The sequence below is a fragment of the Cherax quadricarinatus genome, unplaced genomic scaffold, assembly GCF_038502225.1.
Source record: "Cherax quadricarinatus isolate ZL_2023a unplaced genomic scaffold, ASM3850222v1 Contig1008, whole genome shotgun sequence".
Taxonomy (NCBI): Eukaryota; Metazoa; Arthropoda; class Malacostraca; order Decapoda; family Parastacidae; genus Cherax; species Cherax quadricarinatus.
Genome location: NW_027196034.1, coordinates 1 through 113,757, shown reverse-complemented (window position 1 = coordinate 113,757; position 113,757 = coordinate 1). Strand labels below are relative to the sequence as shown.

Sequence of the window (113,757 nt, the reverse complement as noted above, 5' to 3'; positions counted from 1 at the left end):
CAGTGGAGATGTCATGTCTGAGGGCAATGTGTGGTGTGAATATAATGCAGAGAATTCGTAGTTTGGAAGTTAGGAGGAGGTGCGGGATTACCAAAACTGTTGTCCAGAGGGCTGAGGAAGGGTTGTTGAGGTAGTTCGGACATGTAGAGAGAATGGAGCGAAACAGAATGACTTCAAGAGTGTATCAGTCTGCAGTGGAAGGAAGGCGGGGTAGGGGTCGGCCTAGGAAAGGTTGGAGGGAGGGGGTAAAGGAAGTTTTGTGTGCGAGGGGCTTTGACTTCCAGCAGGCATGCGTGAGCGTGTTTGATAGGAGTGAATGGAGACAAATGGTTTTTAATACTTGACGTGCTGTTGGAGTGTGAGCAAAGTAACATTTATGAAGGGGTTCTTGGAAACCGGCAGGCCGGACTTGAGTCCTGGAGATGGGAAGTACAGTGCCTGCACTCTGAAGGAGGGGTGTTAATGTTGCAGTTTAAAAACTGTACTGTAAAGCACCCTTCTGGCAAGACAGTGATGGAGTGAATGATGGTGAAAGTTTTTCTTTTTCGGGCCACCCTGCGTTTGTGGGAATCGGCCAGTGTGATAATAATAAAAAATAATATATATATATATATATATATATATATATATATATATATATATATATATATATATATATATATATATATATATATATATATATATATATATATTATGCATATATATATATGTATATATATATATATATATATATATATATATATATATATATATATATATATATATATATTATTAAATTCTTCCTAAATTCTATTAATTATAAATGGATCTAATATATATAAACCAAAGGAAATATTCATATTATTGTCAAAAGTGCAAAACTCTCCATCGTTCTCCTTAGCTCTTCCATCCATGCTTCGTCTCCAGGCCTATCTTTCTCTGTATTGCTAAGTCTTCTACCTCCCCTCTGGTGATTCCGTTATTTTTGCTAATACACTAGTTATTGTAGTATGTGTGCTTACCTGGAGTTTACGTGGAAAGGGTTTCGGGGGTCAACGCCCCCGCGGCTCGGTCTGAGACCAGGTCTCACAGTGGATCAGGGATTGACAAACCATGTTTGTTTTATGTCTGTTAGAGTGCATTTGTTCATTGTATGTGTGTATTAGAGTGCACGTGTATATGTACTCACCTATTTGTACTCAACTATTTGTGGTTGCAGGGGTCGAGACTCAGCTCCTGGCCCCGCCTTTTCGCTGATCGTTACTAGGTCCTCTCTCTCCCTGCTCCATGAGGTTTATCATACCTCGTCTAAAAGCTATGTATGGTTCCTGCCTCCACTACCTTGCCAGACTATTCCACTTCCTGACAACTCTATGACTGAAGAAATACTTCCTAACATCCCTGTCACTCATCTGAGTATTCAGCTTCCAATTGCGAACCCTTTTTGCTCTGCTCCATCTCTGAGTCCATCTCTCTCTCTCTCTCTCTCTCTCTCTCTCTCTCTCTCTCTCTCTCTCTCTCTCTCTCTCTCTCTCTCTCTCTCTCTCTCTCTCTCTCTCCCATGTCCACCAATGTGTTAGGTCGATTTCCCTTAGCCTCTCCTTGTACGACAAGCCCCTTAGCCCCAGGACTAGTCTCGTTGCAAACTCTTCCAGTTTCTCTAATTTCTTGACGTGCTTGAGTTTGGGTGTGTGGTCGGGTGTGGGTGTGTGGTCGGGTGTGGGTGTGTGGTCGGGTGTGAGTATGTGTGGTCAGGTGTGGGTGTGTGGTCGGGTGTGAGTATGTGTGGTCAGGTGTGGGTGTGTGGTCGGGTGAGGGTGTGAGAGTGGTAGTAAAAGAGTGAGTGAGGGAGAGTGTGAGGGAGAGTGTGAGTGAGGGAGAGTGTGAGGGAGGGAGTGTGTGAGTGAGGAGTGAGTGAGGGAGAGTGTGAGTGAGGGAGAGTGTAAGTGATAAAAAGTGTGAGTGAGGGAGAGTGTGAGTTTAGGAGAATGTACTAACCTAATTGTGGTAGAAGGGGTCGAGACTCAGCTCCTGGATCCGCCTCTTCACTGACGGCTACTAGGTCCTCTCTCTCCCTGCTTCATGAGCTTTATCATACCTCATCTTAAAGCTATGTATAGTTCCTGCCGCCACTACATCGATTGCCATATTATTTCAATTCCTAACTACTCTATGACTGAAGAAATACTTCCTAACATCCCTTTGACTCATCTGAGTCTTGAGCTTCCAATTGTGACCCCTTGTTTCTGTGTCCCATCTCTGAAACATCCTGTCTCTGTCCACCTTGTCTATTCCACGCAGTATTTTGTATGTTTTTATGATGTCTCCCCTGACCCTCCTGAGGACAGAAGGGTCAGGGTAGAGCTAGTAGCCGTCAGTGAAGAGGCGGATCCAGGAGCTAAGTCTCGACCCCTGCACTTACACTCTCCCTCACTCACTCCTCACTCACACACTTCCTCACTCACACTCTCCTTCACTCACACTCTCCCTCATTCACACTCTCCCTCACTCACACTCCTGTCGTCAGGCCGATTTCCCTTAACCTTTCTTTATAGGACATTACCCTTAGCTCTGGAATTAACCTTGTTGCAAACCGTTGCACTTTCTCTAGTTTCTTGACGTGTTTGACCAGGTGTGGATTCCAATCTGGTGCTGCGTACACAGTGTATAAAGTCTTGAACGATTCCTTACTGAGGTACCGGAACGCTATTCTCAGGTTTGCCAAGCGCCCATATGCTGCAGCAGTTATCTGGTTAATGTGTGCTTCTGGCGATGTACTTGGTATCATACTCACTCCTAGGTCTTTCTCCTTAAGTGAGGTTTGCAGTCTTTGACCTCCAAGCCTATACTCTGACTGCGGTCTTCTTTGCCCTCCTCCGATCTTCATGACTTTGCATTTGGCGGGGTTAAATTCTAAAAGCCAGTTTCTGGACCACGCATCCAGCCTGTCCAGGTCTCTTTGTAAACCTGTCTGGTCCGCGTCTGATTTAATTCTCCTCATTAACTTCTCATCAACTGCAAACAGGGACAATTCTGAGTCTATCCCCTCCGTCATGTCGTTCACATATACCCCTGTGGGAGTGGGAGTGTGAGTGAGGGAGTGTGAGTGAAAGAGTGTGTGAGTGTTAGTGAGGGAGAGTGTGAGTGAGGGTGACGGAGAGTGTGAGTGTGAGTGAGGGAGACAGTAAATGTGAGTGAGGGAGAGTGAGAGTGTGAGTGAGGGAGAATGTGAGTGAAGGAGAGTGTGAGTAAGGAAGAGAGTAAATGTAAGTGATGGAGAGTGTGAGTGAGGGAGAGTGTGTGAGAAGTAGAGTGTGAGTGTGAGTATTGGAGAGTGTGAGTGAGGGAGAGTCTGAGTGTGAGTGAGGGAGAGTATGAGTGAGGGGTAGTGTGAGTGTGAGTGTGATTGAAAGAGTGAATGAGGGAGAGTGTGAGTGAGGGAGAGTGAGAGTGAGGGAGAGTGTGAGTGAGGGAGAGTGAGAGTGAGGGAGAGTGTGTGAGTGAGGGAGAGTGTGAGTGTGAATGAGAGAGAATGTGTGTGAGAGTGTGAGTGAGGAAGAGTGTGAGTGTGACTGAGGGATAGTGTGAGTATGATTGAGAGAGTGAGTGATGAAGATTGTGAGTGAGGGAGAGTATAGGTGAGAGTGAGTGTGAGTAAAGGAGAGTGTGAGTGAGGGAGTGTGTTAGTGAGGGAGACTGTGAGTGGGGGAGAGTGTGAGTGAGCGAGTGTGAGTGGGGGAGAGTGTGAGTGAGGGGGAGAGTGTGAGTGAGGGGGAGAGTGTGAGTGAGGGGGAGAGTGTGAGTGAGGGGGAGAGTGTGAGTGAGGGGGAGAGTGTGAGTGAGGGGGAGTGTGAGTGAGGGAGAGTGTGAGTGAGGTATAATGTGTGAGTGAGGGAGTGTGTGAGTGAGGGAGTGTGTGAGTGAGGGAGAGTGTTCGTGAGGGAGAGTGTGAGTGAGGGAGAGTGTGAGTGAGGGAGAGTGTGAGTGAGGGAGAATGTGAGTGAAGGAGAGTGTGAGTGAGGGAGAGTGTGAGTGAGGTAGAGTGTGAGTGAGGGAGTGTGAGTGAGGGGTGGTGTGAGTGAGGTAGAGTGTGAGTGAGGGAGAGTGTGAGTGAGGTAGAGTGTGAATGAGGGAGAGTGTGAGTGAGATAGAGTGTGAGTGAGGGAGAGTGTGAGTGAGGGAGAGTGTGCGTGAGGGAGACTGTGAGTGAGGGAGAGAGTGAGTGAGGGAGAGTGTGAGTGAGGGAGAATGCAAGTGAGGGAGAGTGTGAGTGAGGGAGAGTGTGAGTGAGGGAGAGTGTGAGTGAGGGAGTGTGAGTGAGGGGTGGTGTGAGTGAGATAGAGTGTGAGTGAGGGAGAGTGTGAGTGAGGCAGAGTGAGAGTGAGGGAGAGTGTGAGTGAGGTAGAGTGTGAGTGAGGGAGAGTGTGAGTGAGGGAGAGTGTGAGTGAGGGAGAGTGTTAGTGAGGTAGAGTGTGAGTGAGGTAGAGTGTGAGTGAGGGAGAGTGTGAGTGAGGTAGAGTGTGAGTGAGGGAGAGTGTGAGTGAGGTAGAGTGTGAGTGAGGAAGAGTGTGAGTGAGGGAGAGTGTGAGTGAGGGAGAGTGTAAGTGAGGTAGAGTGTGAGTGAGGTAGAGTGTGAGGGAGAGTGTGAATGAGGTAGAATGTGAGTGAGGGGGAGTGTGAGTGAGGGAGAGTGTGAGAGTGAGTGAGGGAGAGTGTGAGTGTGAGTGAGGGAGTGTGTGAATGAGGGAGTGTGTGAGTGAAGGAGAGTGTGAGTGAGGGAGAGTGTGAGTGAGAAAGATTGTGAGTGACGGAGATTGTGAGTTTGAGTGAGGGAGAATGTGAATGTGAGTGAGGGAGAGTGTGAGTGTGAGTGAGGGAGAGTGTGAGTGTGAGTGAGGGAGAGTGTGAGTGTGAGTGAGGAATAGTGTGAGTGAGGAAAAGAATGAGTGTGAGTGAGGGAGAGTGTGAGGGAGAGTGTGAGGGAGAGTGTGAGTGTGAGTGAGGTAGAGTGTGAGTGTGAGTGAGGGAGAATGAGGGAGAGTGTGAATGTGAGTGAGGAAGAGTGTGAGTGTGAGTGAGGGAAAGAGTGAGTGTGAGTGAGGGAGAGTGTGAGTGAGAGAGAGTGTGAGTGTGAGTGAGGTAGAGTGTGTGAGAGAGGGAGAGTGTGAGGGAGGGAGAGTGTGAGTGAGAAAGAGTGTGAGAGACGGAGATTGTGAGTTTGAGTGAGGGAGAATGTGAGTGTGATTGACGGAGAGTGTGAGTGTGAGTGAGGGAGAGTGTGAGTGAGGGAGAGTGTGAGTGTGAGTGAGGAAGAGTGTGAGTGAGGGAAAGAATGAGTGTGAGTGAGGGAGAGTGTGAGTGTGAGGTAGAGTGTGAGTGTGAGTGAGGGAGAGTGTGAGTGAGGGAGAATGTGAGTGTGAGTGAGAGAGAGTGTGAGTGAGGAAAAGTGTGAGTGTGAGTGAGGGAAAGAGTGAGTGTGAATGAGGGAGAGTGTGAGTGAGAGAGAGTGTGAGTGTGAGTGAGGTAGAGTGTGTGAGTGAGGGAGAGTGTGGGGGAGGGAGAGTGTGAGTGAGAAAGATTGTAAGTGACGGAGATTGTGAGTTTGAGTGAGGGAGAATGTGAGTGTGAGTGAGGGAGAGTGTGAGTGTGAGTGAGCGAAAGAGTGAGTGTGAGTGAGGGAGAGTGTGAATGCGAGTGAGGGAAAGAATGAGTGTGAGTGAGGGAGAGTGTGAGTGTGAGTGAGGAAGAGTGTGAGTGTGAGTGAGGGAAAGAATGAGTGTGAGTGAGGGAGAGTGTGAGTGAGGGAGAGTGTGAGTGTGAGTGAGGGAGAGTGTGAGTGAGGGAGAATGTGAGCGTGAGTGAGGGAGAGTGTGAGTGTGAGTGAGGAAGAGTGTGAGTGTGAGTGAGGGAAAGAGTGAGTGTGAATGAGGGAGAGTGTGAGTGAGAGAGAGTGTGAGTGTGAGTGAGGTAGAGTGTGTGAGTGAGGGAGAGTGTGGGGGAGGGAGAGTGTGAGTGAGAAAGATTGTGAGTGACGGAGATTGTGAGTTTGAGTGAGGGAGAATGTGAGTGTGAGTGAGGGAGAGTGTGAGTGTGAGTGAGCGAAAGAGTGAGTGTGAGTGAGGGAGAGTGTGAGTGCGAGTGAGAGAGTGTGTGAGTGAGGGAGAGCGTGGGGGAGGGAGAGTATGAGTGAGGAAGAGAGTGAGTGTGAGTGAGGGAGAGTGTGAGTGTGAGTGAGGGAAAGAGTGAGTGTGAGTGAGGGAAAGGGTGAGTGTGAGTGAGGGAGAGTGTGAGTGAGGGAAAGGGTGAGTGTGAGTGAGGCAGAGTGTGAGTGTGAGTGAGGGAGAGTGTGAGTGTGAGTGAGGGAAAGGGTGAGTGTGAGTGAGGCAGAGTGTGAGTGTGAGTGAGGGAGAGTGTGAGTGTGAGTGAGGGAGAGTGTGAGTGTGAGTGAGGGAAAGGGTGAGTGTGAGTGAGGGAGAGTGTGAGTGCGAGTAAGGGAGAGTGTGAGTGTGAGTGAAGGAGAATGTGAGTGTGTGTGAGGGAGAGTGTGAGTGAGTAAGAGAGTGTGAGTGAGAGTGTGAGTGAGGGAAAGGGTGAGTGTGAGTGAAGGAGAGTGTGAGTGTGAGTGAGGGAGAGTGTGTGAGAGAGAGTGTGAGTTTGAGTGAGAGAGAATGTGAGTGTGAGTGAGGGAGAGTGTGAGTGTGAGTGAGGGAGAGAGCGAGTGTGAGTGAGGGAGAATGTGAGTGTGAGTGAGGGAGAGTGTGAATGCGAGTGTGAGTGAGGGAGAGTGTGAGTAAGGAAGAGTGTGAGTGTGATTGAGGGAGAGAGTGTGAGGGAGAGAGAATGTGAGTGTGAGTGAGGGAGAGAGTGAGTGTGAGGGAGAGAGTGAGTGTGAATGAGAAAGTGTGTGAGTGTGAGTGAGGGAGAGAGATTGAGTGTGAGTGAGGGAGAGAGTGAGTGTGAGGAAGTGTGAGTGTGAATGAGGGAGAATGGGTGAGGGAGAGTTTATGTGAGAGAGGGAGAGTACTCACCTAATAGTACTCACCTCATTGTGGTTGCAGGGGTCGATACTCAGCTCCTGGCCTCGCCTCTTCACTGACCGCTACTGGGTCCTCCCTCTCCCTACTCCATGAGGTTTATCATACCTCATCTTAAAGCTATGTATAGTTCCTGCCTCTACTACATCGCTTGCCAGACTATTCCACTTCCTAACTACTCTGTGACTGAAGAAATACTTCCTAACATCCCTTTGACTCATCTGAGTCTTCAGCTTCCGATTGTGACCCCTTGTTTCTGTGTCCCATCTCTGGAACATCCTGTCTCTGTCCACCTTGTCTATTCCACGTTGTATTTTGTATGTCGTTATCATGTTTTTTCTGACCCTCCTGTCCTCCAGTGTCGTCAGGCCGATTTCCCTTAATCTTTTTTCATAGGACATTCTCCTGAACTCCGGAACTAGCCTTGTTGCAAACCTTTGCACTTTCTCTAATTTTTTGACATGTTTGATCAGGTGTGGGTTCCAAACTGGTGCTGCGTACTCCAGTATGAGCCTAACGTACACTGTGTATAAAGTCTTGAACGATTCCTTACTGAGGTACCGGAACGCTATTCTCACGTTTGCCAGGAGCCCATATGCCGCAGCAGTTATCAGGTTGATGTGTGCTTCCGGAGACATGCTCGGTATTATACTCACCCCAAGATTTTTTTCCTTGCGTGAGATTTGCAGTCTTTGGCCACCTAGATTATACTCTGTCTGCGGTCTTCTTTGCCCTTCATCGGTCTTCGTGGCTTTGCATTTGGCGGGGTTAAATTCGAACAGCCAGTTGCAGGACCACATGTCCAGCCTGTCCAGGTCTCTTTGTAGTCCTGCCTGATCGTATTCTGATTTAATTCTCCTCATTAACTACATATCATCTGCAAACAGGGACATTTCTGAGTCTATCCTTCCAGTCATGTCATTCACATATACCAAAAACAGCACAGGTCCTATGACTGACCCCTGTGGAACTCCCCTCGTCACAGGGGCCCATTGTGATACCTCATCTCCCACTATGACTCGTCGTTGCCTCCCTGTCAGGTATTTTCTGATCCATTGCAGTACCCTTCCTGTTATACGTGCCTGATCCACTAGCTTCTGCACTGATCACTTGTAAGGAACTATGTCGAAGGCCTTCCTGCAGTCCAAGAAAATGCAATCAACCCACACTTCTCTCTCGTGTCATACCTCTGTTACCTCATCATAGAACTCCAGTAGGTTTGTGACACAGGATTCGCCTTCCATAAATCCGTGCTGGTTGGCGTTGATACTCTTGTTCCGTTCCAGGTGCTCCTCCACTCTCCTCCTGATAAACTTCTCCATGACTTTGCATACTATACACGTCAGTGACACTGATCTATAGTTTAGTGGCTCTTTTCTGTCTCATTTTTTAAATATGGTACTACATTAGCCGTCTTCCATACTTCAGGTTTCAAGGGATGTGTTGAAGATTGTAGTTAGTGGCACACACAGTATTTCTGCTCCCTCTCTAAGAACCTATGGGGAGATGTTGTCTGGTCTCATTGCCTTTGAGGTATCAAAGTCCCTTAGCAGCTTCTTCACCTCCTCCTCAGTTGTGTGTATGTATTCCAACACTTGTTGGTATATTCCTTGTTTGTATACCCCTTTGTTCTGTCCACCCAGAGGCCTTCCTGTCTCCACCGTAAATACTTCCTTAAATCTCATGTTGAGCTCCTCGTATACCTCTTGATCGTTTCTGGTGAATTCCCCACCTTCTTTCCTCAGCCTTATCACCTGGCCTTTTACTGTTGTCTTCCTCCTAATGTGGCTATACAGCAGTTTCGGGTCAGACTTGAGTTTCGATGTTATGTCGTTTTCATACTATCGCTGGGCCTCCCTCCTTATCTGTGCATACTCGTTTCTGGTTCTCCGACTAATCTCTTTGTTTTCCTGGGTCCTTTGCTTCCTGTACCTTTTCCATTCTCTGGTGCACTTAGTTTTTACCTATCTACACCTTTGGGTAAACCAAGGACTTGTTTTGGTCTTCCCATCATTTGTATTGCCCTTGGGAATAAGCTTTACCTCTGCCTCCTTGCATTTTGTTGTTATGTATTCCATCATTTCATTTACTGACTTTCCTTCCTCACTGAACCTCCTGCAGTAAATTCCTCATATCTGTGTATTCCTCCCTTTTATATTTTGATTTTTCCCATTCAACTCCCGTTTCCCTCTCCACCTGCAACTTTATGATCCCCATGTGGCTCCAGGTTTTCCTATTTGATCTCCCTGTGGTTGAAATCACCCATAACCAGTAATTTTGCTCTGCTCAAGTGAGCTCTTCTTTGAACCTCAGCCAATGTGTCCACCATTGCTCTGTTGCTCTCTTCATATTCCTCTCCTTGCCTCCTGTAGTTCTGTAGTGGATTATACATTACTGCAATGACTACCTTATGTTCCTAGAGAGAAGTGTACTTACTATGTAATCCCTTCCTCCAATTTCGTCCATGCCTTCCATTTCCTAAAATCTTCATCGGTTTTTATGAGCAGTGCAACCCCTCCTTCACCTCTGCTGCTTCTATCTTTCCTCAGGATCTGATATCCTGGTGGGAAGATTGCGTCTGTTATTGTCTCAGTAAGTTCCGTTTCTGTGATTGCTATGATGTCTGGGGACTTCTCATTGATTCTTTCATGCCACTCTTCAAATTTATTCTCTGTTCCATCAGCGTTCGTGTACCAAACCTTCAACTTCTTTTTCTAAAACTGTGACCCTGGTAAAAGATTGGGGTTGGGGGATCGAAAGCTCTGGCGGGGGCCTATGGGGGGCTGTGGTGCAGGTGGGGGCAGAGTTCCCATAACGGGTTGCTGTAGGGGTGAGGTTTGTGGTGTGGGGAGTGGGGACGGAGGGATCAGTGTGTGAGTGTCGGTTTAGATTGTACATTTGCCTTGGGTTTGTCACGGTTGGAGTCCTTCTGTGGGTGTTTCAGAAGGGTGTGCTTGCTTTTCCACCTGCATCTGGGTTCTTCTGCTCCTCTTTGTCATTTCCTCTCGTCCCTCCTTTCGTTTTTGTACTCTTTCAGTATCATCCTTTCCTCTTGTGTTCTGTCTCGATCGAGGTACACACTCTGGTACTCTTGTTTGTCTCTCAGTCGTACTTTCTCCTGCAGTATCATGGTTTGAGTTGATTCTGCATTGAAAATTACTTTGAGAGGCCATTTCTGTCCCTTGCAAACCACCCAATTCTCTGAAAATTTGCCACCTGGGTCATGTCGACCTCACCTATTGCTTTCATAATACCTATAATCACATTTTTCTCCTCCTGTTTCCTTTCATCGTAGGTTTCCCCTTCAACTTCCTGGAACCCATAGACAAAACCTGATCTTTCCCTTTCCTCTTCCCACTGTGTCTCCCATTGCATCCTCTGAGGTGTTTTAGTTCTTTCCATTGGAGCATTCCTTCCTTCAGTCCCTTCCCTGGCTGAGGCCCCTATGCTCAATGGACTGTCTTTCCTGCTCAGCTGTTCCTGGCCCCAGCAGGTGTCTATTAGAGTCTCTGCATTTGTCATTGCCTCTTCATTGTCTTCAGACCTCTCATATTTTCCTAGTGTGCTCCTCATCTTTGCCTTGGCCCCATGTGGGTCTGGTAGGGCCCTTGTATACAGTATAGCAACTTTGCTCCCTTCAGGCCACTTGTCTGTGCCTGATGCAGAAGTTCCTGATTTTATGTCTGTACTGTCATTTATCTCTTTTAGCTGTTTCAGTTTTCTTGGTTCCTCTTCTAAGCATTGTATCTTAGCTTTTGCTACTATGGCTTGTTGCTCCCACTTCCTGCTCTCTGCAGCTATCCTCTCCTCCATTTTCCTGCCAAGTTCATCTAGTTTCCTTCCCCAGTCTTCCTCCCTTTTTTTGAGCTCTGCCTCCCAATCTTCCCTCCCAGGTTCCTCCACCAGATCCCTGGTTCTTTGCCTTTTTGGGTAACCCGTTGTGCCCCAGAACAAGCCTGTGAACTTTTGACTGGGTGTTTGTGTTAGATGGGTATTCTGTGTATGTGAGTGTGTGTGTGTACTTACCTATATGTACTCACCTATACGTGGTTGCAGGGGTCGATTCATGGCTCCTGTCTCCACCTCTTCATTGGTCAAAACTAAGTCACTCTCTCACTGCTCCATGAGCTTTATCATACGTCTTCTTAAAGCTATGTATGGAATTTGCCTCCACTACTTTACTCTCCAGATTCCACTTCCTGACAACTCTAAGGCTAAAGAAATGCTTCCTAACATGCCTATGACTCATATGGGTTTTCAACTTTCAACTGTGGCCCCTTGTTCCTGTATCCCATCTTTGAAAAATTCGAGCCCTGTCTACCTTTTCAATTCCTCTTACTATTTTATATGTCGTTATCAAGTCCCCCTATCCCTACTATCCTCTAGTATCATCAGGTTGAGTTCCCTTAATCTCTTCTCGTAAGACATACCCTTCAGTTCCAGGACTAATCTTATTGCAAACTTTTGCACTTTCTCCAATTTCTTGACGTGTTTGACTAAGTGTGGGTTCCATATTAGTGCTGCATACTCCAGTATGGGCCTGACGTACACGGTGTTCAATGTCGTGAATGAATCCTTACTCAGATGTGGAAATGCTATTCCCTGGTTTGCCACACCCCTTATGGTGCAGCAGTTATTTCATTGATGTGTGCCTCAGGGGATATGTTCGTTATAATGCTTACCTCAAGATCTTTTTCTTTAAGTGACGTTTGCAGCCTTTGATCCCCTAACCTGTACTCTGCCTGCGGTCTTCTTTGTCCTTCCCCAGCCTTCATGACTTCGCACTTACTGGTGTTAAACTTCAGCAGCCATTTGTCGGATCAGTCTTGCAGTTTGTCCACATACGTTTGTAATCATAGCTGATCCTCACCAGCTTGTGTGTGTGTGTGTGTGCTTCCAAATTTGTTTCCGTACACGTGTACACTCATTCGCATGGCCTTCATACTCAATGGTTTAGGGACACACAGTTCGCCTGAGTGAGAGAAAGAGTATATAACCACTGGTTTAATGAGCGTATCAACTCGTATGTTATACTCTTCTACAAATCATCGTGAATTCTGGGTTTTTGATGCTTGGAAGACACGTCAAGGGTACATTTGTAAGCGTCCTCAAGAACCGGAATTAGGAGGTTAGAGGATTCAGGTATATAAGAGCACTGTTCAGGTGATCTTGTCAGACAGTGTGTAACATCCAGTGAACCTCCACATTTGCATTACTGGTGAGTATTGTACTGATCCTCTGCAGTTAACATAGGGAGTAGAGAAGACTCTCACGTTTCGTAGAGCAAGTGTTAAGTTAAACACCACTTCACTTTGTATAGATTTTTTTTTTGTATTGCCTGAGTCTTTTCAACATTGTTAGCTTTGTATTGTATGAATGCAAATAGAGTGAATGTAGGGATCCAGAGAGAGTGAGTGCAGGGATACAGAGAGAGTGAATGTAGGGATCCAGAGAGAGTGAATGTAGGGATCCAGAGAGAGTGAAGTAGGGATCCAGAGAGAGTGAGTGCAGGGATCCAGAGAGAGTGAATGTAGGGATCCAGAGATAGTGAATGTAGGGATCCAGAGAGAGATAATGTAGGGATCCAGAGAGAGTGAATGTAGGGATCCAGAGAGAGTGAGTGCAGGGATCCAGAGAGAGTGAATGTAGGGATCCAGATAGAGTGAATGTAAGGATGCAGAGAGAGAGTGAATGTAGGGATCCGGAGAGAGTGAATGTGAGGGATTCCAAGATAGTGAATGAAGGGATCCAGAGAGAATGAATGTAATGATCCAGAGAGAGTGAATGTAGGGATCCAGAGAGAGTGAATGTAGGAATCCAGAGAGAACGAATGTAGGGATACAGAGAGAGTGAATGTAAGGATGCAGAGAGAGTGAATGTAGGGATCCAGAGAGAGTGAATGTAGGCATCCAAAGAGAGTGAATGTAGGGATCCAGAGAGAGTGAATGTAATGATCCAGAGAGAGTGAATGTAGAGATCCAGAGAGAGTGAATGTAAGGATACAGAGAGAGTGAATGTAGGAATCCAGAGAGAATGAATGTAGAGATCCAGAGAGAGTGAATGTAGGGATCCAGAGAGAGTGAACGTAGGGATCCAGAGAGAGTGAATGTAGGGATCCAGAGAGAGTGAATGTAGGGATCCAGAGAGAGTGAATGTAGGAATCCAGAGAGAGTGAATGTAGGGATCCAGAGAGAGTGAATGTAGGGATCCAGAGAGAATGAATGTAGAGATCCAGAGAGAGTGAATGTAGGGATCCAGAGAGAGTGAACGTAGGGATCCAGAGAGAGTGAACGTAGGGATCCAGAGAGAGTGAATGTAGGGATCCAGAGAGAGTGAATGTAGGCATCCAAAGAGAGTGAATGTAGGGATCCAGAGAGAGTGAATGTAATGATCCAGAGAGAGTGAATGTAGAGATCCAGAGAGAGTGAATGTAAGGATACAGAGAGAGTGAATGTAGGAATCCAGAGAGAATGAATGTAGAGATCCAGAGAGAGTGAATGTAGGGATCCAGAGAGAGTGAACGTAGGGATCCAGAGAGAGTGAATGTAGGGATCCAGAGAGAGTGAATGTAGGGATCCAGAGAGAGTGAATGTAGGAATCCAGAGAGAGTGAATGTAGGGATCCAGAGAGAGTGAATGTAGGGATCCAGAGAGAATGAATGTAGAGATCCAGAGAGAGTGAATGTAGGGATCCAGAGAGAGTGAACGTAGGGATCCAGAGAGAGTGAATGTAGGGATCCAGAGAGAGTGAATGTAGGGATCCAGAGAGAGTGAACGTAGGGACCCAGAGAGAGTGAATGTAGGGATCCAGAGAGAATGAATGTAGAGATCCAGAGAGAGTGAACGTAGGGATCCAGAGAGAGTGAATGTAGGAATCCAGAGAGAGTGAATGTATGGATCCAGAGAGAGTGAACGTAGGGATCCAGAGAGAGTGAATGTAGGAATCCAGAGAGAGTGAATGAAGGGATCCAGAGAGAGTGAATGTAGGGATCCAGAGAGAGTGAAGGTAGGGATCCAGAGAGAGTGAATGTAGGGATCCAGAGAGAATGAATGTAGGGATCCAGAGAGAGTGAATGAAGGGATCCAAAGAGAGTGAATGCAGGGATCCAGAGAGAGAGGGAATATAGGGATAAACAGATAGTGAATGTAGGGATCCAGAGACACTGAATACATAGATCCAGTGAGAGTGCATGTAGGGATCCAGAGAGAATGAATGTAGGGATCCAGAGAGAGTGAATGTAGGGATCCAGAGAGAGTGAATGTAGGGATCCAGAGAGAGAGAATGTAGGAATCCAGTGAGAGTGAATGAAGGGATTCAGAGAGAGGGAATGTAGGGATCCAGAGAGAGTGAATGTAAGGATCCAGAGATAGTGAAAGTAGGACTCCAGAGAGAGTGAATGTAGGGATCCAGAGAGGGTGAATGTATGGATCCAGAGAGAGTGAATGTAGGGATCCAGAGAGGGTGAATATATGGATCCAGAGAGAGTGAATGCAGGGATCCAGAGAGAGTGAATGTAGAGATCCAGAGAGAGTGAATGTAGGGATCCAGAGAGAGTGAATGTAGGAATCCAGAGAGAGTGAATGTAGGGATCCAGAGAGAGTGAATGTAGGGATCCAGAGAGAGTGAATGTAGGGATCCAGAGAGAGTAAATGTAGGGATCGGAGAGAGTGAATGTAGGGGTCCAGAGAGAGTGAATGATGGGATCCAGAGAGAGTGAATGCAGAGATTCAGAGAGAGTGAATGTAGGGATCCAGAGAGAGTGAATGTAGGGATCCAGATAGAGTGAATGTAGGGATGAAGAGATAGTGAATGCAGGGATCCAGAGACACTGAATACAAAGATCCAGTGAGAGTGCATGTAGGGATCCAGAGAGAGAGAATGTAGGGATCCAGATAGAGTGAATGTCGGGATTCAGTGAGAGTGAATGAAGGGATCCAGAGAGAGTGAATGCAGGGATTCAGAGAGAGTGAATGTAGGGATCCACAGAGAGTGAATGTAGGGATCCAGAGACACTGAATATATAGATCCAGTGAGAGTGCATGTAGGGATCCAGAGAGAGTGAATGCAGGGATTCAGAGAGAGTGAATGTAGGGATCCAGAGAGAGAGTGAATGTAGGGATCCAGAGAGAGTGAATGTAGGGATCTAGAGAGACTGAATGAAAGGATAAAGAGACAGTGTAGGGATCCAGAGACACTAAATACAAAGATCCAGTGAGAGTGCATGTAGGGATCCAGAGAGAATGAATGAAGGGATCTAGAGAGAGTGAATGCACGGATCCAGTTAGAGTGAATGTAAAAATCCAGAGAGAGTGAATATAGGAATCCAGAGAGAGTGAATGTAGGGATCCAGAGAGAGTGAATGTAGGGATCCAGAGAGAGTGAATGTAAGGATCCAGAGAGAGTGAATGTAGAAATCCAGAGAGAGTGAAAGTAGGGATCCAGAGAGAGTGAATGCATGGATCCAGAGTGAGTGAATGTAGGGATCCAGGGAGGGTGAATGTATGGATGCAGAGAGAGTGAATGCAGAGGTCCAGAGAGAGTGAATGTAGAGATCCAGAGAGAGTGAATGTAGGGATCAAGAGATAGTGAATGTAGGGATCCAGAGAGAGTGAATGTAGGGATCCAGAGAGAGTGAATGTAGGAATCCAGAAAGAGTGAATGTAGGGATCCATAGAGAGTGAATGTAGGGATGCAGAGAGAGTGAATGTAGGGATCCATAGAGAGTGAATGTAGGAATCCAGAGAGAGTGAATGTAGGGATCCACAGAGGGTGAATGTATGGATCCAGAGAGAGCGAATGTTGGATCCAGAGAGGGTGAATGTAGGGATCCAGAGAGAATGAATGTAATTATCAAGAGAGAGCGAATATGAAGATCCACAGAGAGTGAATGTAAGATCCAGAGAGAGTGAATGTAGGGATCCAGAGAAAGTGAATGTAGAGATCCAGAGAGAGTGAATGTAATTATCAAGAGAGAGCGAATATGAAGATCCACATAGAGTGAAAGTAAGATCCAGAGAGAGTGAATGCAGGAATCCAGAGAAAGTGAATGTAGAGATCCAGAGAGAGTGAATGTAATTATCCAGAGAGAGCGAAAATAAAGATCCACAGAGAGTGAATGTAAGATCCAGAGAGAGTGAATGTAGGGATCCAGAGAGAGTGAATGTTGGATCCAGAGAGAGAAATGTTGGATCCAGAGAGAGTGAATGTTGGGATTCAGAGAGAGTGAAAATAGGCATCCAGAGAGAGTAAACACAGAGACCCAGAAAGAGTGAATGTTGGGATCATCAGAGAGTGAATGAAGTAATCTAGATTCATTGAGTGTAGGGATCCTGAGAGAGTGAATGTAAGGATCCAGAGAGGATGAATGTAGGAATCCCAAGAGAGTGAATGTCAGGATCCACAGAGAGTAAATGTAAGGATCCAAAGAGACTGAATGTAAGGATCCAGAGAGAGTAAATGTAAGGATCCAGAGAGGGTGAATATAAGGATCGAAAGAGAATGATCGTAAGGATCAAGAGAGAGTGAATGTAAGGATCCAAAGAGAGTGAATGTAAGGAACCAGAGAGAGTGAATGTAGGGATCCAAGGAGAGAGAATGTAAGGATCGAGTGAGAGTGAATGTAAGGATCGAGTGAGAGTGAATGTAAGGATCCAGAGAGAGTGAATGTAGGGATCCAAGGAGAGTGAATGTGAGTATCCAGAGAGAGTGAATGTAAGGATCAAGGGAGAGTGAATGTAAGGACCCAGAGAGAATGAATATGAGGATCCAGAGAGAGTGAATGTAAGGATCCAGAGAAGGTGAATAAGAGGATCGAAAGAGAGTGAATGTAAGGATCAAGAGAGAGTGAATGTAAGGATCCAGAGAGAGTGAATGTAAGGATCCAGAGAGAGTGAATATAAGCATCGAGCGAGAGTGAATGTAAAAATCGAGTGAGAGTGAATGTAAGGATCCAGAGAGAGTGAATGTAAGGATCCAGAGAGAGTGAATGAAGGGATCCAAGGAGAGTGAATGTAGAGATCCAGAGAGAGTGAATATAGGAATCCAGAGAGAGTGAATGTAAGGATCCAGAGAGAGTGAATGTAAGGATCAAGAGAGTGAATGTAAGGATCCAGAGAGAGTGAATGTAAGGATCCAGAGAGAGTGAATGTGATTATCCAGAGAGAGTGAATATAGGATTCCAGAGAGAGTGAATGTAAGGATCCAGAGAGAGTGAATGTAAGGATCCAGAGAGAGTGAATGTAAGGATCCAGAGAGAGTGAATGTAAGGATCCAGAGAGAGTGAATGTAAGGATCCAGGGAGTGTGAATGTAAGGATCCTGACAGAGTGAATGTAAGGATCCGGACAGAGTGAATGTAAGGATCCAGACAGAGTGAATGTAACGATCCAGAGAGATTGAATGTATGGATCCAGGGAGAGTGAATGTGAGGATCCAGAGAGAGTGAATGTAAGGATCCAGAGAGAATGAATATACGGATCCAGAGAGAGTGAATGTAAGGATTCAGAGAGAGTGAATGTAAGGATCCAGAGAGAATGAATATTCGGATCCAGAGAGAGTGAATGTAAGGATTCAGAGAGAGTGAATGTAAGGATCCAGAGAGAGTGAATGTAGAGATCCAAGGAGAGTGAATGCTAGGATCCAGAGACAATGAATGTAAGGATGAAGATAGAGTGAATGTAAGGATCCAGAGAGAGTGAATGTAAGGATCCAGAGAGATTGAATGCAGGGATCCAGATAGAGTGAATGTCGGGATTCAGTGAGAGTGAATGAATATATAGATCCAGTGAGAGTGCAACTAGGGATCCAGAGAGAGTGAATGTAAGGATTCAGAGAGAGTGAATGTAAGGATCCAGAGAGAGTGAATGTAGGGATCAAGAGAGAGTGAATGAAAGGATAAAGAGACAGTGAATGTAGGAATCCAGAGAGAGTGAATGTAGGGATCCAGAGAGAGTGAATGTAGGTATCCAGAGAGGGTGAATGTATGGATGCAGAGAGAGTGAATGTAGGGATCCAGAGATAGTGAATGTAGGGATCCAGAGAGAGTGAATGTAGGAATCCAGAGCGATTGTATGTAGGGATCCAGAGAGAGTGAATGTAGGGATCCAGAGAGAGTGAATGTACGGATTCAGAGAGAGTGAATGTAGGGATCCAGAGAGAGTGAATGTAGGGATCCATAGATCCAGAGAGAGTGAATGTAGGGATCCAGAGAGAGTGAATGTAGAGATCCAGAGAGAGTGAATGTAGGGATCCAGATAGAGTGAATGTAGGGATCCAGAGAGAGTGAATGTAGGGATCCAGAGAGTGTGTATGTAGGGATCCAGAGATAGTGAATGTAGGGATCCAGAAAGAGCGAATGTAGGGAATCAGAGAGAGTGAATGTAGGGATCCAAAGAGAGTGAATGTAATTATCCAGAGAGAGCGAAAATAAAGATCCAGAGAGAGAGTGAATGTAGGGATCCAGAGAGAGTGAATGTTGGATCCAGAGAGAGTGAATGTTGGATCCAGAGAGAGTGAATGTTGGGATTCCAGAGAGAGTGAGACCCAGAAAGAGTGAATGTATAAGGATCCAGAGAGAGTGAATGTAAGATCCAGAGAGAGTGAATGTAGGGATCCAGAGAGAGTGAATGTTGAATCCAGAGAGGGTGAGTATAAGGATCGAAAGAGAATGAACGTAAGGATCAAGAGAGAGTGAATATAAGGATCCAGAGAGAGTGAATGTAAAGACCCAGAGAGAGAGAATGTAAGGATCCAGAGAGAGTGAATGTAGGGATCCAAGGAGAGTGAATGTGAGGATTCAGAGAGAGTGAATGTAAGGATCCAGAGAGAGTGAATGTAGGGATCCAGAGAGAGTGAATGTAGGGATCCAAGGAGAGTGAATGTGAGAATCCAGAGAGAGTGAATGTAAGGATCAAGGGAGAGTGAATGCAAGGATCCAGAGAGAATGAATGTGAGGATCCAGAGAGAGTGAATGTAGGAATTCAGAGAGAGTGAATGTAAGGATTTAGAGAGGGTGAACAAGAGGATCGAAAGAGAGTGAATGTAAGGATCAAGAGAGAGTGAATGTAAGGATCCAGAGAGAGTGAATGTAAGGATCCAGAGAGAGTGAATGTAAGGATCCAGAGAGAGTGAATGTAAGGATCCAGAGAGAGTGAATGTAAGGATCCAGAGAGAGTGAATGTAAGGATCCAGAGAGAGTGAATATAGGGATCCAGAGAGAGTGAATGTAAGGATCCAGAGAGAGTGAATATAAGGATCCAGAGAGAGTGAATATAAGGATCCAGAGAGGGTGAATAAGAGGATGGAAAGAGAGTGAATGTAAGGATCCAGAGAGAGTGAATGTAAGGATCCAGAGAGAGTGAATGTAAGGATCCAGAGAGAGTGAATGTAAGGATCCAGAGAGAGTGAATGTAAGGATCCAGAGAGAGTGAATGTAAGGATCCAGAGAGAGTGAATGTAAGGATCCAGAGAGAGTGAATGTAGGGATCCAGAGAGAGTGAATGTAGGGATCCAGAGAGAGTGAATGTAAGGATCCAGAGAGAGTGAATGTAGGGATCCAGAGAGAGTGAATGTAGGGATCCAGAGAGAGTGAATGTAGGGATCCAGAGAGAGTGAATGTAAGGATCCGGAGAGGGTTAATATAAGGATCGAGAGAGAGTGAATATAGGGATCAGAGAGATTGAGTGTATGGATCCAGGGAGAGTGAATGTAGGGATCCAAGGAGAGTGAATGTGAGGATTCAGAGAGAGTGAATGTAAGGATCCAGAGCGAGTGAATATACGGATCCAGAGAGAGTGAATGTAAGGATTCAGAGAGAGTGAATGTAAGGATACAGAGAGAGTGAATGTAAGGATAAAGAGAGAGTGAATGTAGGGATCCATAGAGAGTGAATGTAGGGATCCAGAGAGAGTGAATGTAGGGATCCAGAGAGAGTGAATGTAGGGATCCAGAGAGAGTGAATGTAGGGATCCAGAGAGAGTGAATGTAGGGATCCAGAGAGAGTGAATGTAGGGATCCAGAGAGAGTGAATGTAGGTATCCAGAGAGAGTGAATGTAGGGATCCAGAGAGAGTGAATGTAGGGATCCAGAGAGAGTGAATTTAGGGATCCAGAGAGAGTGAATGTAGGGATCAAGAGAGAGTGAATGTAGGGATCCACAGAGACTGAAGTAGGGATCCAGAGAGAGTGAATGGAGGGATCCAGAGAGAGTGAATGTAGGGATCCACAGAGAGTGAATGTAGGGATCCAGAGAGAGTGAATGTAGGGATCCAGAGAGAGTGAATGTAGGGATCCACAGAGAGTGAATGTAGGGATCCAGAGAGAGTGAATGTAGGGATCCAGAGAGAGTGAATGTAGGGATCCAGAGAGAGTGAATGTAAGGATCCAGAGAGAGTGAATGTAAGGATCCAGAGAGAGTGAATGTAGGGATCCAGAGAGAGTGAATATAGGGATCCAGAGAGAGTGAATGTAGGGATCCAGAGAGAGTGAATGTAGGGATCCAGAGAGAGTGAATGTAGGGATCCAGAGAGAGTGAATGTAGAGATCCAGAGAGAGTGAATGTAGGGATCCAGAGAGAGTGAATGTAGGGATCCAGAGAGAGTGAATGTAGGGATCCAGAGAGAGTGAATGCAGGGATCCAGAGAGAGTGAATATAGGAATAAAGAGAGAGTGAATGTAAGGATCCAGGGAGAGTGAATATAAGGATCCAGAGCGAGTGAATGTAAGGACCCAGGGAGTGTGAATGTAAGGATCCGGACAGAGTGAATGTAAGGATACAGACAGAGTGAATGTAAGGATCCAGACATAGTGAATGTAACGATCCAGAGAGATTGAATGTAGGGATCCAGGGAGAGTGAATATAAGGATCCAGAGAGTGTGAATGTAAAGACCCGGAGAGAGTGAATGTAGGGATCCAAGGAGAGTGAATGTAAGGATTCAGAGAGAGTGAATGTAAGGATCCAGAGAAAGTGAATGTAGGGATCCAGAGAGAGTGAATAAGGATCCAGAGACAGTGAATGTAAGGATAAAGATAGAGTGAATGTAAGGATCAAGAGAGAGTGAATGTAGGGATCCAGAGAGAGTGAATGTAGAGATCCAGAGAGAGTGAATATAGGTATCCAGAGAGAGTGAATGTAGGGATCCAGAGAGAGTGAATGTAAGGATCCAGAGAGAGTGAATATAAGGATCCAGAGAGAGTGAATATAAGGATCCAGAGAGAGTGAATATAAGGATCCAGAGAGAGTGAATATAAGGATCCAGAGAGAGTGAATATAAGGATCCAGAGAGAGTGAATATAAGGATCCAGAGAGAGTGAATATAAGGATCCAGAGGTAGTGAATATAAGGATCCAGAGAGAGTGAATATAAGGATCCAGAGAGAGTGAATATAAGGATCCAGAGAGAGTGAATATAAGGATCCAGAGAGAGTGAATATAAGGATCCAGAGAGAGTGAATATAAGGATCCAGAGAGAGTGAATATAAGGATCCAGAGAGAGTGAATATAAGGATCAAGAGAGAGTGAATATAAGTATCCAGAGAGAGTGAATATAAGGATCCAGAGAGAGTGAATATAAGGATCCAGAGAGAGTGAATATAAGGATCCAGAGAGAGTGAATATAAGGATCCAGAGAGAGTGAATATAAGGATCCAGAGAGAGTGAATATAAGGATCCAGAGAGAGTGAATATAAGGATCCAGAGAGAGTGAATATAAGGAGAGTGAATATAAGGATCCAGAGAGAGTGAATATAAGGATCCAGAGAGAGTGAATATAAGGATCCAGAGAGAGTGAATATAAGGATCCAGAGAGAGTGAATATAAGGATCCAGAGAGAGTGAATATAAGGATCCAGAGAGAGTGAATATAAGGATCCAGAGAGAGTGAATATAAGGATCCAGAGAGAGTGAATATAAGGATCCAGAGAGAGTGAATATAAGGATCCAGAGAGAGTGAATATAAGGATCCAGAGAGAGTGAATATAAGGATCCAGAGAGAGTGAATATAAGGATCCAGAGAGAGTGAATATAAGGATCCAGAGAGAGTGAATATAAGGATCCAGAGAGAGTGAATATAAGGATCCAGAGAGAGTGAATATAAGGATCCAGAGAGAGTGAATATAAGGATCCAGAGAGAGTGAATATAAGGATCCAGAGAGAGTGAATATAAGGATCCAGAGAGAGTGAATATAAGGATCCAGAGAGAGTGAATATAAGGATCCAGAGAGAGAATATAAGTGAATATAAGGATCCAGAGAGAGTGAATATAAGGATCCAGAGAGAGTGAATATAAGGATCCAGAGAGAGTGAATATAAGGATCCAGAGAGAGTGAATATAAGGATCCAGAGAGAGTGAATATAAGGATCCAGAGAGAGTGAATATAAGGATCCAGAGAGAGTGAATATAAGGATCCAGAGAGAGTGAATATAAGGATCCAGAGAGAGTGAATATAAGAGAGTGAATATAAGGATCCAGAGAGAGTGAATATAAGGATCCAGAGAGAGTGAATATAAGGATCCAGAGAGAGTGAATATAAGGATCCAGAGAGAGTGAATATAAGGATCCAGAGAGAGAGAATATAAGGATCCAGAGAGTGAATATAAGGATCCAGAGAGAGTGAATATAAGGATCCAGAGAGAGTGAATATAAGGATCCAGAGAGAGTGAATATAAGGATCCAGAGAGAGTGAATATAAGGATCCAGAGAGAGTGAATATAAGGATCCAGAGAGAGTGAATATAAGGATCCAGAGAGAGTGAATATAAGGATCCAGAGAGAGTGAATATAAGGATCCAGAGAGAGTGAATATAAGGATCCAGAGAGAGTGAATATAAGGATCCAGAGAGAGTGAATATAAGGATCCAGAGAGAGTGAATATAAGGATCCTGAGAGAGTGAATATAAGGATCCAGAGAGAGTGAATATAAGGATCCAGAGAGAGTGAATATAAGGATCCTGAGAGAGTGAATATAAGGATCCTGAGAGAGTGAATATAAGGATCCTGAGAGAGTGAATATAAGGATCCTGAGAGAGTGAATATAAGGATCCAGAGAGAGTGAATATAAGGATCCTGAGAGAGTGAATATAAGGATCCTGAGAGAGTGAATATAAGGATCCTGAGAGAGTGAATATAAAGATCCAGAGAGAGTGAATATAAGGATCCTGAGAGAGTGAATATAAGGATCATGAGACAGTGAATATAAGTACTGAGAGAGTGAATATAAGAATCCAGAGGGAGTGAATATAAGGATCCAGAGGGAGTGAATATAAGTCAGCTGCGGTAAGTGTTGCATCAGTCAGCTGCGGCAACTGTTGCATCAGTCAGCTGCGGTAACTGTTGCATCAGTCAGCTGCGGTAACTGTTGCATCAGTCAGCTGCGGTAACTGTTGCATCAGTCAGCTGCGGTAACTGTTGCATCAGTCAGCTGCGGTAACTGTTGCATCAGTCAGCTGCGGTAACTGTTGCATCAGTCAGCTGCGGTAACTGTTGCATCAGTCAGCTGCGGTAACTGTTGCATCAGTCATCTGCGGTAACTGTTGCATCAGTCAGCTGCGGTAACTGTTGCATTAGTCAGCTGCGGTAACTGTTGCATCAGTCAGCTGCGGTAACTGTTGCATCAGTCAGCTGCGGTAACTGTTGCATCAGTCATCTGCGGTAACTGTTGCATCAGTCAGCTGCGGTAACTGTTGCATCAGTCAGCTGCGGTAACTGTTACATCAGTCAGCTGCGGTAACTGTTGCATCAGTCAGCTGCGGTAACTGTTTCATCAGTCAGCTGCGGTAACTGTTACATCAGTCAGCTGCGGTAACTGTTGCATCAGTCAGCTGCGGTAACTGTTGCATCAGTCAGCTGCGGTAACTGTTACATCAGTCAGCTGCGGTAACTGTTGCATCAGTCAGCTGCGGTAACTGTTGCATCAGTCATCTGCGGTAACTGTTGCATCAGTCAGCTGCGGTAACTGTTGCATCAGTCAGCTGCGGTAACTGTTGCATCAGTCAGCTGCGGTAACTGTTGCATCAGTCAGCTGCGGTAACTGTTGCATCAGTCAGCTGCGGTAACTGTTGCATCAGTCAGCTGCGGTAACTGTTGCATCAGTCAGCTGCGGTAACTGTTGCAACAGTCAGCTGCGGTAACTGTTGCATCAGTCAGCTGCGGCAACTGTTGCAACAGTCAGCTGCGGCAACTGTTGCATCAGTCAGCTGCGGTAACTGTTGCATCAGTCAGCTGCGGCAACTGTTGCAACAGTCAGCTGCGGTAACTGTTGCAACAGTCAGCTGCGGCAACTGTTGCAACAGTCAGCTGCGGTAACTGTTGCATCAGTCAGCTGCGGTAACTGTTGCAACAGTCAGCTGCGGCAACTGTTGCAACAGTCGGCTCCGGTATCTGTTGCAACAGTCAATTGCGGTAACTGTTGCAACAGTCAGCTGCGGCAACTGTTGCATCAGTCAGCTGCGGCAACTGTTGCAACAGTCAGCTGCGGTAACTGTTGCATCAGTCAGCTGCCGTAACTGTTGCATCAGTCAGCTGCGGTAACTGTTGCATCAGTCAGCTGCGGTAACTGTTGCATCAGTCAGCTGCGGTAACTGTTGCATCAGTCAGCTGCGGTAACTGTTGCAACAGTCAGCTCCTGTAACTGTTGCATCAGTCAGCTCCGGTAACTGTTGCATCAGTCAGCTGCGGTAACTGTTGCATCAGACAGCTGCGGTAACTCTTTCAACAGTCAGCTCCCGTAACTGTTGCATCAGTCAGCTGCGGTAACTGTTGCATCAGTCAGCTGCGGTAACTGTTGCAACAGTCAGCTCCGGTAACTGTTGCATCAGTCAGCTGCGGTAACTGTTGCATCAGTCAGCTGCGGTAACTGTTGCATCAGTCGGCTGCGGTAACTGTTGCAACAGTCAGCTCCGGTAACTGTTGCATCAGTCAGCTGCGGTAACTGTTGCAACAGTCAGCTCCGGTAACTGTTGCATCAGTCAGGTGCGGTAACTGTTGCATCAGTCAGCTGCGGTAACTGTTGCATCAGTCAGCTGCGGTAACTGTTGCATCAGTCAGCTCCGGTAACTGTTGCATCAGTCAGCTGCGGTAACTGTTGCATCAGTCAGCTGCGGTAACTGTTGCAACAGTCAGCTCCTGTAACTGTTGCATCAGTCAGCTGCGGTAACTGTTGCATCAGTCAGCTGCGGTAACTGTTGCAACAGTCAGCTCCTGTAACTGTTGCATCAGTCAGCTGCGGTAACTGTTGCATCAGTCTGCTGCGGTAACTGTTGCATCAGTCAGCTGCGGTAACTGTTGCATCAGTCAGCTGCGGTAACTGTTGCATCAGTCAGCTGCGGTAACTGTTGCATCAGTCAGCTGCGGTAACTGTAGCATCAGTCAGCTGCGGTAACTGTTGCATCAGTCAGCTGCGGTAACTGTTGCATCAGTCAGCTGCGGTAACTGTTGCATCAGTCAGATCCGGTAACTGTTGCATCAGTCAGCTGCGGTAACTGTTGCATCAGTCAGCTGCGGTAACTGTTGCAACAGTCAGCTCTGGTAACTGTTGCATCAGTCAGCTGCGGTAACTGTTGCAACAGTCAGCTCCTGTAACTGTTGCATCAGTCAGCTGCGGTAACTGTTGCATCAGTCAGCTGCGGTAACTATTGCATCAGTCAGCTGCGGTAACTGTTGCATCAGTCAGCTGCGGTAACTGTTGCATCAGTCAGCTGCGGTAACTGTAGCATCAGTCAGCTGCGGTAACTGTTGCATCAGTCCGCTGCGGTAACTGTTGCATCAGTCAGCTGCGGTAACTGTTGCATCAGTCAGATCCGGTAACTGTTGCATCAGTCAGCTGCGGTAACTGTTGCATCAGTCAGCTGCGGTAACTGTTGCAACAGTCAGCTCTGGTAACTGTTGCATCAGTCAGCTGCGGTAACTGTTGCAACAGTCAGCTCCTGTAACTGTTGCATCAGTCAGCTGCGGTAACTGTTGCATCAGTCAGCTGCGGTAACTGTTGCATCAGTCAGCTGCGGTAACTGTTGCATCAGTCAGCTGCGGTAACTGTTGCATCAGTCAGCTGCGGTAACTGTTGCATCAGTCAGCTGCGGTAACTGTTGCATCAGTCAGCTGCGGTAACTGTTGCATCAGTCAGCTCCGGTAACTGTTGCATCAGTCAGCTGCGGTAACTGTTGCATCAGTCAGCTGCGGTAACTGTTGCAACAGTCAGCTCCTGTAACTGTTGCATCAGTCAGCTGCGGTAACTGTTGCATCAGTCAGCTGCGGTAACTGTTGCATCAGTCAGCTGCGGTAACTGTTGCATCAGTCAGCTGCGGTAACTGTTGCATCAGTCAGCTGCGGTAACTGTTGCATCAGTCAGCTGCGGTAACTGTTGCATCAGTCAGCTGCGGTAACTGTTGCATCAGTCAGATCCGGTAACTGTTGCATCAGTCAGCTGCGGTAACTGTTGCATCAGTCAGCTGCGGTAACTGTTGCATCAGTCAGCTGCGGTAACTGTTGCATCAGTCAGCTACGGTAACTGTTGCATCAGTCAGCTGCGGTAACTGTTGCATCAGTCAGCTGCGGTAACTGTTGCATCAGTCAGCTGCGGTAACTGTTGCATCAGTCAGCTGCGGTAACTGTTTCATCAGTCAGCTGCGGTAACTGTTGCATCAGTCAGCTGCGGTAACTGTTACATCAGTCAGCTGCGGTAACTGTTGCATCAGTCAGCTGCGGTAACTGTTACATCAGTCAGCTGCGGTAACTGTTGCATCAGTCAGCTCCGGTAACTGTTGCATCAGTCAGCTCCGGTAACTGTTGCATCAGTCAACTGCGGTAACTGTTGCAACAGTCAGCTCCGGTAACTGTTGCATCAGTCAGCTCCAGTGACTGTTGCAACAGTCAGCTCCGGTAACTGTTGCAACAGTCATCTCCGGTAACTGTTGCATCAGTTAGCTGCGGTAACTGTTGCAACAGTCAGCTCCGGTAACTGTTGCATCAGTCAGCTCCGGTAACTGTTGCTGTCGTGTGGGGGTTCGGTAGGAGATTGATGGATAAGGTAAACTCATTTGTTGGATGGTAACACTATTGTCAGACTGTGGTAATGGGAGATGGAGCCCAGCCTGCCGTCTCCTGCCTTCTATGATGCCTATGCGTCGTCTGAGGCCGAGGTAGCTCGTCTCACTCGCTCGCTGCATGCCATGACGTCATACAGTCACAGGCCTAAGGGATCTTCTATATAAACACATAGATGGTACTAAAATGCTCATCTAATCTATGCATACAACACATGTAAAGGAGGATCAGCAACTATGCTGACAGCTCGGTCATGTTACGTATGTCGTCTCGACATACACTACTATGCTATAGGCTGAACAGGCAGGTGGTTCTGGGCTGATTCTACACATTAACAAATTCATATATAACTTAGAACTAATGGATGGTATCATACTGGATGTTAACAAAATGAGTTTTACGTAATGGGTGTTAACGTAATCAGTTTAAACGTAATGAGTTTCATTGTAATGCATTACAAACTATAAGAACAAATCATTGTACAATATGGGATGGAATTGATCGATCGATCTGTATTCATGCAATCTACGGATTCTGAGGAAATAAATATACATGTATATATATACAAAGTGAAATTAACAGCAAAGACATCTGGTGCGCACTCAGATCATTACTGTCAAATTCTCAGAATACGGAGGGAACGTGAACATGAAAAAAAAAAAATTCTGAAAAACTAATCAGTTAATAACAAACAGTTGACAATTTCCTTCATCTCGGACATCTAGTTATACAGACTATGTACATTTAAACCCAATTCTGTGAGGGTGAGGTTTACATATGCAGAATGGTTATCATCTCTGGGAGGATCGAATTCCTCTGCAATGGCTAACACATGCCTTGACTGAGGGAGATCTGAACGAGTAACAACAAAAGATACTTGTGGGTTTCTCATTACTTGTCGAGTACACAAGGAGAAACGACATTCAGGTTGAATATCTGACTGAGTATTTGAGGTATCAAATTAGTCTGCGTAGCAATATCAACATCGCATACTAATTTCATATGATCTAAATGCGATTCTTTGTACTTACCAGTACTAATTTCTCTAACCTTATACTTATTGCCAGAGATATGTTCTACAACTCGATAAGGTCCAACAAACTTTTGATTGAGCTTAGGCATTTCGGATGTTTTGTTGAAATTTATCAGCATTGCTCTTGAACCTACTTTAACTTTTGATGGCTTAGCACGGCTATTAGTTACTCTAGTAAATTCTGCTGTTGATTTATGAAGTGTTTCACGGATTCTTCTAAAAACACTGAGCTATGCTGGTACGAGTTGCTATGAAATCAACAGGGTTGTAATTGGGTTTCGGAGTGGAATATAACAACTCATAGGGTAAACGCATGTCTACACCATACAATGCATAATGTGGAGTATCACCTATGGAAGCATTGTAAGCAGAATTTATGGCACATTGAACATCTGGTATAACTTCATCCCAAGTTTCACTATTGGGGTTGATAGTGGCTCTCAAAACATCAAGTACTTTCTTATTGGTTCGTTCCGCTAACCCATTGCTGGCAGGATGATGAGGAACAATGGTGGATTTAGAGATCTTGTACAAAGTACACAAATTTTCAAGGATCTCATTACAGAATTCACCTCCATTATCTGTTACTAAGGACTTAGGGGTGGTATGCCTGCAGATAATGCGTTCTTTAAAAGCTTTATCTATTGTCTCGGCAGTCTTATCTGCAATAGGAACTAACTCACAATATCTGGTGAAATGGTCTACCATAACACACAGATGTTTGTTGCCTTGGAGAGAACATTTAAAATTGGTTAACAAATCAAGGGCAACTCTTTCCCACGGTTCGCTAGTGGTTGGGTACACTTGCATTGGATTAGGGCCATTGACATTTCCTTTATGTTGCATACAAACACTACATTTCTTAACATACTCTGAAATGTCAGTTGCCATACATGGCCAAACGTACTTCATTCTGGCTTGTTTCACAGAACGATCCATACCAGGGTGTGCAACACCTGGTGCATCGTGAACTAGCTGTAGAGCTACGTTCACTAGTGACTGTGGAATTACTAACTGGTAAACTCTTCTACTTGGAGTACCCAACTCAGCTGTTCGATACAGTAATTCTTGGCTCATTACAAAGTCACTAATGAGTGCTGGTGGCTTCACAGTAAGAATAAGATCTTCCTGGAGCAGGAGTCGAATCACACCAGACCACATGGGATCTGTTCTTTGGGCATTCTTTACATCCTCTGCAGTAAATGAAGGATCTGCAGTAACTACACTAACGTGTCGCGATAAAGCATCTGCAATTACATTTGACTTGCCAGGAAAATGCTCAAAAGTGGGATTGAACTCTTGGATAGTCAAGGTCCATCTGGCTAACCTTACAGTAGGTTGTTTGTTCTGGAATAAAGGTATCAGTGGTGCATGGTCTGTCAAGACATGAACAGGGTACTGGTAAATAATGTCTCGGAAGTGCTTCAAAGACCATACTATTGCTAAAGCTTCTTGCTCCATTACCGTATAATTACGTTTAGCCTTCGTAAGGACTCTACTAGCAAATGCAACTGCGTTGTACTTGCCATCAGTCTTCTGAGCTAGTACGGCACCTATGCCAATTGAACTAGCATCAGTTGTCAAATAGAAAGGCTTAGAAAAATCTGGGAATTTCAAAAAGGGAGCAGACGTTAGCTTTTCTTTTAGTGTCTGGAATGCTCTTTCTTGACGGAAGGTCCAAACGAAAGGAGCATCTTTCTTAAGCAATTCAGTTAGAGGAGCTGCTATTGAAGAAAAATTAGCAATGAAAGATCTGTAGAAACCTGCTAGACCCACAAAGGATCTTACAGCATCAGCAGTTTTGGGGGATGGAAAATTCAGTTCTGCCGTTACTTTACTTGGATCAGTCGTAACCCCTCTAGGAGTGACTACGTGACCAAGAAACTTAATTTCTGATCTGAAAAATTGACATTTGGACAGTTTGATCTTTAAATTGGCTTCTTCAAGCTTACCATGTACTATATCAAGTCTTTTCAGGTGTGTATCCACATCTTCGGACATGACGATTATGTCATCTAAGTACACCATAAGTGCTTTACCTATAAGACCTCTAAAGATATTGGTCATGAGTCTAGAGAATGTGATAGGAGAGGATCATAATCCAAAAGCCATTCGAAGGAAGTGATAATGGCCTGTGAGAGTGGAGAATGCTGTTAACTCTTGGCTGTCCTTGTGAAGAGGGACTTGCCAAAACCCTTGTAACAAGTCCAGGGTCGAGAAGACTTTGTTATCTCCGATATTGCGTAAAAGATCACCTACAGGAAGTGGGAGGCGATCTGGAATAGTTTTCGCATTTAACTTCCTAAAGTCAATCACCAGGCGCCAAGTGCCATCCTTCTTAGGCACTAGGATTAGGGGTGCATTCCAGGGTGAATTGCTATGTGCAATAACTCCATCATTGAGCATTTGATTGATCATTTCCTCTGCGACAGCAACTAGGGAATGAGGCATTCTGTATGCAGGTATATAGATAGGTCTAGTACCAGGTTCAAGTGGAATACGATGGGACAGTAGTTCGTTATACCCATCTTCTCACCTGGTAAGGCAATGGCTTTCAACGTTTGTTCAACAGCGTCAACAAACGCTTGACTTCGTCTGGGAAGTCAGCGGGAGCTAAGTCTTTCTCCTCAACTGGTGGAATGGATTGATCCAGTGGAGTGGATGAGGCCCCCCCTGTTGAAATAGCACCGACCCACTGGTCAGGTGGCACGTCATCCTGTACATGAACAGGGTAAGGATAGTGAACCAGGTCAACAAGATTGGTATTTGCTCCGAGACGAACACTGTGACCCGAAGTGTTATCAAGGAATAAATGGATCTTACTGTCTCTTACAATGTGTAAGGAAGGTTTAATAAATAAACCCTTGACCTTGCAGGAATCACTGTCAACTAGGACGTTATCACCATCTGGAACATTAACAACAACAGACACTCTAGTGAGAGCACTAGCCGCAACAGAGACGTTTTTCTGCAGACGGCATGTGACACCAACAAGAGATGACATTACTAGTTTCAAGTAATCGTTTTCCGACAAGGCGTCCCATGGAGAAACTACTACTTGGACTAGCAGACATTGCAGGGATAGGCTGAGCACTCAAAGCAGTCTGAGCGTCCTCGGACACTTGAGACAATACACTATCTTGCATATCTGAAGGTGTAGGTGGAACACAGATGGGAGTGACAGAGTTACCAGTGCCTGACCGCTTGGGTACGCTACTGGAGAATGCATTGGCTTGTAAGGACTTAATCCGTACATCATACTCTGCGGCAGTATGGCAGATTTCTGATCCAAGCTGGTAACCCCAAAATGGAACGATCAAGTCATCAATTTGGGCATGCCATCGGTAAGGGTCAAATGCGTAAGTCTCGCATAGAAGCAAATCCCAGTAGAAGGTCACCAGGGAAAGTAATCTGGTCGACAACAAGAAAAGCAGCAGTAAGTCTCTACCTTGGATAGTAAAGGCGAGCGAAGTCTGACCTCGGACTCGCAGAAGGGAACCAGCTACTCCACTAAGGGAGGTTACAGTAGTTGGTTCAACCAGGAGGACACGTCGTAACTGCTTCTCTTTAAACAAGCTAGACCTGATATTAACTTGCGCACCAGAGTCCATGAACACATGAACGGGCGCATTATGGATAGAAGCTTGTACCAAAGGACCTATAGTTTCGTTAGGAGTTATGTGCAAACAGAAAGGTGGGTTGTCATCGGAGAAGGCATTTTCTATTTCATCCCCAAATTCCTCTACGTCAGAGACGTGTGAAGCAGCATCAACAGCGGGGTTGTCATTCTCAAGGCTGGCTAAGGCTTCATAGGAATTTTGAACTTGGATGGTGTACTCATTATCACCTACTGTCACGACTGGACGAGTAGACTGGGGCGCTCGGATTCCCCCGAATTGGAAGATTGAGCCTGGTTCTGGTTAGTTTGAGAACCACGACATGTTTCCTCTCCTGGCTCTGCAGTTGGAACGGCCACGGAAAGATATAGAGTACTGCAGGTTGTAGAGAGCATTACACTCAGATGTGTCATGTCCATGAATTCTATGATAAGTACAGTAGGGAAGATCTGACTGGTACTCATCATCAGTACGACGCCTCTTAGGGTGACTATCAGGACAATTAATTGCAATATGGTCACGGTAACCACAATTGTAGCAAGTTCTTTGACTGTGGGTACTATACATACTACGGGTGCTACGGGAATGATGGCTCTTAACACTAGCTTTGGATGATGGACATGAGTGATTAAGGTTGGGAGTTTTGGTAGTAGCACAAGCTAGAGGAAGTACACGAGTAGACAAAGTGGTTGGCGTAGACTTTCGATAAGGGAAGGTTCCCTCGGGACACAAATTTTGTACATGGACGAGAGCTGCGAGCGATCCCATAGTAGCATCTAGAGGACTTGAATTGTACATATACATAGATGTCGGTGGCATTAGCTGTTTGATAACTCCGAATGCTACTAATTTAGCAAACCCTTCAAGGGCTGGTTTATCGTTATCTTTAAGGTACTTGGAATTTTGACCCGCTCTAACGAATGAGGACATTAGGTTATTTAGGCGAAGGGCAAGCTCATGTAATGACTCCTCCGGCCTCGGAGCTGTGTACACTAATTCTTTGAGAACGACAAAGGGATCGGTTTCTCTCACCGGTTCAAGATAGCTACAAATTAACTGTTCATAATCTTGCCACCTGGTTAGGTCTTGAAAGTCCTTCATACGAATTATGTTAAACACATGTGAGGCGGCTGGAGAACGGGCTAGACTCTCCTTTCCGATACTGATTAAACAACTCTCAGATGGAAGACCATCAACTGAAGCATTAGCTCTGGCTCGAACAGCGGTAAACCAACCTTCTAGATTGTCTGGATTACCATTGAACAATGGCATAGCATCATACGGATCACGACTGAAATTACGCAGACTAGAAGTCTGAGTGTGTCTATTATTTGATACAGGATTACTCGAATTGGTTGTACTGGTTGTACTAGCAGCATTTGCTGAGGCATCGCTTGAGAAGACTTGAGACATGTTTGCAAAATGTAAAACAAGAATTTAGAGAAACTAAAGAAAATGGTAACTGAGGAACACACGACACAGTGAACTTAAATGGGAAGAAAATGCTTAACTATTCTGCATAAGTAATTAAAAATTGACAGGTCACACTGTAAGCAAGGAAACAACACTTTGAAAATCAAGAGAACTTGTACTTTACTCAAATCTAATTTGTTCAACTTTTACTTTAAAATTGAATGAATGCACACTGAGTTGTCTTTACTTTCAATGCAATAGAGAAATTCAACAATAAAATGATGAATCAAACAAAAAAATGTTAAAATGGACTCAATAAATCTTGTGCAAAATTAAGAAAAACTGGGGAAAACAATTCACTAAAAATAAAATAAAATGGCACACAAAGAATAAAATATTATGCACAAAACAGAGCATAAGAAACTGCACTGAAATAAACTGTAGCAATATTGCAATTAACAATTGCTAATCAAAATTGCTGCACACACTACATAAAATTTCTGAAAGAAAATTTTTTAATGACAACACAATGCTTGCACAAGAATTATTACAAAAGGAGTCAATGTGCAATAATAAAAAAAATATTACACACACACAAGAAAATACAGTTCACAAGATTAAAAAAAAATATATAGCAAGGAATGAACTGAGGAACACTTTAACTCTTAACTGCAGCTTAAACAACACTTAACGAGCAAAAGAACAATTTACTTTAAAAGAAGAACTTAAAAATTGCACCAAGAGTGAATTTGTTCAATGAAACATGAAAAATAATAGTAGATACAAAACACAGAACAAAAGGGTTTGAACACTTACAGTGATGCAGAACACAACACATCAATATAAACACAATACTAGAATTTTCTTCCTATGAAACTTGATGTGTGAAAAATTTGAAAAAATAATTTTCTTGCTTGCACAAAACAATGACACTATTGTCTGTGGAAATAAGACAAATTAGACACTTGCTGAATGAAAGGAATTAACACAAAAATGTTCAACACACAGAGAAAATTGTAATAAACTGGCAAGACTACACAAATGCTGAGATAAAAATTATAACAGACAACACTGAGTTGTGGTGCAGAATACAAGGTAATAAATTACTGAATTAATTCACTGGAATACTATGAACACAAGGTGATCCTGAAGTGGAAACAAATTCTATACTGCTCATATGTTGCACACACAACAAAGGAAAAACACTAAGGTACTTAATTCAAGTATATAAAAAAAAGAAACACAACACAACAGACATGAAATAATAGCACAAAAATTAACACTGAATTAAGAAGAGAAAAAAAAGAATATTGCAATCAGTATATAATAAACACTGAGTCTAATCGAGAGTCACTTAATGTCACTAAGAAAAATCACTGGAAACAAAAAGAAATGTCACAACACTCGCAAATGTCTCTATGAAAAATATTATCGCTGTAACGACTTGGTGTAGAATGAGGTAGATGGTAGTGTTTATTTCGTCTTGCTGCTGTCCACATGTGATCGTAGAATTGCGCTTACATAGACATAGACTTCACACAGGAGGCTTTTAACGGTGGCGCGAAACACAATCTTGCTCTTGACCCCCTATGTGGTCCTTAAAATATGGTGCTGGAACCCATAGTAGTGTACCAAAACAATGGTAGAGGTTGGGCGAGTGGGTTAATGGCTGAATGAGGCGGCTGGGGCCGGTGTGGAGTGGTTGGGTGGGTGGGCTGAAACAGGGCTAAGGCCGAGACCGCGTGGTAACTGGGCCTATGGGATGAATGGCGTAAGCCTCACTGAGGACAACCACACTGGCGCGAAAATATTTCTAAGCCGGCTGGCTTAAAAACAAACCCACGAATTACCACAACACCACAGGGATGAAAAAGCACTCAGAATGGCTAGAACTTGAAGCACAAAGCGATGAGAAGACTGTACCCATGTGGTTTGCTTGAGTACTGGTTTAAGACAGATAAGATAAGATAAAATTTCGTTCGGATTTTTAACCCCGGAGGGTTAGCCACCCAGGATAACCCAAGAAAGTCAGTGCGTCATCGAGGACTGTCTAACTTATTTCCATTGGGGTCCTTAATCTTGTCCCCCAGGATGCGACCCACACCAGTCGACTAATACCCAGGTACCTATTTGCTGCTAGGTGAACAGGACAACAGGTGTAAGGAAACGTGTCGAAATGTTTCCACCCGCCGGGAATCGAACCCGGGCCCTCCGTGTGTGAAGCGGGAGCTTTAGCCACCAGGCCACCGGGCCACCACCTGGGTTAGTTGCTGGCTGGCTAGCTTATCTTAACCCTTCACATAGAATGGTTTGACTTCTAACGAAGAGCACAGCAGGGGTGGAAAGCTGGCTTGGCAGGCAAAGCTGGATGGAGTAGGCTAGGCTGGACTGACTCCCTCACCAGACTGTCTTACTGGCTTATATTGCAAACTCGGGTCAACCCCTCGGGAGTGATGCAAATAACCAGATAAACACTAATACAAAGACTGACCAGTGAATATTGTAGAGGCTGGTAGACGCTTGGTCGGGGAAGCTGGCTTGAGGTAGCTGGTTGGGTAGGTCGGCCTACTGGCGATACGAAATGGCCGTCTTGCTGGTAGAAAGAAATCTCCTTACATCGGCGTAATTATCAATTTTACACCCACACCACTGCCACCAAATTGTCGTGTGGGGGTTCGGTAGGAGATTGATGGATAAGGTAAACTCATTTGTTGGATGGTAACACTATTGTCAGATTGTGGTAATGGGAGATGGAGCCCAGCCTGCCGTCTCCTGCCTTCTATGATGCCTATGCGTCGTCTGAGGCCGAGGTAGCTCGTCTCACTCGCTCGCTGCATCCCATGACGTCATACAGTCACAGGCCTAAGGGATCTTCTATATAAACACATAGATGGTACTATAATGCTCATCTAATCTATGCATACAACACATGTAAAGGAGGATCAGCAACTATGCTGACATTGCGACAGTCAGCTCAGGTAACTGTTGCAACAGTCATCTCCGGTAACTGTTGCATCAGTCAGCTGCGGTAACTGTTGCAACAGTCAGTTCCGGTAACTGTTGCATCAGTCAGCTCCGGTAACTGTTGCGACAGTCAGTTCAGGTAACTGTTGCAACAGCCAGCTCCGGTAACTGTTGCAACAGTCAGCTCCGGTAACCGTTGCAACAGTCAGCTCCGGTAACTGTTGCAACTGTCAGCTCCGGTAACCGTTGCAACAGTCAGCTCCGGTAACTGTTGCAACAGTCACCTCCGGTAACTGTTGCAACAGTCAGCTCCAGCAACTGATGCAACAGTCAGCTCCGGTAACTGTTGCAACAGTCAGCTCAAGTAACTGTTGCAACAGTCAGTTCCCGTAACTGTTGCAACAGTCAGCTCCAGTAACTATTGCATCAGTCAGCTCCGGTACCTGTTTCATCAGTCAGCTGCGGTAACTGTTGCAACAGTTAGCTTCGGTAACTGTTGCAACAGTCAGCTCCGGTAACTGTTGCAACAGTTAGCTTCGGTAACTGTTGCAACAGTCAGCTCCGGTAACTGTTGCAACAGTCAGCTCCAGCAACTGATGCAACAGTCAGCTCCGGTAACTGTTGCATCAGTCAGCTCTGGTAACTGTTGCAACAGTCATATCCGGTAACTGTTGCAACACTCAGCTCCGGTAACTGTTGCAATAGTCAGCTCCGGTAACTGTTGCAACACTCAGCTCCGATAACTGTTGCAACACTCAGCTCCGGTAACTATTGCAACAGTCAGATTGTGGTCATAGAGGTAGCAACAGCAGTGGTCATAGTGGTAACAACAGTAGTGGTCATAGTGGTAACAACAGTAATGGTCATAGTGGTAGTAACAGTATTGGTCATATTGGTAGTAACAGTAGTATTCATAGTGCTAGCAACAATAGTGGTCATAATGGTACCAACAGTAGTGGTCATAATGGTAGCAACAGTAGAGGTCATAGTGGTAGCAACAGTAGTTGTCATAATGGTAGCAACAGTAGTGGTCATAATGGTAGCAACAGTAGTGGTTATTATGATAGCAACAGTAATGGTCATAATGGCAGCAACAGTAATGGTCATAATGGTAGCAAAAGTAGTGGTCGTAATGGTAGCAACAGTAGTGGTTATGATAGCAACTGTAGTGGTCATAATGGTAGCAACGGTAGTGGTCATAATGGAAGCAACAGTAGTGGTCATAATGATAGCGACGGTAATGGTCATAATGGTAGCAACAGTAGTGGTCATAATGGTAGCAACAGTAGTGGTCATAATGGTAGCAACTGTAGTGGTCATAATGGTAGCAGCAGTAGTGGTTATAATGATAGCAACAGTAGTGGTCATAATGGTAGCAACAGTAGTGGTCATAATGATAGCTGTAGTAGTGGTCATAATGGTAGCAACAGTATTGGTCACAATGGTAGCAACAGTATTGGTCATAATGGTAGCAACAGTAGTGGTCATAATAGTAGCAACAGTAGTGGTCATAATGGTAGCAACAGTAGTGGTCATAATGGTAGCAACAGCAGTGGTCATAATGCTTGCAACAGTAGTGGTCATAGTGGTTGCAACAGTAGTGGTCATAATGGCAGCAACAGTAGTGGTCATAGTGGTAGCAACAGTAGTGGTCATAATGGTAGCAACAGTAGTGGTCATAATGGTAGCAACAGTAGTGGTCATAGTGGTAGAAACAGTAGTGGTCATAATAGTAGCAACAGTAGTGGTCATAATGGTAGCAACAGTAGTGGTCATAATGGTAGCAACAGCAGTGGTTATTATGGTAGCAACTGTAGTGGTCGTAATGGTAGCAACAGCAGTGGTCATAATGCTTGCAACAGTAGTGGTCATAATGGCAGCAACAGTAGTGGTCATAGTGGTATCAACAGTAGTGGTCATAGTGGTAGCAACAGTAGTGGACATAGTGGTAACAACAGTAGTGGTTATAATTATAGAAACAGTAGTGGTCATAATGGCAGCAACAGTAGTGGTCATAGTGGTATCAACAGTCGTGGTCATAGTGGTAGCAACAGTAGTGGTCATAATGGCAGCAACAGTAGTCGTCATAGTGGTAACAACAGTAGTGGTCAAAATGGTAGCAACAGTAGTGGTCAAAGTGGTAGCAACAGTAGTGGTCATAGTTGTAGTAACAGTAGTGGTCGTAATGGTAGCAACAGTAGTGTTCATAATGGTAGCAACAGTAGAGGTCATAGAGGTAGCAAGAGTAGTGGTCGTAATGGTAGCAACAGTAGTGTTCATAATGGTAGCAACAGTAATGGTCATAGTTGTAGCAACATTAGTGGTCATAATGGTAGCAACAGTAGTGGTCATAATGATAGCAACAGTAGTATTCATAATGGTAGCAACAGTATTATTCATAATGGTAGCAACAGTAGTGGTCATAGTGGTAGCAACAGTAGTGGTCATAATTGTAGCAACAATAGTGGTCATAGTGGTAGCAACGGTAGAGGTCATAATAGTAGCAACAGTAGTGGTCATAATGATAGCAACATTAGTGGTCATACAGGTAGCAACAGTAGTGGTCATAATGGTATCAACAGAAGTGGTCATAGTGGTAGCAACAGTAGTGGTCATAGTTGTAGCAACAGTAGTGGTTATAATGATGCATCCCACACAGCAACTCTCCTAGAATGCCTCTCACAAAGCAACCCTCTTAGAGTGTATCCCACATACTCTGGCTTTAGAGTGCATCCCACATATCTCGTTGAGCAAGGTTGTCTGGGTGCATCCCACATAGCAAGGCTTGTAGACTGCGTCCCACATAGCAAGGCTTGTAGACTGCGTCCCACATAGCAAGGCTTGTAGACTGCGTCCCACATAGCAAGGCTTGTAGACTGCGTCCCACATACCAGGCTCCTCTCTCCTCCACACGTCTTAGCTCGATATATTGGGTGAAAATCTATCGCATCTTATATATAATACTATTTTTTTTTTTGTTTTGCTGATTAGACTAGAAAGCCAGCGGTAGGCATCGGTCATACGATCTAAAGCTCCAGCCAGTGAGCAAGAATAGAATTTTATATATTTCTTTACAAAATAAAATACCTCCACCAGCAGCGACATCTACAAGATTCATTGGTAAATCAATCAGTACTTCTTATCCCCGACAGTGAATCGTTGCTGTTCTAGCCATCACCATCACCATGAAGAGGATTATTATTATGTTCGTGACTGCTGCAGTGCTGCTGGTCGCTGCTCACAGAGGGAGACAAGGAGGGCACAGAAGAGGCTGCCCGTGTCTTGGTAAGTCGTAGCCGCAGTAATGTTAACTGTATTAACATAAACATCAGTGACAGTAGCAACAGTAATATTTATGTCGTAGTAGTGGTAGCCTTACTGGTAGCAGTAATAGGGATTTTATTTGTAGCTGAGGCAGCAGCAGCAATAATAGTAGCAGTAATAGTGGTCATGTTAGCAGAAGTAGTAGTATGAGTAGTTGTTTTAAGTGTAGTTTAAGTAGCAGTGATCATTGGAGGTAGTATTACTTATAGTGTTTTTAAAGGCAGTGTTAGTTTAATATCTTTATTATGCACCCCATACCCATCCTGTGGGCGGTAGTCGAAAGATTACAGAGGTACATAATTGATCCAGGGACTGGACTCCAAACTTTTGATAACTGAGCAAGTTACAGAGGTAATGGACTCACAATTACAAAGGTAATAAACTCAAAAATTACAAAGGTAATGAACTCACAAATTACAAAGGTAATGAACTCCAGGTAGGTCTGGTCACAATCGTGATAAGTTACAAATGTATTTACAGATTACAAAGGTACGTAACGGCTCCAAGGACTGGGCCCCCAAAGTTTTCATAACTGAACTAGGTACAAGGGTAATGAACTCACAAGATACAAAGGTAATGAATCCTGTAAGAATGGTTACTTACGTTTATACATGGCTACAGTCATGAACATATAGAGTACTGAGCAATTCACACTTCCACACCCGGTCACAACTGTAATGAGAGATGGCAGTGATAGTAGTAGTCTTGGTGGTACTAGTGGTTACTGCAGCAGTGGTGTTAATGGTAGTGGTAGTAGTGGTCTTGGTGGTACTAGTGGTTGCTGCAGCAGTGGTGTTAATGGTAGTGGTAGTAGTGGTCTTGGTGGTACTAGTGGTTACTGCAGCAGTGGTGTTAATGGTAGTGGTAGTAGTGGTCTTGGTGGTAATAGTGGTTGCTGCAGCAGTGGTGTTAATGGTAGTGGTAGTAGTGGTCTTGGTGGTACTTGTGGTTGCTACAGCAGTGGTGTTAATGGCAGTGGTAGTAGTGGTCTTGGTGGTACTAGTGATTGCTGCAGCAGTGGTGTTAATGGGAGTGGTAGTAGTGGTCTTGGTGGTACTTGTGGTTGCTGCAGCAGTGGTGTTAGTAGTAGCGATCTTGGTGGTACTAGTGGTTGCTGCAGCAGTGGTGTTAGTAGTAGAGGTCTTGGTGGTAATAGTGGTTGCTGCAGCAGTGGTGTTAATGGGAGTGGTAGTAGTGGTCTTGGTGGTACTTGTGGTTGCTGCAGCACTGGTGTTAGCAGTAGTGGTCTTCGTGGTACTAGTGGTTGCTGCAGCAGTGGTGCTAGTAGCAGTCTCTTGGTGGTACTAGTGGCTGCTGCAGCAGTGGTGTTAATGGGAGTGGTAGTAGTGGTCTTGGTGGTACTAGTGGTTGCTGCAGCAGTGGTGTTAATGGCAGTGGTAGTAGTGGTCTTGGTGGTACTAGTGGTTGCTGCAGCAGTGGTGTTAGTAGTAGTGGTCTTGGTGGTAATAGTGGTTGCTGCAGCAGTGGTGTTAGTAGTAGTGGTCTTGGTGGTAATAGTGGTTGCTGCAGCAGTGGTGTTAATGGCAGTGGTAGTAGTGGTCTTGGTGGTACTAGTGGTTGCTGCAGCAGTGGTGTTAGTAGTAGTGGTCTTGGTGGTAATAGTGGTTGCTGCAGCAGTGGTGTTAGTAGTAGTGGTCTTGGTGGTAATAGTGGTTGCTGCAGCAGTGGTGTTAATGGGAGTGGTAGTAGTGGTATTGATGGTACTTGTGGTTGCTGCAGCAGTGGTGTTAGTAGTAGTGGTCTTCGTGGTACTAGTGGTTGCTGCAGCAGTGGTGCTAGAAGCAGTGTCTTGGTGGTACTAGTGGCTGCTGCAGCATTGGTGTTAATGGGAGTGGTAGTAGTGGTCTTGGTGGTACTAGTGGTTGCTGCAGCATTGGTGTTAATGGCAGTGGTAGTAGTGGTCTTGGTGGTACTAGTGGTTGCTGCAGCAGTGGTGTTAATGGCAGTGGTAGTATTGGTCTTGGTGGTACTAGTGGTTGCTGCAGCAGTGGTGTTAATGGCAGTGGTAGTATTGGTCTTGGTGGTACTAGTGGTTGCTGCAGCAGTACTAGTAGTGTTTGGTGGTACTAGTGGTTGCTGCAGCAGTGGTGTTAATGGCAGTGGTAGTAGTGGTCTTGATGGTACTAGTGGATGCTGCAGCAATGGTGCTAGTAGTAGTGATCTTGGGGGTACCAGTGGTTGCTGCAGCAGTGGAGCTAGTAGTAGTGATCTTGGTGGTACTAGTGGTTGCTGCAGCAGTGGTGTTGGTAGTAGTGGTCTTGGTGGTACTAGTGGTTGCTGCAGCAGTGGTGCTAGTAGTAGTGATCTTGGTGGTACTAGTGGTTGCTGCAGCAGTGGTGTTAGTAGAAGTGGTCTTGGTGGTACTAGTGGTTGCTGCAGCAGGGGTGTTAGTAGTAGTAGTCTTTGTGGTACTAGTGGTTGCTGCAGCAGTGGTGTTAGTAGTAGTGGTGGTTTTGGTGGTACTAGTGGCTGCTGCAGCAGTGGTGTTAGTAGTAATGGTCTTAGTGGTACTAGTGGTTGCTGCAGCAGTGGTGTTAGTAGCAGTGGTCTTGGGGGTACTAGTGGTTGCTGCAGCAGTGATGTTAGTAGTAGTGGTCTTGGTGGTACTAGTGCTTGCTGCAGCAGTGATGTTAGTAGTAGTGGTCTTGGTGGTACTAGTGGTTGCTGCAGCAGTGGTGTTAGTAGAAGTGGTCTTGGTGGTACTAGTGGTTGCTGCAGCAGTGGTGTTAATGGTAGTGGTAGTAGTGGTCTTGGTGGTACTAGTGGTTACTGCAGCAGTGGTGTTAATGGTAGTGGTAGTAGTGGTCTTGGTGGTAATAGTGGTTGCTGCAGCAGTGGTGTTAATGGTAGTGGTAGTAGTGGTCTTGGTGGTACTTGTGGTTGCTACAGCAGTGGTGTTAATGGCAGTGGTAGTAGTGGTCTTGGTGGTACTAGTGATTGCTGCAGCAGTGGTGTTAATGGGAGTGGTAGTAGTGGTCTTGGTGGTACTTGTGGTTGCTGCAGCAGTGGTGTTAGTAGTAGCGATCTTGGTGGTACTAGTGGTTGCTGCAGCAGTGGTGTTAGTAGTAGTGGTCTTGGTGGTAATAGTGGTTGCTGCAGCAGTGGTGTTAATGGGAGTGGTAGTAGTGGTCTTGGTGGTACTTGTGGTTGCTGCAGCACTGGTGTTAGCAGTAGTGGTCTTCGTGGTACTAGTGGTTGCTGCAGCAGTGGTGCTAGTAGCAGTCTCTTGGTGGTACTAGTGGCTGCTGCAGCAGTGGTGTTAATGGGAGTGGTAGTAGTGGTCTTGGTGGTACTAGTGGTTGCTGCAGCAGTGGTGTTAATGGCAGTGGTAGTAGTGGTCTTGGTGGTACTAGTGGTTGCTGCAGCAGTGGTGTTAGTAGTAGTGGTCTTGGTGGTAATAGTGGTTGCTGCAGCAGTGGTGTTAGTAGTAGTGGTCTTGGTGGTAATAGTGGTTGCTGCAGCAGTGGTGTTAATGGCAGTGGTAGTAGTGGTCTTGGTGGTACTAGTGGTTGCTGCAGCAGTGGTGTTAGTAGTAGTGGTCTTGGTGGTAATAGTGGTTGCTGCAGCAGTGGTGTTAGTAGTAGTGGTCTTGGTGGTAATAGTGGTTGCTGCAGCAGTGGTGTTAATGGGAGTGGTAGTAGTGGTATTGGTGGTACTTGTGGTTGCTGCAGCAGTGGTGTTAGTAGTAGTGGTCTTCGTGGTACTAGTGGTTGCTGCAGCAGTGGTGCTAGTAGCAGTGTCTTGGTGGTACTAGTGGCTGCTGCAGCAGTGGTGTTAATGGGAGTGGTAGTAGTGGTCTTGGTGGTACTAGTGGTTGCTGCAGCATTGGTGTTAATGGCAGTGGTAGTAGTGGTCTTGGTGGTACTAGTGGTTGCTGCAGCAGTGGTGTTAATGGCAGTGGTAGTATTGGTCTTGGTGGTACTAGTGGTTGCTGCAGCAGTGGTGTTAATGGCAGTGGTAGTAGTGGTCTTGGTGGTACTAGTGGTTGCTGCAGCAGTGGTGTTAATGGCAGTGGTAGTAGTGGTCTTGATGGTACTAGTGGATGCTGCAGCAATGGTGCTAGTAGTAGTGATCTTGGGGGTACCAGTGGTTGCTGCAGCAGTGGAGCTAGTAGTAGTGATCTTGGTGGTACTAGTGGTTGCTGCAGCAGTGGTGTTGGTAGTAGTGGTCTTGGTGGTACTAGTGGTTGCTGCAGCAGTGGTGCTAGTAGTAGTGATCTTGGTGGTACTAGTGGTTGCTGCAGCAGTGGTGTTAGTAGAAGTGGTCTTGGTGGTACTAGTGGTTGCTGCAGCAGGGGTGTTAGTAGTAGTAGTCTTTGTGGTACTAGTGGTTGCTGCAGCAGTGGTGTTAGAAGTAGTGGTGGTTTTGGTGGTACTAGTGGCTGCTGCAGCAGTGGTGTTAGTAGTAATGGTCTTAGTGGTACTAGTGGTTGCTGCAGCAGTGGTGTTAGTAGCAGTGGTCTTGGGGGTACTAGTGGTTGCTGCAGCAGTGATGTTAGTAGTAGTGGTCTTGGTGGTACTAGTGGTTGCTGCAGCAGTGGTGTTAGTAGAAGTGGTCTTTGTGGTACTAGTGGTTGGTGCAGCAGTGGTGTTAGTAGTAGTGGTCTTGGTGGTACTAGTGGTTGCTGCAGCAGTGATGTTAGTAGTAGTGGTCTTGGTGGTACTAGTGGTTGCTGCAGCAGTGGTGTTAGTAGAAGTGGTCTTGGTGGTACTAGTGGTTGCTGCAGCAGTGGTGTTAGTAGTAGTGGTCTTGGTGGTACTAGTGGTTGCTGCAGCAGTGATGTTAGTAGTAGTGGTCTTGGTGGTACTAGTGGTTGCTGCAGCAGTGGTGTTAGTAGTAGTAGTGGTCTTGGTGGTACTAGTAGTTGCTGCAGCAGTGGTGTTAGTAGTAGTGACCTTGGTGGTACTAGTGGCTGCTGCAGCAGTGGTGTTAGTAGTAGTAGTGGTCTTGGTGGTACTAGTGGTTGCTGCAGCAGTGGTGTTAGTAGTAGTAGTGGTCTTGGTGGTACTAGTAGTTGCTGCAGCAGTGGTGTTAGTAGTAGTGACCTTGGTGGTACTAGTGGCTGCTGCAGCAGTGGTGTTAGTAGTAGTAGTGGTCTTGGTGGTACTAGTGGTTGCTGCAGCAGTGGTGTTAGTAGTAGTAGTGGTCTTTGTGGTTCTAGTGGTTGCTGCAGCAGTGGTGTTAATGGTAGTGGTAGTAGTGGTCTTGTTGGTACTTGTGGTTGCTGCAGCAGTGGTGTTAGTAGTAGTGGTCTTTGTGGTTCTAGTGGTTGCTGCGGCAGTGTTGTTAATGGTAGTGGTAGTAGTGGTCTTGGTGGTACTAGTGGTTGCTGCAGCAGTGTTGTTAATGGTAGTGGTAGTAGTGGTCTTGGTAGTACTAGTGGTTGCTGCAGCAGTGTTGTTAATGGTAGTGGTAGTAGTGATCTAGGTGGTACTAGTGGTTGCTGCAGCAGTGTTGTTAATGGTAGTGGTAGTAGTGATCTAGGTGGTACTAGTGGTTGCTGCAGCAGTGGTGTTAATGGTAGTGGTAGTAGTGGTCTTGGTGGTACTAGTGGTTGCTGCAGCAGTGGTGTTAATGGTAGTGGTAGTAGTGGTCTTGGTGGTACTAGTGGTTGCTGCAGCAGTGGTGTTAATGGTAGTGGTAGTAGTGGTCTTGGTGGTACTAGTGGTTGCTGCAGCAGTGGGGTTAATGGTAGTGGTAGTAGTGGTCTTGGTGGTACTAGTGGTTGCTGCAGCAGTGGTGTTAATGGTAGTGGTAGTAGTGGTCTAAGTGGTACTAGTGGTTGCTGCAACAGTGGTGTTAATGGTAGTTGTAGTAGTGGTCTAGGTGGTACTAGTGGTTGCTGCAGCAGTGGTGTTAATGGTAGTGGTAGTAGTGGTCTTGGTGGTACTAGTGGTTGCTGCAGCAGTGGTGTTAATGGTAGTGGTAGTAGTGGTCTTGGTGGTACTAGTGGTTGCTGCAGCAGTGGTGTTAATGGTAGTGGTAGTAGTGGTCTAAGTGGTGTGGTTAAGTGGTTGCTGCAGCAGTGGTGTTAATGGTAGGTGTGGTAGTAGTGGTCTTGGTGGTACTAGTGGTTGCTGCAGCAGTGGTTGCTGCAGCAGTGGTGTTAATGGTAGGTAGTAGTGGTAGTAGTGGTTGATGCAGCAATGGTGTTAATGGTAGTGGTAGTAGTGGTCTTGGTGGTACTAGTGGTTGCTGCAGCAGTGGTGTTAATGGTAGTGGTAGTAGTGGTCTAAGTGGTACTAGTGGTTGCTGCAACAGTGGTGTTAATGGTAGTTGTAGTTGGTCTAGGTGGTACTAGTGGTTGCTGCAGCAGTGGTGTTAGTAGTAGTGGTAGTAGTGGTCTTGGTGGTACTAGTGGTTGCTGCAGCAGTGGTGTTAATGGTAGTGGTAGTAGTGGTCTTGGTGGTACTAGTGGTTGCTGCAGCAGTGGTGTTAATGGTAGTGGTAGTAGTGGTTTTGGTGGTACTAGTGGTTGCTGCAGCAGTGGTGTTAATGGTAGTGGTAGTAGTGGTCTTGGTGGTACTAGTGGTTGCTGCAGCAGTGGTGTTAATGGTAGTGGTAGTAGTGGTCTTGGTGGTACTTGTGGTTGCTACAGCAGTGGTGTTAATGGTAGTGGTAGTAGTGGTCTTGGTGGTACTAGTGGTTGCTGCAGCAGTGGTGTTAATGGTAGTGGTAGTAGTGGTAGTAGAAGAAACAGTAACTATAAAGATCTTAATAACAGCAGTAGTCATGCTATATGTTGTGGTGATAATACCAGTTATAGCAGCTGTACTAGTAATACCAGTTATAGCACTCCATTTTTTTAATTGGTACAATTTTTATGTCAATAAGAGAATATCAAAATATTTGTAACTTAACCTAGTAATGCCCATTTTTTTATATAAGTAAGCTTCTGTTGTATATGCAGGAAATATTCTATTTAGAAAATAAAATTGATATTTCTTAGTTCGGATGTCTTTTCTCTCATTTCTTCGTATGTCCTGTTCACTCAGTCTCCGTGTGGAGGACAACATTATATTTGACTCACAGCTTTTCTTTCCACCTTCTGTTCTGTCAGGTGTCCTGTGGGATCATACCTCATAACATAGAGTACATATCCGTACACTTTCTTTTAAACATCCAGGGTGTTTTGGCACTGAAGGTGAAGAAATATGCAGGTAATGTCCGACAATGGAGAGCTTGAAGTCCACAAGTGGCGTGTGAGTTCCCAGTTGATATTACTGATTATGTAAGCATTCACTGGTTGTGTCAAAGAAATTGGTTGACAAGATCAAATACCAGTTCATACCTCTCACACCAGAGTGGTATTTCTGAATCAGCCAATCCAGGTGGTCTACACGTTGTCTTTGCTGCAGCAACGTTTATCATGCAACTTTTGTCACTCTGACTTTTTTGGGTTATCCCAGGTTCTCTCCACATATGCTGCTATGTATGATAATCTATGTAACTGTATTTGTGTATATCTGAATAAACTCACCTGTAATCAAGACCACATTTTTTCACCAAATCTGTCATAATCATATGTTTCCCTTTCTTTCATTCTCATATTTTTGTCATCCAGTGTGAGTGGCCTTGTTGTCCAAGTAACTCGCATGTCTAGTTGATTCATGTGAGCCAGAAACATGAGTTAGTAAAGAAATTGTTCATATAATTCTCATGATAAGCATGATGACTCAACTCTTGAACTGTATCTAATACAACTTTGTCTCCAAGGGTTTCCTGAAATATGCAGCCACTGTTTCTTCTCCTTGAGTTGGGGGCGTTGACCCCCGGAACTCTCTCCAGATATACTCCAGGTATCCTGTGTTTTCACAGCACATAAGCCACTGTGTGAAACCAAAATGAACTATTTTGCCTCTGATGAACTGTTTCAAACCATACTTTCCATAGCACCTTACAGTTTGCTCGCCAGTGAATAATTCTCTGGAAAATATTCCATTGCTCTGACTGCCTCGTTTAGATATTTCATCACAGATTTGTATTTGAATGCTCCGCCATTCATGTTTTGTGGGTCATTTTCGTTCTTAGCAACATGATGATAGATCTTTATTTCTATATATCTGTTTCTTGGCATGTCATACCTCACAATAGCTGTATCGAGGTGTTCATCTGAACTCCAGTACTGATGTTCACATGGTAACTTATCATAGCCAGAAAACAACCGTAGCTGAACTACAAATTTCCTCAGGAAATTTTAACAATAATATCTTTATTCCTACAAGTATACAAGGTATACAGACCATAGCTGACATCAGTGACATACTACTATAGAGAAAATCCCTTGTTATGCTGAGCATTTCCCGCAAATTAGGTCAGTTTTGTCTCAGGATGCGACTCACACCAGTCGACTAACTCCCAGGTACCCATTTTACTGATGGGTACCTGGGTATACCCTCATCCCAGTCAAAAGGTGCTCTAGAGAAATTTCATCAGACACTGAAGTCTATGATGAGAGCTTATTGTGAACATTTTTCTAGAGACTGGGATGAGGGTATACCTTTTCTTCTGTTCGCTCTGAGAGAAAGTGAGCAAGAAAGTCTCGGATTTAGTCAATTTGAATTAATATTCGGACACCAAGTGCGTGGTCCTCTCGCAGTGTTAAAAGACGTGTGGACAGGAAAATCAAATCCATCATTGAGTACTTCACCTTCATTAATGCAGCAACATTTGACAGCCGTTAGAGAGCTAGCTTCGAAAAACCTAATTTCAGTCCAAGCTAGACTGAAGCACTATTGAATCATACCGAATTCTAATGGATAATTGGACAAGGATACTGACTACTTGTTACGAAAACCCAGTAACAGGCTGGATGCTAGAAGGGCAGTCCTTTCTTGTATTCACTGGAGATCTCTAAGCTTTTAGAATCGCGTTTCTTGTAACACCATCTAAAGGGGACAAAAAGATACCAAACATCCAGGCCATGGAAAAATCTGAGTAGCCACAGCCACTCAAGAGGGAGAGGTTTTTTAGTGCAAGGAAGGAAAAAAAAACTGGCAGGAAATGGCAGAAATCGTACAGCAAATCCAGTCATTCCTGGAGTGGAACCACAGTCGATGGCCTCCACTCCAAACCAACAGATACAGATATTAACGCCGGAAAAAAAAGTCCTCCCCAGCACCACCAATACCACCAGTCCGATGGCATTCTTCTTTGCAAATATACAGGGTCTAAAGCCAGCAACGAACAACAAAATACCTTTCATCCGTGGACTGCTTGCAGAGGCAAATGTTCGCGGCTTTCACAGAGACCCACATAAAGGATCATTTGGACAACGAAATATGGATCCCAGGTTACAACCTATACAGATGCGACAGAGTGAACAGGCAAAAGAGGGGAGTTGGCCTGTATATCGCAGAGTCACTTGTTTGCACAGAACTGCTTAATGCCTCAAATGATGTAGTGGAAGTTTTAGCAGTAAAGACCGAGAACCAAAACCTAGTCATTGTGGTAGTCTACAAGCCTCCTGATGCAACGTCCCAGCAATTCCAGGAACAGCTGTTAAAAATTGACCACTGTCTGGAAAATCTGCCAGCTCCTGCCCCCAACATCTTGCTCCTGGGGGATTTCAACTTAAGGCACTTAAAATGGAGGAATATAGCAAATAATGTTGTTGCAGTGATAATAAGGAGGCAGCTCTGACGAAAACTCACACACACACGAGCTTTTAAATCTCTGCACAAAATTCAATTTAAACCAGCAGATAATAGAGCCCACTAGACTGGAGAATACACTAGACCTCATCTTCACTAACAACGATGATCTGATACGAAATGTCACCATATCAAATACAATATACTCAGATCACAACATAATCGAGGTTCAGACATGTATGCGCGGAGCCCCAGACCGACATAATGAGACTAGTCACGAGGGAGCATTCACCAAATTCAACTTCAATAACAAGAACATAAAGTGGGACCAAGTAAACCAAGCCCTAACCGATATAAGTTGGTGAAATAGACTAAGCAACACAGACCCCAACTTATGCCTAGAACAGATTAACTCGGTGGCACTCGATGTATACACAAGGCTTATTCCTTTAAGAAAAAGGAGGAGTAGATGTAAAACAGAAAGAGACAGGCGCTCCCTTTACAGGCGACGAAAAAGAATAACAGAGCGGCTAAAAGAGGCCAATATATCTGAAATGCGTAGGGAGTCACTGGTCAGAGAAATAGCAAACATCGAACTTAAGCTAAAGGAATATTATAGGAGTCAGGAATCGCGGGAAGAACTAAAAGCCATAAATGAAATCGAAAGAAACCCAAAGTATTTCTTTTCCTATGCTAAATCAAAGTCGAGAATAACGTCCAGTATTGGGCCCCTACTTAAACAAGATGGGTCCTACACAGATGACAGCAAGGAAATGAGTGAGCTACTCAAGTCCCAATATGACTCAGAGCTGAGTCGCCGAAACTTCTGAACACCCTTGACTTAACCTGATTCCTCATTTTTTTCTTCTTCTCCCTCTTCCCCTTTCCTCTTTCCTTTTTTGTCTTTCTTCTGTCGCATACTTCTGTTCCTTCATTATTTATTTCATCACTTCCCCTTCCCCCCACCTCTGTGTACTTGCTCTCCCTCTATGGGCACCTAGCTTCCTTGCAGTGCTCCCCTTTCTTTATATTTGACTGGCTCCTCCTCCTTAGTTCCCCACTGCTACCACTACTATTACTACTACTACTACTACTACTATTACTACTACTACCACTACTACTACTATTATTACTACCACCACTACCTCTTCCTGCCTATATATAGCCGTCCTGCTCCACTTCTGGCTAGTGTGACTTCGTAAATGGTCCAAGTCGGACCGAAACGCCGTCGTAAGCTCCTCTCTTCTTTGTGCGGGTTATTTGTGTATCGTTTCAGTCACGGTATTGTGCCTTTTTTTGTTATTTCTGAGAGTCGAAGATCAAAATTATTTTTTTATGAGAGACTCAGAGAATTAATACAAGCCTATCTGATGTTATACTGACGCCAAAATGACTTCGAACAGGCTATAAATGATATGCCCATGCACTGTGCCCCAGGGCCAGACTCATGGAACTCCGTGTTCATCAAGAACTGCAAGAACGAGCTTTTACCATCCTATGGAGAGGGAGCATGGGCACGGGGGTCGTCCCACAGTACTAAAAACAACAGACATAGCCCCACTCCACAAAGGGGGCAGTAAAGCAGCAGCAAAGAACTACAGACCGATAGCACTAACATCACATATTATAAAAATCTTTGAAAGAGTCCTAAGAAGCAAGATCGCCACCCATCTAGAAACCCATCAATTACACAACCCAGGGCAACATGGGTTTAGAGCAGGTCGCTCCTGTCTGTCTCAACTAATCGATCACTACGACAAGGTCTTAGATGCACTAGAAGACAAAAAGAATGCAGATGTAATATATACAGACTTTACAAAAGCCTTCGACAAGTGTGGCCATGGCGTAATAGCGCACAAAATGCGTGCTAAAGGAATAACAGGAAAAGTTGGTAGATGGATCTATAATTTCCTCACAAACAGAACACAAAGAGTAGTAGTCAACAGAGTAAAGTCTGAGGCGGCTACGGTGAAAAGCTCTGTTCCACAGGGCACAGTACTCACTCCCATCTTGTTTCTCATCCTCATTTCTGACATAGACAAGGATGTCAGCCACAGCACCGTGTCTTCCTTTGCAGATGACACCCGAATCTGCATGACAGTGTCTTCCTTTGCAGACACTGCAAGGCTCCAGGTGGACATCAACCAAATCTTTCAATGGGCTGCAGAAAAAAATATGAAGTTCACCGATGAGAAATTTCAATTACTCCGATATGGTAAACACGAGGAAATTAAAACTTCATCAGAGTACAAAACGAATTCCGGCCACGAAAATCCAACGTCAAAGACCTGGGAGTGATCATGTCGGAGGATCTCACCTTCAAGGACCATAACATTGTATCAATCGCAGATGCTAGAAAAATGACAGGATGGATTTATTTATTTATTTATTTATTTATTTGTTTATTTATTTATTTGAACATGATGTAGAGAAGTAAAAAAGGAATACAGTAAAGTGCAACATGCCAAAGCCAGCACAACGCAAGTATGCAGAGCATTATGGGCAGGCTTAAAATTAACTTAAGATTAACTAAGCAATGATATATACAGTGGTAAAACATTATTGTAAACAGATAACAATTAACCACAAATGAGTATTACAAAGACAGGTCATATAGTCATTTACTGTGTTATTGTGCAATCAGTAGAATGGAGTATTCTGTTAGGTAATGTAATAAAAAAATAACAAAGTTTGATAGGGTCTGAGGTTAAGCATTTCTGAGGTACAATTATGAGAAACATTTATGAGATACAATTTATAAGATAAAATTATTCAGTATTTATTTAGTTGTGGGTGAGTAAGTGATTTTTGAGAAGAGACTTGAATTTATAAACGGACAGTGTTTCTTTTATATTTACAGGTAATGAATTCCAGATTTTAGGGCCTTTTATGTGCATTGAGTTTTTGCATAGCGTGAGATGGACACGAGGAACATCAAAGAGTGATCTGTGCCTTGTGTTATGGTCATGTGTTCTGTTGAGGTTGGTAAGGAGACGTTTGAGGGGAGGGTTTATATCCGAGTTAAGTGTTCTATGTATGCAGTAGGTGCAGTAATAAGTATGGATGTTTTGTATGGTGAGTAGGTTTAGAGTTTTGAATATTGGTGGAGTGTACTTCCTGTAGTGAGAATTTATCATTCTGACTGCAGCCTTTTGTTGGGTAATTAGTGGTCTGAGATGGTTTATTGTTGTTGAGCCCCATGCACAAATTCCATAGGTGAGATAGGGGTAAATAAGTGAGTGATATAGGGTCAGGAGGGCTGACTGTGGAACATAGTACCGAATCTTCGATAGTATGCCTACGGTCTTGGAAATTTTCTTGGAAATTTGTTGTATATGTGTTTGAAATTTGAGTTTATTATCAAGGTGGATTCCTAAGAATTTTCCCTCTCTGAGCTTTGTGATAGGTCATCCGTTTATCATTATGTTAAGATTATAATCAAAAAGAAGCGCTAAGCCACAAGGACTATACAGACCATACAGATTATGTTAAGAGGGACATCTGTGGCTCTGTTACCAAACTGAATGAAGTAGGTTTTGTCAATGTTTAGAGTAAGTTTGTCAGACCTCATCCAGGCAGATATTTTCTGTAATTCGGTGTTTACAGTATTGGCTAGCGTGACTGGGCTCGGGTGAGAGAAGACGTATGTAGTGCCATCTGCAAATAGTGTGGGTTTGAGTAATTGCGATGCATTTGGTAGGCCATTTATGTATATGAGAACCTTCAAAACTAGGGATGCCAAGACCATGATGGCACTCTTCAGGTCACTTGTTCTATCTAGGCTGGAATATTGCTGCACACTAACAGCACCTTTCAAGGCAGGTGAAATTGCTGACCTAGAAAATGTACAGAGAACCTTCACAGTGCGCATAACGGAGATAAAACACCTCAATTACTGGGAGCGCTTGAGGTGCCTGAACCTGTATTCCCTGGAACGCAGGAGGGAGAGATACTTGATTATATACACCTGGAAAATCCTAGAGGGACTAGTACCGAACTTGCACACGAAAATCACTCACTACGAAAGCAAAAGACTTGGCAGACGATGCAACATCCCCCAATGAAAAGCAGGGGTGTCACTAGCACGTTAAGAGACAATACAATAAGTGTCAGGGGCCCGAGACTGTTCAACTGCCTCCCAGCATACATAAGGGGGATTACCAATAGACCCCTGACAGTCTTCAAGTTGGCACTCGACAAGCACCTTAAGTCGGTACCTGACCAGCCGGGCTGTGACTCGTATGTTAGATTGCGTGCAACCAGCAGTAACAGCCTGGTTGATCAGGCTCTGATCCACCAGAAGGCCTGATCACAGACCATGCCACAGCGTTGACCCCCGGAACTCTCTCCAGGTAAACTCCAGGTATGTATGCTTGGAGGCAGTTCAACAGTCTAGGACTCCTGGCACTTATTGTGTTGTCTCTTAACGTGCTAGTGACACCCCTGCTTTTCATTGCGAGGATGTTGCAGCGTCTGCCGAGTCTTTTGCTTTCGTACGGAGTGATTTTCGCATGCACGTTTGGTACTAATCCCTCTAGGATTTTCCAGGTGTATAAAATCATGTATCTCTCTCGCCTGCGTTCCAAGGAGTACAGGTTCAGGAACTTCAAGCGTTCCCAGTAATTTAAGTGTTTTATCTCCGTTATGTTAGGTAAGACACATATGCAACAGTCAGGTATCTTTATTTCGAAACGTTTCGCCTACACAGTAGGCTTCTTCAGTCGAGTACAGAAAAGTTGATAGAAGCAGAAGATACTTGAAGACGATGTAATCAGTCCATCACCCTTAAAGTTTTGAGGTGGTCAGTCCCTCAGTCTGGAGAAGAGCATTGTTCCGTTGTCTGAAACAATATTGTTTCAGACAACGGAACAATGCTCTTCTCCAGACTGAGGGACTGACCACCTCAAAACTTTAAGGGTGATGGACTGATTACATCGTCTTCAAGTATCTTCTGCTTCTATCAACTTTTCTGTACTCGACTGAAGAAGCCTACTGTGTAGGCGAAACGTTTCGAAATAAAGATACCTGACTGTTGCATATGTGTCTTACCTAACAATCTGTCGGTATTTTATACCATTTTAATGTTCATCTCCGTTATGCGTGCCCTGAAGGTTCTCTGTACATTTTCTAGGTCAGCAATTTCACCTCCTTTGAAAGGTGCTGTTAGTGTGCAGCAATATTCCAGCCTAAATAGAACAAGCGACCTGAAGAGTGTCATCGTGGGCTTTGCATCCCTAGTTTTGAAGGTTCTCATTATCCATCCTGTCATTTTTCTAGCAGATGCGATTGATACAATGTTATGATCCTTGAAGGTGAGATCCTCCGACATGATCACTCCCAGGTCTTTGACGTTATTTTTTCACTCTATTGTGCGGTTAGAATTTGTTTTATACTCCAATGAAATTTTAATTTCCTCACATTTACCATATCGGAGTAATTGAAATTTCTCATCATTCAGCTTCATATTGTTTTCTGCAGCCCATTTAAAGATTTGGTTGATGTCCGCCTGGAGCCTTGCAGTGTCTTCAGTGGAGGACACTGTCATGCAGATTCGGGTGTCATCTGCAAAGGAAGACACGGTGCTGTGGCTGACATCCTTGTCTATGTCAGATAAGAACATAAGAACATAAGAATGTAGGAACACTGCAGAAGGCCTACTGGCCCATACGAGGCAGGTCCTTATCAAAACGACATCTACCTAAAGCTACTCAAGAAATAACTCCCGTACCCCTTGACACCAATCAAACCCAGCCCCTCCCACTCATATATTTGTCCAGTCTCTTCTTAAAGCTACCCAAGGTCCTAACCTCTATCACCCCACTGGGAAGACTGTTCCACGCATCTACAACTCTGTAATAAAGTTGGTAGAATTACCGACAATATGTAAAGTAAAAGGACACAAGTGCAACTAATGTGACATTTATTTGTGGCAACGTTTCGCTCTCCAGGAGCTTTATCAAGTGGGCTAGAAGAAGATAAATTATGTAACATCACAGTCACTAGTGAGATGGTTGTGAGGCAGATAGACAGACTGAAGCAAAATAAGTCGCCGGGTCCTGATGAGGTTTTTTCAAGGGTTCTTAAGGAATGCAAAATGGAACTCTGTGAACCATTAACTAATATTTTTAATTTATCTCTTCAAACAGGTGTAGTGTCTGATATGTGGAAGATGGCTAATGTAACTCCTATTTTTAAAACAGGGGACAAGTCGTTACCGTCAAATTACCGCCCAATAAGCCTGACCTCAATTGTAGGCAAATTACTAGAGTCAATTATAGCTGAGATTATAAGAAGCCATCTCGATAAGCATAGCTTGATTAATGATACTCAGCATGGATTCACAAGAGGCCGGTCTTGTCTAACTAATTTATTAACTTTCTTCAGTAAAGCTTTTGAGGCTGTTGACCACAATAAAGAATTTGATATTATTTACTTAGATTTTAGTAAGGCTTTTGATAGAGTTCCGCACCATAGACTGTTAAAGAAAGTGGCAGCTCATGGCATTGGGGGAAAAGTGCTCTCGTGGATCGAGTCATGGCTCACTGACAGGAAGCAGAGAGTGTCCATAAATGGGGTTAAATCCGAGTGGGGATCTGTAACAAGTGGCGTTCCACAGGGATCAGTCTTGGGCCCGTTGTTATTTATAATATATATCAATGATCTTGATGAGGGAATTACTAGTGATATGAGCAAATTCGCCGATGACACAAAGATAGGTAGGATAATTGATTCAAACGTAGATGTTAGGGAACTTCAGGAGGATTTAAACAAACTCTATTCTTGGTCAGAAAAGTGGCAGATGCAGTTCAATGTAGATAAATGCAAGGTTCTGAAGCTTGGGAGTGCCCATAACCCTAGTACTTATAAATTAAATGATGTAGAACTTAGCCATACAGATTACGAAAAGGACTTGGGGGTTATGGTGAGCAGCAACCTTAAACCAAGACAGCAATGCCTAAGCGTACGTAATAAGGCAAATAGATTACTGGGATTTATATCAAGAAGTGTAAGCAACAGAAGTCCAGAGGTCATACTGCAGCTTTATACATCATTAGTAAGGCCTCACCTTGATTATGCAGCTCAGTTCTGGTCTCCGTATTACAAAATGGACATAAATTCGTTAGAAAACATTCAGCGTAGGATGACTAAATTAATACATAGCATCAGAAATCTTCCTTATGAAGAAAGATTGAAGACTCTTAAGTTACATTCACTTGTTAGACGAAGAATGAGAGGAGACCTGATCGAAGTGTATAAGTGGAAGATAGGTATTAATAAAGGGGATATTAATAAGGTCTTGAGGATGTCTCTCCAAGAGAGAACGCGCAGTAATGGATTTAAATTAGATAAGTTTAGATTTAGAAAGGACATCGGAAAGTATTGGTTTGGAAATAGGGTAGTTGATGAGTGGAACAGTCTACCTAGTTGGGTTATTGAGGCTGGGACTTTGGGTAGTTTCAAATCTAGGTTGGATAAGTACATGAGTGGGATGGGTTGGATTTGAGTGGGACTTTCACATCAGAGCTTATTTCTTGGGTGGCATTGAAAATTGGGTAGGGCAAATGTTTTGTTAGTGGGATGAATTGTAAAGGACCTGCCTAGTATGGGCCAACAGGCCTGCTGCAGTGTTCCTCCTTTCTTATGTTCTTATGTTCTTATTACAAACAATACATGGACACAGAGGGTATATAAAGGCTCAGAGTGAGGTGAATACTAGTGAGGTACCATTTCGATGTTCACTAGTGGTAGTAGTAGTAGTAGTAGTAGTGGCAAAAGTAATACAATATGGTAGAGCAAATAATTCGTACTTGAGTAAAAGGATATAAAAGCTATTACTTGGGTAACATAAAAATAGGTTGGACAAATATAAACTGGAATGAGGCAGCTTGTTTCAGTGTTCACTCTCTGTGCTTTGTGTAGTATAACAGGAGAGACTATGTGATGGCAGGGTTTACTGTTTTCAGGAGGATTCTTGCTAAGACTTCGGAGATGGTGAAGCTGCCGTTGTTTTGTTTAATTGTATTCGAAACAGCGATCAGTGCTGATTCAAGGCACTTGCGTGTGCGGAAATTAGTTTCTTTTATCACTAATTGGGCGTCTCTGAATTTCATAAGATGATTGGTGGAATTTCGGTGTTGTACGCAGGCGTTGTTTAAGTTGTCGTTCCTACATGCGTATATGTGTTCATTGAGGCGGGTGTCGAGGTTTCTTGCTGTATCACCTACGTAGATCTTGTCACAGCCTCCACAGGGTATAGTGTAAACTCCTGCATTGACTGGTTCGTAGTGCTTGGGTTTTGTCCTGGTTAGATCCTTTATTGAAGTGGTAGAAGCGATGGCGACTCTGGTGTTAGCTTGTGAAAGTACTTTTGAGACGTTTAGTGCAACCTGGCTGTTGAGTCCAATGACAAGCTACCTTTCCTCGACGTCCTCATTCACAAAGTAGACAACAACCTAAGATTTCAAGTTTATCGGAAACCCACCAATAAAAATGATCTCACACACTTCTATTCCAGTCAAGATACCAAGACCAAAAGAGGCATCATCATCGGGTTTTTCCTAAGAGCATACCGAATTTGTAGTCCTGAGTTTCTTGACGAGGAATGTACTTACATTCACCAAACATTCACTGAGTTACAATTTCCTTCTTTTTTCATCAAAGACTGCAAGAAAAGAGCTCTTCAGATCATCAATTCTCCACGCATCAACACCGCTCCCAACAAAGTTATAATTCTTCCCAACGGCCAGGTTGCACTAAACGTCTCAAAAGTACTTTCACAAGCTAACACCAGAGTCGCCATCGCTTCTACCACTTCAATAAAGGATCTAACCAGGACAAAACCCAAGCACTACGAACCAGTCAATGCAGGAGTTTACACTATACCCTGTGGAGGCTGTGACAAGATCTACGTAGGTGAAACAGCAAGAAACCTCGACACCCGCCTCAATGAACACATACGCATGTAGGGACGACAACTTAAACAACGCCTGCGTACAACACCGAAATTCCACCAATCATCTTATGAAATTCAGAGACGCCCAATTAGTGATAGAAACTAATTTCCGCACACGCAAGTGCCTTGAATCAGCACTGATCGCTGTTTCGAATACAATTAAACAAAACAACGGCAGCTTCACCATCTCCGAAGTCTTAGCAAGAATCCTCCTGAAAACAGTAAACCCTGCCATCACATAGTCTCTCCTGTTATACTACACAAAGCACAGAGAGTGAACACTGAAACAAGCTGCCTCATTCCAGTTTATATTTGTCCAACCTATTTTTATGTTACCCAAGTAATAGCTTTTATATCCTTTTACTCAAGTACGAATTATTTGCTCTACCATATTGTATTACTTTTGCCACTACTACTACTACTACTACTACCACTAGTGAACATCGAAGTGGTACCTCACTAGTATTCACCTCACTCTGAGCCTTTATATACCCTCTGTGTCCATGTATTGTTTGTAATGGCTTGATAAAGCTCCTGGAGAGCGAAACGTTGCCACAATAAATGTCACATTAGTTGCACTTGTGTCCTTTTACTTTACATCTACAACTCTGTTAGAAAACCAGTACTTACCTATGTCCTTTCTAAATCTAAATTTATCCAACTTAAATCCATTATTCCTGGTTCTTACCTTGTTCGACACCCTCAGTACTTTATTAATGTCTCCCTTGTTTATGCCCGTCATCCACTTATACACTTCAATGATATCTCCCCTCATTCTACGCCTCTCCAGAGAGTGGAGATTTAAAGCTTTAAGTCTATCTTCATACGGGAGGTTCCTTACACAGTAAATCATTTTAGTCATTCTTCTCTGTATGTTCTCTAATGAGTCTATGTCCATCCTGTAGTAAGGGGACCAAAACTGAGCAGCATAATCTAAATGAGGCCTCACTAGTGATGTATAGAGCTGTAAAATAACTTTTGGACTTCTGTTACTTATACTTCTTGAGATAAATCCAAGTAATCTGTTGGCCTTGTTGCGCACACTGAGGCACTGCTGTCTTGGCTTTAGATTTCTGCTTACCATGACTCCCAAGTCTTTTTCACATTCTGTATGACCAAGCTCTACTTCACCTAGATTATAGCTTCGAGAGTTATTTTCATTACCAAGGGCAAGTACCTTACACTTATCCACATTAAACTTCATCTGCCATTTCTCAGACCAAGACATTAATTTGTTCAAATCGTCCTGGAGTTCATTGATATCCTCCTCAGAGTGAATTATACGGCCTATCTTTGTATCATCAGCAAACTTACTCATGTCACTAGTAATCCCTTCATCAAGGTCATTAATGTAAATTATGAACAAGAGAGGGCCTAAAACTGATCCTTGTGGAACGCCACTAGTGACTAATCCCCATTCAGATTTCACTCCCTTAATGGTAACTCTCTGCTTTCTATTGGTAAGCCATGCCTCAATCCATGCTAGAACTTTACCTCCTATACCATGAGCTGCCACTTTTCTTAAGAGTCTCTTGTGAGGTACTCTGTCGAAGGCTTTACTAAAATCCAAATAAACAATATCATATTCTAATAAAGTTGGTAGAATTACCGACAATATGTAAAGTAAAAGGACACAAGTGCAACTAATGTGACATTTATTGTGGCAACGTTTCGCTCTCCAGGAGCTTTATCAAGCCATGGCTTGATAAAGCTCCTGGAGAGCGAAACGTTGCCACAATAAATGTCACATTAGTTGCACTTGTGTCCTTTTACTTTAAATATCATATTCCTTATCACTGTCAACTGCCTCAAATGTTCTATTGAAGAACGTCAGTAAGTTTGTCAGGCAAGAACGACCTCTCGTGAATCCATGCTGAGATTCATTTATCAAGTTATGCTCTTCAAGGTGACTTCTGATAATGTCAGCTATAATTGATTCTAATAACTTGCCCACTATAGATGTCAGGCTTATTGGACGGTAATTTGAAGGAGTGGACTTATCCCCTGATTTGAATATAGGAACCACATTAGCCATCTTCCACATCTCTGGCACAACACTGGTAAGGATGGACGCATTGAATACACTCGTTAATGGCTGACTAAGCTCCATCTTGCATTCCTTAAGTACCCTTGAAAACAACTCATCGGGTCCTGGGAACTTATTTTGTTTCAGTTTGTCTATCTGTTTAATAACCATGTCCCTCGTGACAGTAATATTAGTTAACTTAAATTCATCAGGAACTAAATAATTGTTAATTACTGGAATCTCATTTACATCTTCTTGTGTAAAAACTGACAAAAAATAGTCATTAAATAAGGAACACATTTCCAGTTCATTATCCGTCAGCTGTCCATTCCCAGATTTCAGAGGTCCTACTTTTTCCTTCACCTTCGTCCTATACACTTGAAAGAACCCTTTTGGATTAGTCTTTGATTCATTAGCGACTCTAATTTCATAGTCACGTTTAGCCTTTCTAATCGCCTTTTTTACTTTTCTTTTAAGCTGAACATATTGGTCAGTAAGGTTAACCTCTCCTCTTCTGGTGCGCCTATAAATTCCCCTTTTCTCCCCTAATAGATGCTTTAGCCTCCTGTTAACCCATTTGGGATCGTTATTATTAGACCTAATTTCTCTCTGGGGAATGTATATACTCTGGGCACTGTGTACATTATTAAGAAAACAATCATTAAAGCAGATCCCTTCATATTCATAAGTATGATTATCGTCAATAAAATCATTAGCTAGATAACCCCAATCAAGATTAGACAGATGTTCCCTAAGTCCATTATAATCGGCAGAACGAAAATCGGGGATTTTTACTGTATTATCATTATTCTTGCATTCCCAATTAATGCTAAAGGTGATGGATTTGTGATCACTTTCGCCAAGCTCTTCAGTGATCTCCAGATTATTCACGAGTGTTTCCTTATTTGACAAGACTAGGTCTAGCAAATTATTACCCCTGGTAGGTTCAGTTACACTCTGTTTCAGAAAACAGTCCTGAACTGTTTCCATGAAGTCACTGGACTCTAGATTACCTGTCAAAGAATTCCAGTCAATTTGGCTAAAGTTAAAGTCCCCTACTATGACTACGTTACTGTGTCCAGATGCCCTAACAATTTCGTCCCAAAGAAGTCTCCCTCTATCGTGATCCAAGCCTGGAGGTCGGTATATTACACCTAGAATTAGTTTTTCTTGACCCTCCACGAACTCTACCCAAACAGACTCTGTTACTGCTCCATCTATTTTTATACCTGTTTTTATGCAACAATTAATATTTTCTCGAACATACAATGCAACTCCTCCCCCCTTCCCATTACATCTATCCACATTGAATAGCTTAAATCCCTGAATATTACACTCAGCAGTCATATCCCGACTCTTTAAATCATACCACGTTTCAGTTAATGCAATGATATCAAAGTTCCCAGCACATGCTACAGTGGCTCCCTAGTATATTGATGATAAAGGCTAAAGTGTCATTTGAAAACAGGTGAATTTGTAAATGAAGTGATAAGCCTATAGAGGCAGGTGCCAGAAGTCGCCAGAAACTTACCACAGGTCAGCTGTTTTTAATAATCTTCCTGGCCTGCTAGTGTACTCGCATATAATCTAGTGATACCAGTGAATAGCAGAATACAGTGTTGTAGTAGCAACTAACCAGTATTATAATGGTACTTAGTGAAGTGGAGTGACTTTCATTAGTTTCTTTTTCTTGAAATACCAGACGTTACTGTGAGTTTCATATAACCTGTAGTTACCAGCGGTCGCAATATACACAACGAGAAGCAATTATTACTACAGAAAAAGCGCCCTTCCTCCAAAATTTGCACCAGTCAACTATAGTGATAATATAGCATTTATTGTGGTGGAGACGGAAAAAAAAAAAATAGAGAAGCTAGATACAGCGATTGATAAACAAAGGTGGAGGCTCGACCGTTCGTCATTGTAGGAGTGCCAGCAGTCACCGGCTCTTCAACACGCAAGTTATACTTTTGTATCAATCAAATCACATATTACTCGGGTAGATAATTTCCAGTAGATCCTTCATGTGTTAGCTCAAATCACCGACCAGTATGGTTTAAATAAGTGACCCACTGATCAGATCAGATAGACTGGTCCGAACCCTTGACTGGTCGAACCCTTGACTGGTCCGAACCCTTGACTGGTCCGAACCCTGGACTGGTTTCAAACGGTTTCGTTGTGCACCACCTAGCAGGTTATTAATAGAATATTCAAGAGGTTGCTAGTAGAATTGCAGTAAATAAACCATTCAAATCACTATGAAGCTGTGTGTAGTCTGTGGTCAGTCAAACAAACGGGCTTCCACATGCATAAATTGTCATTTCTGTGGTAATTGGTGTCACGCCCCTTGTGCAGATATCCAAGAACTAGCTACAAGCAGTATTAAAACAGGGAAGTGTTTTTGGGTATGCCCAAATGAGATAAATCTGTGGACTAAAATCACAAGGGTATTAAAAGAGGTCAACATCAAAGCTGCTTTCATAGAAAACCTGGAAGCTTTCTACAACAGATGGGAACATAAAAAGTCCGGGCTGAATGGTACTGCCCTTGATACTGGCCATGTAGTCAGAAACTGTAAGGCTGGAGATGATGTCCTGGTAGTCAGTAAATGGGGGGCTGATAGTGCTGTCCTGGGAGACAGTAATGGGGAAGCTGGAGGTGCTGTCCTGGGAGACAGTAATGGTGAAGCTGGAGGTGCTGTCCTGGGAGACAGTAATGGTGAAGCTGGAGATGCTGTCCTGGGAGACAGTAATGGGGAAGCTGGAGATGCTGTCCTGGGAGACAGTAATGGTGAAGCTGGAGATTTTGTCCAGGTAGTCGGGAATTATACGCAGGAAGGAATACATATGAATGACCGCATAGGGGACAGGAGCCATAGTAGGGAAACAAGTGTAGTCAAAGATAAGATAAAACCAATATTGCAAACTAGAAATACCGCAGGAAATAGCAAACAAGAGGACTCCACTAGCAATAGTGAGGATATATTACCAAAAACAAATGGTGGGAGCTCCATTGTTGGTGCTAGGGAGGATAGAAGTAAGACAGGGAAACATGCACCAACAGGGAATACAGTCACAGAAACCCAAGGCAAACGGAAACCAAGCCTGTGCACATACTATGCACTCGGTATCTGCTGGCATGGGAAATCTGGAAAAACAGATGGGACGTGCAACTATGACCACCCTAGGAAATGCCATGCCCATATGAAAACAGGAAAATGCAAACTCCCTTCCTGTAAGCTTTTTCACCCTAAACTGTGTACCTCTTCAGTACAGGAAAGACTGTGCTATAACTTAAATTGCCAGGCATACCATCTAAAGGGGACAAAAAGATACAAAACATCCAGGCCATGGGAAAACCTGGGTAGCCACAGTCACTCAAGAGGGAGAGGTTTTTTAGTGCCAGGAAGGAAAAAAAACTGGCAGGAAATGGCAGAAATCGTACACCAAATCCAGTCATTCCTGGAGTGGAACCACAGTCGATGGCCTCCACTCCAAACCAACAGATACAGATACTAATGCCGGAAAAAAAATCCCCCCCCAGTACCAACAATACCACCAGTCCGATAACATTCTTCTTTGCAAATATACAGGGTCTAAAGCCAGCAACAAACAACAAAATACCTTTCATCCGTGGACTGCTTGCAGAGGCAAAGGCAATGTTCGCGGCTTTCACTGAGACCCACATAAAGGATCACTTGGACAACGAAATATGGATCCCAGGTTACAACCTATATAGATGTGACAGAGTGAACAGGCAAAAGGGGGGGGTTGGCCTGTACATTGCAGAGTCACTTGTTTGCACAGAACTGCTAAATGCCTCAAATGATGTAGTGGAAGTTTTAGCAGTAAAGGTCGAGAACCAAAACCTAGTCATTGTGATAGTCTACAAGCCTCCGGATGCAACATCCCAGCAATTCCAGGAACAGCTGTTAAAAATTGACCACTGTCTGGAAAACCTTCCAGCTCCTGCACCCAACATCTTGCTCCTGGGGGATTTCAACTTAAGGCACCTAAAATGGAGGAATATAGCAAATAATATTGTTGCAGTAATAACACCAGGAGGCAGCTCTGATGAAAACTCACACTCACGCGAGCTTTTAAATCTCTGCACAAAATTCAATTTAAACCAGCAAATAATAGAGCCTACTAGACTGGAGAATACACTAGACCTCATCTTCACTAACAATGATGATCTGATAAGAAATATCACCATATCAAAAACAATATACTCAGATCACAACATAATTGAGGTTCAGTCATGTATGCGCGGAGCCCCAGACCGACATAATGAGATTAGTCACGAGGGAGCATTCACCAAATTCAACTTCAATAACAAAAACATAAAGTGGGACCAAGTAAACCAAGTCCTAACCGATATAAGCTGGGAAGATATACTAAGCAACACAGACCCCAACTTATGCCTAGAACAGATTAACTCGGTAGCACTCGATGTATGCACAAGGCTTATTCCTCTAAGAAAAAGGAGGAGTAGATGTAAAACAGAAAGAGACAGGCGCTCCCTTTACAGGCGACGGAAAAGAATAACAGAGCGGCTAAAAGAGGTCAATATATCTGAAATGCGTAGGGAGACACTGGTCAGAGAAATAGCAAGCATCGAACTTAAGCTAAAAGAATCCTTTAGGAGTCAGGAATCGCGGGAAGAACTAAAAGCCATAAATGAAATCGAAAGAAACCCAAAGTATTTCTTCTCCTATGCCAAATCAAAATCGAGAACAACGTCCAGTATTGGGCCCCTACTTAAACAAGATGGGTCCTACACAGATGACAACAAGGAAATGAGTGAGCTACTCAAGTCCCAATATGACTCAGTTTTTAGCAAGCCGCTAACCAGACTGAGAGTCGAAGATCAAAATGAATTTTTTATGAGAGAGCCACAAAATTTGATTAACACAAGCCTATCCGATGTTATCCTGACGCCAAATGACTTCGAACAGGCGATAAATGACATGCCCATGCACTCTGCCCCAGGGCCAGACTCATGGAACTCTGTGTTCATCAAGAACTGCAAGAAGCCCCTATCACGAGCCTTTTCCATCCTATGGAGAGGGAGCATGGACACGGGGGTCGTCCCACAGTTACTAAAAACAACAGACATAGCCCCACTCCACAAAGGGGGCAGTAAAGCAACAGCAAAGAACTACAGACCAATAGCACTAACATCCCATATCATAAAAATCTTTGAAAGGGTCCTAAGAAGCAAGATCACCACGCATCTAGAAACCCATCAGTTACACAACCCAGGGCAACATGGGTTTAGAACAGGTCGCTCCTGTCTGTCTCAACTATTGGATCACTACGACAAGGTCCTAAATGCACTAGAAGACAAAAAGAATGCAGATGTAATATATACAGACTTTGCAAAAGCCTTCGACAAGTGTGACCATGGCGTAATAGCGCACAAAATGCGTGCTAAAGGAATAACAGGAAAAGTCGGTCGATGGATCTATAATTTCCTCACTAACAGAACACAGAGAGTAGTCGTCAACAGAGTAAAGTCCGAGGCAGCTACGGTGAAAAGCTCTGTTCCACAAGGCACAGTACTCGCTCCCATCTTGTTCCTCATCCTTATATCCGACATAGACAAGGATGTCAGCCACAGCACCGTGTCTTCCTTTGCAGATGACACCCGAATCTGCATGACAGTGTCTTCCATTGCAGACACTGCAAAGCTCCAGGCAGACATCAACCAAATCTTTCAGTGGGCTGCAGAAAACAATATGAAGTTCAACGATGAGAAATTTCAATTACTCAGATATGGTAAACATGAGGAAATTAAATCTTCATCAGAGTACAAAACAAATTCTGGCCACAAAATAGAGCGAAACACCAACGTCAAAGACCTGGGAGTGATCATGTCGGAGGATCTCACCTTCAAGGACCATAACATTGTATCAATCGCATCTGCTAGAAAAATGACAGGATGGATAATGAGAACCTTCAAAACTAGGGAGGCCAAGCCCATGATGACACTCTTCAGGTCACTTGTTCTATCTAGGCTGGAATATTGCTGCACACTAACAGCACCTTTCAAGGCAGGTGAAATTGCCGACCTAGAAAATGTACAGAGAACTTTCACGGCGCGCATAACGGAGATAAAACACCTCAATTATTGGGAGCGCTTGAGGTTCCTAAACCTGTATTCCCTGGAACGCAGGAGGGAGAGATACATGATTATATACACCTGGAAAATCCTAGAGGGACTAGTACCGAACTTGCACACGAAAATCACCCACTACGAAAGCAAAAGACTTGGTAGACGATGCACCATCCCCCCAATGAAAAGCAGGGGTGTCACTAGCACGTTAAGAGACCATACAATAAGTGTCAGGGGCCCGAGACTGTTCAACTGCCTCCCAGCACACATAAGGGGGATTACCAACAGACCCCTGGCAGTCTTCAAGCTGGCACTGGACAAGCACCTAAAGTCAGTTCCGGATCAGCCGGGCTGTGGCTCGTATGTTGGTTTGCGTGCAGCCAGCAGCAACAGCCTGGTTGATCAGGCTCTGATCCACCAGGAGGCCTGGTCTCAGACCGGGCCGCGGGGGCGTTGACCCCCGGAACTCTCTCCAGGTAAACTCCAGGTAAACATGCTACCAAACGTAGTTCATTAATTTTATTTCTTGCACTTCGACTGTTAGCATAAAATACCATCAAATGTTTTTTCTTCTGCACATTTTTCATATGAGGAACAATATGGGAGCGAGTACTGTGCCTTGTGGAACAGAGCTCTTCACCGTAGCTGTCTCGGACTTTACTCTGTTGGCTACTACTTTTTGTGTTCGATTTGTTAGGAAATTATACATCCATCTACCAAATTTTCCTGAACTCAAGAGTGACACATTACAGGGTGGAAAAGCTTACACAACACTGGTAAGGATGGACGCATTGAATACACTCGTTAATGGCTGACTAAGCTCCATCTTGCATTCCTTAAGTACCCTTGAAAACAACTCATCGGGTCCCGGGGACTTATTTTGTTTCAGTTTGTCTATCTGTTTAATAACCATGTCCCTCGTGACAGTAATATTAGTTAACTTAAATTCATCAGGAACTAAATAATTGTTAATTACTGGAATCTCATTTACATCTTCTTGTGTAAAAACTGACAAAAAATAGTCATTAAATAAGGAACACATTTCCAGTTCATTATCCGTCAGCTGTCCATTCCCAGATTTCAGAGGTCCTACTTTTTCCTTCACCTTCGTCCTATACACTTGAAAGAACCCCTTTGGATTAGTCTTTGATTCATTAGCGACTCTAATTTCATAGTCACGTTTAGCCTTTCTAATCGCCTTTTTTACTTTTCTTTTAAGCTGAACATATTGGTCAGTAAGGTTAACCTCTCCTCTTCTGATGCGCCTATAAATTCCCCTTTTCTCCCCTAATAGATGCTTTAGCCTCCTGTTAACCCATTTGGGATCGTTATTATTAGACCTAATTTCTCTCTGGGGAATGTATATACTCTGGGCACTGTGTACATTATTAAGAAAACAATCATTAAAGCAGATCCCTTCATATTCATAAGTATGATTATCGTCAATAAAATCATTAGCTAGATAACCCCAATCAAGATTAGACAGATGTTCCCTAAGTCCATTATAATCGGCAGAACGAAAATCGGGGATTTTTACTGTATTATCATTATTCTTGCATTCCCAATTAATGCTAAAGGTGATGGATTTGTGATCACTTTCGCCAAGCTCTTCAGTGATCTCCAGATTATTCACGAGTGTTTCCTTATTTGACAAGACTAGGTCTAGCAAATTATTACCCCTGGTAGGTTCAGTTACACTCTGTTTCAGAAAACAGTCCTGAACTGTTTCCATGAAGTCACTGGACTCTAGATTACCTGTCAAAGAATTCCAGTCAATTTGGCTAAAGTTAAAGTCCCCTACTATGACTACGTTACTGTGTCCAGATGCCCTAACAATTTCGTCCCAAAGAAGTCTCCCTCTATCGTGATCCAAGCCTGGAGGTCGGTATATTACACCTAGAATTAGTTTTTCTTGACCCTCCACGAACTCTACCCAAACAGACTCTGTTACTGCTCCATCTATTTTTATACCTGTTTTTATGCAACAATTAATATTTTCTCGAACATACGATGCAACTCCTCCCCTCTTCCCATTACATCTATCCACATTGAATAGCTTAAATCCCTGAATATTACACTCAGCAGTCATATCCCGACTCTTTAAATCATACCACGTTTCAGTTAATGCAATGATATCAAAGTTCCCAGCACATGCTACCAAACGTAGTTCATTAATTTTATTTCTTGCACTTCGACTGTTAGCATAAAATACCATCATATGTTTTTTCTTCTGCACATTTTTCATATGAGGAACAATATGGGAACGAGTACTGTGCCTTGTGGAACAGAGCTCTTCACCGTAGCCGCCTCAGACTTTACTCTGTTGGCTACTACTTTTTGTGTTCTATTTGTTAGGAAATTATACATCCATCTACCAAATTTTCCTGAACTCAAGAGTGACACATTACAGGGTGGAAAAGCTTACAGGAATGTTGCATTTTCCTGTTGTCATATGGGCACGGCATTTTCTGGGGTGGTCAAAGTCACACGTCCATTCTGTGCTAGCTATCGAGCTACGGTGTCCCGTAGCTCGATAGGTGAAGAGGTGAGGGGAAAAGTTTAAGTTGTTTAATTCACTTGAATTCTTAAGAAAGAAACATTTAACATTTTACTGGGAAAGATAACCTTCAACTGAAACAAAACCTGGACTAAGATTTATGTTAAGAATGTTGTGTACGAGATATGATTCAAGAAGACGGCGTGTGCGAAGCCCAGATGTGAAACATTGCTTTAGCAGAGGACCAGATAATTATAAATATAACTGGACGGTTATAACCATGAACAAGATGGAGAGGAACGTTATTAGTGTCAGCAAGGTAAACACTTGTTATATAGTACCAGAGACTCTCATAATGTTGCTTGTTACACTTACCTGATGGAAAGGGGAAGAGGAACATGAAATATCAACATATACCGAAGTAATTCGAGATGTGTGAAAAAAATTGCTATAAATATGTGTATTTGTCTAGGGAAAACAAACTTCAATATCCGAAGAATGAAATTTGTTATTAAGGTTATGGAAATTAGAAATATAACTATGAGACTTGGGTTCAACAGATAAGAAGGCAGTTTATCCGGAGAGTCGGAAGTTTATAAAACCGGGAGCATAACCAAGATACCTGGAGTTTACCTGGAGAGAGTTCCGGGGGTCAACGCCCCCGCGGCCCGGTCTGAGACCAGGCCTCCTGGTGGATCAGAGCCTGATCAACCAGGCTGTTGCTGCTGGCTGCACGCAAACCAACATACGAGCCACAGCCCGGCTGATCCGGAACTGACTTTAGGTGCTTGTCCAGTGCCAGCTTGAAGACTGCCAGGGGTCTGTTGGTAATCCCCCTTATGTGTGCTGGGAGGCAGTTGAACAGTCTCGGGCCCCTGACACTTATTGTATGGTCTCTTAACGTGCTAGTGATACCCCTGCTTTTCATTGGGGGGATGGTGCATCGTCTGCCAAGTCTTTTGCTTTCGTAGTGGGTGATTTTCGTGTGCAAGTTCGGTACTAGTCCCTCTAGGATTTTCCAGGTGTATATAATCATGTATCTCTCCCTCCTGCGTTCCAGGGAATACAGGTTTAGGAACCTCAAGCGCTCCCAATAATTGAGGTGTTTTATCTCCGTTATGCGCGCCGTGAAAGTTCTCTGTACATTTTCTAGGTCGGCAATTTCACCTGCCTTGAAAGGTGCTGTTAGTGTGCAGCAATATTCCAGCCTAGATAGAACAAGTGACCTGAAGAGTGTCATCATGGGCTTGGCCTCCCTAGTTTTGAAGGTTCTCATTATCCATCCTGTCATTTTTCTAGCAGATGCGATTGATACAATGTTATGGTCCTTGAAGGTGAGATCCTCCGACATGATCACTCCCAGGTCTTTGACGTTGGTGTTTCGCTCTATTTTGTGGCCAGAATTTGTTTTGTACTCTGATGAAGATTTAATTTCCTCATGTTTACCATATCTGAGTAATTGAAATTTCTCATCGTTGAACTTCATATTGTTTTCTGCAGCCCACTGAAAGATTTGGTTGATGTCTGCCTGGAGCTTTGCAGTGTCTGCAATGGAAGACACTGTCATGCAGATTCGGGTGTCATCTGCAAAGGAAGACACGGTGCTGTGGCTGACATCCTTGTCTATGTCGGATATAAGGATGAGGAACAAGATGGGAGCGAGTACTGTGCCTTGTGGAACAGAGCTTTTCACCGTAGCTGCCTCGGACTTTACTCTGTTGACGACTACTCTCTGTGTTCTGTTAGTGAGGAAATTATAGATCCATCGACCGACTTTTCCTGTTATTCCTTTAGCACGCATTTTGTGCGCTATTACGCCATGGTCACACTTGTCGAAGGCTTTTGCAAAGTCTGTATATATTACATCTGCATTCTTTTTGTCTTCTAGTGCATTTAGGACCTTGTCGTAGTGATCCAATAGTTGAGACAGACAGGAGCGACCTGTTCTAAACCCATGTTGCCCTGGGTTGTGTAACTGATGGGTTTCTAGATGCGTGGTGATCTTGCTTCTTAGGACCCTTTCAAAGATTTTTATGATATGGGATGTTAGTGCTATTGGTCTGTAGTTCTTTGCTGTTGCTTTACTGCCCCCTTTGTGGAGTGGGGCTATGTCTGTTGTTTTTAGTAACTGTGGGACGACCCCCGTGTCCATGCTCCCTCTCCATAGGATGGAAAAGGCTCGTGATAGGGGCTTCTTGCAGTTCTTGATGAACACAGAGTTCCATGAGTCTGGCCCTGGGGCAGAGTGCATGGGCATGTCATTTATCGCCTGTTCGAAGTCATTTGGCGTCAGGATAACATCGGATAGGCTTGTGTTAATCAAATTTTGTGGCTCTCTCATAAAAAATTCATTTTGATCTTCGACTCTCAGTCTGGTTAGCGGCTTGCTAAAAACTGAGTCATATTGGGACTTGAGTAGCTCACTCATTTCCTTGTTGTCATCTGTGTAGGACCCATCTTGTTTAAGTAGGGGCCCAATACTGGACGTTGTTCTCGATTTTGATTTGGCATAGGAGAAGAAATACTTTGGGTTTCTTTCGATTTCATTTATGGCTTTTAGTTCTTCCCGCGATTCCTGACTCCTAAAGGATTCTTTTAGCTTAAGTTCGATGCTTGCTATTTCTCTGACCAGTGTCTCCCTACGCATTTCAGATATATTGACCTCTTTTAGCCGCTCTGTTATTCTTTTCCGTCGCCTGTAAAGGGAGCGCCTGTCTCTTTCTGTTTTACATCTACTCCTCCTTTTTCTTAGAGGAATAAGCCTTGTGCATACATCGAGTGCTACCGAGTTAATCTGTTCTAGGCATAAGTTGGGGTCTGTGTTGCTTAGTATATCTTCCCAGCTTATATCGGTTAGGACTTGGTTTACTTGGTCCCACTTTATGTTTTTGTTATTGAAGTTGAATTTGGTGAATGCTCCCTCGTGACTAATCTCATTATGTCGGTCTGGGGCTCCGCGCATACATGACTGAACCTCAATTATGTTGTGATCTGAGTATATTGTTTTTGATATGGTGATATTTCTTATCAGATCATCATTGTTAGTGAAGATGAGGTCTAGTGTATTCTCCAGTCTAGTAGGCTCTATTATTTGCTGGTTTAAATTGAATTTTGTGCAGAGATTTAAAAGCTCGCGTGAGTGTGAGTTTTCATCAGAGCTGCCTCCTGGTGTTATTACTGCAACAATATTATTTGCTATATTCCTCCATTTTAGGTGCCTTAAGTTGAAATCCCCCAGGAGCAAGATGTTGGGTGCAGGAGCTGGAAGGTTTTCCAGACAGTGGTCAATTTTTAACAGCTGTTCCTGGAATTGCTGGGATGTTGCATCCGGAGGCTTGTAGACTATCACAATGACTAGGTTTTGGTTCTCGACCTTTACTGCTAAAACTTCCACTACATCATTTGAGGCATTTAGCAGTTCTGTGCAAACAAGTGACTCTGCAATGTACAGGCCAACCCCCCCCTTTTGCCTGTTCACTCTGTCACATCTATATAGGTTGTAACCTGGGATCCATATTTCGTTGTCCAAGTGATCCTTTATGTGGGTCTCAGTGAAAGCCGCGAACATTGCCTTTGCCTCTGCAAGCAGTCCACGGATGAAAGGTATTTTGTTGTTTGTTGCTGGCTTTAGACCCTGTATATTTGCAAAGAAGAATGTTATCGGACTGGTGGTATTGTTGGTACTGGGGGGGGATTTTTTTTCCGGCATTAGTATCTGTATCTGTTGGTTTGGAGTGGAGGCCATCGACTGTGGTTCCACTCCAGGAATGACTGGATTTGGTGTACGATTTCTGCCATTTCCTGCCAGTTTTTTTTCCTTCCTGGCACTAAAAAACCTCTCCCTCTCGAGTGACTGTGGCTACCCAGGTTTTCCCATGGCCTGGATGTTTTGTATCTTTTTGTCCCCTTTAGATGGTATGCCTGGCAATTTAAGTTATAGCACAGTCTTTCCTGTACTGAAGAGGTACACAGTTTAGGGTGAAAAAGCTTACAGGAAGGGAGTTTGCATTTTCCTGTTTTCATATGGGCATGGCATTTCCTAGGGTGGTCATAGTTGCACGTCCCATCTGTTTTTCCAGATTTCCCATGCCAGCAGATACCGAGTGCATAGTATGTGCACAGGCTTGGTTTCCGTTTGCCTTGGGTTTCTGTGACTGTATTCCCTGTTGGTGCATGTTTCCCTGTCTTACTTCTATCCTCCCTAGCACCAACAATGGAGCTCCCACCATTTGTTTTTGGTAATATATCCTCACTATTGCTAGTGGAGTCCTCTTGTTTGCTATTTCCTGCGGTATTTCTAGTTTGCAATATTGGTTTTATCTTATCTTTGACTACACTTGTTTCCCTACTATGGCTCCTGTCCCCTATGCGGTCATTCATATGTATTCCTTCCTGCGTATAATTCCCGACTACCTGGACAAAATCTCCAGCTTCACAATTACTGTCTCCCAGGACAGCATCTCCAGCTTCCCCATTACTGTCTCCCAGGACAGCATCTCCAGCTTCACCATTACTGTCTCCCAGGACAGCACCTCCAGCTTCACCATTACTGTCTCCCAGGACAGCACCTCCAGCTTCCCCATTACTGTCTCCCAGGACAGCACTATCAGCCCCCCATTTACTGACTACCAGGACATCATCTCCAGCCTTACAGTTTCTGACTACATGGCCAGTATCAAGGGCAGTACCATTCAGCCCGGACTTTTTATGTTCCCATCTGTTGTAGAAAGCTTCCAGGTTTTCTATGAAAGCAGCTTTGATGTTGACCTCTTTTAATACCCTTGTGATTTTAGTCCACAGATTTATCTCATTTGGGCATACCCAAAAACTGAAAATATTAGAAAGTTTAGCGTCGAGGAATTGAGGATGACTGATGATAAGAGCGCAGGAGACGTAATATTTCTTATATTAGTCTGTGTAATGTTTATAGTATGAAAACCAGTAAAAGTACATTATCAAGTAACACATACGACTTATAGTAACTATGAACCACAGCTGTAATTTAATTTTAGCCACGGAACTGTGATTTATATTACATATTAATAACTATTACATTACATAAACTTCTTTAAATATTTATTGTTTTATGTGCTTGTTTTATCGACCTGTCTGGCACACCTGACTTACACAAGATTTTGTCTTACAGAACAACTGTGCAACAACTCTACCACCTGTGTTAACTGCTTCAAGACTCTCAACATAACCAGAGACCAAAAACGTGGATGTCTCCGTGACAAACGTGAGTACCTCCAGTGCTTTGTCTGACACATAAGTAACAGAATCTATTTCACCTGTCATGGGGGTTATTATTATTATATTATCATACTGTAGTAACAACACTTATTTTTATATTCATGTAAGTATTTCATGATTAGTTAGTTAATTAATTGTGATTACAGCCAGTCGACGATACTAGGGTGATTAAGGCTGCAGCTAACCTTTTCAACATCACACAAGAATATACTAAGACCTAAAATAGGGACTGAAGTAAACCTTCAGCAGAAATACTCTTGCTATTGTTGGTTAATGGGGTTTAAGTATTTTTTTTTTTAATTTTTAGATTACACAGACGTAAAAAGCTAGATACAGTGATCTATAAACAAGGTTTGAGGCTCGACCGTTCGTCATTGTAGGAGCTGCCAGCAGTCACCGGTTCTTCAACACGCAAGTTATACTTTTGTATCAATCAAATCACATATTACTCGGTTATATAATTTCCAGTAGTTCCTTCATGTGATAGCCAAATCACCGACCAGTATGTTTTAAATAAGTGTCCCACTGATCAGATCCGGCTGGTTCCGAACCCTTGACTGGTCCGAACCCTTGACTGGTCCGAACCCTTGACCAGTTTCAAACGGATTCGTTGGACAATAAAGCAGACTGTAAACAGATGGGGTTTTAGGCGCCCTTACCAAACACAATAAATATAAAACAAACGTTCTCCAGTAAGTTGTATTAATATACAAGTACAGTTAGAAATAGAAATACAAATAGCCAGAGCTTCACTTTAAGGAGGTTATTAGTAGAATATTCAAGAGGTTACTAGTAGAATTACAGTAAATCAGCCATTCAAATCACATTATGAAGCTCTGTGTAGTCTGCAGGACATCAAACAAACGGGCTTCCACATGGATAAATTGCCATTTTTGTGGAAATTGGTGTCACGCCTCTTGTGCAGATATCCAAGAACTGTTTTTGTGTATGCCCAAATGAGATCAGTCTGTGGACTAAAATCACATTGGTATTAAAAGAGGATAACATCAAAGCAGCCGTCATAGAAAACCTGGAAGCATTCTATAACAGATGGGAAAATAGTCTGGGCTGGACGGTATCGCCCTTGATGCTGGCCATGTAGTCAGAAACTGTAAGGCTGGAGGTGCTGCCCTGGTAGTCAGTAAATGTGGGGCTGATAGTGCTGTCCTGGTAGACAGTAATGGTGAAGCTGGAGGTGCTGTCCTGGGAAACAGTAATGGTGAGGATGGAGATGCTGTCCTGGTAGACAGTAATGGTGAAGCTGGAGGTGCTGTCCTGGGAGATAGTAATGGTGAGGATGGAGGTGCTGTCCTGGGAGACAGTAATGGTGAAGCTGGAGATTTCGTCCAGGTAGTCAGTAAATATACGCAGGAAGGAATGCATATAAATGACATCGAGGGAGACAGGAGCTGTAGTGGGGAAACAAATGTAGTCAAGGACAAGATAAAACCAATATTACAAACTAGTAATACCAAAGGGGATAGTAAACAAGGGAACTCCACTAGCACTAATGAGGATACATTACCAAAAACAACTGGTGAGAGCCCCATTATTAGTACTAGTGAAGATAGGAAAGAGACAGGTAAACATGCACCAACAGGGAATACAGTCACAGAAACCAAGCCTGTGCACATACTATGCACTTGGTATCTGCAGACATGGGAAATCTGGAAAAACAGATGGGACATGCAACTATGACCACCCTAGAAAATGCTGTACCCATATGACAACAGGAAAATGCAAACTCCCTTCCTGTAAGCTTTTTCACCCTGAAATGTGCCCCTCTTCAGTACAGGAAAGACTGTGCTATAACTTAAATTGCCAGGCACACCATCTAAAGGGGACAAAAAGATACAAAACATCCAGGCCATAAGAAAGCCTGGGTAGCAACAGCCACTCAAGAGGAAGAGTTTTTTTTACTGCCAGGAAAGAAAAAAACTGGCAGGAAATGGCAGAAATCGTACACCAAATCCAGTCATTCCTGGAGTGGAACCACAGTCGATGGACTCCACTCCAAACCAACAGATACAGATACTAATACCAGAAAAAAAAGTCCCCCCAGTACCACCAATACCACCAGCCCGATGACATTCTTCTTTGCAAATATACAGGGTCAAAAGCCAGCAACGAACAACAAAATACCTTTCATCCGTGGACTGCTTGCAGAGGCAAATGCAATGTTCATGGCTTTCACAGAGATCCACATAAAGGATCACTTGGACAACAAAATATGGATCCCAGGGTACAACCTATACAGATGCGACAGAGTGAACAGGAAAAAGGGGGGGGGGGTGGCCTGTATATCGTAGAGTCATTGTTTGCACAGAACTGCTTAATGCCTCAAATGATGTAGTAGAAGTTTTAGCAGTAAAGATCGAGAACCAAAACCTAGTCATTGTGGTAGTCTACAAGCCTCCGGATGCAACGTCCCAGCAATTCCAGGAACAGCTGTTAAAAATTGACCACTGTCTGAAAAATCTGCCAGCTCCTGCCCCCAACATCTTGCTCCTGGGGGATTTCAACTTAAGGCACCTAAAATGGAGGAATATAGCAAATAATGCTGTTGCAGTGATAACACCAGGAGGCAGCTCGGACGAGAACTCACACACACACGAGCTTTTAAATCTCTGAACAAAATTCAATTTAAGCCAGCAAATAATAGAGCCTACTAGACTGGAGAATACACTAGACCTCATCTTCACTAACAATGATGATCTGATACAAAAATGTCACCATATCAAGAACAATATACTCAGATCACAACATAATCGAGGTTCAGACATGTATGCGTGGAGCCCCAGACCGACATAATGAGATTAGTCACGAGGGAGCCTTCACCAAATTCAACTTCAATAACAAGAACATAAAGTGGGACCAAGTAAACCAAGTCCTAACCGATATAAGCTGGGAAGATAGACTAAGCAACACAGACCCCAACTTATGCCTAGGACAGATTAACTCGGTGGCACTCGATGTATGCTCAAGGCATATTCCTTTAAGAAAAAGGAGGAGTAGATGTAAAATAGAAAGAGACAGGCGCTCCCTTTACAGGCGATGGAAAAGAATAACAAGAGCGGCTAAAAGAGGCCAATATATCTGAAATGCGTAGGGAGTCACTGGTCAGAGAAATAGCAAACATCAAACTTAAGCTAAAGGAATCTTATAGGAGTCAGGAATTGCGGGAAGAACTAAAAGCCATAAATGAAATCGAAAGAAACCCTAAGTATTTCTTTTCCTACGCCAAATCAAAGTCGAGAACAACGTCCAGTATTGGGTCCCTACTTAAACAAGATGGGTCCTACACAGATGACAGCAAAGAAATGAGTGAGCTACTCAAGTCCCAATATGACTCAGTTTTTAGTAAGCCGCTAACCAGACTGAGAGTCGAAGATCAAAATGAATTTTTTATGGGAGAGCCACAGAATTTGGTTAACACAAGTCTATCTGATGTTATCCTGACGCCAAATGACTTCGAACAGGCGATAAATGGCATGCCCATGCACTCTGCCCCAGGGCCAGACTCATGGAACTCCGTGTTCATCAAGAACTGCAAGAAGCCCCCATCACGAGCTTATACCATCCTATGGAGAGGGAGCATGGAAACGGGGGTCGTCCCACAGTTACTAAAAACAACAGACATAGCCCCACTCCACAAAGGGGGCAGTAAAGCAACAGCAAAGAACTACAGACCAATAGCACTAACATCCCATATCATAAAAATCTTTGAAAGGGTCCTAAGAAGCAAGATCACCACGCATCTAGAAACCCATCAGTTACACAACCCAGGGCAACATGGGTTTAGAACAGGTCGCTCCTGTCTGTCTCAACTATTGGATCACTACGACAAGGTCCTAAATGCACTAGAAGACAAAAAGAATGCAGATGTAATATATACAGACTTTGCAAAAGCCTTCGACAAGTGTGACCATGGCGTAATAGCGCACAAAATGCGTGCTAAAGGAATAACAGGAAAAGTCGGTCGATGGATCTATAATTTCCTCACTAACAGAACACAGAGAGTAGTCGTCAACAGAGTAAAGTCCGAGGCAGCTACGGTGAAAAGCTCTGTTCCACAAGGCACAGTACTCGCTCCCATCTTGTTCCTCATCCTTATATCCGACATAGACAAGGATGTCAGCCACAGCACCGTGTCTTCCTTTGCAGATGACACCCGAATCTGCATGACAGTGTCTTCCATTGCAGACACTGCAAAGCTCCAGGCAGACATCAACCAAATCTTTCAGTGGGCTGCAGAAAACAATATGAAGTTCAACGATGAGAAATTTCAATTACTCAGATATGGTAAACATGAGGAAATTAAATCTTCATCAGAGTACAAAACAAATTCTGGCCACAAAATAGAGCGAAACACCAACGTCAAAGACCTGGGAGTGATCATGTCGGAGGATCTCACCTTCAAGGACCATAACATTGTATCAATCGCATCTGCTAGAAAAATGACAGGATGGATAATGAGAACCTTCAAAACTAGGGAGGCCAAGCCCATGATGACACTCTTCAGGTCACTTGTTCTATCTAGGCTGGAATATTGCTGCACACTAACAGCACCTTTCAAGGCAGGTGAAATTGCCGACCTAGAAAATGTACAGAGAACTTTCACGGCGCGCATAACGGAGATAAAACACCTCAATTATTGGGAGCGCTTGAGGTTCCTAAACCTGTATTCCCTGGAACGCAGGAGGGAGAGATACATGATTATATACACCTGGAAAATCCTAGAGGGACTAGTACCGAACTTGCACACGAAAATCACCCACTACGAAAGCAAAAGACTTGGCAGACGATGCACCATCCCCCCAATGAAAAGCAGGGGTGTCACTAGCACGTTAAGAGACCATACAATAAGTGTCAGGGGCCCGAGACTGTTCAACTGCCTCCCAGCACACATAAGGGGGATTACCAACAGACCCCTGGCAGTCTTCAAGCTGGCACTGGACAAGCACCTAAAGTCAGTTCCGGATCAGCCGGGCTGTGGCTCGTATGTTGGTTTGCGTGCAGCCAGCAGCAACAGCCTGGTTGATCAGGCTCTGATCCACCAGGAGGCCTGGTCTCAGACCGGGCCGCGGGGGCGTTGACCCCCGGAACTCTCTCCAGGTAAACTCCAGGTAATTAGCACTAACATCTCATACCAAAAAAATCTTTGAAAGGGTCCTAAGAAGCAAGATCGCTACCCATCTAGAAACCCATCAATTACACAACCCAGGTAAACATGGGTTTAGAACAGGTCGATCCTGTCTGTCTCAACTATTGGATACACAAATAACCCGCACATAAGAGAGAAGCTTACGACGACGTTTCGGTCCGACTTGGACCATTTACAAAGTCACACTAACCAGAAGTGGAGCAGGACGGCTATATATAGGCAGGAAGAGGTGGTGGTAGTAGTAGTAGTAGTAGTAGTACAAGAATGGTATATAATACCGACAAGATGAAATTAAGACACATGCACAACACCCAGGCATCCCTATCATAGACGTTTCGCCATCCAGCCAGCCACTGGATGGCGAAACGTCCACAACAAAGACAACCAGACGCCGCACATGTGTCTTAATTTCATCAGTAGTAGTAGTAGTAGTAGAAGAGGTAGTAGTAGTGGTAGTGGTAGAAGTGGGGAATAAGGAGGACGAGCCAGTCAAATACAAAGGAAAGGGAGCACTGCAAGAGAGCTAGGTGCCCACAGAGGGAGAGCAAGCACACCGAGGTGCGTGAAAGGGGAAGTGGTGAAATAAATGAAGAAGGAACAGAAACACGAGACAGAAGAGAGAAAGACAACCCAGAGGAGAAAAAGGAAAGAGGAAAGGGGAAGAGTTAGAAGAAGAAAAATAAAAATAAAAAATAAAAATGAGGAGTCAGGTTAAGTCACGGGTGTTCTGAAGTTTGGAGCATTTTACAATGTAGTGGGAGAGGAAGGCATCTACAGAGATGAAGCCAGGACTGAGATTCATACAAGGAAAGTTGTGTATTAGAGAGGATTCAACTAGACGGCGACTGTTCGAGTTGGAAGTAGGGAAGACAGTTTTAGCAGAAGACCAGTCAATAGGATGGCTATGATCTCTGACGTGACAGAAAAGAGCATTGTTAGTGTCGGCAAGCCTAACACTATTTTTGTGCTCCCTAAGTCTGTCAGAAAGAGATCGGCCAGTTTCTCCGAAGTATTGAAGAGGACAGGAGGAGCAAGAAATAGAGTAGACACCAGGAACATCTGTAGAGGGAGGAGAGGTATGAACGAGATTAGTGCGAAGAGTGTTAGTCTGGCGGAAGGTAAACTTGATGTCTAAGGGGCGGTTAGAATTGTTGAGATTAGAAAGACCGGAAATGTAGGGAAGGCAGAGGATAGAAGAGTTCCCAGAAGTAGAGAGTTTGGGAGAGAAGAAATTACGTTTAGCACTTGAGAGGGCAGAGTCTATGAAATGGGAAGGGTAGCCAAGACGGGAAAACGAATTATGAAGAGTGGAAATTTCCGCTGGAAGGAACTGAGGATCACAGATGCGGAGGGCACGGAGAAAGAGGGAGATAAGAACACTTTTCTTGACAGGGGAAACATGATAGGAAAAGTAGTGAATGAAAAGCTGATGTCTTGCTCTATGACTCACATACCTACACTCTTCTCGTTTCCAACCCTCTTGATCGTGCCAAGAGAACTTTCAACAAGAAACTAAGGACTCTCTCCGACCTCTGTTCAACGGTTTCGTGTCATCTGTCCCTCTCTTCCCTATTTCTATGGCCTTCCCAAAACTCATAAACCTGATATTCCTCTTCGTCCTATCATATCCTCTAGAGGTTCTGTCTCTTATTCTCTTGCTTCTTGGCTGGCCAAAACCCTCACTCCCTTTCTTGGTACTTTTTCTCCTGTCCACCTCCGTCACTCTCAAGGCTTCATTGAACGGGTTCGCTCTCTCCCAACCTGTAAGATGCTTAGTCTTAACGTTGAGTCCCTCTTCACCAATGTCCCTCTTGATGATGTCCTTGATTTCCGTAGAGAGAAGGCCCATGAAGGGTTTCTACATCTCCCTATACCTACTGATGTCTTTCTTGATCTGATCCGCCTCTGTGTGGACTCTAACTCTTTTTCCTTCCAAGGGAAATATTATTCACAAACCTTCGGTGTCGCTATGGGCTCTATTCTCTCTCCTGTCCTTGCTAATCTTTACATGGAATACTTCGAGACTGTTCTTCTTCCTACCCTCGATGTGCAACCTTCACTCTGGCTCCGCTATGTGGATGACATCTTTGCTCTGTGGCCTCATGACTCCAGTCTCTTCCAATCTTTTCTTGAAGCTCTTAATAATCTTGCCCCTTCCATTAAGTTTAAAGCTGAATGGGAATCTAATTCCTTGCTTACTTTCCTTGATGTTCATGTCCACCGCTCAGATACAGGTTTTTCCTTTTCCGTTTACCGAAAACCTATGCCCCTGGCATGTACATTCACTACTTTTCCTATCATGCTTCCCCTGTCAAGAAAAGTGTTCTTATCTCCCTCTTTCCCCGTGCCCTCCGCATCTGTGATCCTCAGTTCCTTCCAGCAGAAATTTCCACTCTTCATAATTCGTTTTCCCGTCTTGGCTACCCTTCCCATTTCATAGACTCTGCCCTCTCACGTGCTAAATGCAATTTCTTCTCTCCCAAACTCTCTACTCCTGGGAACTCTTCTATCCTCTGCCTTCCCTACATTTCCGGTCTTTCTAATCTCAACAATTCTTACCGCCCCTTAGACATCAAGCTTACCTTCCGCCAGACTAACACTCTTCGCACTAATCTCGTTCATACCTCTCCTCCCTCTACAGATGTTCCTGGTGTCTACTCTATTTCTTGCTCCTCCTGTCCTCTTCAATACTTCGGAGAAACTGGCCGATCTCTTTCTGACAGACTTAGGGAGCACAAAAATAGTGTTAGGCTTGCCGACACTAACAATGCTCTTTTCTGTCACGTCAGAGATCATAGCCATCCTATTGACTGGTCTTCTGCTAAAACTGTCTTCCCTACTTCCAACTTGAACAGTTGCCGTCTAGTTGAATCCTCTCTAATACACAACTTTCCTTGTATGAATCTCAGCCCTGGCTTTGTCTCTGTAGATGCCTTCCTCTCCCACTACATTGTAAAATGCTCCAAACTTCAGAACACCCGTGACTTAACCTGACTCCTCATTTTTATTTTTTATTTTTATTTTTCTTCTTCTCCCTCTTCCCCTTTCCTCTTTCCTTTTTCTCCTCTGGGTTGTCTTTCTCTCTTCTGTCTCGTGTTTCTGTTCCTTCTTCATTTATTTCACCACTTCCCCTTTCACGCACCTCTGCGCGCTTGCTCTCTGTGGGCACCTAGCTCTCTTGCAGTGCTCCCCTTCCTTTGTATTTGACTGGCTCGTCCTCCTTATTCCCCACTTCTACCACTACCACTACTACTACTACTACTACACTGATGAAATTAAGACATGTGCGGCGTCTGGTTGTCTTTGTTGTGGACGTTTCGCCATCCAGTGGCTGGCTGGATGGCGAAACGTCTACGATAGGGATGCCTGGGTGTTGGGCATGTGTCTTAATTTCATCTTGTCGGTATTATATGCCATTCTTGTACTACTACTACTACTACTACTACTACCACCACCACCACCTCTTCCTGCCTGTATATGGCCGTCCTGCTCCACTTCTGGTTAGTGTGACTTTGTAAATTGTCCAAGTCAGACCGAGACGTCGTCGTAAGCTTCTCTCTTATGTGCGGGTTATTTGTGCATCGTTCCAGTCACGGTATTGTGCCTTTTATGTTATCAACTATTGGATCACTACGACAAGGTCCTAGATGCACTAGAAGACAAAAAGAATGCAGATGTAACATATACAGACTTAGCAAAAGCCTTCGACAGGTGTGACCATGGCGTAATAGCGCACAAAATGCGTGCTAAAGGAATAACAGGAAAAGTTGGTAGATGGATCTATAGCTTCCTCACAAACAGAACACAAAGAGTAGTAGTCAACAGAGTAAAGTCTGAGGCGGCTACGGTGAAAAACCCTGTTCCACAAGGCACAGTACTTGCTCCCATCTTGTTTCTCATCCTCATATCTGACATAGACAAGGATGTCAGCCACAGCACTGTGTCTTCCTTTGCAGATGACACCCGAATCTGCATGACAGTGTCTTCCATTGCAGACACTGCAAGGCTCCAGGCAGACATCAACCAAATCTTTCAGTGGGCTGCAGAAAACAATATGAAGTTCAACTATGAGAAATTTCAATTACTCAGATAAACACGAAGAAATTAGAAATTCATCAGAGTACAAAACAAATTCCGGCCACAAAATAGAGCGAAAAACCAACGTCAAAGACCTAGGAGTGATCATGCCGGAGGGCCATAACACTGTATCAATCGCAGCTGCTAGGAAAATGACAGGATGGATAATGAGAACCTTCAGAACTAGGGATGCCAAGCCCATGATGACACTCTTCAGGTCACTTGTTCTATCTAAGCTGGAATATTGCTGCACACTAACAGCACCTTTCAAGGCAGGTGAAATTGCTGACCTAGAAAATGTACAGAGAACCTTCACTGCGCGCATAACGGAGATAAAACACCTCAATTACTGGGAGCGCTTGAAGTTTCTGAACCTGTATTCCCTGGAATGCAGGCGGGAGAGATACATGATTATATACACCTGGAAAATCCTAGAGGGACTAGTACCGAACTTGCACTCGAAAAGCACTCACAACGATAGCAAAAGACTTGGCAGACGATGCATCATCCCCCCAATGAAAAGCAGGAGTGTCACTAGCACGTTAAAAGACCATACAATAAGTGTCAGACTGTTCAACTGCCTCCCAGCATACATAAGGGGGATTACCAATAGACCCCTGGCAGTCTTCAAGCTGGCACTGGACAAGCACCTAAAGTCGGTACCTGACCAGCCGGGCTGTGGCTCGTAAGTTGGTTTGCGTGCGGCCAGCAGCAACAGCCTGGTTGATCAGGCTCTGATCCACCAGGAGGCCTGGTCACAGACCGGGCGGCGCGGGCGTTGACCCCCGGAACTCTCTCCAGGTAAACTCCAGGTAATAGGCTCAGAGACCCTTGGCTCATGGGGAAAGAGTGCATCGTTTGCCTAGTTCCTTAAGGTGCTAGGCATACGACTCATCAGGGTAACTAGAGATCCCAGGGCAGCTAGTTTTCTGTTCCAGCGGCTCAGCGCTGCTGTTCAGAGGGGTAATGCCTACTGTATTTTGGGCACACGACCCAGCTCTGAGGAGCTGGATGAGATTTTCGCAATATAATCAGTGACAATCACATAACAATATGTACTAGACATCTATCTCTCACGCCTCATGTACTGTATATGCCATCTTTGTATCAACAATGTATCTCTTAAAGCTTCTGTACCATATTATGCAATAAAATATTCCTATTTGTAAAACAGAACGAAAAGATGGGGTGGTAGGGGAAGTGGAATATTCAAACGGCTTCAGGAAGAAATCCAAATATTCTTCCTTGAAGCCTTTTTATCCACTTCTCCGAGGCTGTGGGTCCCACAATTTACACCAGAGGTGGAACCCATCTATTAAGATTTATATGGAAAATAGTGGATTTTGATTGTTAATAAAAATCTAATTTTATAAAACTTGTCAAAAGAAATTTGCAAATTGTCATTCACACAGGTTAAAATTAATAAAAAAATGACTTCCTATTAAGATACACCAGCATTTAGAGTTCGAAGTTGATCTGAAGAGGCATTCCCTAGTTATTACTTGGGAAAGGAATTGCTTAATGAAATTGGCAAATTCAAATTTATATGTATGAAATAAATTACCTGTATGACCCTCATTTCTACATTCATACAAATACTTGATTCGAGAGCAACTTAATCGAACAACTTACATTTTGTTGCACCTCTGAGATATTTTGGAATATTTTGGAAATTCCAGGTCTCTGGAGAATCATCTCTCCAACACCCACAACTCTTTATGCACATCTACCGGGACCCAAAATATTGACCATTAAATTTAATAAACACAGCCAGTAATTCTGGCACTAATGTTTAATTAAAAAGTGTATCATTGGGTTGGACTGACGTAAGGAGAGGGGGGATGGTACACCTACATCTACACCATATTATGAAATAATTATATTTAATACCACCACTTACCAAATTTTCTCTGGAGACTGCCTGAATATCGCTGAAAGACTCATTATAGCAAAACTAAACTGGCCAGATAGCTTGATATAACAAGAAAGATTACTTAGCTGTGTGTGCGATGACAGCATTACTGATCTTCCCTATTTCACTATCCGATCCCGAAGTCCTGTCTTTCGGCAGGACGTGATTTCCGATTTATTTTATTCCAATTTAGGAGTTTGTGCCCCATTAAATCTCCTAAACCATCGGAATATTAACGCCACATTTACCAAGCAGTCACACACACTGGGACACCAATATGGTGAACTCCTTATTTCACCAAATATCACTCTGGTTTAGAGTTATTTTCACTATTTTCTTCACAGTTCGCAGCATAGTACATTACCGCATTATTTCCTGTTCATCGGAGGTCGATACACTGTAATTTTTCCACGATGAAACTGGGTTTAATTAGACGGGATTTTTATCACCCGACTTCAATCATTTCTCTTACGGCGACTCCCCCACTCGACGCTATATGTCCATTCTTACCACCCTATTATGGTGGTTTCATTAATATCCTGTCCAATATTCAACAGGGACATTTGTAATACTTCCTATTATGAAGTGAGGCCTGTGTTTCCCATTGGGCCTCTGGAAATGCCTAGGTCCTCATACAAATTTCCGACCAGGCCTTTTTTAGTTAGTTTAATGTGTTTATTATGCACCCCATACCCATCCTGTGGGCAGTAGTCACACGGTACCCATCCTGTAGGCAGTAGTCACCCCATACCCATCCTGTGGGCGGTAGTCACCCCATACCCATCCTGTGGGTGGTAGTCACCCCATACCCATCCTGTGGGCAGTAGTCACCCCATACCCATCCTGTGGGTGGTAGTCACCCCATACCCATCCTGTGGGCAGTAGTCACCCATACCCATCCTGTGGGTGGTAGTCACCCCATACCCATCCTGTGGATGGTAGTCACCCCATACAAATCCTGTGGGTGGTAGTCACCCCATACCCTATAACGAGATAGTTCGGTAAGGATGGTAGCGGTTTCTTATTTTATTAAGTCGTGGTGGGTACACAGGCTTGTGTGTTGTGCCCATGTCCTGGGCAGGGCCATCCCACGAGAGAGAGCTAGGAGTAGGCCTTGTGTCTTCCTGCTAGGCTGCAGTGAGAGTGAAAGCGTGGCAAGGGCCGGCAGGCTGGCGTGCCCACCGAGAGGCCTGGCTACAGAGGGCAGCATCTGAGTGGCGCGAAATATGAACTAAGCTGGCAGACAGCATGGGCTGTCTGTGCAGACAGTACAGGCTGTCTACATATGCTCGGCCACCTACCATGGGTCGTCCCGACGCGACAATACTGGTGGTAAAAGAAACTTGGTCTCTCTCTCGTAGGAACAGGGCACAGAACACAAAATAAAAACATATATGTACATATGGACATAGAGAAAAAACTTCCTACAGGGAGGGAAGAAAAAACATGTGGGATGTGCTAAACATTGTGGTCATAGGCAGTGAGCGTCGAAGGGCATCACTGCATGCCTTCTTGCATCTGGACAGGTACTGCAACACAGGAGACATGGCTGCAGCTTAGCTGTGACGTAACAGGGTACGGTCTCCTCTGGAACGGTGAAGCAGTCATCGTAGGAGTCGCTGCAGGTTTTCACTCAACCTGGGGCACGACATGCTGGTGCCCTCGAGTGAGGCATCGACAAAACTCGGCAATTGGGCAGGACTTCTGGCAAGCGACTCAGGAGGACACTTCTCGACTGGTACTGTCGCTGGGCTGTCACTGCCAGTGAGCGTGGAGCGAGCTGTGGAGCGAATCGTGGCAGAAACGACTGGGCAAAACATCTGGGAGTCGTAACATCATACACCAGACTGCAGTGAGCGAGCTAGCAGTCAAAGTGACATCATCTTTGTGCAGGCTGCTCACTGAAGCTTGTGACACGAGGCTGACACAGCACCTGCCGACACGCCTAACTGCAGCTTGATGAGTATCATTCTCTCAGCAGTTGTAGTTATAGCAGAGGTTAGTCTAAGCGTCCCCAGACTTGTTTCTCTACATACAACTGCACTCTGAAGGTCTGGAGGTGAAGTGAAACAAATCTCGATGGGAAACGTAGCAGGTACGATTCTGCAGAACATCACGAGCGATGAGCATGAAAGCTTTCTGTACAAGAGGGCTCGGTCACTCGGAGCTGTCTGATAGACGTCAAACACACTGGTCACACGGGTGACTTAACACAGTGGTGCTACTCAGGTCTGGCTCAGACCTCACTGGACACACGGAAACTTTACACACCCACGGTACATGCGGTACATGCGGTACAACATGGCTTAACCTAGCAAATGATGCTTTTCTGTGCACAAAACTGACACTAAGACATACTAAAATGTGAGAACACTGACTGAGAGGAATTATTTAACACACGACATATATCTTCTCTCAATCTTCTCGACAATACTGAAATAATTACTGGAACACTTGATGTGACATCATGTGATGTCAGGCGTGATGTCACGAGGTGACGTCAGCAGCACTGTGACGTCAGCAGACATCTCGAGGTGACGTCAGGCAGACATCGTGACGTCATGAAGTCGGGCAGCAGCATCGTCGGTGACATCAATGTGATGCGGGCAGCAGACCACAGCATGAGGCCTGGGACATCTGGCTCGGTAACTCACGTGGTTTGTAGATCCACGTGACATCACCCACACCCACGTGGCATCGTGATCCACGTAGCGTCGTGATCTATGTGGCATGGTGATCCACGTAGCTTTGAGTGGCCTCGGGCACTCGGATAAACAGCTCTGGCAATGAATCACACGAAAAACAGCAGAAAACACAGCAGAGGGAGTGGGTAGTGGTGAGTGGTGTATGGTAGGCTGGTGAGGTGTGAGAGTACAGCAGGGCAAGGCAAGGAGGGGCCACTTCCTCCTCCCACAAACACATGGAGAACTCACACTGGATGCAGAAATCACCACAAAACTCACCTCTGGCTTGCTGAAACAGCAGTACTGAGCTGAACAACAGCAGAACATACAAGTAACGCTAAACACGTGACTTGAGAAACAGCGTGAAACGCTGTAGCGTGGGGTCACTGGGATGCCAATTACAATTCTCGAAGAAATTCGGTAAATTTCGGCTAGATCCTGCTTGTACCTGTGTCTGGATGCTGAAATGTGCAGACACGACATCAGGATAACTCGTTGAGAGACGGATGCTTCTTGCATGGGATGATGAAGTGAAGATGACTTCATTCCTTCCTCTCTCTGGGCAAACACACTGCTGCGACCACCGCTTTCCACCAATGTTTAATGGGTTTGTTTGGTAGGCTGTAAGCGGGTGGTTAATGATACATCTTCTTCGGAGGCTTCTTACTCTATTGTTAAGTCGAGGTGGGCACACAGTCTTGTGTGTTGTGCCCATGGCCCGAACAGGGCCATCCCACGAGAGAGAGCTAGGAGTAGGCCTTGTGTCTTCCTGCTAGGCCGCTGTGAGAGTGAGAGTGTGGCAAGGGCCGGCAGGCTGGCGTGCCCACCGAGAGGCCTGGCTACAGAGGGCAGCATCTGAGTGGTGCGAAATATGAAATAAGCTGGCAGACAGCTTGGGCTGTCTGTGCAGACAGTAAATGCTGTCTACAACCCATCCTGTGGGCGGTAGTCACCCCATACCCATCCTGTGAGCGGTAGTCACCCAATACCAGTCCTGTGGGCGGTAGCCACCCAATGCCCATCCTGTGGGTGGTAGCCACCCCATACCCATCCTGTGGGTGGTAGTCACCCCATACCCATCCTGCAGGCGGTAGCCACCCCATACTCGTCCTGTGGACAGTAGTCGCCCCATACCCATCCTGTGGGTGGTAGTCACCCCATACCCGTCCTGCGGGCGGTAGTCACCCCATACTCGTCCTGTGGGTGGTAGTCACCCCATACCCGTCCTGTGGGCGGTAGTCACCCCATACCCATCCTGTGGGTGGTAGCCACCCCATACCCGTCCTGTGGGCGGTAGTCACCCCATACCCGTCCTGTGGGCGGTAGTCACCCCATACCCATCCTGTGGGTGGTAGTCAAAAGATTACAGTGGTACACAATGGGGGTCCAGGAACTGGGCCCCAAAGTTTTGATAGCTGAGCAAGTAACAAAGGTAATAAACTGCAGGTAGATGTGGTCACAATCATGACGAGTAACAAAGGTAATAAACTGCAGGTAGATGTGGTCACAATCATCACAAGTAACAAAGGTAATAAACTGCAGGAAGATGTGGTCACAATCATGACAAGTAACAAAGGTAATAAACTGCAGGTAGATGTGGTCACAATCATCACAAGTAACAAAGGTAATAAACTGCAGGTAGATGTGGTCACAATCATCACAAGTAACAAAGGTAATAAACTGCAGGTAGATGTGGTCACAATCATCACAAGTAACAAAGGTAATAAACTGAAGAGAGATGTGGTCACAATCATCACAAGTAACAAAAGTAATAAACTGCAGGTAGATGTGGTCACAATCATCACAAGTAACAAAGGTAATAAACTGAAGGTAGATCTGGTCACAATCATCACAAGTAACAAAGGTAATAAAACTGCAGGTAGATGTGGTCACAATCATCACAAGTAACAAAGGTAATAAACTGAAGGTATTATTATTATTATAATCAAAAAGAAGTGCTAAGCCACAAGGGCTTTACAGCACCTCAGGGTAGGGAAGGAAGCGAGGGTATTGGATGGCAGAAGGGAGGAGGGATGATCAGTAGGTTACAGAAAACAGCGGGGCAGGGGATAGTACGGGGGTAGAGGGTAGCAAGAGATTTAAGTAGAAAGGGCTGAAGGTATCAGAATTTGTGAAGTAAGTCAGTTGTTGTCAAAAAGTCAATGAGAGAGTCCGTATGAAAGGTGGGTCCATCAGCGAGAAGGGAAGGTTAAGAAAGAGCAGCGGAGCGAAGACGACGACGGAGGTAAATTCTGCGTGCTCCTTGATAAAGTGGGCAGTCCAACAGAATGTGGCTGACTGATAATGGAGCTTGGCAATTCTCACAGAGAGGAGAAGGGCGCCTCTCCATGAGATATCCATGAGTAAGACGAGTATTGCCAATGCGAAGACGGGAGAGAGTAGTCTCCCAACCTCGACACTGGTGATAAGAAGACGGCCAGTAACCTATACTTGGTTTAATAGATTGAAGTTTGTTGCCGAGCATAGTAGACCAACGGTGTTGCCAACGGGTGTGAAGGTGGGAAGATATTGCAGCAAAATAGTCTGTAAATGGAATACCTCTAAAAGAAACTGGTAGGTCATGTACTGCTGACCGCGCAGCAGTGTCTGCCTGTTCATTGCCCTGTACGTCAACATGACCAGGGACCCAACAAAAAACAATAGCTTTATGCTTGGTAAAGATGCGACGTAGCCAAAGTTGGATACGGAGGACTAAGGGGTGAGGTGTATCAAATTTCTGTATAGCCTGTAAAGCACTAAGGGAGTCTGAGACAACAACAAATGATGACACAGGCATATATGCAATACGGATAAGAGCTGCAAGGATGGCATACAATTCAGCAGTAAAAATACTAGCCGAAGATAGTAAATGCCCTCGTACGACACTGTCCGGAAACACTGCTGCGAATCCTACGCCGTCAGAAGACTTAGAGCCATCTGTGTACACTGCAATGGCATGAGAATGAGAGTGAAAGTGGTCAAGAAAAAGAGAGCGGGAAGCGACCGTAGACAGTTGGGCTTTCGAGCAAGGGAGAGAGAAAGAACAGACTCGAACAGCTGGAACTTCCCAGGGGGGTAAGGAAAAGTGAGATGCTACATGAACATGGAAAGGTGGTAATTGAAGAGAAGACAAGAGCGAATGAAGGCGAGGAGAGAAGGGACGGAGTAAACAGGGGCGGCGAACAAATAAAGAATGTCTACTAATATCAGTGACCATTCTATAAATGGAAGGATTGCGGAGATCATGAGAGCGTACATAGTAGCGAAGGCAATGGGCATCATGGCGATCGGATAAGGATGGAACGTTCGCTTCTGCACAGAGGCTCTCGACAGGGGAAGAGCGAAAAGCAAAAAGGCATAAACGTAATCCTTGGTGATGAATGGGGTTAAGGCTAGAGAGAGTAGCAGGAGATGCCACTGAATAGATCTGGTCACCATAATCAAGTTTCGATAAAATAAGGGTGGAATGTAGGCGAAAGAGAGTTCAACGATCAGCTCCCCATGAAAGATGAGCAAGGGTTTTAAGAAGGTTCAGCCAGCTGTGACAAGTTGCCTTCAGAGAGGTAATGTGAGGTTTCCAGGATAACCTACGATCAAAGAGGAGGCCCAGAAACTTGACTGTATCACGTTCAGGGATACGGGAGCCATAGAGGTACAAAGGATGATCGGAGATGACAGAGCGTCTAGTGAAAGTAATTTGGTGGGTTTTAGTGCTGGAAAATTTAAACCCACGTGTGGTGGCCCAATTGGAAACACAGTCGACTGCATGCTGGAGAAAAACTGTAATGAGGTGACAGTGAGCGCCTGCACAGGCAATAGCAAAGTCATCAACATAGAGTGATGACCAAATATTTGATGGAAGACTAGAGGCCAAATCATTAATAGCAATTAGGAAAAAGTGTTGTGCTCAGAACACATCACTGGGGGACACCTTCAGCTTGGATAAGGTCCAGAGAGAGCACATTATTAACCCGAACACGGAAATGTCTGTCAGTTAAAAAGTTCTTAAGGAAGGATGGTAGATTGCCTCGAAGGCCTAAGGAGTGAGCTTGGGCTAAAATATTATACCTCCAAGTTGTGTCATATGCCTTCTCAAGGTCAAAAAATATGGCAATAACTGAGTGGTTATTCGCAAAGGCATTACGAACATACGTATCCAAGCGTAGTAAGGGGTCAATGGTAGAACGGCCCTTACGAAAGCCATATTGACGAGTGGAGAGACTGTTGTGTGTCTCTAAATACCACACTAAACGTCTATTTACTAGGCGTTCCATCACTTTGCAAACTGCACTGGTAAGAGCAATGGGACGATAGTGGGAGGCTTCATGTCCCGTAGTGCCTTGTTTGCGGAAAGGGAGAACAATGGCGGATTTCCACAGCTGTGGAAGAACTCCTTGTGACCAAATAAGATTGTAAAGGCGTAATAGGACTGCAAGGGCTGACTGATGTAAATGTTGTAGCATACGAATATGAATGTCGTCGGGCCCAGCTGCAGATGATCGGCAAGCTGAGAGTGTTGCCTCCAGTTCTTGAAGTGTAAAAGGCACATTATACTGTTCTTCTCTGAGAGAAGAAAAGTCCAAGGGTGCTAACTCTCTGGCAGACTTTGAGGAAAGAAATGAGGAGCATAGATGGAGTCCCTGAGAAATACGGACTAGATGATTGCCAATTTCATTGGCAACATCTAGTGGGTTTGCTATATCAACACCGGCAACCCGCAGAACAGGAGCCGGGTCAGGATAATATTTACCACTCAGTTTTCGTACTTTTTTCCAGACTGCACTCATAGAGGAAGCAGAGGTGATGGTGGAGACATAATCTCACCAGCAAGTGCGTTTAGCATCACGGATGATATGGCGAGTGATTGCACGCTTCTGCTTAAAATCAAGAAGTCTCTCCGTAGTTCTATCGTACCTGTACCTGCCCCATGCAGCGCGTTTCAAATGTACTGCACGAGCATAAGCAGGAGACCACCAAGGCACGCATTTCTGAGAATGCCTGCCCGAAGTTTGGGGTATAGAATGAGAAACTGCGGTTAAAACAGAGGACGAGAAGAGGTGTAAAAGCTCATCGATGGAGGACGAAGAAGGATCCTCTCTAAAAACAGTTAGGTGTGAGTAAAGGTTCCAATTTGCCTGATCAAATTGCCAGCGCAGGATACGAAGAGGTGGTGAATATGAAGGGGAAGTAAGAATGATTGGGAAATGATCGCTGTCATGTAAGTCCGGGAGAACAGACCAAGTGAAGACTAATGCGGCGGAGGAAGAGCAGACTGAGAGATCGATGCAAGAGAGAGTGTGAGTCCGAGGATCAAAATGGGTGTGAGTACCTGTATTTAAAACATGGAGGGGGTGGGTGGCAAGAAAAGCCTCTAACTGAATGCCATGGGAATTACAGTGAGACCCCCCCCAGAGGAAATGGTGGGCATTAAAATCGCCAAGTAATGGAATTGGTGGCGGTAATGACGAAACAAGAAAGGCAATATCTGGAATAGATAATGCCCGAGAAGGAGAGAGATGTAAAGAACAGAGCATATGCCACCTATGCAAGTGGATACAGGCTGCTGTGTAATGCAGCGAAGTACGAACAAATAGCTGATGGTACGGAATATCAGTGCATAGAAGAAGGGCACTTTCATTAAAGGTCCCATCAGGAAAAGGATCTGAAGAATACAATAAATTATAGCCTGAGATGGGAGAGATAACAGCAGAGTGTAATTTTGGTTCCTGTAAGCAAACACCAACAGGGGAAAACTGGGAGAGTAACATCTGAAGCTCACCCCGATTACCCGAGGCCGCGTATATTCCACTGTAAATAGGCCATGATTGGCAATGATAAAGATACCTGAAATCCGCAGGCAAGGGCTCGTACGGACTAGAGGGCTTAGAAAAGTCCACATGCGGAGGCAGTGGAAAACGTTCAAGCAGTGAAGGAATGGTGCGCTGTGAAGAAAGGAATTGCGCAGATGGAGCAGAGGAGAGAGAAGGAGCGGAGGGTGGATCAGTGTCCATTGATGGATTGGTCTCTGCAATATATTCAGAGATTGCTTCAAGTGTTTCGGAATTCAGAGACGTCGTATGGGAGACAATATTGGAAATGGTAGGGGAAGGATGAGCAAAGACTGGAACTGTATCGGACTGTACCAAGGTAGGGGGGGCGAAAGGGTGGAGGGAACTGGAGAAGCGTGGAAGGGGACAGAAGAGGCAGAAACCTGGGAGGTGGCAGAAAAGGAAGAAACTTTTGAGGGAACAGAGGAGGAAGGTAGAGTATGAGGAGGAGGGTGAACCTCTACAATTGTAACAGAGCCAGTGAGAGGGGGAGAACCAGGTACAGAGACAGGGAAGGGAAAATGAGGAGGTGGAAGATGGGTAGGAGGTGTTAACGGACCTTTTTTTGACTTTTGAGAAGTAGAGGGACGATTGGGAGGAGGTGTCATGCGAGATCTCATCGCTACTGAGGCTTGTGAGAGAGAACACGAAGAAGCGAGATCAGACTGAGGCATTGAAGTAGGGATGTCTGAGCCGAGGACAGCAAAAGAATTAGATACAGGTGTGACTATGGGAGAGGTAACCACAGAGGTGGGTGCAGAAGATGGGATACCAGAAGTGGGGGGAAGTTTTGAAACACGGGAATAAGAAACACGAGGTTGTCTCCCTTGGAGGCGGAGATGAGAAACTGCCATGGCATAAGGGAGACCTTCTGCCTCTTTGAGGTAACGGATTTCCCTCTCGTTTAAGTAGACTTGACAACGGCGAGAGTACGAAGGGTGAGCCTCATGACAATTAAGGCAAGAGGGAGGGCGATTGCAAGATGTATTAGAATGGTCATCGGCACCACAGACTGGGCATTCGGCGATAGATCTGCAATATTTCGCTGGATGGCCAAATAGCCAGCAATTTCTACACTGTTGCAGTGTAGGGATCACATTTCGAACTTGTAACCGATGTCCTGCTACATAAACTGAGGATGGGAGTTCACGGCAGTCAAAAGTTAAACGAGCCACATTGCTAGGGTATCGTCTCCACTCGCGGGCAGGAAGAACGTAAGTGTCTACCTTGAGGATTGGGAGATCTTGGAGTTCCAGCTGTTCAAGAATGTCAGTGCCACATGTCTGGAAATTTTGTTGAACTGTGGTATTGGGCAGAATGACGGTACCACTACAAGAATTGAGGGAATGATGTTTTTCAATAGTGACAGGAACAGTATCGATGTGGAAAAGACGAGAAAGCTCATGAGCCTGGGTAGCATTCTGTACAGTGATGACGCACGTACCGCTCTTAAGAGCATGAAAAGAAATATCTTTACCAACATGGCGTAGGAGTGCCTTGCCAATACTGTGATCAGAAAGATAGGCAGTAGAGGAAGTCGGTCATAAAGTGAAGAATTTAGTCCATTGTGCAGTCTGAAACTGAGCTTGGAAAGGTAGTAAAGGACGTGTGGATCTTTTCTGAGAAGAACAAGAAGGTGGAGAAGTATCATCAGCAGGTAATTGTCGTTGGCGTTTAGGAGTGGGACTGGAGTCGGTCTGACGTAGGATGGGCCGGCGATTCGAAAATTGCCGCACCATAGAGGGAGAGGCCAGAAGCATAGTCAGAGGAGAATGGAGGTCTGACAAATCGAAGGAGTCAGTCGAGGTCTCAGTACCTGAAGCGGGTGAGGAAACAGCACCGGCAAGAGGTACAGAGGCATGAGGAGTGTCCTAAGAGTGGTCCAAAGACGAGGCGGGGTCAGAACGGGGTGCGGTATCAAGAAGGGGCCTGGGGGTAGCAGGTTCATGGACTAGGGCTGCCATGGTTAGGTTACTTCTTTCTTTTTGTTTTTAAGAAAAAAAAGAAAGAAGAAAAGAAAATAAAAATAAAAAAAAGAATAAAAAAAAAGGGGGGACCGGGGAGGGATAGTTCCTAGGAGGAATGAAAGGGCCAGAAATCTCCCTCCGCGCCCAAGAGGACCTCAGCACCACAAGTAGCGCAGATGCAGCATGTAACCCATGCCATACCCTACCCATCATGCCAGTAAACCGGCAATCCGGGATAGCAACCTCATATCTGCCGAGCTACCTCGGTGGACAAAAGAGAGGGCGGCCGGAAATCCACCACAAAGCATACCTCCTTCGGCCACCACCCCCGGAATCTGAAAGGTGGCTTCCAGAGATACACCCGTCGCCCGAGAGACACCCAAAGCCACCCTCCGGGATACCAGAGAGGGATCGGGACGTCCCCAGGCAATCCAGATTCCACGGCAAACTATGCCACCGCCAAGAACCTCAACGGAATGGAATGGACCCCGGTACCCTTTCCCCTACCTAGGAACTAGCGTGCCTGTGGGAAAAAAAAACCGAAGGCCAAAAAGGAAGGGCAAAAGGGAGGGGTGGGGAGGAGGAGGAGGAAAGGAGAAAGGGGAGGATGGGGAGGATGGGATAGGGAACGGGGGATTGGGGGTAATTAGGTTCGGTCTGAGGAAGGAGACCGACAGGTCTAATTCCTCAGACCAAGAGCCTCTTCACCACGCCAAGTAACCCCCCTTGAAGAGGAATAAACTGCAGGTAGATGTGGTCACAATCATCACAAGTAACAAAGGTAATAAACTGCAGGTAGATGTGGTCACAATCATCACAAGTAACAAAGGTAATAAACTGCAGGTAGATGTGGTCACAATCATCACAAGTAACAAAGGTAATAAACTGCAGGTAGATGTGGTCACAATCATCACAAGTAACAAAGGTAATAAACTGCAGGTAGATGTGGTCACAATCATCACAAGTAACAAAGGTAATAAACTGCAGGTAGATGTGGTCACAATCATCACAAGTAACAAAGGTAATAAACTGCAGGTAGATGTGGTCACAATCATCACAAGTAACAAAGGTAATAAACTGCAGGTAGATGTGGTCACAATCATCACAAGTAACAAAGGTAATAAACTGCAGGTAGATGTGGTCACAATCATCACAAGTAACAAAGGTAATAAACTGCAGGTAGATGTGGTCACAATCATCACAAGTAACAAAGGTAATAAACTGCCTCACATCGTCTCTCCACTTTCCTTCAAACGCAGATATTTTAAGAGTCAAATCAGCACCATTTTTTTTCTTTATATTTTAAATTTTTAACCTATAATTTCGGAAAAAGTGCAAAATTTTCCACACTATACAACTGAAAGTGAGTCACACGGTATAAGTTTGAAGCCTATCAGAAAAAGCATTTCCCAGTAACTGATTTTTAACTATTTCAGCAAAATTTCAAATTTGGAACTCATGGTAATTAATGGCAGTGTGAGTCTTGTGTTTAGGAATCCTCACCAGTTGTCAAAATTTGAAGCCGATCAGGTGAGTCATTCTCCAGTTATGGTATGGACTTCAACGATTCCCAGTTTTTTTAATATTTTACATAAACAAATATGCCAGCATGTAAACTAAATTTATAAGGTATTATCCTGACCCTAAAATGTATCAGCCATTACTTGAAGTTACCCATTTTCACGAGCCCCATGAACAAACTTCATGGGACTCGTGAAAATGCTAATTGTTCCACGAATTTGATTCTCGTTACTATACAGAGTTGTTGAAAATTTGAAGCCGATTGGATGAATCGTTCTCGAGTTATGAGTAATAAAAAACAGATAAACCGAAGGAAGAAAAATATCTGGCAACCTTCCACTGTCAGTGATAACTAATAATAATAATAATAATAATAATAATAATAATAATAATAATAATAATAATAATACTAATAATAATAATTATGATTATTATTATTATTGTTATTATTATTATTATTTTAACTATTATAATTTTATTGATAAAATCAAGGAATTATTGAAGAAAATAAAATTTAAAAATTTTCTTTGGCAAGTGTTAATGTATTCTTGTATATTTAATAGAAATATATATATATATATATATATATATATATATATATATATATATATATATATATATATATATATATATATATATATATATAAAACATTGGCTCTACGTGCACAGCAGGACTCGAACCTGCTAACTCTGCATCAGAGTTCAGTACTTTACCAGGATTCGATGAAATAACTTTCAAAACGAGCTTGGTGCCCGGGGGTATGGTGCCCGGGGGTATGGTGGCCGGGGGTATGGTGCCCGGGGGTATGGTGCCCGAGGGTATGGTGCCCGGGGGTATGGTGTCCGGGGGTATGGTGCCCGGGTTATGGTATCTGGGGGTATGGTGTCCGGGGGTATGGTGCCAGGGGGTATGGTGCCCGGGGGTATGGTGTCCGGAGGTATGGTGTCTGGGGGTATGGTGCCCGGGGGTATGGTGTCCGTGGGTCTGGTGCCCGGGGGTATGGTGTCCGGGGGTATGGTGCCCGGGGGTATGGTGTCTGAGGGTATGGTGTCCGGGGGTATGGTGCCCGGGGGTATGTTTCCCGGGGGTAGGGTGACCGGGGGAAGGTTTCCCGGGGTATGGTGTCAGGAGGTATGGTTCCCCGGGGTATGGTGCCCGGGGGTATGGTGTCCGGGGGGTATTGTTCCCGGGGGTATGGTGCCCGGGGGTATGGTGCCCGGGGGTATGGTGCCCGGGGGTATGGTGCCCGGGGGTATGGTGTCCGGGGGTATGGGGAAACATCGCTTAGCTACGGCTAAGCGCCCATACTTATCGCTGGTCTAGTCTCGTGGTAAAATACAGTGGACTCTGATAGAGAGTTAGCAGGTTCGAGTCCTGCTGTGGACGTAGACCCAATTTTTATAAATAATTTCACCTGTTTTCTAATTGTTAAGCGTATATATATATATATATATATATATATATATATATATATATATATATATATATATATATATATATATATATATATATATATATATATATATATAAATAGTTATAATTAAAACCTTAATTTTGAAAAGTGTGGAGAGGTAAGTGAGTGGAAGAGCTGGGTCAGTGGCTGGTCATCACATGACTAAGTTCAGCCTCAGGAAATACTTGTCCTGTTTCCTGACAAATCTTACCTAACCTGAACTTATATTTTCCAGCTTGTGATAATACAACCATCACCTGCCTCACCAATCTTACTTCTGGGGTAAGTCTGCTCTTATCTCACATTATTATCAGCAGTGACACTTTCTGGAAATATTGAAGATATTATTATTATTATAAAGGCTGTCTTATACAAACAAAATTTTTATAAATGTCCTATAAGTATTTCTATACTATCAGTATTGCTATTTCTCCTATACCTATAGTTTTCAATCAGTTTTCATCAGTATTGATACTTTTTCCTTCCTTCAATAGTTTTCTATACACACTTCTCTTATTAATATTTCTGGTAATATTAATGGTGTTTAAAGTGTATCAGCTACACTATTATCATTAAGATTCCATCTAACTTTTCACAGTCAGACAAGGAAATTTGAATTTCTATATCAGAGATTAATTAAAAGAAACTCAGTGTGTATATATATATATATATATATATATATATATATATATATATATATATATATATATATATTTATATGTTGCAAGAGCAACAACAGGAGAAATGGGGCAAGTTTTCAGAGTATGGTAGCGAGGAAACGTTTCGCCACACAGTGGCTTCATCACTCCATACAAAGGAGAATGGTGAAGAACAGGAGTAGTTTGAGGTAATCAGTCCCTCAACTTAAATTGCCAGGCATACCATCTAAAGGGGACAAAAAGATACAAAACATCCAGGCCATGGGAAAACCTAGGTAGCCACAGCCACTCAAGAGGGAGAGGTTTTTTAGTGCCAGGAAGGAAAAAAAAACTGGCAGGAAATGGCAGAAATCGTACACCAAATCCAGTCATTCCTGGAGTGGAACCACAGTCGATGGCCTCCACTCCAAACCAACAGATACAGATACTAATGCCGGAAAAAAAATCCCCCCCCAGTACCAACAATACCACCAGTCCGATAACATTCTTCTTTCCAAATATACAGGGTCTAAAGCCAGCAACAAACAACAAAATACCTTTCATCCGTGGACTGCTTGCAGAGGCAAAGGCAATGTTCGCGGCTTTCACTGAGACCCACATAAAGGATCACTTGGACAATGAAATATGGATCCCAGGTTACAACCTATACAGATGTGACAGAGTGAACAGGCAAAAGGGGGGGGTTGGCCTGTACATTGCAGAGTCACTTGTTTGCACAGAACTGCTTAATGCCTCAAATGATGTAGTGGAAGTTTTAGCAGTAAAGGTCGAGAACCAAAACCTAGTCATTGTGGTAGTCTACAAGCCTCCGGATGCAACATCCCAGCAATTCCAGGAACAGCTGTTAAAAATTGACCACTGTCTGGAAAATCTTCCAGCTCCTGCACCCAACATCTTGCTCCTGGGGGATTTCAACTTAAGGCACCTAAAATGGAGGAATATAGCAAATAATATTGTTGCAGTAATAACACCAGGAGGCAGCTCTGATGAAAACTCACACTCACACGAGCTTTTAAATCTCTGCACAAAATTCAATTTAAACCAGCAAATAATAGAGCCTACTAGACTGGAGAATACACTAGACCTCATATTCACTAACAATGATGATCTGATAAGAAATGTCACCATATCAAAAACAATATACTCAGATCACAACATAATTGAGGTTCAGACATGTATGCGAGGAGCCCCAGACCGACAAAATGAGACTAGTCACGAGGGAGCATTCACCAAATTCAACTTCAATAACAAAAACATAAAGTGGGACCAAGTAAACCAAGTCCTAACCGATATAAGCTGGGAAGATATACTAAGCAACACAGACCCAAACTTATGCCTAGAACAGATTAACTCGGTGGCACTCGATGTATGCACAAGGCTTATTCCTCTAAGAAAAAGGAGGAGTAGATGTAAAATAGAAAGAGACAGGCGCTCCCTTTACAGGCGACGGAAAAGAATAACAGAGCGGCTAAAAGAGGTCAATATATCTGAAATGCGCAGGGAGACACTGGTCAGAGAAATAGCAAGCATCGAACTTAAGCTAAAAGAATCCTTTAGGAGTCAGGAATCGCGGGAAGAACTAAAAGCTATAAATGAAATCGAAAGAAACCCAAAGTATTTCTTCTCCTATGCCAAATCAAAATCGAGAACAACGCCCAGTATTGGGCCCCTACTTAAACAAGATGGGTCCTACACAGATGACAGCAAGGAAATGAGTGAGCTACTCAAGTCCCAATATGATTCAGTTTTTAGCAAGCCGCTAACCAGACTGAGAGTCGAAGATCAAAATGAATTTTTTATGAGAGAGCCACAAAATTTGATTAACACAAGCCTATCCGATGTTATCCTGACGCCAAATGACTTCGAACAGGCGATAAATGACATGCCCATGCACTCTGCCCTTGGGCCAGACTCATGGAACTCTGTGTTCATCAAGAACTGCAAGAAGCCCCTATCACGAGCCTTTTCCATCCTATGGAGAGGGAGCATGGACACGGGGGTCGTCCCTCAGTTACTAAAAACAACAGACATAGCCCCACTCCACAAAGGGGGCAGTAAAGCAACAGCAAAGAACTACAGACCAATAGCACTAACATCCCATATCATAAAAATCTTTGAAAGGGTCCTAAGAAGCAAGATCACCACCCATCTAGAAACCCATCAGTTACACAACCCAGGGCAACATGGGTTTAGAACAGGTCGCTCCTGTCTGTCTCAGCTACTGGATCACTACGACAAGGTCCTAAATGCACTAGAAGACAAAAAGAATGCAGATGTAATATATACAGACTTTGCAAAAGCCTTCGACAAGTGTGACCATGGCGTAATAGCGCACAAAATGCGCGCTAAAGGAATAACAGGAAAAGTCGGTCGATGGATCTATAATTTCCTCACTAACAGAACACAGAGAGTAGTCGTCAACAGAGTAAAGTCCGAGGCAGCTACGGTGAAAAGCTCTGTTCCACAAGGCACAGTACTAGCTCCCATCTTGTTCCTCATCCTCATATCCGACATAGACAAGGATGTCAGCCACAGCACCGTGTCTTCCTTTGCAGATGACACCCGAATCTGCATGACAGTGTCTTCCATTGCAGACACTGCAAGGCTCCAGGCGGACATCAACCAAATCTTTCAGTGGGCTGCAGAAAACAATATGAAGTTCAACGATGAGAAATTTCAATTACTCAGATATGGTAAACATGAGGAAATTAAATCTTCATCAGAGTACAAAACAAATTCTGGCCACGAAATAGAGCGAAACACCAACGTCAAAGACCTGGGAGTGATTATGTCGGAGGATCTCACCTTCAAGGACCATAACATTGTATCAATCGCATCTGCTAGAAAAATGACAGGATGGATAATGAGAACCTTCAAAACTAGGGAGGCCAAGCCCATGATGACACTCTTCAGGTCACTTGTTCTATCTAGGCTGGAATATTGCTGCACTCTAACAGCACCTTTCAAGGCAGGTGAAATTGCCGACCTAGAAAATGTACAGCGAACTTTCACGGCGCGCATAACGGAGATAAAACACCTCAATTACTGGGAGCGCTTGAGGTTTCTAAACCTGTATTCCCTGGAACGCAGGAGGGAGAGATACATGATTATATACACCTGGAAAATCCTAGAGGGACTAGTACCGAACTTGCACACGAAAATCACTCACTACGAAAGCAAAAGACTTGGCAGACGATGCACAATCCCCCCAATGAAAAGCAGGGGTGTCACTAGCACGTTAAGAGACCATACAATAAGTGTCAGGGGCCCGAGACTGTTCAACTGCCTCCCAGCACACATAAGGGGGATTACCAACAGACCCCTGGCAGTCTTCAAGCTGGCACTGGACAAGCACCTAAAGTCAGTTCCTGATCAGCCGGGCTGTGGCTCGTACGTTGGTTTCCGTGCAGCCAGCAGCAACAGCCTGGTTGATCAGGCGCTGATCCACCAGGAGGCCTGGTCACAGACCGGGCCGCAGGGGCGTTGACCCCCGAAACTCTCTCCAGGTAAACTCCAGGTAAACAACCTAGAGTTGATGTAGTTAGTCCATCAATCTTGAAAAGAATACAGCATATGTGCGGAGAAGTGGCTTATATACTGTAGGCAGGAGAGGTGCAGCAGTCGTAGGTGGTGTCACATTTATCCAATGTGGAAATAGGTCGTGCCCAAGGGTTAGGCAAGCGAAGAATTCACTGTATTAAAATGCCAAGATGCTGCTGTGTCGGACTTTGGAATTCTTCACTTGCCTAACCCTTGGGCACGACCTACTTCCACACTGGACAAATGTGTCACCACCTACGACTGCTGCACCTCTCCTGCCTACAGTATATAAGCCACTTCTCTGCACATACACTGTATTCTTTTCAAGATTGATGGATTAACTACATCAACTCAAGGCTGAGGGACTGATTACCTCAAACTCCTGTTCTTCACGATTCTCCTTTGTATGGACTGATGAAGCCACTGTGTGGCGAAATGTTTCCTCATTAAAGATACCCAAGTGTTGCACATGTATCTAATTTATCAGTATTTTGTATGTCATTATCATGTCTCTCCTAACCCTCCTGTCCTTAAGTGTGGTCAGGCCGATTTCTCTTAACCTTTCTTCAAATTATTATTATTATTATTATTATTATTATTATTATTATTATTATTATTATTATAATCCAAAAGAAGTGCTAAGCCACAAGGGCTATACAGCACCTCAGGGTAGTGAAGGAAGGGAGGGTACTAGGCGGCAGAAGGGGAAAGGGATGATCAGTAGGTTACAGAAAACAGCGGGGCAGGGGATAGTATGGGGGTAGAGGGTAACAAGAGATTGAGGTAGAAAGGGCTGAATGTATCATCAGAGTTTGTGAAGTAAGTCAGTTGTTGTCAAAAAGTCAATGAGAGAGTCCGGATGAAAGGTTGGTCCATCAGAGAGAAGAGAAGGTAAAGAGAGAGCAGCAGAGCGATGACGACTCGTTGATAAAGTGGGCAGTCTAACAGAATGTGGCTGACCGATAATGGAACCTGATAGTTCTCAGAGAGAGGAGCAGGGCGCCTCTCCATGAGATATCCATGAGTAAGACGAGTATGGCCAATGCAAAGATGGGAGAGAGTAGTCTCCCAACCTCGACACTGGTGACAAGAAGACGGCCAGTAACCTATACTCGGTTTAATAGATTGAAGTTTGTTGCCGAGCAGAGTAGACCAACATTGTTGCCAACGGGTGTGAAGGTGGGTAGCTATTGCAGCAAAATAGCCCGCAAATGGAACACCTTTATATGAAACTGGTAGGTCATGTACTGCTGACCGCGCGGCAGTGTCTGCCTGTTCACTGCCCTGTACGTCAACATGACCAGGGACCCAACAAAAAACAATATCTTTATGCTTGGTAGAGATGCGGCTTAGCCAAAGTTGGATACGGAGGATTAAGGAGTGAGGTGTATCACATTTCTGTATAGCCTGTAAAGCACTAAGGGAGTCTGAGACAACCACAAATGATGACACAGGCATAGATGCAATACGGATAAGCGCTGCAAGAATGGCATACAATTCAGCAGTAAAAATACTAGCCGAAGATAGTAAATGCCCTCGTACGATGCTGTCCAGAAACACTGCTACGAATCCTACACCGTCAGAAGACTTAGAGCCATCTGTGTACACTGCAATGGCATGAGAATGAGAGTGAAAGTGGTCAAGAAAAAGAGAGCGGGAAGCTACCGTAGACAGTTGGGCTTTCAAGCAAGGGAGTGAGAAAGAACATACTCGAACAGCTGGAACTTCCCAGAGGGGGTAGGGAAAAGTGAGATGCTACATAAACATAGAAAGGTGGTAATTGAAGAGAAGGCAAGAGTGAATGTAGGCAGAGAGAGAAGGGACGGAGCAAACAGGGGCGGCGAACAAATAATGTCTACTAATATCGGTGACCATTGTATAAATGGAAGGATTGCGGAGATCATGAAAGCGTACATAGTAGCGAAGGCAATGGGCATCACAGCGATCGGATAAGGATGGAACGTTTGCTTCTGCACAGAGGCTCTTAACAGGGGAAGAGTGAAAAGCACCAAGGCATAAACATAATCCTTGGTGATGAATGGGGTTAAGGCTAGAGAGAGTAGCAGGAGAGGTCGCTGAATAGATCTGGTCACCATAATCAAGTTTCGATAAAATGAGGGTGGAATGTAGGCGAAGGAGAGTTCGACGATCAGCTCCCCATGAAAGATGAGCAAGGGTTTTAAGAAGGTTCAGCCGGCTGTGACAAGTTGCCTTCAGAGAGGTAATGTGAGGTTTCCAGGATAACCAACGGTCAAAGAGGAGGCCCAGAAACCTCACTGTAGCACGTTCAGGGATACGGGAGCCATAGAGGTACAAAGGATGATCGGAGATGACAGAGCATCTAGTGAAAGTAATTTGGTGAGTTTTGGTACTGGAAAATTTAAACCCATGTGTGGTGGCCCAATTGGAAACACGGTCAATAGCATGCTGGAGAGAAACTGTAATGAGGTGACAGTCAGCGCCTGCACAGGCAATAGCGAAGTCATTAACATGGAGTGATGACCAAACATTGGATGGAAGACTAGAGGCCAAATCATTTATAGCAAGGAGAAAAAGTGTTGTGCTCAGAACACATCCCTGGGGGACTCCTTCAGCTTGGATAAAGTCCGGAGAGAGCACATTATTAACCCGAACACGGAAATGTCTGTCAGTTAAAAAGTTTTTAAGGAAGGAGGGTAGATTGCCTCGGAGGCCTAAGGAGTGGGCTTGGGCCAAAATATTATACCTCCAAGTTGTGTCATATGCCCTCTCAATGTCAAAAAATATGGCAATAACTGAGTGGTTATTCGCAAAGGCATTACAAACATACGTTTCCAAGCGTAGTAAGGGGTCTATGGTAGAACGGCCCTTACGAAAGCCATATTGACGAGTGGAGTGACTGTTGTGTGTCTCTAAATACCACACTAAACGTCTATTTACCAGGCGTTCCATCACTTTGCAAACTGCACTGGTAAGAGCAATGGGACGATAGTGGGAGGCTTCATGTCCCATAGTACTCGGTTTGCGGAAAGGAAGAACAATGGCAGTTTTCCACAGCTGTGGAAGAACTCCTTGTGACCAAATAAGATTGAAAAGGCGTAATACGACGGCAAGGGCTAACTGATGTAAATGTTGCAGCATACTAATATGAATGTCGTCGGACCCAGCTGCTGATGATCAGCAAGCTGAGAGTGTTGCCTCCAGTTCCTGAAGTGTAAAAGGCACATTATACTGTACTTCTCTGAGAGAAGAAAAGTCCAAGGGTGCTAACTCTCTGGCAGACTTTGAAGAAAGAAACGAGGGGCATAGATGAAGCCCCTGAGAAATACAGACCAGATGAATGCCAATTTCATTGGCAATATCTAGTGGGTTTGCTATATCATCACCGGCAACCCGCAGAACAGGAGCCGGGTCAGGAGAATATTTACCACTCAGTGTTCGTGCTTTTTTCCAGACTGCACTCATAGAGGAAGCAGAGGTGATGGTGGAGACATAATCTCACCAGCAAGTGCGTTTAGCATCACAGATGACACGGCAAGTGATCGAGCGATCACATGCTTCTGCTTAAAATCAAGAAGTCTCTCCGTTGTTCTATTGTACCAGTACCTGCCCCATACAGCGCGTTTCAAACATACTGCACGAGCACAAGCAGGAGACCACCAAGGCATGTATTTCTGAGAATGCCTGCCCAAAGTTTGGGAAATAGAATGAAAAGCTGCGGTTAAAACGGAGGACGAGAAGAGGTTTAAAAGCTCATCAATGGAGGACGAAGAAGGAACCTCACTAAAAACAGTTAGTTGTGAGTAAAGGCTCCAATTTGCCTGATCAAATTGCCAGCATGGGTTACGAAGAGGTGGTGAATATGAAGGGGAAGTAAGAATGATTGGGAAATGATTGCTGTCATGTAAATCCGGGAGAACAGACCAGGTGAAGTCTAATGCGGCAGAGGAAGAGCAGACTGAGAGATCGATGCAAGAGAGAGTATGAGTCCAAGGATCAAAATGGGTGCGAGTACCTGTATTTAAAACATGGAGGGGGTGGGTGGCAAGAAAAGCCTCTAACTGAATGCCATGGGAATCACAGTGAGACCCCCAGAGGAAATGATGGACGTTAAAATCGCCAAGTAACAGAAGCAGTGGCGGTAATGATAAAACAAGAAAGGCAATATCCGGGATAGATAATGCCCGAGAAGGAGAGAGATACAAAGAACAGAGCGCATACCACCTATGCAAGTGGATTCGGGCTGCTGTGTAATGCAGCGAAGTACGAACAAATAGCTGATGGTATGGAATATCAGTGCGTAGAAGAAGGGCACTTTCATTAAAGGTCCCATCAGGAAAAGGATCTGAAGAATACAATAAATTATATCCTGAGATGGGATAGATTACAGCAGAGTGTAATTTTGGTTCCTGCAAGCAAACACCAACAGGGGAAAACTGGGAGAGTAACATCTGAAGCTCACTCCGATTACCCCTGAGGCCGCGTATATTCCACTGTAAACAGGCCATGATTGGCAACGATAAAGATACCTGAAATCCACAGGTAAGGGTACCTACAGACTAGAGGGGTTAGAAAAGTCCACATGTGGTGGCAGCAGAAAACGTTCAAGCAGCGAAGGAACGGTGCGCTGTGAAGAAAGGAGTTGCGCAGATGGAGAAGAGGAAAGAGAAGGAACAGAGTGGATCAGTGTCCATTGATGGTTTGATTTCTGCAATATATTCAGAAATTGCTTCAAGTGTTTCGGAGTTCAGAGACGTATGGGAGACAATATCGGAGATGGAAGAAGAAGGAGTTTGAGTAAAGATCGGAACTGTAATGGACTGTACCAAGGTAGGAGGGGGCGAAAGGGTGGAGGGAGCTGGAGAAGTGTGGGAGGGGACAGAAGAGGCAGAAACCTGGGAGGTGGCAGAAGAGGAAGAAACTTTGGAGGGGACATGGGAGGAAGGCACTATACGAGGAGGAGGATGAACCTCCACACTTGTAACAGAGCCAGTGAAAGGGGAAGACCCAGGTACAGAGACTGGGAAGGTAAAATGTGGAGGTGAATGAAGGGAAGGAGGGGTTAAAGGAGATTTTTAGACTTCTGAGAAGTAGAGGGATGATTGGGAGGAAGTGTCCTACGAGGTCTTGTCGATACCGGGGTTTGTGAGGGGGAACACGAAGAAGTGAGAGCAGACTGAGGTGTTGAAATAGGGACGTCTGAGCCCTGGACAGCAAAAGAATTAGATACACGAGTGACCATGGGACTGGCAACCGCAGAGGAGGCTGCAGAAGATGGGACCCCGGAAGTGGGGTGACGTTTTGAAACACGAGAATAAGAAACATTGGGTAGTCTCCCTTGGAGGCGGAGATGAGAAACTGCCATAGCATAAGGGAGACCTTCTGCCTCTCTGAGGTAACGAATTTCCCGCTCATTTAAGTAGACCCGGCAACGGCGAGAGTACGAAATGTGAGCCTCATGACAATTAAGGCAAGAGGGAGGTCGACTGCAAGATGTACTAGAATGGTCAACAGACTGGGCATTCGGCTATAGATCTGCAATATTTTGCTGGGTGGCCAAATCGCCAGCAATTCCTACACTGCTGCGGTGTAGGGATCACCTTTCGAACTTGTAACTGATGTCCTCCTACATAAACAGAGGATGGGAGTTCACAGCTGTTAAAAGTTAAACGAGCCACATTGCAAGGGTATCATCTTCACCCGCAGGCAAGAAGAACATAAGTGTCTACCTTGAGAATTGGGAGATCTTGAAGTTCCAGCTGTTCGAGAATGTCATTGCCACATGTCTGGAAATTCTGTTGGACTATGGTATGGGGCAGAATAACAGTACCACTACAAGAATTGAGGGAATGATGTTTTTCGATAGTGATAGGAATAGCATCGATATGCGAAAGAAGAGAAAGATCATGAGCTTGGGTAGAATTCTGGACTGTGATGATGTGCATACCACTCTTAAGAGCATGAAAGAAAATATCTCTACCAACGTGGTGTAGGAGCGCTTTGCCAATACTATGGTTGGAAAGATAGGTAGAAGAAGTCGGTCTTAAAGTAAAGAATTTAGTCCACTGTGTGTTCTGAAACTGAGTGTGGAGAGGGAGTGCATGATGTGTCGGTCTTTTCCAAGTAGAATGGGAAGGTAACAAAGTAACATCATCAGAAGATTGTCGTTGGCATTTAGAAGTGGGACCAGAGTCGGTCCGACATGGGACAGGCTGGAGATTTGAAAATCGCCGCACCCTAGAGGGAGAGGCTAGAAGCATAGTTAAAGGAGATTTGAGGTTAGACAAATCGAAAAAGTTAGTCAAAACCCCAGCACCTGAAGCAGGTGACGAAACAGCACCAGCAAGAGGTACAGGGGCCTTAGAAGTGCCCGAAGAGTGGCCAAAAGACGAGGCAAGGTCAGAACAGGGTGCGGTAACAATAAGGGGCCTGGGACCAGCGGGGTCATGGATCAGGTACTCCGTGGTTAGGTTACTTCTTTCTTTTTGTTTTTAAGAAAAAAAAAGAAAAAAGAAAAGAAAATAAAAATAAAAAAAGAATAAAAAAAGGGGGGACCGGGGAGGGATAGTTCCTAGGAGGAATGAAAAGGCCAGAAATCTCCCTCTGCACACAAGAGGACCTCAGCACCGTAACTAGCACAGATGCAGCATGGAACCTGTGCCATACCCTACTCTTCATGCCAGTAAACCAGCAATCCGGGATAGCAACATCACATCTGCCGAGCTACCTCGGTGGACAAAACAGAGGGCGGCCGGATATCCACCACAAAGCATACCTCCTTCGGCCACCACCCCCGGAATCCGAAAGGTGGCTTCAAGAGGTACACCCGTCGCCCGAAAGACATCCAAAGCCACCCTCCGGGATACCAGAGAGGGATCGGGACATCCCCAGGCGATCCGGATTCCACGGCAAATTACGCCACTACCAAGAACCTCATTGGGATGGGATGGACCCCGGTACCCTTTCCCCTACCTAGGAACTAGCGCACCTGTGGGAAAAATCCCAAAGGTCAAAAAGAGGAAGGGCAAAAGGGAGGGGTGGGGAGGAGGAGGAGGAAAGGAAAAAGGGGAGGTTGGGATAGGGAAGGGGGATTGGGGTAATTAGGTTCGGTCTGAGGAAGGAGACTTACAGGTCTAATTCCTCAGACCAAGAGCCTCTTCACCTTGCCTAGGAGCCCCCCTTGAAGAGACCTTTCTTCATAGGACATTCCCCTTAGCACTGGAACTAGCCTTATTGCAAACCTTTACACTTTCTCTAATTTCTTGACGTGCTTGACTAAGTGTGTGCTCCAAACTGGTGCTGCATACTCCAGTATGGGCCTGACATACACGGTGTACAGTGTCTTGAACGATTCCTTACTATTCTCAGGTTTGCCAGACGCCCATATGCTGCAGCTGTTATCTGGCTGTGTGCTTTTGGAGATATGCTCAGTGCTATACTCACCCCAAGATCTTTCTCCTTGAGCAAGGTTTACAGTCTTTGGCTACCTAGCCTATACTCTGTCTGCAGTCTTCTTTGCCCTTCTCCGATCTTCATGACTTTGCATTTAGCAGGGTTAAATTCGAGGAGCCAGCTGCTGGACCATGTGTCTGGTCTGTCCAGGTCTCTTTTAAGTCCTGCCTGATCCTCATCTGATTTAATTCTCCTCATTAACTTCACATCATCTGCAAACAGGGACACTTCTGAATCTATCCATTCCATCATGTCATTCATATATACCAAGAACAGCACTGGTCCTAGGACTGACCCCTGAGGGACCCTGCTCGTCATAGGCATCCACTGTGATACCTCGTCACGTACCATGACTCGTTGCCTCAATGTCAGGTATTCTCTAATCCATTGCAGTGCCCTTCCTGTTATATGTGCATGATCCTCCAGTTCTGCACTAATCTCTTGTGAGAAAATGTGTCGAAGGCATTTTTGCAGTCCAAGAAGATGCAATCAAACCACCCCTCTCTCTCGTGTCTTCTGTTACATCGTTATAAAACTCCAGAAGGTTTGTGACATGGGATTTGCCTACCATTAATCTGTGCTGGTTGTCGTTCATAATCTTGTTCCGTTCCAGGTGCTCTACCACTTTCCTCCTGATAATCTTCTCCATGACTTTGAATACTATAAACGTCAGTGACACTGGTCTATAGTTTAGTGCCTCGTTTCTGTCTCCTTTCTTGTAAATGGGTACTGCATTTGACATCTTCCAAACCTCAGGTAATTGCCCAGTTTCAAGGGATGTGTTGAAAATTGTGATTAGTGGCACACACAGCATCTCTGCTCCCTTTCTAAGAACCCATGGAGAGATGTCCGGTCCCACCATCTTTGAGATGTCAAGGTTACTTGTGTGTGTGTACTCACCTATTTGTACTCACCTATTTGTGGTTGCAGGGATCGAGTCATAGCTCCTGACCCCACCTCTTCACTGGTTGCTACTAGGTCCTCTCTCTCCCTCCCCCATGAGCTTTATCATACCTCGCCTTAAAACTATGCATGGTTTCCGCCTCCACTACATCACTTTCTAGGCTATTCCAAGGCCTGACTACTCTAGGACTGAAGAAATACTTCCTAACATTCCTTTGATTCATCTGAGTCTTCAACTTTCAATTGTGACCTCTTGTTTCTGTGTCCCATCTCTGGAACATCCCATCTTTGTCCACCTTGTCTATTCCACACAGTATTTTATATGTCGTTATTATGTCTTCCCTGACACTCCAGTCCTCCAGTGTCGTCAGGCCGATTTCCCTCAACCTTTGTTCGTAGGACAATCCCCTTAGCTCTGGGACTAGTCTTGTTGCAAACCTTTGCACTTTCTCTAATTTCTTGACGTGCTTGACCAGGCGTGGATTCCAAACTGGTGCTGCATACTCCAGTATGGGCATGGCGTAAATGGTATACAGAGTCTTGAACGATTCCTTACTGAGGTATCGGAACGCTATCCATAGGTTTGCCAGGCACCCATATGCTGCAGCAGTTATCTGATTGATGTGCGCCTCAAGAGATATGCTCAGTGTTATACTCACCCCCAGATCTTTTTCCTTGAGTGAAATTTGCAGTCTTTGGCCATCTAGACCATATTGTGTCTGCGGTCTTCTTTGCCCTTCCCCAATCTTCTTGACTTTGCATTTGGCAGGGTTAAACTCAAGGAGCCAGTTGCTGGACCAGGCTTGTAACCTGTCCAGGTCTCTTTGTAGTCTTGCCTGATCCTCGTCCGATTTGATTCTTCTCATTAACTTCACATCATCTGCAAACAAGGACACCTCTGAGTCTATCCCTTCCGTTATGTCATTCACATATACCAAGAACAGCACAGGTCCTAGGACTGACCCCTGTGGAACCCCGCTTGTCAAAGGCGCCCACTCTGACACCTCGTCACGTACCATGACTCGTTGTTGCCTCCCTGTCAGGTATTCTCTGATCCATTGCAGTGCCTTTCCTGTTATGTGTGCCTGATCCTCTAGCTTTTGCAGTAACCTCTTGTGAGGAACTGTGTCGAAGGCCTTCTTGCAGTCCAAAAAAATGCAGTTGATCCACACCTCTCTCTCTTGTCTTACTTCTGTCACCTTGTCATAAAACTCCAGTAGGTTTGTGACACAGGATTTTCCATCCCTGAAACTGTGCTGGTTGTCAATTATACACTTAGTTACTTTCCAGGTGCTCCACCACTCTCCTCCTGATGATCTTCTCCATGACTTTGCATACTATACACGTTAGTGATACAGATCTGTAGTTTAGTGCCTCATGTCTGTCTCCCTTTTTAAAAATTGAGACTACATTTGCCATCTTCCATACCTCAGGGAGTTGCCCAGTTTCAAATGATGTGTTGAAGATCTTGTTAATGGCGCACACAGTATCTCTGCTCTCTCTTTAAAGACCCACTGAGAGATGTTGCTTGGTCCCACTGCCTTTGAGGAGTCAAGTTCACATAGCAGCTTCTTCACCTCCTCCTTGGTTATGTGTACCTCATCCAGCACTTGTTGGAGTACCCCCCCCCCGTTCTGATTTCTTGGAGTCCTACTGGTTCCCACTGTAAATACTTCTTCAAATCTCGTGTTGAGCTCCTGACATACCTCTTGGTCGTTTCTTGTGAACTCCCCATCACCCTTCCTCAGTCTGATTACCTGATCCTTGACTGTTGTTTTCCTCCTGATGTGGCTATACAACAGCTTCGGGTCAGACTTGACTTTCTGTGCTATGTCATTTTCATATTGTCGCTGAGCCTCCCTTCTTATCTGTGCATATTCGTTTCTGGCTCTTCAGCTAATCTCTTTATTTTCCTGAGATCTCTGTCTTCTGTACCTTTTCCATTCTCTAGTACACCTAGTTTTTGCCTCTCTACACCTTAGGGTGAACCAAGAACTCATTCTGTTCTTCCCATTATTTCTGTTTCCCTTGGGAACAAACCTCTCCTCTGCCTCCTTGCATTTTGTTACCACATAGTCCATCATTTCTTTTACTGGTTTTCCTGTCAGTTCCCTCTCTCACTGAATGTCTTGAAGGAAGTTCCTCATGCCTGGGTAGTTCCCCCTTTTGTAGTTTGGTTTTTCCCACTGCATTCCTGCTACTCTCTCCACTTGGAGCTCAACTATGTAGTCGAAGCACAGAACCACATGATCACTAGCTCCCAGGGGCCTTTCATACATGATATCCTCGATGTCCGAACTACTCAAGGTGAATACAAGGTCCAGTCTAGCTGGTTCATCCTCTCCTCTCTCTCTGGTAGTGTCTCTAACATGTTGATGCATGAGGTTTTCCAGTACCACATCCATCATCTTGGGTCTCCATGTTTCGGGACCCCCATGGGGCTCCAGATTTTCCCAGTGAATCTCCTTGTGATTGAAATCACCCATAACTAGTAACTTTGCTCGCCCCATGTGTGCTCTCCTGGCCACCTCGGCTAGTGTGTCGACCATTGCTCTGTTCCTCTCATCGTATTCTTCTCTTGGCCTCCTGCAGTTCTGTTGTGGGTTGTACATTACTGCAATTATCACCTTATGTCCCTCAGACTGGATTGTTCCTACTAAGTAGTCCCTTTCGCCCGTGCCATCCATTCCTTCCATTTTCTCAAACCCCCACTGGTTTTTAATGAGTAGTGCAACTCCTCCTCCCCCTCTCCTCCCTCTGT

General features: G+C 44.4%; 1 long non-coding RNA gene across 1 annotated transcript; it reads left to right on the top strand.

Annotated features, from left to right (window-relative positions):
- Positions 1-12,177: 12,177 nt before the first annotated feature.
- On the top strand, positions 12,178-98,747 carry LOC138851564 (uncharacterized). Its single transcript, XR_011391278.1, has 4 exons — positions 12,178-12,231; positions 39,225-39,357; positions 73,750-73,842; positions 98,699-98,747. It is a non-coding gene; the product is annotated as an uncharacterized lncRNA (long non-coding RNA).
- Positions 98,748-113,757: the final 15,010 nt, after the last annotated feature.